The 118,134-nt window shown below is 39.2% G+C and overlaps 5 protein-coding genes and 1 long non-coding RNA gene across 8 annotated transcripts in view; 4 read left to right on the top strand and 2 right to left on the bottom strand.

Annotated features, from left to right (window-relative positions):
* The first annotated feature begins 17,297 nt into the window (after positions 1-17,297).
* kctd7 (potassium channel tetramerization domain containing 7) lies at positions 17,298-30,627 on the top strand. The gene is made up of 4 exons (XM_028596155.1): positions 17,298-17,909; positions 21,158-21,327; positions 27,460-27,638; positions 29,810-30,627. The coding sequence occupies exons 1-4, from the start codon at positions 17,574-17,576 to the stop codon at positions 30,184-30,186; spliced, it is 1,062 nt and encodes a 353-aa protein (XP_028451956.1). The 5' UTR covers positions 17,298-17,573; the 3' UTR covers positions 30,187-30,627.
* Positions 30,628-38,121: 7,494 nt separating this feature from the next.
* On the top strand, positions 38,122-51,797 carry kcnj6 (potassium inwardly rectifying channel subfamily J member 6). Its single transcript, XM_028595234.1, has 3 exons — positions 38,122-38,310; positions 48,096-49,016; positions 51,164-51,797. Exons 2-3 carry the CDS (start codon positions 48,119-48,121, stop codon positions 51,514-51,516), a joined length of 1,251 nt encoding a protein of 416 aa, XP_028451035.1. The 5' UTR covers positions 38,122-38,310; positions 48,096-48,118; the 3' UTR covers positions 51,517-51,797.
* Positions 51,798-52,565: 768 nt separating this feature from the next.
* LOC114567237 (uncharacterized) lies at positions 52,566-56,271 on the top strand. 2 transcript variants are annotated; one of them, XR_003694139.1, is made up of 3 exons: positions 52,566-52,690; positions 55,328-55,463; positions 55,567-56,271. It is a non-coding gene; the product is annotated as an uncharacterized LOC114567237 (long non-coding RNA). The 2 variants fall into 2 exon arrangements; XR_003694138.1 differs by having other exon boundaries at positions 55,328-55,467.
* Positions 56,272-60,950: 4,679 nt separating this feature from the next.
* On the bottom strand, positions 60,951-74,037 carry rabgef1 (RAB guanine nucleotide exchange factor (GEF) 1). 2 transcript variants are annotated; one of them, XM_028595947.1, is made up of 9 exons: positions 73,963-74,037; positions 71,159-71,344; positions 70,548-70,747; positions 70,054-70,220; positions 68,227-68,308; positions 67,923-68,055; positions 66,443-66,534; positions 65,384-65,640; positions 60,951-61,841 (listed from the first exon to the last, which is right to left on the bottom strand). In XM_028595947.1, exons 2-9 carry the CDS (start codon positions 71,338-71,340, stop codon positions 61,428-61,430), a joined length of 1,527 nt encoding a protein of 508 aa, XP_028451748.1. In that variant the 5' UTR covers positions 71,341-71,344; positions 73,963-74,037; the 3' UTR covers positions 60,951-61,427. The 2 variants fall into 2 exon arrangements, with proteins under 2 accessions (XP_028451748.1, XP_028451749.1); XM_028595948.1 differs by having other exon boundaries at positions 71,159-71,352; positions 73,963-74,011.
* A 7,663-nt stretch (positions 74,038-81,700) lies between these two features.
* On the top strand, positions 81,701-114,804 carry ttc3 (tetratricopeptide repeat domain 3). The gene is made up of 46 exons (XM_028595619.1): positions 81,701-81,833; positions 83,856-83,917; positions 84,022-84,067; positions 85,808-85,973; positions 86,079-86,157; positions 86,361-86,414; positions 86,734-86,866; positions 87,128-87,213; positions 88,708-88,802; positions 90,332-90,394; positions 91,664-91,718; positions 93,254-93,416; positions 93,881-93,911; positions 94,000-94,087; positions 96,734-96,764; positions 96,983-97,043; positions 97,670-97,754; positions 98,043-98,180; positions 98,687-98,767; positions 99,224-99,333; positions 99,416-99,542; positions 101,102-101,224; positions 101,310-101,411; positions 103,366-103,458; positions 103,555-103,619; positions 103,970-104,106; positions 104,516-104,836; positions 105,593-105,868; positions 105,957-106,000; positions 106,920-106,970; positions 107,046-107,137; positions 107,236-107,391; positions 107,516-108,107; positions 108,224-108,292; positions 108,475-108,624; positions 109,313-109,452; positions 109,560-109,628; positions 109,720-109,816; positions 110,373-110,476; positions 110,567-110,651; positions 111,043-111,144; positions 112,183-112,379; positions 113,080-113,194; positions 113,360-113,485; positions 113,815-113,907; positions 114,537-114,804. The coding sequence occupies exons 2-46, from the start codon at positions 83,867-83,869 to the stop codon at positions 114,645-114,647; spliced, it is 5,253 nt and encodes a 1,750-aa protein (XP_028451420.1). The 5' UTR covers positions 81,701-81,833; positions 83,856-83,866; the 3' UTR covers positions 114,648-114,804.
* A 1,856-nt stretch (positions 114,805-116,660) lies between these two features.
* The window catches only part of vps26c (VPS26 endosomal protein sorting factor C), an 11,332-nt gene continuing 9,858 nt past the window's right edge, over positions 116,661-118,134 (bottom strand). Inside the window, exon 9 of the mRNA XM_028595377.1 lies at positions 116,661-116,793. The gene's annotated coding sequence lies outside the window, so the exon portion shown is untranslated. The remainder of the gene's footprint in view (positions 116,794-118,134) is intronic.

Genomic DNA, 118,134 nt, shown 5'->3' with positions numbered 1-118,134 from the left:
TCTTTATTCAAAGTATTATGGACATGTTTAAAATCCATATTTTTTTAACCATTGTTTTGTTTATTATGCATTATCATACCTTGTTTTATTTCATGTTTTAATAATTTTAACTTGTGGTATTCCAATTACATCCTTTTGTGTTGTTGATTTTATATTTAATTCTGCCTTTTATATTGGAAAAATTGTAAATTTTCAATTTTGTTAAGTGTTCTGAGACCATGGTCCATGGTGATAATTCACTAGAATTAACAATAAATTGAAAAAATTACTTTAAAACTAAAGTTTTTCAGTTTCTCATAATTAACGCAGTGCTGTTGAATGCACCATTAGTTTACGACCTGTACCTGAAGGCACCATGGACTCCCGTAGGAGCCATATTGTCTATGGTAGGAGCAAGCCTGCTGTTAACCTTCACTGTTTGTTTCCATAACTCACGGGAAAGGCAAAATGTTGGTACACCGGTGACTCCAGGGAAGCAACAGGATTTTCCAGATCTGTTGTTTCTCCGACTCCAGCTGTGGCCGTGGTGTCTGGAAAATTCAAGCTGCATGCTACCGGTAAGCTAACGTTACCCTGTGTCTTTAGCTGCGTGCTACCAGCTGGTAAGCAAACTGTATCTTTTGTTTTTTTCAGTGCGTGCAAGTAGGCGAGGGTGGAGAGAGGAAAAAAATACTGGGGGAATCGCCGATCCTGCTCTTGATTTCGATCATGTCAAAAGGTGAGCGTGGAGAGAAAAGGCCTATATTCACAGCATGGCGGCTCAGTGGTTAGCACTGTTGCCTCACAGCAAGTAGGCCCTGCAGATTCCCGGTCGGGACAGGGCCTTTCTGTGTGCAGTTTAAATGTTCGCAACGCTAGTTAATAGATTAAACTTTTGCCGTATCCGGTCGGCAAAACTCCGAACACATCTTCCTTTTTTAAAGAATGACTTCGGTGCCGTTATTTGGTCTTTTCTCAAAGAAAAGCTGAACTCCAAGTCTTCCAGAGTCGTGGCCAAAGACCTCTGTTCGCCAGCAGCAGCAGCCATAAGCCCCGCCCACCGACTCTATACACAATGTGATTGGCCTGACCAGAGCAAGCCAACAGAGAGTTGCTAGACGACCCTGGCTGCAAATTACATTTGGTGCCGCTAGAGTGCGTCTAGATTTCTAGGCTAGCAAACTGCAGCTTTCTTGGTCAATATAACACGCACTGAGAAATGTTTAAAAGGTCGCAAATTTTCCCTTTTAATAGATTTATCTAAAATCAAAATAGTTGCTGATTCATTTCCTGTCTTGATCCACTTATTGATTATTGGACTAAATGTTGCAGCTCTGTTTGGATTAGTTTGTTGATTAGTCTGTCGGTTCACATATACTAATGTAGGATACAAACAGGCTTCTACTTGACTAGAATATTTTTGGTCGTCCCCGATTATTGATTAAAACCAACCAATATAGAATATGCCTTTTGTTAATACTAATAATTATTATTTATGGCACTCACCATCTTCTTGCTCCTGCACAACTTGGTCCAGAAAGTCAGAGTTCTCGTAGTCGTCGTCCTCTGTTTGGTGAAACAACAGTTTGATATTTTGATATTTTATTTGATTTCGGCTTCAGTGTTTTGATGCAATGATTGAACATACTGTACCATTATTAATTGGCATCGATGGGATGATGTTAGCGTAGACACCTGGAGTCTCATCAGCGTCTATAACATAACCAATGTTTAAACCAAGAACAATTATTCATAAACATATTTTCAATTCTTCCCAAAGTCTTTTAGTTTAAAGGGTAGGTAAAGGACCGATGCTCACCAGTTATTCTTTCTTTAGTCTGTTCATTTTCATACACTGAGATGGCAAGTGGAGCTCTATAAAACAACAGGAAATATGTGTTTTTAACCTTTTTATTATTATATACATCCTAAATCCTTCGAGGCTATGGAGGATATATTTATTCATAATTCAAATTGAAAGTCCAAAGAGAAAATTAAGCAAGATCAAATTTAAAAATATTATTTTACTACGCTACAAGGAAAAATCATGCCATAATTAAATTTAAAAAAGGAAACTGAAAAAGCAAAGTTGAAATGTAAAAATGATCATTTGAAAATGTAAAATGCAATGTAAAAAGTCAAATTTAAAATGCAAAGCTTAAATATGAATGCTTAAACTGAAATCTTTGAAATCTTTTATTGATTGAGAAAAACCTCAAATATGAAACTCAAAATGTGAATTGGAAAAGCTTAAATGGAAATACTTAAAATCTCAAATAGAAAAAAATAAATAATTTTAGTTTTTGCACTTTATAATTTTCAATTTTATCTTTTGAATTTTACCTCCTCATTTACATTGACATCTGTCAAGTCCAAATGAAAAGCCAAATGTTAAATGGAAATGGTGAATCTTAAAATGTCAAAGTGCAATTGCCAAATGTAAAATTCAAAAGATAAAATTGAAAAAAAAAAATTCTATTTGAGATTTTAATTCAAGTATTTCCATTTAAGCTTTTCCATTTGACATTGTGAGTCTCATATTTGATGTTTCTCTCAATCAATAAAAGATTTCAAATATTTTCATTTATATTTAAGCTTTTCATTTTAAATTTGACTTTTTACATTGCACTTTACATTTTCAAATGATCATTTTACATTTCAACTTTGCTTTTTCAGTTTCCTTTTTCTTTTTAAAATTTAATTGTGGCATGATTTTATTTAGTAGTGTAGTAAAATATTATTTTTTAATTTGATCTTGCTTTGTTTTCTCTTTGGACTTTGAATTTGAATTATGAATAAATATATCCTCCATAAAAATCAACATATTCTCTGTTAAGTAAAGTCACTCTACTTCTGAATGCAGAATTGTAACTATTTGCATAAAAAGAACCTAAACCTTTCCAGGAATTGCTTTTCTATATTTTCTGTTTTTAAATGAGATGTTAAATGTAAAAACAGCTTAACTACTTACACATATGTGTGTTCTGGATTTCCTGTTTGAGCTGCAGCAACACAGTAATTATAGAAATGTGTGAAAAATGACTGTGATTGAATGAATGTATTGTGTATTATGTATGCGTGAGCTTACCATCAGATACATTTTCATAGTCTGACTGTTCATTGTCTGCAGCTGTAATACATGAAATATTACCTTAATAAATAGATAGATAGATAGATAGATAGATAGATAGATAGATAGATAGATAACTTTATATATCCCTGCGGGGAAATTAAGGTGTCTTGCATATATATATGTGTATATACATATATGTGTGTGTGTGTATAAATATGTGTGTGTATAAATGTATATATATGTGTGTGTGTATATATATATATATATATATATATATATATATATATATATATATATATATATATATATATATACTCACTTAAAGGATTATTAGGAACACCCTACTAATACTGTGTTTGACCCCCTTTCGCCTTCAGAACTACCTTAATTATTCGTGGCATTGATTCAACAAGGTGCTGGAAGCATTCTTTAGAAATGATGGCCCATATTGAGAGGATAGCATCCCCCCCCCACACCATTACGCCACCACCAGCCTGCCCGGTGGTAACGAGGCATGACGGATCCACGTTCTCATTCTGTTTACGCCAAATTCTGACTCTACCATCTGAATGTCTCAACAGAAATCGAGACTCATCAGACCAGGCAACATTTTTACAGTCTTCAACTGTCCAATTTTGGTGAGCTTGTGCAAATTGTAACCTCATTTCCCTATTTTTAGTGGAGATAGTGTTAGGTTTAAAAAAGTTAAAGCCAGGCTATGTTTGGAAAACAATGTTTAATGGGGCCTGCAGCTAAATTTAATCAAGTAACTACACTAATCAGCATTTGACTGCCTCACCCAAAACCTAGCTTCTAAAGAATTAATCAGGTCATGTCTGACCTTTAGCATATGAAGAAGACTCATTGTCCCCACAGGAAAGGTAACTATTGTTTCTGGTTTTGGGGAGCCACTCCCTGCAGGGCCAGACGTGATTAGAACAAAGGAAATGCAAACTCTGTAAACTTGAACAGAATCGGCACTACCATGTGAAACGACCTTTGTCTGTGACCTGGAGTAAACCTGAAATCAGAGGTGTGTCTTTAACCTGGGACCGTTTCCATTCAGGGAAACACCCACAATTCCAAGGGATATAATTCTGATCCTGAGTAAGATTCGGGGCTACAACTGTGACCCCGCAGGGGGAAGCATGTAGAAGTCCGCTGTTTACAGTGTATTGTTTTGTCATGTCGCATGGCTGCAATCTGTGTCCCCACAAGGCGAGGCATGTCTGCAGTCTGCTATGTTTTATGTTTGATTGTGTTTTGACTGTTGTTTTCATTGTGTTATTCATTAAACCTCTTGCTTGACTTTCAATTCGACCCCAGCCTCTCCTCCTTCCTCCAGAAATCAGATCGACCACGTCATTTAGATAATTCTTAACAGTAGCCGGTGGGGTCTTCTGCTGGTGTAGCTCATCCACCTCAAAGTTGTGCGTGTTGTGGCTTTACAAATGCTTTGCTGCATACCTCGGTTGTAACGAGTGGTTATTTGAGTCAAAGTTGATCTTCTATCAGCTGGAATCAGTCGGCCCATTCTCCTCTGACCTCTAGCATCAACGAGGCATTTTCACCCCCCAGGACTGCAGCATACTGGATGTTTTTCCTTTTTCAGACCATTCTTTGTAAACCCTAGAAATGGTTGTGGGTGAGAATCCCAGGAACTGAGCAGATTGTGAAATACTCAAACCAGCCCGTCTGGCACCAACAACCACGCCACGCTCAAAGTTGCTTAGATCACCTTTCTGTCCCATTCTGACATTCAGTTTGGAGTTCAGGAGATTGTCTAGACCTGGACCACACCCCTGAATGCATTGAAGCAGCTGTGATTGGTTGATTAGATAATTGCATTAACGAGAAATTGAACAGGTGTTCCTAATAATCCTTTAGGTGAGTAGTATATATAGAACAAGAGTTTCTGCTGTTGTTAGTGTTGAAATGACGTTAAAATAGCTTAAAAACACGACAATCTTACCTGTTGAAAAATCCTCAAATTCCTCATGAATTTCACTGAAAAACATATAAATTAGTAATTTATTTTTTGGTAAATATGTGTCATATTTTAAATCTCACAGAGAAGCAGCAGCTCAATAACTGGTTAAGTGCTGGGCGGAGGGGTACACTGTTGTTTGTAAAGAAATAGTTCTCCCCCTCTCTTAAAATCCCACCTTTTAAGCCTTTTTAAATGTTTTTTTGCATTTTTTTCAGTTTATATATGGATAAAACGAATGTTTTGATTAGTGTGATCTTTTAGGATTTGGTGGTAGGTGTACTTTTTTAACTTTGAACAGAGCCACGCTAGCTGTTTCCCCCTGTTCACTGTCTTTATGCTAAGCTAGGCTAACCACGTCTCTCCAGCTCTGTACTGAATGCACAGACGGTAGACTGATATCGATCTTTATCATCGCACGCTTGAAAAGAAAGCAAAAGTGTATTCCCGAAAAAGCCTGAACTTTAATGAATGAGATTAGCTGGTGTGTGTTGGAGTATACATACGTTGCTGTTGAGTCGATCTGATTGGCTCTGGTAACTGAAAAATAGAAACGGTATAAAAGGGTCAACGTTAGTTAAACACAGTAGTGGAAGAAATATTCAGATCCTTTACTGAAGTAAAAGTACTTATATCACACTGTGAAAATACTAGCTAAATGTACTTAAAGTATTTAAAGGTGCCCTGCCACACAAAACCTTGTATAAACTTTTTTTTAAATATGTTAGGTCCATATGTGGTGAATGTGAAAATGAACTGCTGCCTCCTCTGTCAGCTCTAGCCACTGAACAGAAATAAGCGGAGAAATCAGACCAATCACATCAGCTGGTCAGTCTGACATCATATTGCCTGATCTCATTACTATTCATGAGCTCGCCCAGTTGGGCTAGGTAAAGGATGCTGATAGCCAGGCTGATTTAGCCAATCAGAGCCAAGCAGCTTAGCTTGTTGAATATTAATGAGAACTGGCACAAATCGAGCTGAGTCTTCCTGTAGGCTTTCTATGCCACGCTAGAATGGCTTGAAACAAGGTAACCAAGGCATTTTTTCCAACAAAAAATGTTACAGAGTCCATGGTAGAACTTCAGACATTACCACAAAGTAATGAAATACATGTGGCAGGGCACCTTTAAAAGTAAAGTACTCATTGTGCAGTTAAATGTTCCCTGTCAGTGTTTTCTATCTGATGTTTCTGGATTAATATTCCTGCTGCATTAATGTGTATGTTGCATTTTACTGCTGTAGATTTTGAAGACTGTGCTCATTGTAACTCCTTTGTATATTGTTGGCTAGTTTAATCTACAGCAATGCATCATATTCTATAAGATCATCATATGTTTGTAGCGTCGCTGTCCTCTGAGAACCACGTATCTCTAAAAAGTTTAAAAACTTTTCATAGTGTCAGAATAACAGCCCTGTTTTCAGCTTTGTGACAATGCATTTTATCAGCTGATCCGAGAGGCTTTTTAAAGACTTTAATTAACTTAAGCAATAGGAGAATTTTCTTAACACATGAAAGAAGACTTCATCCTTCAGTTTATCACAAACATTCAACATCAACACATCTGGAGATACGTGGTTTTCATTGGACAGGAAGGGGAGGAAAAACTGTCATCTGAGAAGTAACTAAAGCTGTCAGACAAATGTAGCGGAGTAAAGAGTACAATATTCACCTGCATAAAAGAGAAATACTTGAGTAAAGTACAAGTAACTTGAATTTGTACTAGAGTTAATGTACTTAGTTACGTTCCACCAACGGTTAAATGTGCAAACTAAAAGTAAATAAAAATAAATTCTCACTACCTGTTTTTGATCGCGTCACAGCAAACCTACTCCCCCCACGTTGGCTGTCAAGATATACATTATAAACAAATTAAAATACATGAAATATTAATTCAAACAAAAGTTAGAGCAAAGCCGCAGCGATGACTGAGTTTAAGACTTTAGATGAAGGCTAAAAGGGAAATGAAGATGCTTGTTACTCTTTGATTGATGTCACAAAGATTCTTTATGAAGATCTGTATCGATAGATTTCAGACAGTTATGGACGAATGATTGACTTTAAAGAGGTTCTTATACATGTAGCACAGTTGATTTTTGTTATCCAGTTCTCTCAACACCTCCGTGTGAACTGTGATGGATGTTTACAACAGACAGTTTAGGTAATAATTTCCCTTATTTTCTCTTCCAAATACGTTTGATTAATCTGAGGAAACCAATAGAAAAGCTAGAACACGACTTGAGAATGTGGAACAAACACTCACAACGTCTGTGGGTCGTATATTTGATGCTCCTCGTGTATGATCTCTGCAAGAAATACAAAGCAGTGAAGTGGTGGCTCGTCTCACACATACATTGAACTGAGCTGCTCATGAAGACAGACGTGTGTGTAGTTGCTGTCAATAATTTAGTAATTTAAATAAATCTGTGGAGATTTGTTTTCACTTTAACACTTATCTATTAAACTGTGTCATGTAATTACATCATTGGCTTTGATTTCACAAACTTCAGAAAGCCGATCAGAGATATACAGTCCGTCTCCTCCTTCTTTGCCATCTTATAGGACTATTGTGGGTTATTTCGGGTAAATGACACCTCTTAAAAAGCCTGCTAACCAAGCAGCTTGTTGAGAAGAAATGTGGTGGGTGAGGCATTGTTTTTGGGTCAACAGCTGTATCACTTTAGAAACTCAGCGCTTAGGTCCACAGCTTAGGTTTCACAGCTACCTTTAGCCCACACATTATCATTCAACACTAATCAAGACAGACATGCGTGCACTGTAAATAAACCAGCTGTGAAGTCTAAACATCTAAAATGGAAAATATGAGGGGTTGCACACCCTTTATTCTGTACTTTAAATGTAATTTGTATTTTGTATTCTTATTTATTTCTTCATATGTATTGCGCATGTGTGTGTGAAGCACTTTGTAACTGCGTGTTTTTAAAAGTGCTGTATAAATAAAGTGTTATTTACTTACTTACAAACAACTAATCGATTAAACAAGAACATAATCGGCCCATAAATTGACAATAAAAATAATCCTTAGTTGCCCTACATGCGATTGGTAAGAGACTTTGTGCTACTCTGACGTCCCCCTCTGCTTGCTAGCTCCGTTTTCCTGTCTTAGCGTCTGAACCTGAATGCCATGGGCGATTTTAGACCCTTTTTAGGGGGGCTCAAGCCTGAGTCTCTATCTAATCTGGTTATGAAGTTTATCGTTGGTAGTCCCCAGAGAAGAAGTTGGTAATTTCTTGCCGCAGATTAATCCCAAATTGAAACGTAAGCAACTAAAATGTTAGAACCTTGTGTCAAATTGGTGGTTATTACTGTGACTTATAAAATGTCAGGTTTAGTACCATCATAGTGTCAAAAAACCTTAGCTGACGTTGTTCAGTAGCTAGCTCAGAGATTATTGGCTAATGAAATTACTGATTTAGCGGTATGCACTAGCTATATATCATCATTAGGGGCCGAGCCCCCTTAAAGGTCTGATCCCAGAATCGCCCCTGTTGAATGCAAAACATCCCCATACTGCTGATAGTACAGATAAAACTTACTGGAGCCCAGACTGAACAAAAAGCATTAACAAAGAAAGGGTCAGTGTGAAAAGATTTATCTGCAATATGTGCCTGTGGATTGTAGAAACAGCCCACATTTGACTCAGATTTAGCTGTTCTTCCTGAAGCATGCACACAGTGTCACAGTCGCACTGGGAGAGAAATGCACTTACTGGATTTCTTTCTGCATCGCAGGCAGAGAGCACACAGCGCACTCAGCGACACCACTGACACAACTGTCAGCACTGCAGCCAGCAAACTGGAGTTTCCTATCATACCTAAAAAGACAGACAGACAGACAGAAATGAACAGCTATGATGTGACTTCAAAGTGGACCGACTTTATCTGTAGTTTGCAGGTCAACGATCAACAGTTCTTCACTCTGTCGTGGTTAGAATAGCTGCTGTGTTCTGGTTAAAAAGTCAGTGGAGTCCACACAGGATGTGGTTGGCCAAAACAAAACAAAACTGAAACCTGGTTTGCCGTTTGTATCGAAGACTTACATCTTAAAGCTCAGTGCACTGGAACGTAACAGTTTACTCAAGTACTTAAAGTGGCAAAGTGCCAGTCCTGATTGATTTAGAAATTCTCTTTGAGTGAAAACAATTGGATTCTGCTGAGTTTAGTTTATTCACACATTATTAAATAAAGCAACAAGGCTTGATTAAAGGTAAAACATTGTGCAGGGGAGGTTGGAAGCCAAAGAAAGGCTTATATCATCAAGATACCATCCATCCAAGTAACACGCGTTACACTTAGCAGCAGTGAATATTAGAAAAAAGAACATTGATATATTTATATTTGTAGTGGTGACCCTGAATGGGAGCGTGCCTAAATTTCCACATTTCTAAGAAAATTATTTTCACTGAAAATTAGGCCCTACGTTCCCACATTTCTAAGATTTGTTCATAAATTTGTATCAGATTTTATCCCCCCTTCTCCCAATTTGGTAGCCTAACCTTAACCCATAGGGCTGTGGGAACATAGGGCCTAATTTTAAGAAAAATCTTAGAAATGTGGGACCATAGGGCTGTGGGACCATAGGGATGTGGGACCGTTGGGATGTGGGACCATAGGGCTGTGGGACCATAGGGCTGTGGGACCATAGGGCTGTGGGACCATAGGGATGTGGGACCATAGGGCTGTGGGACCATTGGGATGTGGGACCATTGGGATGTGGGACCATTGGGATGTGGGACCATTGGGATGTGGGAACATAGGGCTGTGGGACCATAGGGCTGTGGGACCATAGGGCTGTGGGACCATTGGGCTGTGGGACCATTGGGCTGTGGAACCATAGGGCTGTGGGACCATAGGGCTGTGGGAACATTGGGCTGTGGGACCATAGGGATGTGGGACCATTGGGATGTGGGACCATAGGGCTGTGGGACCATAGGGCTGTGGGATCATAGGGATGTGGGACCATAGGGCTGTGGCATCATTGGGATGTGGGACCATAGGGCTGTGGGACCATAGGGATGTGGGACCATAGGGCTGTGGGATCATAGGGCTGTGGGACCATAGGGCTGTGGGACCATAGGGCTGTGGGATCATAGGGCTGTGGGACCATAGGGCTGTGGGATCATAGGGCTGTAGGACCATAGGGATGTGGGAACATAGGGCTGTGGGACCATAGGGCTGTGGGATCATAGGGCTGTGGGAACATAGGGCTGTGGGACCATAGGGCTGTGGGAACATAGGGCTGTAGGACCATAGGGCTGTCACCCCTGAATAGTCTACGATTCGATCTAAGCAGGCTGAATCGATTGCCAATCTCACGGTCGAATTGTCGCAGTGTCTGAAAGTGTGTGTGGTTATGAAAAAAAATCGAAAATCGTGTGCATCATGATTTTTTTTTTTATGACAACTTTTTGAATTGATTCTTTTCCCCTAGAATCAATATTTATATATATCAATTTTTTTTTACCAATGATTCACCAAAATACATCGTGTTTAAACGGTAGTGCTGACGGTGACTACATCATATCCAGCAAACGTTTCCAGCAAAACGGACTGATAGCAGAAAACACATTTACAGTTAAGTTCTTCTTTACAAATGAAATAAATATCAGACTGACTGACTGACTGACATGGGATGTGCATTCTTTTTAGAAAACAATTAGTTTTTAGAAATGTCTCATGATATATTGTCTCTAGAAGTGTATATCAGCCTATTAATAATACTGTTAATAACAATGAGAAGTAAGGGTACTCATGTGGACAAAAATCACAAGCGCAAGTGTACAGAATGGGACGACTTCCAATAAGATCCTAAAAGTCTTAAACATCGTTGTTGATTAGAGACATTTTCAGATGTGTTTTGAGTGATAATAATGTAGATGTTGATCAGTGATAACAGTAGATTGTTCTACAGAGATGGTCCTCTGTATTTACATGTTTATTGGTTCAGGGACGTCTTGACAAAATGGGAGACGAACGTCCTTCATGAGAGCGTCTTGTATTGTACGAGTTAACTTAAAGTTTAGCAGTCTGGAGCATAAAACTGGAAAGAATATCATTCTACTTATTTCGTCTGGACTCTTGTTGATACACGAGCTTTAGGTTTTCAGATATGTGTGCATAGTTCCATTTTTGTTTGCGTATACAAAACTGTAAAACCGGATTTTTTCTGGGAAATGTCACACCTGACAGAGACCCAGTTTGTAATACTGCAAATATATAAATATTGCAATACTTTTATCAGTGGGCCAAAGGCTCAGTCCCCGTTGTGTTACCGCCTTCGGCGATAGATAAGTCACCTAACAGACATTTATTGAAATGAAAATCTTCGAGATTACAGCTTTACATCTGTGGGCGGATTCAAAGGTCCGGACCCAGGCAAGGTTCAAGTATTATTTACTCGAGTATTTCCCTTTTATGTTACTTTGTTCTTGTACTCTACTACATCTCAGAGGTAGGTATTGTTCTTTTTACTGCGCTACATTTGTCTGACAGCTTCAGTTACTTCTCACTTCTGGAAAATGCATCGTCACAAAGCTGAAAACAGGGCTGTTTTTCTGACACCACGAAAAGAAAATGTTGACCCTTTTTATGCCGTTTTTATTTTTCAGTTACCAGAGCCGATCAGATCGGCTCGACAACAGTGTATGTATACTCCGACACACACCAGCTAATCTCATTTAATCTCTAACATTTCTTTAAAGTTTAAACTTTTTTCAAACTAATTCAACATCCACATTGGAACAGTATTCTCCCATCATGCAACACTGTCTGTGGGACATCCACTAAATGGACGTTTGAACTATTTAATTATTTTTTGGGGCCAAAACTATTTCTGTTAAACTCTACTAAACTATTTTGGTGTCTGAACTATTCTTTTGTGATCTTTGTTTAAATTGTTATTATTGAAGGATAGAAGAACGTTTGAATGGCAGTGTACCACATTATGATCACACTAATTTAATATGGTTGTAATTTATTTGTCTGCGGAGCGGTTGCAGTAATATCTTCTCATGAGTATGGCAGAAACACCTGCTAGAGGAGGTTTCTGTGAGAGAGTAAGAAGTGTGTAAATGGCAACCGAGAGATAGCGGAGGATACAAAACGTTCCCACTCTGCAATCTGAGGTTAAAGGTTAAAGCCGCTGATGGCAGCTCGTTATATTCTGACAGGTATTCATGAGCTTTTCTTTAAAGTTCAAACATTTTGGGAAAACATTGTTTGGCTTTCTTTTCAAGTGTGCGATGAGAAGACCGTGAGATGGTGCATTCAGAACAGAGCTGGAGAGACGTGGTTAGCCTAGCTTAGCATAAAGACAGTGAACAGGGGCAAACAGCTAGCGTGGCTCTGTTCGAAGTTTTAAAAAAACTAATTGGGCGCCCAGATAGCATAGTTGGTAGAGCGGGCGCCCATATATAGAGGTTTACTCCTCAACGCTGAATGTCATTTCCCCTCTGTCTCTCTCTCTCTCTCTCTCTCTCTCTCTCTCTCTCTCTCCCCTTTCATGTCTTCAGCTGTCCTGTCAATTAAAGGTCTAAAATGCCCCGAAAAATAATAATAAAAAAAGAAAATCTCATGTTGTTGTTTTATCCATACACAAACAGAAATGCAAAAACATTTTTAAAAAAAGCTCAAAGTTGTGATTTTAGCGGGGAAACTATTTCTTTACAAACAACAGTGTATATACAGTGTATCCATCCGCCCAGCCCAGACAGTGAGCTCAGTCACAACTTGAATACACTCTTAAAGTCATTTGTATCTGTTTATATCTGCAGGTATGTTCGATGAACTGGTCCAGAGTTAACTAATGACACCTTAAGATAAACCTCCAGACTATTTCGGACCTAAGCGCTGTGTTTCTAAAGTGATATAACTGTTGCCTCACCCCCCAAATTTCTTCTCAACAAGCTGTTTGGTTAGCAAGATAAGATAGCGAAGAAGGAGGAGACGGACTGTATATCTCTGATCGGCTTCCTGAAGTTTGTGAAATCAAAGCCAATGATGTAATTACATGACACAGTTTAATAGATAAGAAGTGTTAAAGTGAAAACAAATCTCCACAGATTTATTTTAATTACTAAATTATTGACAGCAACTACACACATGTCTGTCTTCATGAGCAGCTCAGTTCAAAGTATGTGTGAAACGAGCCACCACTTCACTGCTTTGTATTTCTTGCAGAGATCATACACGAGGAGCATCAAATATACAACAAGTCATGTTCTAGCTTTTCTATTGGTTTCCTCAGATTAATCAAACGTATTTGGAAGAGAAAATAAGGGAAATTATTACCTAAACTGTCTGTTGTAAACATCCATCACAGTTCACACGGAGGTGTTGAGAGAACTGGATAACAAAAATCAACTGTGCTACATGTATAAGAACCTCTTTAAAGTCAATCATTCGTCCATAACTGTCTGAAATCTATCGATACAGATTAACAGAGTAACAAGCATCTTCATTTCACCTTTAGCCTTCATCTAAAGTCTTAAACTCAGTCATTGCTGCGGCTTTGCTCTAACTTTTGTTTAAATGAATATTTCATGTATTTTAATTTGTTTATAATGTATATCTTGACAGCCAACGTGGGGGGAGTAGGTTTGCTGTGACGCGATCAAAAACAGGTGAGTATTTATTTGGAATTTATTTTAACCGTTGGTGGAATGTAACTAAGTACATTAACTCTAGTACAAATTCCAAGGTACTTTACTTGATTATTTCCCTTTTATGCAACTTTCTAATTCTGCTCCACTACATCTCAGAGATAAATAAAATCAGATACGATGAAACTTGCTCTACACCCAGGGGAATGGCTTTGCAGCAGTTGCAATACAAAGTGGGAAGAGCGCAAACCTAAAAATCTGAAAATATCAACAAGTAACTTGTTTATGACCTCTTTTAAAGTAATCACTGTCTTTTTTAATTCACTCTGGTCACATGTAGGCGAAACATTTCCCCACCTCCATACAGAGGTGAGCCGCAGAAAACAAGAACTATGAGTCCTACTTCAGGTCAAACACAGACACAAACTTTTTAAGATCATTTAGACATCAACTGGAGCTAATATGAAGCTTTAATTTACCCAGCAACATTTCTAATCTGATATCTTTGATGCGTTTTACCTTCAGTGGTCCGGCTGCCTTCATTCTTCACACAGCAGCAGCAGCAGCAGTAGCATTAACACAAGCTGTGCTTCCTCTTTCAACACCTCGCCACATCCGTCCCTCTGAAGGCCGAGGAGAGACCTCCCTGGCGCTGCATGTCTTCTCTGTGTGGTGTGTGAAGCGTGGGCACTCTGGTTCAACTGCACGTAGCCTACTGTTTGGGGTTTTCATTTCATTTCATTTAAGCTGATTAGAGATGGTTCAGTACAAAAATACCGATACGGCAATATATATCGATGTGCTTCGTGCGGTACGTGAATCGATACGCTGGCGTTAAATATTGCTATTTTTTATTAATAAAATAAGGCGCTCAATTGATGATAAATAAATGTCTTTTGATGAGCTATTAATTATGTATAACATCCCACAGAAACATTTTTTTTTATTTCTACAAGTCAGAAACTTCATAGGAACAAACTACAATCATTAGATATACCTCCCTATTCAATGTTAGAGGAAATATTCTGAAGGACTGTACAGTAAAGGTATAATACCCTATATCTATGTAATACCTGGATTTTATGAGCTACAGTATCTTACAAAAGTGAGTACACCCCTCACATTTTAGTAAATATTTTATTATATCTTTTAATGGAACACTGAAGAAATTACACTTTGCTACAATGTCAAGTATTAAGTGTACAGCTTGTATAACAGTGTAAATGTGCTTTCCCCTCAAAATAACTCAACACACAGCCATTAATGTCTAAACTGCTGGCAACAAAAGTGAGTACACCCCTATGTTAAATACCATAGAGGCAGGCAGATTTTTATTTTTAAAGGCCAGTTATTTCATGGATCCAGGAAACTATGCATCCTGATAAAGTTCCCTTGGCCTTTGGAATTAAAATAGCCCCCCCACATCATCACATACCCTTCACCACACCTAGAGATTGGCATGGTTTTATTTCAGTTAGCCTAATAGCTGGTTTGATTTGCATTGAGAGATGATTTTATGGAAAGTACCACATGCCAATCTCTAGGAAACATGGATAAAGCAAAAAAGCTGTCGGGGGCTAAAAATAGAAAACGAAAGAGGGAAAAGGAGATAGCATGTCAATGGATGCAAAAGCAGTTAAATAAGTGGATGGTGAAAGGCAACAGGTAGGATTTAAAGTGGGACGTCTGTGCTTGGAGGCTTGCAAATATTCATGTTAACAGACTAGCTAGCGTTTGCTATCACTGGGAATGTAGCAGCCAAATGGGGGTTTACGGCTAGCTTAGAATATACAGAACTGAGGTTGCTGAGCTGAAAACTGGAAAATATAAATTAGCATGTACAATAGATGACAATAATCTGGAAAACATAACTAATGCTATAACTCTGGTTTACCATGGAATCATGCATATATTTTGTTTTACCATTAGCTGTCAGACACATACAGGCTATATGGAAGCTGTAATTACAGGGTCACATCTCTCTCTTTAAAGGTCTGTGCTAAGTGGCTCTCCATATTTGTACTTTTTAATCCAAAATGTGAATGTAATTTCAACAGCAGCACAACCTTACTGCATAATAGTTGTCTTATCAGATGCCATCACTAGGCTGATTTAAGAATTGATTTAATTGTGGATCAGGAAAGACAGGGGAAGGCAACAGGTAGGTCTAACATTAGGTGGAAGTGTAGGGGGAGCCACTTGATACCAACAGATTAATTTCTTCATATTATTAATATGGAAAAACTAATATGGAAAATCAGTTACATAATGTTTGTTTGACAATATGTCTTGGTGGAGAACACAGGCAAGGAGTGAATGAGACAGACATGAGGTCAGTGATGACATCAGGTAGGAGTTCTGTTAGTTAGACCACACAAAACTAAATGTCCAGTATGGTTTGAAGTTCTGTTGATCAACGTATTCACTGTGTCCTTTTTGGGGGAAAAATACTGCAGACAGAGATGGAAAATATAACAATTAGCCTATGTCAGACAGCGGGAACATACTGTAGTAATCAAATCAGACCGCAAATTTAAACATCCACAAGGCATAGGCCTATGCTCGAATGCCATCAATGATGATTTATTTATTGTAATGAAAATACAGTACAAGAAAAAAGTGGTCTACAATAATGTGGTTACCACGGGGGAAACCAGGGGTGATGATTAGGTTGCCACTTGTCACAATTTGGTTGGCAAGGGCAACCATTAATGTTGAGCCTGTATTTATTTATATGTATGTACATATATATAAATACGGTCTCAACATTAATGGTATAAATAACGATATGGTATGTATGTACATATATATATATATATATATATATATATATATATATATATATATATATATATATATATATATATATATATATATATATATATATATATATACATACACTGTAAATACATACCATATCATTATTTGTAATTATGGTAGGCATACAGTGGCAGATATACTTTAAAATAAACCTTTTATTATTTAAAGCCCATACATGATGATGTCCGGGGGCCAAAATTGTTGCTGCATACCCCTCTGACACTGGTAGTTGCGCCCCTGTTTAGGTCCCCTGAGTCCTCTGAAGCTAAACTTCAAGTCTGGAAAGAGCTGGATTTACAGGAAGACATCTCGGTTGAGGAGTGGCATGATGCCTCTAAGAAGGCACAATCACAAACAGCAAATATCCGTAGTTTAATCTAAAATAATATAGATTCAATTATCTAAATCTGCAAAGTAACTAAAGTTTTGAAATGAGTAGCATGAAATTAGTACCTCTTACTATAGTACTTGAGTACGATAATGTAGGCCTGCTCCCCACTGGCAGCAGGAGATTAAGAATTTTAATAAATAGGCTAATTCATTTAGTTTTATAAAGAGCCCTTGTAGCCCTTCAAGGGCTCTGGTTTTATCTAATTGTATATTTTATTTGTTATTACAATATTGTCACGTATTTATGATTTATTACTTTATTTGATGTTTTTATTTAAAGTTTCGTCCGTTTATTTTATCTATTTATTTTACTTTACTTTAGAGTATTTTATTCACTTGGAGCCAAGAGTGCTCCCCTTGACGTGATGACGTCCTGACACGTCACAGCACGTATGCGCGAGGACCGTGGACCGTACGGGGCCCAGTCTGGACTGCTAACCCAAAACACTTTGGATTAAATTGTAGTTTTTAAATCTTTAATTACTGAAGGCGGAATTTCACTACTTCCGCTTTCATTCTGAAGGCGCGGGGTGTGTTCTTGCAGCTGCTCGCGCCCAACCCTCTGTTGTTGTTGTTGTTTTTTTTTATTATTATTATTATTATTACCAACAGTCGCGTGTTGTGTGGCCATAGGTTGTGGCTCGTGCTGCTTTCACCCCCTGCGATTTCGGTGCCGCCGCCCGACAGTTGGCTCACAGCGCGTATGCAGCAGAATGGCTCGAGCGGTTCTTCTAACGGTTCTGGCGACTGCGGCGGCGGCGGCGGCGGCGGCTGCGGGAGGGACCGGCAGGCTCTGTCCTTCAGCCCGCTGCCCGCCGCCACTACACGGGTGAGGCGGTTCATTCAGGAGAGACGGACGCTGCCTCTACCCAGAGTGATGGTGGTATTCTCGGCCGCGGGTGACACCGAGAAACCGGGCGATGCCATGTCCAGCTCGGACTCCGCTGCCGAGGATGAGTTCCGAAAGCCGGCCTCCCCAGCGCCGAGCTTCGCCCTCAGCAAGCCGCTCCGGTCCTCGCTCAACACACCGGAGCTGGAGGTAGGCTAGGCCGCTTTATCTGACCGTTTTAACGGTGGGGAATCACGTTAAACTGCTACACAAACAAGCTTACCACACTCATGATATTTAGCTTAAAACATTACAGGAATTATTACTTAATTACCAGTGGTGGAAGAAGTACTCAGACATTTTACTTACTCTAAGTAACAGTAGTAACGTTAGGCTATTACCAGAAATAAAATAAAAAGTCCTGCATTCAAAATCTTACTTTTAGTAGAATTACAAAGGTATTAGCATCCAATAAAGTACAAAAAGTACACATTATGCAGAATTGCCCATTTCAGAAGAATAGGATAACATGTATTATTGAATTATATGTATTGATGCATTAATATGTACATTGCTTTATGTTGCAGTTTTTTTTTACCACAGCTGGGTAGCATGGGATCAAAAAAGTCTTATCTTAATCTCAAGTAACTAAAGATATCAAATAAATGCAGTATATAATATATAAGTATAGTAGTAGGTAACTATAAAGTAGCTGAAAATGGAAATACTCAAGAAAGGACCTCAAAATTGTACTTAAGTACTTGTGTAAATGTACTTAGTTACTGTCTTTCGTTAACATAAGATTCATTAGTCAATAAATAACAGCTGGTGTCCATAACAACACAAATATTAAAAATAGAGAAAGTAAATTACACTCTGTTTGAGTTTCCATATAACTATAATAATTATGCCCAATACGTAATATCACTATCCAATGGTGGGATGTAACAAAGTACATTTACTTAACACTTTTGTACTTTTACTTAGTTTTGAATGCAGTATTTCTACATTGCATTATTGCTATTTGTACTGAAGTAAAAGATCTGAGTACTTCTTCCACCACCTGTCACTTACAAAATAATGTTACAGAGGTCAGAGGTTTGAGCTGGAAGTGCCCTGCCATGATTGGCTGTGTGTTGTGTCACATGACTTGCGTTATTGAGCGAGCACGTGATGTACACATCATGTCTACAGCAGTAATCCTCTTATTTCTGAGGTCTAACAGTTAAGTCAAAGACTGGTTGTTTACAGCTTTTTAAATAATCCAAAGATGTGTTGAATTAGTCCATTTAACGACAACAAAGAAATGTGTTCTGCTTTTCCATTTTTTTTTTTTTAACAATTACAAATGTACATTCATTACATACATCTAAAGGTCCAATAACGTGGTGCTCTTTGGAGGTGGAGGGGGGGGGGTGTGGCCTTGACCAACTGCCACTTTGCTTGTTTGAAAATCATGATGTCTCTCTCGCTCATGGGTGGGCCAAATTCCCTAGGTGGGCAAAGCAGAGAAAGGGGAGGTAACCTTGCTCCTTATGACCTCATAAGGAGAAGATTCCTGATTGGTCCATCTGAGCTTTCATTTTCTCAAAGGCAGAGCAGGATACCCAGGGCTCAGTTTACACCTATCACCATTTCTAGCCACTGGGGGACCATAGGCAGGCTGGGGGAACTCACATTAATGTTAAAAAAAAAACTCATAAAGTGAAATTTTCATGCCATGGGACCTTTAAATTGTCAATGGACCTTTTTCACAGCAGACATTTTGACTTGTCATAGTAGGAAAAGCATAGCTGAGATTGATAATCTTAACGATGGCTCAGTTCCATCAAGTGTCCCAGTAAGATATTTCAGTGAGTCAGCATGAACAATACCAGGGCCTCTCCTAAGTGGAATGCAGCCATCAGTAATGGTTTTGAATACACCTGTGCTTTTCCTGCAATGACATGTCAACATGTCTGCCGTGAAAAAGGTCTGTATGGGGGCAAATAAACATCAGGATTCGCAGACAAAAGTTAAAAATAAATAAAGTACAGCACATTAGTGCAGTAGGTCAAATTACAAAACCATAAAATATGATAAAATATACACAAATGAGAAATGTTTTTGGAAATCCAACTGAAAATCAGTCCAAAAGTTGTTCTACTTATAACCTAGTGGGTCCACTGTGTGCATGCACTAGGTCATTTAACTCCTATAATGTAATGCAGTACCAGAACCAGTAATAGTTACACAGGTAATCTCCCTTTAAGTCCTATAATTTGAGAAGAGATCATAGAATCCTGCACACTGTCAAACTAACACTTGTACTTACTTTAATTAAGAGTTTCAGTCCTAAAGAATAGATCTAGCGACTAGAGCCCGACCGATATATCGGCAGGCCGATATTAGGCATTTTCAAAACTATCGGTATCGGCATTTATAATGGCCGATAAATGAATGAGTGTTAACATGGTTGTTTATTTTTTTCCCAATTCAAAGTTATATTTATGAAGCTTACCAAGTCTATTAATACTGGTAACTTTGATTTTTGTTGTTATTGTGTTTTTGTTCAAAGGACTTTAAGTTTCATATCTTAAGTTTGTATTTTTATACATTTTATTTATCAGAACTTTAATATATTTGGATGTTCTGTTGTGACAGTAAAACAAATAAGTTTATAACTACATTATCATATTATTTTAGTGAGGACTACAAATAACTAATGTTAGGAAAATCTGTTTATGTTTCGTTATGCGTTTCTGGATTTATTTTTTTTAAATATATATCGGCCGATGCATTGGAATATCGGATTTTGAAATTACCAAATATTTGTATCGATATTGGCCTTAAAAATCTCTTTATTGGTCGGGCTCTACTAACAACCACAGTTCTGCATATTTGAAGCCTCATTTAAGTCCTTAAAGTCAATAAAACATAACCCTGTCTTCTTTAAGGCAATATGAAAGTCTTTATATCCTAAAACAAACAAATGAACAGACATATTAGTAAAAAGACAAAACTGTGCTGCTTGGACTACACAATCTTTAAACTTGGATTGATTGGCTGAGAGACCTGCATTGTCATTCGTCACCTTTACCTCGGTAACAATTAATGAAACAATACTTTATTAAATACACCTATGCACAGGAATCTCTGTCCTCACAGCCGGAACATCTGAGTTATATTTATATAACATATTCAGTATTTAAGAACACTATTGTAGGTATTTGTTTGCAGTAAAATATGCCCCTTTTTGTTTTTACGTCTTTTGACTATCAAAATAAATTATAAATAGATTTCAATGACACTTTTATGCCTTCTTGTTATACTTTCAAGCTGTAAATCTTTGGTGAAATACCCAGCCATAGCCATGTTATAGCTGAAATAGCTCTTCATTTTTTTATCCATTCAACGCATACGTATCTATGGTGTGTAACAAGCATTACAGTCTCGGTTTTATCTCTATATTTTTCTAGTTTCCGGAGGTTATCTCTCTGAACGTTGGGGGCACATACTTCACCACTCGCCTGTCAACGCTGCGACGATACGAGGACACCATGTTGGCCGCCATGTTCAGCGGGCGTCACTACATCCCACGTGATTCTGAGGGGCGCTACTTCATCGACCGGGATGGAACATATTTTGGGTGAGTTGCACTGTGTGTGCGACTTTTTTTTTTTAGACCAGGGAGCTGACACATGTTTGAAAGAACTAAACAATGTACAATGGTTCAACCAGACTGACAACTGAAAGGGCAGAAAGAGACAAAGATCCCTCTGAGCAACAGTTGAATAAGAAGAGAAGAAACCAGCAGTCTTTGTTAAAAGAAACAGGAAGCTTAGCATCAAAATGTGTGCAGATTTATATAGGAACCGCTTCCTGTTTCAGTGTCAAGTGCACAATGGACCTTTTACACAGCAGACATTTTGACTTGTCATAGTAGGAAAAGCACAGCTGAAATTGATAACCTTAACTGAGAGATTGAACTCTCTGGAAATGGATGATGGAGATGTTCACATATGACGACTACGATGATTTCAGATTATAGGCAGCTTTATTCAATATTGAACAAAGCAGATAACCCTGTGTACACACACAAGCTGCATGTACCCAAAGTGTCTCCCGATCTTAGGATTGAACATACATTTTATACTTTCTGGGGCCGCCCATCAGGAAACCCTTATTCATGATCTCATCCTAATACTGACAGGTCCCCCTACTCTAATAGACTCAAACATCCCGTAGCCCCTTCCAAAGGCCATTTGTTACTCAATCAGTTAGTCAATTAGTTACTCTAATTTGTTATTAACTTAAACATCTGAACCAGATGCCACCATCGCACGCACAGGGCCTCTTAGCCTCACTGTGATCTTCTTCCTCGATCATAATAAAACATTAACATATGAAATATGAAAATACATTTGAGTACATGCAGGCTTGATTATTTCACCTATCATTAACGATGGCTCAGTTCCATCAAGTGTCCCAGGCCCAAAGTGAACCCTGAGGACCAAAGACTCACAGACTTAATTGATCTCAGGTGCTAAGTGAGTGAGTGTGTGAGGCCACATGGGCTCAGATAGGTAGAAATGGGATTGGGACAGCACTTCACGAGATCACATGTTACCATGGCGAAGTTTAATAACAAAGATGTTGCTGGGGATTTTCATTTTAAGTTTGTTGCTTTCCACACGGCCAAGGCCCAGGAAACGGCTGCGTGGTTCCACATTATTTCAAGCTCTTGTTTTACAAGCTGGAAAACAGGTTGGTCTGCTCCGTGGCCGTGTGTCGTGCTGATGTTTGCCTTTGTAATTTCCGGATGTCCCCTTAGGTCTCCGCGGTAAACGTCACGTTTTGAAGTGTGCTAATTCCCTTTGGTGAAGTCTGCATCGATGCGGACTCGCAGAAAGGGCTCGGTAAGTGTGTACTCAAACCCTCACGCCCTTTGAAATTCAACATTGGGACAACCCTAAAGCCCTTACGAATTTTGCGAGAACGCGCACCAAAGTCCGTGAGTCTGTGTGTTCGGACTTTGGGATTAGGCCCCAGTAAGCTATTTCAGTGAGTCAGCATGCACAATACCAGGGCCTCTCCTAAGTGGAATGCAGCCATCATAGAGAGCCAAAGTCACGCCCTTCTACTTCCGGTCCATGGGACCTATCTTGTCAATGGAGAGATAATAATTATTTTTTGATCCCGTTTGAATTGAGCCATGGATTACAAATATGATGTTCATCACTTTAAACATTATTTTTCAACCGAAGAAAGTCTCATTTTATTGTTGAAATGTTGAAGTATAAGACTGTGAAAATACGTAATTAGAAAGACTACACACTTCATGGATGACGTCTGGCTGAAGCTACGATGTCTCTGTGTATCGTACCGGGGATGTAACGTTACTCAAATGAGCAGAGGATCTCGCTTGTTCTTTTGCTTATCTGCTGAAAACACTTCACTGGATAAAACCCAGCAGGTAAGATAACGTTACATGTTTTGTGTAACAGAGCTAAGCTAGCTAGCGAGCAAGCAAACCAAGCATCAAGCTAGGTGAGGTAGATTGTGTGAAACGGGAGATGTAGTCCACTGAGCGGTTTCACACAAAACTAAGTGGTACTACGACAAACCTACAGGTAACTGAGACTTTCTTCGGTTGAAAAATTACCTTTTAAATTGACGAACATCATATTTGTAATCCATGGCTCAATTCAAATGGGATCAAAAAATTATTTGCTTCTCGCCATTCACTACCGTTCATATTTTTTCCGAGTTTAGGTCCCATGAGGTCCACCGGAAGGGGCGGGACTTCGGCTCTCTATTAATGGGTTTGAATGCACCTGTGCTTTTCCTACTATGACATGTCAACATGTCTGCTGTGAAAAAGGCCTATAAATGCAGCCTATAACAAGCTGGAGTTAACAGGCAACATGTTGCTTTAGCAAAGCTCTTCTTCAAACGTCACAACAGGAACAGAAGGTTATTCTAGGGTTAGCACTGTGGGAATATCAGCTGAACATACTATAGACTGACCCATCACAGTTTAAACATCTCCAATCTAACCACGGAGTAGACTGCAGAGGGCCCAAAGAAAAACACAACAACTCAATATTTAGAGCCACATTGCCCCGTTGGGCTTCAATAATGATCAATGGTCACTTATGCTTTTCTGGACTGGAAAACTAATTCAACATCAACATTGGAACAGTATTCTCCCATCATGCAACACTGTCTGTGGGACATCCACTAAATGGACGTTTGAACTATTTAATTATTTTTGGGGGCCAAAACTATTTCTGTTAAACTCTACTAAACTATTTTGGTGTCTGAACTATTCTGTTTCGATTCTTTGTTTGAATAGTTATTATTGAAGGAAAGAAGAATATAACAGCTGATTACAAACGTTTGAATGGCCGTGTACCACATTATGATCACACTAATTTAATATGGTTGTAATTTATTTGTCTGCGGAGCGGTTGCAGTAATATCTTCTCATGAGTATGGCAGAAACACCTGCTAGAGGAGGTTTCTGTGAGAGAATAAGAAGTGTGTAAATGGCAACCGAGAGATAGCGGAGGATACAAAAAGTTCACACTCTGCAATCTGAAAAGGTAAAGCCGCTGATGGCAACTCGTTATATTCTGACAGGTATTCATGAGCCTCTCTGGCTTCTCTCAGTGCCGTAAACTGATTTACATTTCTATTTCTGTCCTTGTTCACTGACGTCTGTACCGATAAAAATTGGTGAATGTGAGTCTGTCTGTGGCTTATTAAAAATCTCCATCTCAGCTACTGATATCAACAGAGATTTGTTAAACTTTTGTTCACCACTGAGACTCCAGACAAAAAAAATTATACTCAACGGAGAGGGTGACTTTTTTTTAAATGATGACAATGATGATGTTGTTAAGGTATAATATATACTGTATGTAAATATGTATATGATGTTTAGCAGGTAAAATGTTTACTGTGCAATGTTTGCCATTGTAGTTTAGCGTGTTAGCATGCTAACATTAGCAGTTAGCACAAAGTACAGCTGAGGCTGATGGGGAATAGAGCTCCACAGTCCCGCCCCTCCTCGGAGAGACCTTGGGTTCCGGAGGTAAATTTCCCGTTCATTTCTCCCATTGACGTCTGGAAAAATCCGTACATAAAGAGTTTTAGACCCTGCCTCAGGCTAGCCAGCTACGACGTGACTCATAAGCATACAACGTACCATTTAGAGAGAAAAAACGAAAAAATCCAAAAAAAGTCAAAGGTACAAGACTCTGTACATATTTTCATTATCGAGCGAAGGAACTACTCATCCCATAAACCACCGCGCACCACTGAATAAAGGAAGCTAACGTTAGTTTAGCTAACAGCTAATTCGGCTAACCGCTAGCTGAGACAGCATGAAATAACTTTAAAAGACCCTCAAAATAAAACCTGAAAATAACCGTTAACATATATAACGGCTGTTACATCGGCTGTAGCCTGCTTTACCCAGTGTTCAGTTTGAGTTAACGTTATTTTCGACTGAATTAAGCTTTCAGCTAGCAGTTAGCCAAATTAGCTGTTAGCTAAATTAACGTTAGCTTCCCGGTGGAGGCTAACGGCAGAAGTGTGGAACAGATTGTGATTTGTACAGTGTCGTAAATCCTCGAAAAACAGGATTATCATCTTGCGCGTGTGCATGACGGATCGTGCAGGCAGCTCGAAGCTCACCCTCCTCACCAGCATGAGTTCCACCAATCAGAGGCATCACTGTGGGATTGTTCAGGATTGTGGGTAATGAAGTACTTATCCAAGACATCACGAATAAAAGACTTTTATCTCAAAACATGGTTGGTGCCCCATGAACTTTTGGCGTCTATATGAGCATATACAATCGCTGAGTCATGTCGTAGCTGGTTTTAAGTCTACAATCGACGGTTACGATTTTATGGCTTATACTCCAATTGTCAATGAAAAAATCTTTTTACTTCCTGAACCCGCTGTGGGCGGGACTGTTGAGCTCAATAAGAAAAGCTAACTTTTTTTATTGTCAAACTAGATTTATCCCGAGAGAAAGGAAGAAGGAAGGACTGCAAATATAGAGTACAAAAAAAATCTAAAATATATACATTAAAGGTCGATCAAAAATGTGCAAATAGTAACTTAATTACATTTAAAAAAAAAAAGGTTTTATAGCACCATATTGTACAAAAGCAGTTCAGCTTTACATAAACAAAATAAAACTGCAAATAAACAGACATTCAAGCATACATACATATTAAAATACACATATGTACGCACATACAAACAAGTATAGCGTACAACTACGGTGTGCTCATTTAGGAAAAAGCTTGATAGAAAAGGAAGGTCTTTAATTTGGTTTTAAAGAGAACACAGTGTCGGAGCAAGTCTAAGATTAGCAGGCAGACTGTTCCATTCTTTAGCTGCATCAATAATGAATGCCATCTCGCCAGACTTTAAAAGTGCTCCAGGCACATGCAGGAAATTTCCATCTTGTGACCATAGAAATCTGCAGGGGTTATAAAGTGACAGCATGTCTGAGATGTACTGTGGAGACAGAACAGAAGGTGCTGGTAAGGTGCAAATGTACAAATGCCAAACAGTTAACGGAGAGGATCATAAAAATAAACCGGTTTGTGGTAAGACGCAAATCCAAACAGCACTGAAAGGAATGTCATTTTTAAGGTGTTTTGACAATGAAACTCCAAATCTCCAAAGTTATTTATAATTTAACCTGCCAGGAACATGAATGTCTGAACTAAATTTCATAGCGTTCCATTTACAGGTGTCATTATTCCGATTTTAAATCGAAAATTGATCGAAATGAGCTTTCAAGAACAAAGTCAGAGGAACACCAAAGTCAGTAGGCGTCATGGTCATGAGATATTAACAGTAAGTCTGGAGCAAAGTGGGCCCGTAGCATTGCTAAAAAGCTAAAAATATGAATGTGAACACAGGCTGAGTCAAGATGTAAGACTTATGTAAGAGTGGATTGGGGTAAGGTCAGTTCTGTACGAATGTGTCTGTGTGAGGGCGTGTGTATTACAGATTGAAAAAGAAGGAACTAACAGAATGAGACAAGGAAAGATGTGACTATATAAATTAATAAAAACCCAGACACGCATTTGGGACATTAAAACCGGTGCTTTTAGCCAATTGTGTTTTTGTGGAGCTATTGTCTTTGCTGGAAAATAAATCCTCTTCCAGGTTGCTGTTGTGTTGTACACTGCAGCAACTTTATTTTCCCATAAGGGAGTTCTGCTGCAGAGAAGCAGTAGCAGAAAATCAACTTTATTGGCCAAGTTTGTTGATACATACAAAGATTTTGAGTCCAGCTGTCAGTAGCTCTCAATATACTGAGCAGTTGTGGAAGAAGTAAAAAAATTCAAAAGTATTACCAGCTAAATGTAGAAAATGAAGAAACAGGAAAATATTCACATTTAAGAAACTGGAATCAGAGAGTTTTTACATTGCTTTCATAAACAATGACTCAAATCGATTAATCGATGATCAAAACAGTTGACGATTAATTTAATAGTTGACAACAAATCTAATAATCGAGTACTTGAGTAAATGTACTCAGTTACATTCGACCCCTGGTGCTGAGAACAAATGTACTAGGAATATTTAAATAAACATATACCGCTAAATAAAGATAAGGAGACATAAATATATAGCTAGTGTGTACGGGAAGGTAGGTATGAAAATAGATCTAAAACAACCGGAAATTAGGAATATAGTTGTGTGTGTGTGGATTTGTTCTAGTGATACCTATTTCCATTTAAAGGGACATCCTGAACTTCCTCCGAGAAGGTGAGCTTCCTCACAGGGACCGGGTGCGAGCGGTGCACAGAGAGGCTCAGTACTACGCGCTTGGCCCGCTGCTGGACAGCCTGGAGGACACTCAGCCGCTCACAGGGGAGAAAGTTCGGCAAGCTTTCCTCGATCTGATGCCCTACTACAGAGGTACCTGGACTCTGTCTCCCTCACACGCTGAAGAATGAGCATGGATGTTAATGTTTACTATGGAAAGTAGGGCTGGGCGATATATCGATATTATATCGATATCGTGATATGAGACTAGATATCGTCTTAGATTTTGGATATCGTAATATCGTGATATGACATAAGTGTCTTTTCCTGGTTTTAAAGGCTGCATTACAGTGAAGTGATGTACTTTTCTGAACTTACCAGACTGTTCTAGCTGTTTTATTATTGATTATTTATCTAAAATCTAAGTGTGAAGATATTTTGCGAGAGAACTGTCAACTCTAGAATATATCGCCGCAATATTGATATCGAGGTATTTGGTCAAGAATATTATATCTGATTTTCTCTATATCGCCCAGCCCTATATTAGAAAATATGGGACGTAGAAATAAGTGCTGAAAATGTGTAGAAGAAAAATTTAACAATTTAAAACGTTGGAAAAAACTAAAACAAACCTTATGGCGCTTTGATTTCATAAAAGGTACTCCTGTTGTTATACAGTATTTATGTTCACATTTTATTGTTATTTGAACAGCTGAGCATTGAACCAGGTGAAGAAACATGTTTATTATTTATTCATTTGATTTTGCAACTGTTCACTGAAATAGCCGGTTTCTATGAAACTACATGTGACATGTCATATTTGGCTTTGACTTTGACTGAACATTTGCTCTCACTTTGCGGAAAAAATATCGGGATATATATCGTATATCGATATTCAGCCAAAATATATCGGGATATGACTTTTGGTCCATATCGCCCAGCCCTAATGGAAAGTAATAGTTTTAAATAGGGCCGCCTGAGTATTTAAAAAGAATTCACTAGGGATAAATGTTAGTCACACTGAATCTAAACATATGTGTATCATGTCTGCGTGTTGAGTAGGGCTGTGCTCGATTGAAGAAATTCTTAGTCGACTAACACTCATTCAATTGTATCGACTAATCGATTAGTTGATTTAATCGACAGATCTGTAAATCTGAGTTTCTCCGCAAAGAGTCATGCTAAAGCACCACTTTAATTCTTGTGTTTACCAGAGATGTGCTCGTACGTTTCTTGGAAATAAGTCATTCAGCATGAAAAAAGCATCAAACATGACTAATCGACTAAAGAAATCTAAGTTGACTAAGACCAAAATGACCGATTAGTCGACTAATCGACTAAGAGGGAGCAGCCTTAGTGTTGAGATTTGACTGAGTTATGACTCCCGAGAAGGAGTGTGATTTTGATGCAAATTGCTGCAATCGAGCACCGATTGATTGATTTACGTCCAACAAAAGGCATACTTTGCCGAGCAGCTGATAAACCTGAATAAATCGGGCTCTTCTCATGAACCAAACATGAAATCACAGGGCTTTCAAGTGGGGGAGCGGAGTTTGTGTCCTGGAAGAAGTTAAGGGGAAAATACAAGAGTTTCACCCAGGAAACAGGTGTGTGTGTCCTGGGAGTACTACTTAGGGGGAGCGGTGTTTTAACCCGAAGCACAATCTTTCTTTAAATCTTAACGAGTCGTTTTGGTGTCACCTTTTGTCTCGGCTAAATTTAACGGTAAAGACCGCTAAACATAACTGTCATTTGACCGGCCGGCGAGTGCCGTAATTTTGTAGGATATCATACGAACCTGTTCATGAGAAAGCGTTGAAGATTATTATTATTATTATTATTATTATTATTATTATTATTATTAGAGGTGTGAATCTTCACTCATCTCCCGATTCGATTACGATTATCATGTCAGCGATTCAATTCGATTCGATGCATCACGATGCGTCAAATACATTTTTCTTTTAAAGCCATGTAGGATATTTAATTCATAGCTTTTCAAGCTTCAAAAACTAAACATTCTGCAGTGCTCTAATTCTAAATAAACTGGATACATAAAACTATACGGCACTGAGCACATGGCACTTCCTGAATGTGCAAAACATACCAGAATATGTAAACAGAAATGTTGTTAGTCCGACATTAAATTGTAAACAGAAATAATCGAATATGGCCCGGCCGATTATCGATGCAGCATCGTCCACGTCCACGATTCGATGCATCGATTATTTGATTAATTTCAACACCTCTAATTATTATTATTATCATTATTATTATTATTATTATTATTATTATTATTATTATAACAACTGTTTCTATTTCAGACAATCTGGAGCGTATTGTGGAGATTGCCAAAATGAGGGCGATTCAGAAGAAGGCCCGGTTTGCCAAACTGAAGATCTGCGTCTACAAGGAGGAGATGCCCATCACGCCGTACGAGCGTCCTCTTTTTAACTCTCTGCGTTTTGAGCGCTCGGACAGCGAGGCCAAGCTCTTTGAGCATCACTGCGAGGTGGACGTTTCTTTCGGGCCCTGGGAGGCCGTGGCGGACGTTTACGACCTGCTGCACTGCATCGTCGGCGACCTGGCCGAGCTCGGCATCACCGCCGAGCAGCAGTGCATCGGCGTCTGCGACAAGCACCTTATCAACCACTACTACTGCAAGAGGCCCATCTACGAGTTCAAGATCACGTGGTGGTGAAGCTGGGGGGAGACAGTCAGGGGCCGATGGGACCAAAAAGCAAAAAGGATGGATGTTCCATCTTCACTATGACTCGGCCGATATTGGCTTTTGTATTGAAGGCGCCAATATTTTGTGCTGACATCTTAAAATGTGACCTTTAAATCATGATTCAACATGTAAGTATTCTGTTTCCCCCAAAATATTTTTTTTATTTTCTTTCGTATCAAAAGTCATAACACTCAGTTGCCAGTTTATTAGGTACACCCAGCTAAAACAACAGTCCTGCAATGAATTAGAGCTGCAAATATGATTCGATTAGTTGTCAACTATTCAGCAACGATTTTGATTGAATTGGTTTGAGTCTGTTTTTTTAATTTTTTAACCAGCTTTTTAAATGTGAATTTTTTCAAGTTTCTTCAATCCTCTACGACACTTAACTGAATATGTTTTGAGTTGTGGACAAAACAAGACATTTGAGGACGTCATCTTGGGCTTTGGGAAACACTGATCCACATTTTTCACAATTTTCTGACATTTTAAAGACCAAACAACTAATCGATTAATCGAGAAAACAATCGACAGATTAAACGACTATTAAAATAGTCCTTAGTTGCAGCCCTACAATAAATCTTAAATCTCAAACAGTTTAACTAAAACATTAACATTATAACCTCCATAAAGGAGGATTTATTCCCAGACTGTTGGGTTAGTAACATTAGCTTTAGCTAAGTGAGCCTAATAAACTGGTAAATAGGTGTAAATACCAAAGCACTACTACTACTTTAAAGAGTAAAAATCCATTTTTTTAGCCTGATCCTACCAGACTCTGGTCCATTAGCCTGATCCTACCAGACTCTGGTACACTAGCCTGGTCCTACCAGACTCTGGTCCATTAGCCTGATCCTACCAGACTCTGGTACACTAGCCTGGTCCTACCAGACTCTGGTCCACTAGCCTGGTCCTACCAGACTCTGGTCCATTAGCCTGGTCCTACCAGACTCTGGTACACTAGCATGGTCCTACCAGACTCTGGTCCACTAGCCTGGGCCTACCAGACTCTGGTACACTAGCCTGGTCCTACCAGACTCTGGTCCATTAGCCTGGTCCTACCAGACTCTGGTACACTTGCATGGTCCTACCAGACTCTGGTCCACTAGCCTGGGCCTACCAGACTCTGGTCCATTAGCCTGGTCCTACCAGACTCTGGTACACTAGCCTGGTCCTACCAGACTCTGGTACATTAGCCTGGTCCTACCAGACTCTGGTACACTTGCATGGTCCTACCAGACTCTGGTCCACTAGCCTGGGCCTACCAGACTCTGGTCCATTAGCCTGGTCCTACCAGACTCTGGTACACTAGCCTGGTCCTACCAGACTCTGGTACACTAGCCTGGTCCTACCAGACTCTGGTACATTAGCCTGGTCCTACCAGACTCTGGTACACTTGCATGGTCCTACCAGACTCTGGTCCACTAGCCTGGGCCTACCAGACTCTGGTCCATTAGCCTGGTCCTACCAGACTCTGGTACACTAGCCTGGTCCTACCAGACTCTGGTACATTAGCCTGGTCCTACCAGACTCTGGTACACTAGCCTGGTCCTACCAGACTCTGGTCCATTTCATGTGTCCAGAGAGTCTGGCCACTCTCCATTGACAAGTGTTAACTTCCTTGAAGGCGGGTACTCTGTTGAAGTTTAAAACTATTGGATCTGTCCAGAGCCACCCTGGATCTGCCATAACCAATCGCTAACGTTTGGTCGTGATGTCGGCTTAGCATCGCTAGTGTTAGCCTTAGCCAACTCCTTCACCACTAACGGAGCGAGCTGGTAAATCTAACTTATCCCGAACCCCGTGGGGAGGAGGGCCCCAACATCACGGCCCCCAACACAACTCAGCAGAGATTGTTCTTGCTCGGGCTTTAACTTCTGGATATTCGGCAGCGTTGCCACAACGGACCGAATGGCTTCGCTCGCATCTTTCTCCGCCGCCATTACGGAACTACAACTCAAACTAGCTCACAACCTCAACGTCATCGTTCTCAGTCACTTCCTCTGTTCACTGATCGGACCGGTAAAGATTTGGCCGGAGAAAACCCGCGAATATACCGCAAACTCAGACAACGTACTGAAGGAAAATGAAAATTGAACAGAATCACGTAGGAGGGCAGAGCCAGGCTAGGGAAGCACAGGTGTACTTCAGGACCTCGTGACATCACTGTCGGGTGTGGTTACAAAGCCGACTTGTGACCACACCCGACAGTGATGAAACGGAGGTAAAACAGGCTGAAGACTTTCAACCAGAGAGGAAAAACACTGCTGTTCAGTCTGCCGTTGAGTTACTTAAAAAAGGTCTACCCTTGAAGGAATAGTTCACCCAAAAACAACATGAATTATATATAGCACTCACCTCTCCAGACTCTCTAAGGACCCACAAAAGGTTTTCCATCGGATGTCTTTAAGGAGAGCGAAGCGCCCAAAAACGAAATGTATCAATGCAAACGAAAGACAGCAAACAAGGTTATAAAACGTGTAAAATTCCTGTGCAGCATTATCCAAGTGGCTTGTATCCTCTCTTGGAAATCTAAACAAAACTATTTCTGCTACACTATTGCTAAACAAAGCATTTTGGGATTCTCCTCCTCTGAATGCTTTGGATAATGCTGCAAAGGAGTTCTCAGAACGTTTTTCTGATGTTTTATAACCTTTTTTGGTGTCTTTTGTTCAGACTGATATTTTTTCTCTTTTTTGGGCGCTGCGCTCTCCTTACTGCCATTATATAGAAAACCTTTATTGGGACCATAGGGACCCGAGGGAGGTGAGTTCGATATACAATTTGTATTGCTTCTGGATAGACTAGTCCTTTAAGTTACTAATTAAAGGTCTATTCTTAAATTATGGTATTTAGGGCGTGTTTCAGACAGGTTTTGTTGGAGCTCAGCTTCCAGGGCAGTCACTCTAGTTACATGCAAGTTAACAAAAAACACAAAGCGAAAATTACATGCCTCAAGATGCGGCTATGTGTGCAAAACCGAGTGATAGACCAGCCATTATGGAGCTTCTGTTCATCGCTGTGTTGATGAAAACTGAAGTCTATCTTTTTAGGGCGATTAAATATAACGTGACTGAAACACGTTGGTGTTTGCAGCCTGTTGCATGTCTGACAGAACAAATCTGCTTCAATTTGAATCAATATTTTTGCCAAACAGCAGCCACTGTGGCCATGAATAACAAAAAAAATCGATAATGACAATCTCTGTTATACAGTAGCTATCTAATGGTCATTTCAGACCAAGTGTGGCTTTAGCTGCCAAACTCCTGAGTGTATATTGAACAATGGTGCATTTTCACATTGTGCACACAACTTCAAATTTGTAAGAGAAATGAAGCTTTTTCCTCTTTCCTGCTTTAAGGCGCGTAACCTCGACCCGAAACCGTGGTGTCAAATAGGGCTGGGCAATATATCGATATTATATCGATATATGAGGCTAGATATTGTCTTAAATTTTGGAAATCATGACATAAGTGTTGTCTTTTCCTGGTTTTAAAGGCTGCATTACAGTGAAGTGATGTCATTTTCTGAACTTACCAGACTGTTCTAGCTGTTCCATTATTTGTCTTTACCCTCATAGTTATTATAGCAACATAACTGATGATTAATTATCAAAAATGTCATTGTGTGCATATTTTGTGAGAGCACCAATTGTCAACCCTGCAATATCGCCACAATATCAATATCGAGGTATTTGGTCAAAAATATCAGGATTTTTGATTGTCTCAATATCGCCCAGCTCTAGTGTCAAATCAGTTTTTTCTATTTTCCAACTTACATGTGTAACTACAGAGACTTTAGAGAGTTTGTCGGAGTTTTGTTCTAAATGCATCCAGTGTAGACACACCATAGACTGTAAAAAAAAGATGGACGACATGTCTCCACTTCCTTTCACTGTATAAAAGTGAAGCCAAAATATTGCAGATACAGGCGCTGCCATCTTGTAATGTTGGAGCCACAGTATTATTATCGGGCGGTGGAGCCACGGTATCAAAGTCCCGCCCATACACCTGCCCGACCAATCACCAGTCAATCCCAGCTGTCAATCAGGATGTTTCACCCCGTTTTTAAAGCATCAAGTAACTAATTAAAGCCAAGCTTATCAGAAAAATGAAGACATTAACAAACATCAGCGTGATCACAACTGCCTACAGTGACGGAAACATCTTTGGGGAAAAAATGATTTGAGGTGTAGATGATACAGGAGGTGATGCAGATGTTTTGGCTTCACTTCCACAGTCTATGCATCAACCCCTGAGACACACTGACGAAGGATTAAAGCTGCAAAAATGTGCAAAAGAAATTCCGAGATGACAGTTGCATCAGAAGTGGATGACATGACCGTATATCTCATATAAAAGCTAATTCTGTCCATGTCCTAAATGTATTATTATTTTTTGTAATCATTTACTGCATTAACTTTTCCACGGCTTTGCCCTAACCTGAATTGATTTGGGTTCATAAGTGTCTCACCAGAACAAAGAAATGACCTTGTAGTAAATATTGAATATTGTAAGTAGCTAAAGTCTGAAGTCAAATCTGTATTTTTTAGGACTAAGTTTTGTTTCAGGATGCAGATTAACGGTGAGCCTGTTCCTTTTGGGATAAACAGAGTATATTTTAATTATGCAACCTCCCGAGGAGCGTGTTTTTAAGGATGTGTGGTAGCCATTAATTTTTTTTCTCCAGTTTTCATGTTTTACTTGGTTACTTTTGAAGTAGCACAGGATTGATGGTAGGTTAAGTTGTTGCACACTACTGCAAATTTGCAGATGAAGTACAGTTGTTTACACATTTGTTCATTGTTTCTTAGTTAGAAAATGCATAATATTTATTATAGTCACTGTCACAGAATTAATAATTATTCTTATTGAATGTCAACTTTCATTCCACCTTTTACAACATTACGACATCATGAAATTCACCGAAGCTGCGATCTAGAGAGGTCAAGTTAAATGTTATTTCTTCTGTTCTTGATAATAAAGTCGGAGCACTTTGTAATTGTAACCAATACATTATTATTATTTTTACCTCAAGTGAAAGTATCAGATAAACAACGATAGAAAGCAACAGCGTCGGCATCAGTTCATTTATAACATGCTTATTTTGTTCTTTTATACTTTTAACAGATAATGCAGGAGAGATGCAACACTACTAATCTCTGTTTACACTCTTATGTTCGCAATGTTTTATATTGTTATTTATCTGTTTCTGTTAGCTTCCAGGAAGCTTTAGTTCTATCGTATTATTTGGGTTAAGTTTGTGAAAAAGGAATGTCATTTTTATTATTTATGGTAAAAGTAAAAATAACTGTTACATGCTTTCACAGTGTGTCCCTCTTTTATTTATAAAAGCCTCTTGAACTCCACTGATTGTACATATAAAAGGCTGTTTAATGTGTTGTAGTACTCGAGATCGGGCTTGAAGTTTTTGAAGGTCTTGTCTAGAAATCGAGTGCATTTTTATTTGAAATAACCAGAGCAAAATCAATCAATAACTCGCCTCAAAATGTCGGCGCTGAAGACTACAAGTTTGAAGACGGAATTAGAAAGAAGCCGTGCTGGAAGAAGTACTTTGATCTTCTACTTAAGTTAAAGTACTAATACCACAGTGTAGAAATAGCATGCAAGTCCTGCATTTAAAATTTTACAAAAGTACTCATCAAATACTGAAAGAAGCAGTGTGTGCGATAGTCCTACTCGCTGCTACTAGGGTCTAGAGAAGTCTATTGGTAGAAATGGAATATAATATTCATAATTATGTTTTCATCACCTGAAAAGAAGAATCATCACTAGGGGTAGGACAAAATATCGACACCACAGTATATCGTTGTCTTTCTTTGTGCGATACAAGAATTGATACGCTGACGCCAAATATAGATATTTTAAATAATGAAATGAAGCGCTCTAAATAGATTTGCCTTCTCCCAGCGCCACTACTGCAAGGCTCCTCAAGGTGGCGCTCAACACACGAATGACGGAAACTTGAACACTTATCAACTAGCTGAAGATGAAGAGGTTTTTAACGGGATGGCGGACAGCAGTTTGAGGAAAATAACAGATGCCCCAAACATGTTTAAGTCCAAAGTCTGGTCCCATAGTTGCTCCATAGTGCTGTCATTTTAATTTAAAGACCGAAAAACTTTTGCACATTTGTGCTGTTTTTTAGTTTGGACTGAATAAAGATAAAAAACCTGCACGCAACCTTTTTACGGGCATTTTGTATTCAAAGTTAGACCGATATCGTGATTAGAGGTAAAGGATTTTTAAGGCCGATATCGATACAAATTTTCTGTGATTTAAAAATCCGATATTCCAATATGGTGGTTAATGTTGCTCGGGAAAGGGAAGTTTGGGGTCCCCTGCTGGAGCTGCTCCCCCCGCGACCCGACACCGGATAAGCATACGAAGATGGATGGATGGATATTCCAATATATCGGCCGATATGTATTTAAAAAAAAATAATCCAGAAACGCGTAACAAAACTTAAACAGATTTCCCTAACATTACTTATTTGTAGTTATTTAGTATGTAGTCCTCACTAAAATAATATGATAACGCAGTTTAAAAATAAACTTGATTTATTGTCACAACAGAACAGAGGAACATCAAAATATATTAAAGTTCTGATAAATAAAATGTATAAAAGTACAAACTTAAGATATCAAATCAAATCAAACTTTATTTCTATAACACATTTCATATAAGTTAATACAACACAATGTGCTTCGTACAAAAAAGTACACTTACAAATAAAACACTTTATACATAGTATAGAGAGGTTATTAGGCACACGCACACAAACACACACACTTAAAAAGATCAACATTGAACAGCGACAAACGCTGATAATCATAAACCTTTGTAAAAAGAAAGGTTTTTATCCATTTTTTAAAAATGTTCAGTGTGGAAAGCAAATTCTTCACATTTATCAGTAGACAGCATCTCTGATGGAGTTGTAGATAGTGGGTTAATAATTCGATCAAAGGTGGAAAAAAGCACTTTACTGTTGATATTTTCAGTAATGATTTTAGAGAAGAAAGACTGTCTGGCCTGTTTCATCTCTTTATTATAGTGATTAAGTTTATTCTTATATATGCCATAGTGAACATGGAGTTTGGTTTTTCTCCATTTGCGTTCTGCCTGGCGACACTCCCTCTTACTCTGCCTAACAACCGCTCCATTTCTCCACGGGGCTTTTTTGTATGAAACTTAAAGGGTTAAACACCAGTCTTGCCAGCAGCGAGGTTGTAGAGCGCCCTCTGGTGGACAGACGATACAACGCCAACACTCACAACATGGTTGAAGGATCTTTTGCCCGTTTCTATTTTCATTTTTAAATATTCAGTTATCGGCCATTATAAATGCCGATACCGACAGTTTGGAAAAATGCCAAATATCGTCCGATAATATCGGCCCGCCAATATATCGGTCGCGCTCTAATCGTGATATATCATTATAGGATGGTCTTGCAATATATTGATTATGGCAGAATTGCTGTATCGTGATATTATCGGTATCGTGAGATGTGTGACATATCGTGAGTTACCGTGTGATTCCCAACCAGAGATGTAAATGGGTGTCAGTGGCTTTTTTGACCAATGGAAAAGCCGTGTCAAACGTATTCATTTCCCTCTGTGGACTAGTTCTAAGTAGCCTACTGTACGAAGTAGCAGAAACTGGAAATACTCAAAGTGAGCTACCTCAAAATTGTAGCCTACTTAGTTACTTTCCACTGCTGCCTGCTAGTAGCCTAATAATACATGATCTTTAACATGAAGTAGCCTATAACTAGGCTATACGTTGCATTCAAGCTTATCACCACTCATTTCTCCGCCTCTCTCTCTCTCTCTCTCTCTCTCTCTCTCTCTCTCTCTCTCTCTCTCTCTGTGGGTGGAGGCTGACAGCCGATGCCTTTTCTGTGTTGAGGATGGAGGAAAGAGGGAATTAGTGGCTATTTCTCAGTCGGTTTTCGCAGAGAGAGCGACTTGTTAATCCCAACCTAAAAACCTCAGCGGTGACATTTTTCTTTCTTTTCTTCCATGGGACCAGAACGGCTTTAAGAATGACTCGGGGAGAGAATCTGCTGCACAAGGTATGAATGCACCTTTCCTTCCTTTTCCTGATAGCTTGTTAAATGTAATCATCTATTATATAGGGGGAGGGGGTGGAGTTACATAACAGTGAACGCCGAATCAGAGATTAATTAAGAATGATTAAGAAAACACGCACGTATGAATATTAATTATAGATGGCTGGGGTTGTTTTTTTCTTCTTCTTCTTCTTCCTGTTGACACTGTGGAGGGAACAGCAGCCGGTTAGAGGAAGGGATGGAAGGTGTTGAAGAGAGAAAATGTTCCGGCTGTAGGAGCCTGCAGGCCCGCGGCCTCACATCCCCGCAGGAGCACCCCCACAAACGTGCTTACTGGCATTTAAAAAAAATATAAAAATAAAAATAGATTAAGCTATTGTTATTATTATCTAGATCATCTCCGTCTCCATGACAACGGGAAATCTCTTGCTCTCGCTTTCTGCACCTGATCCCAGCATCCCACATTATTTAGCCGAGCTAAAATAATAATAAAAAAGTTAGTATGCTTATGGTATGCAGGGAAATCCCCCCCCAAAAAAACGCAGGTAGCTTTTCTTTCGACAGGCTAATAAAGCCAGTCACTGTGTTAGCTAGTTATCCTCCAACCAGCTAATTCAGGTTCATATTAAAAAGAAAAGTGGCCTATATATCAGATATAGATTAAAACAGCCATCACCATTTTCGTGTTTGGTTCATTCGCAGCAACGTTTCTGTCTCCATGAATATTTCCTTTGAAAATGTGCCACATAGGCCTATATGTAGCTATAAAAAAGATACATTTATAGAATAAGGTCTTCTTTATCACATAGAATTAAATGCACATAAAAAAAACACTTTGTACTTTTTCTTACTTGCTGGATATTACCATGTTTACCATGTGATATTACCACCCCAATCCACTTCTACAAGAACTATAAGTCATCAAATTATAAAATGCTCAAAGTATTCTTAAATTATTTTACGGGCCATTTTAAACTTTCTACTAAATATGTATTAGGAATAACTATAGTTATGTTTTGCCAACTTTCCTCCCTGATAGTTTGTAGTTTCTCACCTTACCAAACTAAACGGAAAGCTGCAATTCCATTGGGACCATTTTTAGGAAGTGACATTATTTGTTTGGGAGGTTACTCAAAGGAGCAAAGTGGGTGAGCGTAGACTTTCACTTATGTCTTTTGTGTTTAACATGTAAAATCACGTTGCATGATGTTAATCTGTTTGTAATATTATTAACCTTGACGCCTGAATTTATTCACAATTATATAAACAAAATATTATGTGTGTTTCTGGCTCCAAGCTGATGCTAAATTAAGTTGAGATTGTTAATTTGTCTATAGCATATGGAATAGATATAAATTTAGGTATGATGCAAATTAGCAACAACAGGCATTATGGTAAAATTCTTTATAAAATGGTAAAATTAATAAAACACATAGTAGATTTCATTCATGTCACAAAGTTGTTAGAACTTCTAAACTGTAAATGACAAATACATGGATCTTGACAACTGTATGAAAGAAAACACTCTCCTACTCCCTAACATTGACAGTAGTTTCTTTAGGGTTAGGGGTAGGGTTATGTTTAGTTGCAGGGTTAGGGGTAGAGGCAGGGTTAGGGTTAATTTTGCTTCCGTGAACCGGATGTATCTCCCACTCCGACCGGTCCTACGAGAAACCAGTGCATGCAAAACTAGGTATGTATCGCATGTAAACAAACCGGCATTGGGGGGAATACACACGCTATCTCGCCTGCAGTCGGAATGGAAGGGGTTTGATGCAAATTAGCGACAGTCGGCGTTAAGGGGTTAAAGTTACAACCTGTTGGGCTAAATTCGGGAGAAAATTGGTCCGATCAAAACAATTTCAAAACATTATTTGATATAGTTGTAAAAGTGTAAAAATGTGTCAAAGGTTAGCTAGCCAAATCTATATCACTCACAGAACTATGGCTTTTATTAGCTCAAAATGTTCCACCCTGTTATGTCTACGGACCAATATAAACCGGTCCCATCAGGATATGATGAGCAATAGGTATGCAGCTACAGAGTGACATTAGCATTCATTTGAAATCGTGTTTCTTACTACCCAGCAAATGTAAGACCTTCCTCCTCAGCACTGCGGAGGAGGGTCTGGCTAGTCCACACAGCGATTCTGGATTCACCCTGCAGAGATCTGAGGAGCAGTTAACCATAGTCCTCATAAATCCACCGGAGTTAGGAATGCCAAGCACAGAAAGAGGAAGGTGACGGACATCTGGCCGAAAATGAGGGACCTATCTGTCTCTTTAGCTGCTAAATGTTTTTAAAGATGTAAAGATTTACAAAAGAATATTTTTACGGCATTTACTCTGTAAGTGGGACGTTTTGGGACAGATTGGTGGGATTACTGTGGATGAAGTACACACGGTGATACACTGGGAAGAGCGAATGAGGTTTAACCATGTATCAGCTAATTAAATAGCTCACGTTACTGTAGTGTGTGAAAAATTAACTTCACTTAAAGGTGCTGTAGGTAGGATTGTGAAGATCCAGGACTTCGCCAAAAAATGTGAACATCGACAACTTCTCAGTCCCTCCTCCCCTTTACGCTAAAGCCCAAAACGGTCTCCTAAGCCCCTCCCCCCACAAGGGAGAATGAATGCATGTGCATGAGCAGTGATTGACAAGCAGTTAGACACCCCCCGGCCCTGATTGGTGCATCTGAACAGGGAGCTGTGGATTTTTGCAAATCACACTACAGGCTGTAGGTGGAGCCAGAGGAGCCGGATTTATTTATTTAAATGACCTGCTTCATGTAGTTCTACTAGAACATAGGGTCAGTTTCAGCAAATATGACAGAAAGGTAGTTTTATAAGTCTTACCGACTGCACCTTTAATATTGTATGTGGCATTTTCTTTTGCGTGGTGCAAATGTTCCACCAAAACAAGTTCCTTCTCGAGATTATTTTGCAGAGCCACCGTCGCTGCGTCCAGAGTTTAGCACCGCCCAAGACGATTGTGGTTGGTTTAAGAAAATGCAAACACCCCCAGAGCGTTTCTCTCTTATCCAGGAATGTGTGTGTGGTGTAGCCAGACCGTACTCTACAGCGCTGTGGAGATAGGTTTGGCCTGGCGTGACTGCAAAATACTCAATCCGAGAAGAAATGCCCACAGCCTGTCAGGACTTCTGTATAGTTGTCATATCACAACTAAACTATATATAGGTAGAAAGTGCCCTTACAGTCATTCCCTGGCTGCAGTGACGGTGCAGAGACTAGTCTAAATCCAGAAGAGCCTAAAACACTGACCAATCGGAGCAGACTGGACTTTTCAGACAGAGGGTGAATACAGGTATATTCAGACAGACAGTATGAGGAAAATAAAGCCCAAACCAAAATACAAGTATTAATCTGAAAATGAGGTTAATATGGGGCCTTAAAAAAACCATCCTGTGAGAGTTGACTACAGAATTAGTAACAAATAAAACTGCTGTTGATTATATTGGCTTTTATAGTTTCTTTACTGTTAGTACCATCATAACAAACATACTCTAAGCAAACATGTATAATTCTGTCTATTCACAGATCTATTAGAGCTAAAATATATATATTCAAAAAAACAGACAAAAAAAACAGATGTTACATGAATGACACTAAGCAGATACGAATACATTGTTCCTCCTCAGGCCTCTGAAACGAGATGAAACAGACAAATGTTACCCAACGCTGCGTGGCCTCATCCAGTACATTCCTGCTATTTTGTGAGCACTTGGGTAGACTGAGCTGGGCGTTGCCATGGAAACCAATGCTGCTCATGCTCACAATATTCTCCTGTGAATGGAGAGCAGACCAGCTTCAACACATTTGTTCCAGTGGTAAAAATAAAAAATATAAAAACACTGATGGGGGGCTTAGGCAATGTGGATAGTAGCCTAAAGGAGATTTGCAGAGACATCACATAACTATTATACTGTATTTCACATAGTTGTTGGATTTATTTCATTATTTTATTATTTATTTTTCCACTGGCGTGGTCTGACTGGACTGAACATGTTCTGACATGCACATGTATAACAGGTGTGATCTTGCGTTGTGTTATGGAGAGACACCACAGGCCAATATTCCCAGTTGAGTGGTTTTATTTTGGTAATAGACTAACAGTTTGGTCACTGGACAGCACTGGACCCATTCATACATACAGCTATGAAAAGTGAAACACTGTAATTCGTATTTATTCAATGTCTTTATTGCTGTATGGCCCACATCAACTGCTGCTGTATAAGAACGCTGTGAACAGCGAACACAGCGCTTTTAAACTGGGAAGCGGAGCAGAGTTTTCCTTTAGGATTTTTTTTTTAGCAGTGGGGGCAGGTCCGAACACCACCACCCCCCCACCCCTTTTTTCTGCCGAGTGATGCACTCTAATGGTGCGTTCTTTTTGTCTTGTAATCGCGACTAGTAGCTCGAGTGTGACGTCACATCCATGTCGGAAAACGAGTAACCGCGGGGTTGTTGCATTCTTTTTGTCACACGATACTACGAGTCGGAGAAAAGATGGATTTTGTAACATTTTTAGTAACATTTAGGATTCTATTCACCCAGTTATTGACATATTAAGCAAATATATTTCACAGTTTGATACATGAAAATTACGTTTTGATTAACGTTAACGTTAGGCTACTGCTCTGCTTTCTGCTCAAAACTCGGCTTAAAGCCATTGTTGTCATATAGCAACCGAGCATCTAGCCAATTTCAGCTGCACAAGCTACAAAATAACTAATTAGGCGGTATTTAACTCCTAATAAGACGGTATAGACATGTCTATAGGTAGCAGTATACAGCACTATGTTTAACTCCTAATAAGACTGTAGAGACATGCCTATAGGTAGCAGTATACAGCACTATGTTTAACTCCTAATAAGACTGTAGAGACATGTCTATAGGTAGCAGTATACAGCGCTATGTTTAACTCCTAATAAGACTGTAGAGACATGTCTATAGGTAGCAGTATACAGCACTATGTTTAACTCCTAATAAGACTGTAGAGACATGTCTATAGGTAGCAGTATACAGCACTATGTTTAACTCCTAATAAGACTGTAGAGACATGCCTATAGGTAGCAGTATACAGCACTATGTTTAACTCCTAATAAGACTGTAGAGACATGCCTATAGGTAGCAGTATACAGCACTATGTTTAACTCCTAATAAGACTGTAGAGACATGTCTATAGGTAGCAGTATACAGCACTATGTTTAACTCCTAATAAGACTGTAGAGACATGTCTATAGGTAGCAGTATACACCACTATGTTTAACTCCTAATAAGACTGTAGAGAAATGCCTATAGGTAGCAGTATACAGCACTATGTTTAACTCCTAATAAGACTGTAGAGACATGTCTATAGGTAGCAGTATACAGCACTATGTTTAACTCCTAATAAGACTGTAGAGACATGCCTATAGGTAGCAGTATACACCACTATGTTTAACTCCTAATAAGACTGTAGAGACATGCCTATAGGTAGCAGTATACAGCACTATGTTTAACTCCTAATAAGACTGTAGAGACATGTCTATAGGTAGCAGTATACAGCACTATGTTTAACTCCTAATACGACTGTAGAGACATGTCTATAGGTAGCAGTATACAGCACTATGTTTAACTCCTAATAAGACTGTAGAGACATGCCTATAGGTAGCAGTATACAGCACTATGTTTAACTCCTAATAAGACTGTAGAGACATGCCTATAGGTAGCAGTATACAGCACTATGTTTAACTCCTAATAAGACTGTAGACATGTCTATAGGTAGCAGTATACAGCACTATGTTTAACTCCTAATAAGACTGTAGAGACATGCCTATAGGTAGCAGTATACAGCACTATGTTTAACTCCTAATAAGACTGTAGAGACATGCCTATAGGTAGCAGTATACAGCACTATGTTTAACTCCTAATAAGACTGTAGAGACATGCCTATAGGTAGCAGTATACAGTACTATGTTTAACTCCTAATAAGACTGTAGAGACATGTCTATAGGTAGCAGTATACAGTACTATGTTTAACTCCTAATAAGACTGTAGAGACATGTCTATAGGTAGCAGTATACAGCACTATGTTTAACTCCTAATAAGACTGTAGAGACATGTCTATAGGTAGCAGTATACAGTACTATGTTTAACTCCTAATAAGACTGTAGAGACATGTCTATAGGTAGCAGTATACAGTACTATGTTTAACTCCTAATAAGACTGTAGAGACATGTCTATAGGTAGCAGTATACAGTACTATGTTTAACTCCTAATAAGACTGTAGAGACATGTCTATAGGTAGCAGTATACAGTACTATGTTTAACTCCTAATAAGACTGTAGAGACATGTCTATAGGTAGCAGTATACACCACTATGTTTAACTCCTAATAAGACTGTAGAGACATGTCTATAGGTAGCAGTATACAGCACTATGTTTAACTCCTAATAAGACTGCAGAGACATGTCTATAGGTAGCAGTATACAGCACTATGTTTAACTCCTAATAAGACTGTAGAGACATGTCTATAGGTAGCAGTATACAGCACTATGTTTAACTCCTAATAAGACTGTAGAGACATGCCTATAGGTAGCAGTATACACCACTATGTTTAACTCCTAATAAGACTGTAGAGACATGCCTATAGGTAGCAGTATACAGCACTATGTTTAACTCCTAATAAGACTGTAGAGACATGTCTATAGGTAGCAGTATACAGCACTATGTTTAACTCCTAATAAGACTGTAGAGACATGTCTATAGGTAGCAGTATACAGCACTATGTTTAACTCCTAATAAGACTGTAGAGACATGCCTATAGGTAGCAGTATACAGCACTATGTTTAACTCCTAATAAGACTGTAGAGACATGCCTATAGGTAGCAGTATACAGCACTATGTTTAACTCCTAATAAGACTGTAGACATGTCTATAGGTAGCAGTATACAGCACTATGTTTAACTCCTAATAAGACTGTAGAGACATGCCTATAGGTAGCAGTATACAGTACTATGTTTAACTCCTAATAAGACTGTAGAGACATGTCTATAGGTAGCAGTATACAGTACTATGTTTAACTCCTAATAAGACTGTAGAGACATGTCTATAGGTAGCAGTATACAGCACTATGTTTAACTCCTAATAAGACTGTAGAGACATGTCTATAGGTAGCAGTATACAGTACTATGTTTAACTCCTAATAAGACTGTAGAGACATGTCTATAGGTAGCAGTATACAGTACTATGTTTAACTCCTAATAAGACTGTAGAGACATGTCTATAGGTAGCAGTATACAGTACTATGTTTAACTCCTAATAAGACTGTAGAGACATGCCTATAGGTAGCAGTATACAGCACTATGTTTAACTCCTAATAAGACTGTAGAGACATGCCTATAGGTAGCAGTATACAGCACTATGTTTAACTCCTAATAAGACTGTAGACATGTCTATAGGTAGCAGTATACAGCACTATGTTTAACTCCTAATAAGACTGTAGAGACATGCCTATAGGTAGCAGTATACAGTACTATGTTTAACTCCTAATAAGACTGTAGAGACATGTCTATAGGTAGCAGTATACAGTACTATGTTTAACTCCTAATAAGACTGTAGAGACATGTCTATAGGTAGCAGTATACAGCACTATGTTTAACTCCTAATAAGACTGTAGAGACATGTCTATAGGTAGCAGTATACAGTACTATGTTTAACTCCTAATAAGACTGTAGAGACATGTCTATAGGTAGCAGTATACAGTACTATGTTTAACTCCTAATAAGACTGTAGAGACATGTCTATAGGTAGCAGTATACAGTACTATGTTTAACTCCTAATAAGACTGTAGAGACATGTCTATAGGTAGCAGTATACAGTACTATGTTTAACTCCTAATAAGACTGTAGAGACATGTCTATAGGTAGCAGTATACACCACTATGTTTAACTCCTAATAAGACTGTAGAGACATGTCTATAGGTAGCAGTATACAGCACTATGTTTAACTCCTAATAAGACTGCAGAGACATGTCTATAGGTAGCAGTATACAGCACTATGTTTAACTCCTAATAAGACTGTAGAGACATGTCTATAGGTAGCAGTATACAGCACTATGTTTAACTCCTAATAAAACTGTAGAGACATGCCTATAGGTAGCAGTATACAGCACTATGTTTAACTCCTAATAAGACTGTAGAGACATGCCTATAGGTAGCAGTATACAGTACTATGTTTAACTCCTAATAAGACTGTAGAGACATGTCTATAGGTAGCAGTATACAGTACTATGTTTAACTCCTAATAAGACTGTAGAGACATGTCTATAGGTAGCAGTATACAGTACTATGTTTAACTCCTAATAAGACTGTAGAGACATGTCTATAGGTAGCAGTATACAGTACTATGTTTAACTCCTAATAAGACTGTAGAGACATGTCTATAGGTAGCAGTATACAGTACTATGTTTAACTCCTAATAAGACTGTAGAGACATGCCTATAGGTAGCAGTATACAGCACTATGTGTACCACTTCATTTGGTTACAACAAAGACAAAAGTGCTTAAAATTGTAGAAAACCACAATGTTTACTACGTGTGATGCACGACGTAGCCATCTTTGAAAGTGAACTCGGGGTCCTCGGAGTTCAGACGACTTGACGAGTCGTATATATACGACTTCGGGGGCGTTCTTTTTGCAACTTCTGGTTCGTAACTCAGGAAAACGACTCGTAAAGCCCTGTTTCTGATACCGTGGGGGGCAGAAATGTTGCAGTGGGGCTTTCCGAGGAAAACAGAAGACTTTTACCCAGGAAACACATGTTTATTCTCCGTTAGTTTTTTGTAATCCTAACCACGAGTATTTCCTAAACTTGACTCGTCGTTTTGGTGCCTAAACTTAACTGTTGTCGCAGCATGATGCTCACTTTTTGTCGGCTAAACTCAACTAGCAACGGCGTCACTACCCCATGTGAGTCGAGTGCAGATGTGAGTTGCGCATGCTCAGATTTAAACGGTTTACGGCATAACGCCAAGGGATCGTTTTAGCTATCTGTGATTGTTTGATTGCTAACGTTAGCTCAAAACGCCATTCAGGTGACAGCCTTTGTTGTGTTTGATTGCTAACTTGTAGCCAGCAGTGAACGAACTTCGTTATGTAGGTCCATTTCTATTGTATTGACATTACAGAAGTCTCTCGTTAGCAGGTTCTTGTCGGCTACTTCAGCCTCTAATGAAAATGTGATGCCATACGCTAAATATTAAATTACTGCTATGTGATGTACCTATCTCATTCTGTGGCTAACAGCAAAACAGATCCGCGTGAAGTCGCAAAGTGACTCATGCGCAACTCACATCTGCACTCGACTCACGCCAGCCGCCTCTGAAACGACAGCTCACGTAGCTCTGGCGTCAGGTGGCCAGCCAGCAGTCGCCTTATTGGCGTGTATACATTTTCGTACGAACCCGTTCATGAGAAGGCGCTGCAGGCACACACACAGCTCATGGCTAATTTAGCTAACAACATAGGCTACATGCCGCTGTTCTTAGAACAGAAATGAATATGTCATCCATATTTAACCTCCTCTGGGTACATACAATATACGTCAACATAATAAACAATATCTTAAAATATGTGTTATAAACATGATTTACAGCTTACACGAGCAGTTTATACTTGGCCTACGGTGCTTGGGTACAAGTACTCTCTAAATCAAAGCCTGAAACAACAGCACAGCAATTGAACTATTTACTAATTATTACCACCATGTTTCTTCTCTTAAAGGCTTGAATCCACCTAGAAACCACATGGAGCAGGATGTGGAGAGCCCCTCCATCATCAAACCGCCGAAGTTGCCAAAGCAGGCCCGTGAGGACCTGCCTAAACAGCTGGCAGAAAGGGACCGGGCAAAGAAGATCCAGCGGTACGTCCGGAAAGACGGGAAGTGCAACGTCCATCACGGGAATGTTACGGAGAAGTACCGCTATCTGACGGACATTTTCACCACGCTGGTAGATCTCAAATGGGGGCTCAACTTGTTCATATTTGTATTGGTGTACACCGTGACGTGGCTCTTCTTCGGCTTCATGTGGTGGCTTATTGCATACCTTCGGGGGGATCTGGAACATTTAGCAGACAACACATGGACTCCATGTGTCAATAACCTTAATGGGTTTGTAACAGCTTTTCTGTTCTCCATTGAGACAGAGACCACCATCGGTTATGGGTACAGAGTCATCACGGACAAATGTCCAGAGGGGATCCTTCTGCTTTTAATTCAGTCGGTGCTGGGATCTATCGTCAACGCCTTCATGGTGGGTTGCATGTTTGTTAAGATCTCACAGCCCAAGAAGCGAGCCGAGACACTTGTGTTTTCCACCAACGCGGTCATCTCAATGAGAGATGGACGGCTGTGCCTGATGTTCAGAGTCGGAGACCTCCGAAACTCGCACATCGTAGAGGCTTCGATCAGGGCCAAGCTTATCAAGTCGAAGCAGACCAAGGAAGGGGAGTTCATCCCTCTGAACCAGACGGACATAAATGTGGGTTACAACACGGGAGATGACAGGCTCTTCCTGGTGTCACCGCTCATTATCTGCCATGAGATAAACCAGGACAGCCCCTTCTGGGAGATCTCACAAGCCCACCTGGCCAAGGACGAGCTGGAGATTGTTGTAATTCTGGAGGGCATGGTGGAGGCCACAGGTGAGTGGTCAGATGTTGTATTCGTGATGTTATTATGCATTGATTAGAATAATGTGTGCAGCAATTGTTATTCAGTGGATTTTACAGTGTTGAACAGTACATTTCATCCCACATAAATGTCTTTTTTTCAATCCAATTCAGTTTTATTTATAGTGTCGAATTATAACAGACATTGTCTCAGGACACTTTACAGATAGAGTAGGTCTATAATTATAATAATAATGACCACACTGTAATTTACAGAGACCCAACTATTCCCCAAAAGAGCAAGCATTTGGTGCGACAGCAGCGAGGAAGAACTTCTTTTCAACAGACAGAAACCTTGAACAGAACCTGACTCTTGGTGGGCGGCCATCTGCCGAGACAGTTTTTATTTTATTTTATATTTTTAGCAATTCCAGCGGTATGGCTCGAGGAATGGCAGTGTCGATCTGTCAGTGGATCCACCACTTTAAAATCTCAACAACTATTAGATGACTTGCCATGAAACTCTATACAGACTATAGCCGCTTTCCGACCGAGTAGTTGCAGGAACGTAGTTATAGGAACAGTCCACTTCTAAACAGATCTACTAACAACTCTCCCCCAAAACCGGTTTTTCCATTTGCATTCGCACTTGCCAAGTGGCCACAGGGACTATAGGAGGGGTAAGGGAGTGATGCAAGCACGGCAACGGCCTTTTTACAGCGTTAAAATCAGACAACAAATACACCAAAAAAAAGTATGAACTAAATACTAAAAATCTAATGTATCCTGAAGAGAAATGGGTATCTCTCTCTCCCCCACCTCTGCCTGCTGCGCTGGGTGTGTGTGTGTGTGTGTGTGTGTGTGTGTGTGTGTGTGTGTGTGTGTGTGTGTGTGTGTGTGAGACGGCCGAAAAAGTTTAACTCCAAAAAAGGCAGTTAACCACAGGTTCCCGTTGATCTTATGATGGACATGTGTTGTGATGTTTAAACAAACGATCTGGTGAAATAAAAGCCTGCTGGCTGTCGCCTCACTTCATGGAGCTTCTCAACTCTGAAAACTTTGAAGCAAATTGTCAATTCAGCATCAATTTTCGCAAGAATGCCGATATTCAAAATCTAAACAGTTAATTTCTCGCCTAAAACGTTGTCAGAAGTGAATTTAGGGATGAATAAGATGGCGAAAACTGTTAAAATTGTTGGTCTGTCTATGTACCGGAAACTCGACCCTCGTTGATCTAGGTCCCTATGCTGAAAAGGGAACAGTGAAAAGACCCTGCCCTGAAGTAGGAGCTGAAAGAGTTACAGGAACTGCAGCCAGAGGAACTTAAAAATCCCCAAATTGGACCAGTCGGAACACGAGAGAAAAAGGGTTCAAGGAACGTTATGTTCTAGGAACTGCAAAAATCCCTCCGGTCGGAAAGAAGCTATTGATTGTCCACAGAGGATGAATCCTACTGACTTTGGTGACCAGAGGATGAATATGTACTTGTGGTCATCCTAATAGGTCATCTTAATAATAATAATAATAGTATTTCAACAACTATTGGATTGATTGTAGTCGGGATCAATGACAGTTTATTTCCAGGATAATCGCGGCGTTGTGTTCTCTTTGGGAAACGTTATTCATTGTAAAGATTTATAAAGAATATATTTATGGCATTTACTCTCTAACTAATTGTTTTTGGACCAATTGGTGGGATTGCTATAGATGAAGTACACACAGTGATACACTGGTAAGAGCAAATGAGGTTTAACCATGTAGCCAGCTAATTTAAGTAGCTCACATTACTGTATTGTGTGAACAGTTAATTCATTTAATATTGTATGTGGTGTTTTCTTTTGCGGGGTGCAAAATTCCACCAAAACAAGTCTCTTCCCGAGACTATTTCGCAGAGCCACCGTCACTGCGTCTGGAGCTTAGCGCTGCCCAAGAAGATTGTGATTGGTTTAAAGAAATGCAAACAACCCAGAGCGTTTTTTTTTCTCCTATCCCACAATGTATCTGTGGTGTAGCCAGACCTTAGTCCACAGCGCTGTGGAGTAAGGTCTGCTAATGCAAGACTAGATTGATTGCAATTTGCAACCTCACCACTAGATGCCACTTAATCCTACACACTGCTCCTTTCAACCTACAGTACATTCCACAACTTTTGATCCTTAAATGTTGCGTTGTGTCTCCAGGCATGACGTGCCAGGCGAGGAGTTCATACATCGGCAGTGAGATCAAATGGGGCTACCGCTTCACACCAGTCCTGACGCTGGAGGACGGCTTCTACGAGGTGGACTACAACAGCTTCCACGATATCTACGAAACTAACACACCCGCCTGCAGTGCCAAAGAGCTTGCTGATATGGCCAACCGCACCCGCTTGCCCCTCACCTGGTCACTGGCCAGTAAGCTGAGCCAGCAGGGCCTGCCAGAGGCGATGCAGGAGGATCCGGACACCAAGACCAGCCTGGACAACCAGGAGAGGATCCAGCAGACTGAGAGGAATGGGGACATTGCCAACCTAGAGAGCGAGTCCAAAGTGTGATAGAGGAAAGAAAGAGAGCAAGTTTGGGCTCCTTCTGAAAATATTGTGTGCTGTACGTCTGTACGTGTAACACACAAGCTTGCGGAGCACAAGGGAGAGTTTGAGGTACTAAAATGATGACCAATGAGCACAGTAGACCAAGTATCCCTGCAACAAGAACTGTTTTTTTTCTCATAGTTACCCCCCCCAAAAACAACAAAGCATCTAGACATGTGGCCCACCGCTGAACTGAAAGCCCTCTGCGGGAAGTGCATGTTTCAAATATAATGTGATGTCCTCCTGATGAGATTCCTATTATTTTTTCTATAAAAATATCCATAGGAACATTTGCATAAGTATTTTTGTATATACTATAAAATGTTTTGAATTCTTTGTTTTGTTGTGGTGTGAATATTTGACGGATGTTTGATACTTATTCTTTTAGGTTAGTTCTGTATATTCTCTCTTACTGTACGTATAAAGCTTTCATTATTTGGTTTTTCAGAAATATATTAGCATGTATTAACATTATCTGCAGTTCATTTATATTTGTATATATACTGTAGTGTCATAAGGAACACATTTATCTCAATGGATGCAAACACAAGTTTAAACCAATAACAAATACCTTCCCATGATAAATGTTTGTTTAAGGTAGTACTACACGATTTCCTTTAAGAAGCCATGCCTTGCCGTTTACAGCTGGGTGACTTCAGACAATGGCCCTTTAAAAACTGCATCTCTTCACTTTTGCACATTGGAGGCCTCATTTCACCTAACAGTATCAGAAATAAATAAACAATAAATTGCATATTATGCACTTGATGAGACTTTTTCTAAGTGATTGTTGCCTTTGAATGTTTTTCAGTGGTGGAAGAAGCACTGAGATCCTTTGCTTTCAAAATCCAAAGTCCAAAGAATTTTTTTCAAAATAATGTACTTAAATTATCAAAGTAAAAGTACTCGTTCTGCAATGAAATATCTCCTGTGACTGATATTTTACGATATTATATGACAGTATTAGATTAGTGTGGATCAGCGGAAGTACATTTCCAGAATAATTGCCTGACATCGTTGGCGTGGCTCGTGCCTGATGTCCTTCACCTTCCGCTCTCTGTGTGTTGCCGTTCTTAAACTCGCTTCTCTTCAGGAAACAACAAGAAACTTCGAGCTAGCGCGCTATGCGCTGAAAATGGTAAGTTTTTAAGAAAATTTGGATCGTACAACAAGGCCGGCCTGCTTGGCTTTTTCAGGGAATGATTGTTGAGATTTACAAAGAATATGTTAACGGCATTTACTCTCTAAATGGGATGTTTTGGGACAGATTGATAAGAGCAAAACTATATTACCAATATATTCATTTCTACCCGGACCATAAACAGTTACACAGCTTATTTATTTATTTACGTATCTAAACTTGTGTTATTGTATTATATGAACAGTATGTATGAGAAGTTAAATAAAGCAATCTAAATGATTTAACACCCCTCATTTTGCAGGTAAACCATGACTGCCTACTGAGTATTTTAAGTATTTGTGTTCATGCTGGGGATAAAAAGAGGTCCAAAGCTTCCTGCCACCAAAGATCCACACATCACTCTACCATAATAGGACACCTGTTGTGCAGGTTATAGCCCACAGCTTTAACTTGCTCTGCTGATCTTAACAACAACAAAGCCTGTTTACAGCTCTTGGTTAGTGGTGGAGGAAGTATTCAGAGCCTAAGTAAAAGTACTAATAGCGCTCTGTAAAAATACTCATGCATTGAAAATGTTACTTAAGTAAAGGTATTTAATTGTTATCAAGGACAATGTAATTAATGTATTAAAAGCAAAATGCAGAAAAATTAAAAACATGAAACACCAAGACTCAAAATAATTAAAAAGAAATTTAAACCAAATTAAAAGGAAGAGCAGAAAATTGTCACATTGGCTGAAGCTGGAACGTTGAAATGTTGAGATGTAGCGAGTAGAAGTTGAAAGTTGCATGAAAAGAAAATACTCAAGTAAAGTTAAAGTACCTAGTAATTTGTCTACTTAAGTACTTGAGTAATTGTACTTACTTGCATTCCAGCAGTGAGTAGGCTGCTACTGTATATGGGGAGAACATGTGATTAAAGCCTTTTGTGGCTCCAGCTGTGCCAGCTGTGCTACATCTGTAACTGTCATATCATTGTTTTTATTTCACTCAGTCTGCCTCTCGTGTCCGTGTAACGCTTATCAGTTCAATTTTCTAAGCACAAACAGAAAAATGGGTTCAAATATCCAATTTTTCATTTTTTTCCACCTTGACAAATTAAAAAATTGGATCTTTAAACTGTTTTTCCAATTTTCAGTTTTTAGTATCAGTATCAGAAATTGAGAAAATTACAAAATTGCGTCTGAGCTCCAATTATTCAATACTGCCATGGTATTCTCTCCCTCTACTTTGGGGAATATGCAGGTCATTAACTGCATATGGACCAAAATAAAAAACTGATAGACTTTGGGGTCAGAGGTGCAACTGATGGTTTCGAGTGGTGGGGGCATAGCAAGGCGGAACGAGGGAGATAATGCCATGGCAGTATTATGAATAATTGGAGCCCAGACACAATTTTGTAATTTTCTAAATTTCTGATACTCTGAATAAAAACTGAAAATTGGAAAAACTGTTTAAAGATCAAATTTTTTAATTTGTCAAGGCGACTTGAGAAAACTTTTTTGCACACCTCTTTGGTCGGGCAGGTGCGTAGATATGATCAAAGGTAACAGATCAAAAATTGTTGAGAGAAAATCCCGCACACTGACCATTACGGGATTTTCTCTCAACAATTTGTCAAGGCGGAAACATTTTTTAAATTGGATATTGGAACCCATTTTTCTGTTTTTCCAAATGTCCTTTTGTGCTTAGAAAATTTAACTGATAAGCGTTACACTGACCCTCTCGCTCCCTGTTTTTCAGCCACTCCTCACTTCCCCCAGGCCCATGTCATTCTCCTTCCATCCACCTGCTCACCTGTTCCACATTCCCCAAATTACCCCTCACAGTATTTCGGCTACACTAGTCTGGCTTTGTTAGACCTTCCTCCACAGCGCAGCCAAGGAGGGTCTGGCTAGTCCACACAGTGTTCCAGGATGGGAGACAAACGTGCTCTGGTTTATTGACATTTCTTTAAACCAATCACAATCGTCTTGGGCGGGGCTTAACGCCAGACAGAGCCCCGGTGCCTCTGCAAAATAGCCTCGGGAAGGAACTTGTTTTGGTGGAACATGTGTACGTTCAAAAGTTGTTTTAGTCGTGCGAGAGAAAACTCAGATTGGACAGATGGTCTGGCTAGCTGTCTGGATTTACCCTGCAGAGATCTGAGGAGCAGTTAACCATAGTCCTCACAAATCCACCGGAGGTTAGAATTACAACACAAAGAAAGCGTAAGGAAATCGGCGAAAAGACACGCATTCAAAGGAATTTCCTGCGGCACCCGGGGAAGTGCCTCCCGTCCGCGGAGGTGAGAGGAAACGAGCAAATGTGTTTTAGAGGAATGAGACGCGTCACATGATCTGTGGCTGTATGGGTGGAGTCGGCAACTCCTTCATCCCGCCTCGAGGCTCACTCCTTTTTTTTTTATTTCTTTCTTTTTATTGACAAAAAAACAACAAAATACAAAACTCTCGTAAGGGAAAGAGAATATACACGAGTAGATAGAATAGCCTACAAATGTTGTCGATGTACAAGAAAGAATTACCTACTGTCACAAATCCACTCTGTGGAAAGTGACAGGCAGGGGTTTTCTGGAATCTCTCTCTCTTTTCCTCTCCCTCTCCTCTGCTCGCTCTTTTTGTCTCCTCTCTCTTAGTGCAGTGGCGTGGCAGGCCGCTCCCAGGATGACTCGCAGCTGCAGGCAATTCCTAATCAACCACCTGGGGCTCATTAGTGCAGAGACTTAAACTGTGGCTGCTTTCTGTTCTGAGCTGGATTGTTAGTCTTGTTACGTAGGTGAATGTCCTACCAGTACCTGTCTCTGAGTTTTTTTGTGTCCTGTTGTTTTTTGACTGCCGACTTTAATACTTTAATTGTGTTTCTCGTATCCTGAAGGAATACCACTCTGTCTCACCTGCCCTGCCTTTGTTCACCACCTGCTCTGTCACCTGGAGAGGATTCCCCCACCAGTCCATTCTGCTGAGACTCTCAGATTCAGTAATAAACTGTTTAAACATTGAGCTGTGTTTTTGTCTGCTTCTGGGTTCTGGCTACAAATCCTGACACCTAGGCTAAAAAGAGACGGCCTTCACTGAGGAGGGACAGAACCACTCACGGTTCAGCCGAGGACCGAGGAGTCGAGGAGCTATCGAATAAGGGCCGCGAGATGCAGCTATGCGGCTACACCAGCTTGCTTTCCAGCCATCTGAATATGCTAACCCTTCGTGCCTCTCTAGAATGTGTTTGCTTGTTGCTGATCATCACCCTAAAGTAATTAATTCCCCTTCATCCTACCTGCTTGCCTGGTGTGTATTTATCCCCTCTCCCACTCGCCAAAATACCATTAACGTCTGGCTTTTGTCTGCATTTGAGTCCTTCTCCCTCTGTTGCCAGCTTTCACCAGCTGTAACCAGTAACCAGAGGTGTAACGTAAGTACATTTACTCTACAAGTACTGTACTTAAGTCCAATTTTGAAGTACTTGTACTTGAGTGGGACTGCAGATGTAAATTAGCCCAAGGTTAACTCTGGTGCAATGCATCAAATGGTCACATTTCTGTTTTAATTGTACATTGTCCCTTACAAATAAAATTGAAACTGAGTAGCCTATTACCTTTATGTTTAAAGGAGAAATGAAACTTACAGAGATCTGAAACGTGAAGGAGGCTGAACTACACATCGCTTTCTTGTTACAGATCACGAGTCAAAGAGAATGGGAGCCACTGGTTTAATACTTAACAATTAATATAATATAACTATTCCGGTCAGAAAAATATAGTGTCTGAAATGTAGTATACAGTACCTCAAAATGTTCTCAAGTATAGTAGCCTACTTGAGTAGATGAACTTAGTTCTTTTCCACCACTGAGTTTTTTTTGTTGTGGGGGAAAAAAAACTGGAGCAGTCAAAGTGCTTTTGCTCTCAGCCCAGTTTTCATTTCACAAAACATATGAAGAGTTTATAAAAAATGATGTTGTGTTATAACTATCCAACAGTTTATACTATAAACAAGGTTTGAAGGATTGATTGAGTACAACTGAAAAGATTAGTCGATTAATTGATTTCCAGCTTTATAAATGATCAGATTTGCTGCTGGTGCTTTGACTAATGTTAATAATGTTAATTTATTAGTAATAATGTTGAGGTCTGGAGGTCTATTGTGAAGGTGTCACTTTGAACTCTGGGTAATTCTGACGCCATTTCTCACTATTTTCACTCTTCATAGAAACCAAACAATCTATCGATTAATGGAGAAAATAATCAGCAGATGAATCCATAATGAAAATAATCATTAGTTAATAGTTTTATAATGAGCTCCAGCTCAACCAACTCCAACAGTAAAAATCTGCTTTTACATTAATGCTGAGTAATAATAATCAAATGATAGAATATATAATAGTATAACAGTCACAGGGGACATTTTTATACTTTTAATACATTTTCCTGACTATGCTTAATACTGTGCATACTGTACGTGACATGTTTACTGCAGGACCTTTACTTGTAACAGAGTATTTCTACAGTGTGGTATTAGTACTTTTACTGCAGTAAAGGATATGAATACTTCTTCCAACACTGCAACCCCTGAAGAAGACCTCTGTCTCCAGATGAACCCACCACCTCCCAACAGTCAGTAAAAAAAAACATTTGTTTAATTTCTCTGTCTTCTTTATTTCACTCAAATGAAAAAAATAGTTAATATCATTTATATCATTTTCAGTCACTCAATCAACTTTAACTTTTTGTTCACTGTGAAGATTTGCAGTTTAAAGTACAGTTTAGCCCAGTTCTTAACCTGTTTCCAGACCAGATACTAGGCTACCAGGGTACATTCAAACATTCATTAAACTAAGAACAATTTGAATTAGATTTGTCATTAATGGATGAAATGTTATGGTACAAAATGTGTTCACTTGGGTTTAAACAATTAGATTTTTAAGTTAAAGTTAGTTTTTTATAAATCTGTTTTATGGGAGCTTTTGGTAGTTTTTTATATCACATTTCAGAATATGTTTAATATTTTCTTATTGTCAACAAATCCCATAAATACTTCCTGACTTCCCCACCCTGCCTGTGGCACCCTGCCCCCAATTATAACAATATAATTATATTATAATTATACAGTATAAGAGATGATGGGTTTTTGACTCTTTCTACTCATGGTGCACACAAGCTGTAAGAAGTAAGTTACACTGCCCCTCTCAACTGACTTTGTTTCACAGCGTTACCTCACATCCCGTTCACTGTTAAGGTTACTTCAGGGGGGTCAGCCCTATGTTCCCATAGTCTAATAGTCCCACAGCCCTAAGTTCCCACAGCCCAATGGTCCCACAGCCCTATGTTCCCACAGCCCTATGTTCCCACAGTCTAATAGTCCCACAGCCCTATGTTCCCACAGCCCAATGGTCCTACAGCCCTATGTTCCCACAGTCTAATAGTCCCACAGCCCTAAGTTCCCACAGTCCAATGGTCCCACAGCCCTATTTTCCCACAGCCCTATGTTCCCACAGTCTAATAGTCCCACAGCCCTATGTTCCCACAGCCCAATGGTCCTACAGCCCTATGTTCCCACAGCCCAATGGTCCTACAGCTCTATGTTCCCACAGCCCTATGGTCCCACATCCCTATGTTCCCACAGCCCAATGGTCCTACAGCTCTATGTTCCCACAGCCCTATGGTCCCACAGCCCTATGTTCCCACAGCCCAATGGTCCTACAGCCCTATGTTCCCACAGCCCTATGTTCCTACAGCCCTATGTTCCCACAGCCCAATGGTCCTACAGCTCTATGTTCCCACAGCCCTATGGTCCCACAGCCCTATGTTCCCACAGCCCAATGGTCCTACAGCCCTATGTTCCCACAGCCCTATGTTCCCACAGCTTTATGTTCCTACAGCCCTATGTTCCCACAGCCCTATGTTCCCACAGCCCAATGGTCCTACAGCCCTATGTTCCCACAGCCCTATGTTCCCACAGCCCTATGTTCCTACAGCCCTATGGTCCTACAGCCCTATGTTCCCACAGCCCTATGTTCCCACAGCCCTATGGTCCCACAGCCCAATGGTCCTACAGCCCTATGTTCCCACAGCCCTATGTTCCTACAGCCCTATGTTCCCACACCCAATGGTCCTACAGCTCTATGTTCCCACAGCCCTATGTTCCTACAGCCCTATGGTCCTACAGCCCTATGTTCCCACAGCCCTATGTTCCCACAGCCCTATGTTCCCACAGCCCAATGGTCCTACAGCCCTATGTTCCCACAGCCCTATGTTCCTACAGCTCTATGTTCCCACAGCCCTATGGTCCCACAGCCCTATGTTCCCACAGCCCAATGGTCCTACAGCCCTATGTTCCCACAGCCCTATGTTCCCACAGCCCTATGTTCCCACAGCTTTATGTTCCTACAGCCCTATGTTCCCACAGCCCAATGGTCCTACAGCCCTATGTTCCCACAGCCCTATGTTCCCACAGCCCTATGTTCCTACAGCCCTATGTTCCCACAGCCCTATGTTCCTACAGCCCTATGGTCCTACAGCCCTATGTTCCCACAGCCCTATGTTCCCACAGCCCTATGGTCCCACAGCCCTATGTTCCCACAGCCCTATGTTCCTACAGCCCAATGGTCCCACAGCCCTATGTTCCCACAGTCTTATGTTCCCACAGCCCTATGTTCCTACAGCCCTATGTTCCCACAGCCCTATGTTCCCACAGTCTTATGTTCCTACAGCCCTATGTTCCCACAGCCCTATGGTCCCACAGCCCTATGGTCCCACAGACCTATGTTCACACAGCCCTATGTTCCTACAGCCCTATGTTCCCACAGCCCTATGGTCCCACAGCCCTATGGTCCCACAGACCTATGTTCCCACAGTCTTATGTTCCCACAGCCCAATGGTCCCACAGCCCCAAGTTCCCACAGCCTAGGACATTTTCAAAATTAGGTCTTGTGTTCCTACATTTTTAGGGTTAGGGGGATAAAACCTGAAACAAATTTATGAAAAAGGAAATGTGGGAACACAGGACCTAATTTTGGAAAATAAATCTTATATCTTATATCTTAAATAGTCTGCGGCCGACAGTATCGTTAGCTAGCTACACATCGCGTATGAAACTGTTCGTAAAAGTCATTATATTGTTTTGGGGACAACGACATGGTTGGATAGCTAGCTTGTCTTGTTGTTAAACACACTGTCAAATAATTTTTTACTGATTGCCAACTGTACACAATGTTATTGACAATGGATCTTGCTAGCGTAGCGTTAGCTTTCTGGCTCGTACCGTCAGCTGACCTGAAGGGCTCTACGAGCAATGTCTCCGGTTGCTAAGGGTGGCGGTGGCAAGTCGTATCTAAGGTCCGTTCTATTCCCTGGAGCAGTGACCAACGTTTGCATTGCATAAGAACCTTATGGGATGGGAATGGTTGGTCCAGGTATAAGTCAAACCCTCAGGCGTAACCAGGGAAACGGAGCCTTAACCCAAGTTAGCTTTAAGAATTAAGAGGTTAGCTAGCTGACATCGTTAGTCGGAATTAGTTAAACGACACATGGCAAACGGGGACCTGGTGAGTAAATATTACAGTAATACATCCTTTTACAGGCTTTTATGTGCTTTTAATTCAATGCTAGTCACTGAATAAAAATACTAAAAAGATTTTCAAGTCAATGAATCAACAGAAAAACAAAAGCAGCCGCTTGGCAGGAGTGTTTCAACAGGCAATCAGACACCACCAGCATGTTTTTACACCCGATATTATACAGTAGTACATCGCACAATGACAAAATAAATCTTAAATACTTAAAATACATTATTAATAGTTTCATTCATTATATAAGGGAAAATGCAAAAGCCTGCCAAAATACAGTGAATTCTAAAAAACACAGTTCAACGTTAAAACAGTGTGTTTATGAAAATAGAAACTGAGAGGCCTCTCGACGATGATGAGAAATATGTTCCAGTGTGGTTCTGTGTGTTTCTCCTGAATGTGTTACAGCAGAAAAATATTATAACATAACATATTACACACAGCAAGAAATCGGACAGTGTTGCGATAAAAGTCAGACACATTTGTATTGGAGTAAAAAAGGAAAAAAAGAAAATGAAAAAAAAAGAGGGGGAAAAAGCTTCAATAGAAAAAAAGGGAAAAATTATTAAAAAAGGAAAATAAATGAAAATAGAAACTATTAAAAAAGGGGGAAAATACTTAAATAAAAAGGACAATAAAAAAAATGGAAAAGAAAAAGGGAAAAAAAATTAAGGAAAACAAAAAGGGGTTAATATAAAAATGATTAAAAAGTAAAAAAAAAAAGTCCAACTGGCCCTAAACAGACACACCAACATGCAGCAGATTATACTTGCTATTTTTTTTTCAGACAAACCAGAAACTGGTCAATAAGCGACTGGGATGAAAGAGCAGCAGTGGCAGCGGAGAGCTTTACAGACGATCCGATCACCATGAAGACTCGGTCACCCCAGAAAGTGGCAAAGTGTATGTGTAGCTTTGTAGCTGCTAACGTGCTAGCAAGCTGCCGTGCTCCCAGGCCTGTGCATTGCTTCGTTTAATAAAGAGTTACTGAAGACAGGAAAAATAAGCTCTCCAAGCTAACTAGCTAACTGACAATAAGTTCACACAGTTTAAAGTGCAGAAGAAGCTCCAAACTATTCAGCAGATTAGTGCGTATGGGATGTTACCGTCAAACTCAAAAAGCTGCCTTTTCAAAGCAGGAGTACCGTGAGATGTCTTCCCTCCCTTTGTAGACTCCACTACCCAGCAAACACCTGGGGCGTGAGGGGCGGTGGCAGGTTGTCATTGTCCACGTTGTTGGCATCGATGGCGGAAACGGTGCGAGACGGAACCTCTAGCGGGTATTTTTCCAGGATGCCGTTGACCTCCCGCTGCACGCTCTGGGGCCAGGAGAGGAGGTCGGCCTGCAGGCTGTGAGCGGCCTCCATCAGCGACTCCTGCCGGCTGCTGAGGCCCGACAGCACCTCCAGGTTGTGATTGAGCTGAGCCAGAAACGGGTTGGTGGCGGCTGGTGCCTGGTCGGCCCGGGCCCAGTCGCCCTCCGAGCTGCTGCATCGCGGTGAGGCTTGGCCTGACATGTAGCGCTCAAATTCCTCCGGGGAAAGGTTGAGAGACTGGGCGTCCAACTTCTCGATAAAGGCCACTGCACAGCACTAAAACAACAAAAACACGGGAGAAACACCAACATTAAATGATGGCTGGGACTCAAACAGCAAGTTTACATCAACCGGAGTAATGTGGAGCCAGATGGTCTCAATATTAAGACTTTGTACTACGGATGTCCCGATCAGCCGATGTTGAATATCTGCTGATACCGAGTCCCGATCCGATACTTGTATTTGCCTAGATAACAGAGCTTACCGTTTTTTTTATTTATAAAAATAAGTAACTAACTAAACAAAATAACTAAAAGATGTCTTCAGCCTAATGTATTTTACTATGTGTAGCTAGCATTTTTGTAAAACTCACATATAAAATCAACTTCCACTTAGAATGGTGTAGATTTTACTGATGTAAATGATCGGTGTAAGGTGATCGGGGTGACTGCCGATCCCCAATCTGCCCCAACTCCTAAAAATAATCCTAGAGGAAACACTGGACTTTCCGATCAGGACATCCCTGGTTTGTACAGTATTTGATTTCTGGTGGAGAGTTACACAAGAAGATTTCATAGCATATCTATATCTATTCATATCTATTCGTTAAAATTAGGCTTCAGCGAGTGGCGGTTAGCATAACTGAAATTCTCCTACTTCTTAAGCTAAATAAAGTTTTAAAAAAGCCTCTCGGATCAGCTGGAAAATGCATCGTGTTTATGTTTTTCTGATACCACGAAAAGTTTAAAACTTTCTAGAGAGTGGTTCCCATAGGACAGCGACGCTACAAACATATGATGATCTTATAGAATATGATGCATTGCTGTAGATTAAACTATCCTACAGTCTACAAAGGAGTTTAAATAAACCTTCAACATCTACAGCAGTAAAATGCAACATACACATGAATGCAGCAGGAATATTAATCCAGAAACATCAGATAGAAGAGGAAAACTTTTACTTGTAGCGGTAGTACTTTTACAGTGTTTTGTTGGTAATTTTACTTAAAGGAGAAATCTGGTGCAAAATGAACCTAGGGGTTAATAACACACGTTTACTGAGTCGACCGTTCTCTGGGATCTGTTTTCATGCTAATCGAATGTGACCAGTTTGAACTTAAAACCGCTAATTAGCTTATAACGCTAGTCGTCTGGGCAGAGGGTGAAGTAAAAATAAATCTCTATTTCTACACCACTAACAAGGCTCAAAATAGCACCACACTTCCACGGTAGCATAATGAGGGTCCCTACATGTAAACCCGAGCATTGAGAACTTTGTAAGTGTACAGACAGTTTATTAAAAGGATAGATTATAAAGACAGTACCGTTCACATATACAGGCGGGCGCCGTCTTGGGAAAACAGTCATCACCAGTCGAATCAGTAATCAGTAACATAGCTCAAGCACGGGGTTCGTCGTTCGGCTGATCGTGATTGTTTTCCCAAGATGGATGACTATTTGCGCTAAAACTGGTCACATTCGATTAGCATGAAAACATATCCCAGAGAACGGTCAACTCGGTATTAGGGCTGGGCGATATATCGATATTAAAAATATATCGATATATTTTTAAATGAGATATGGAATTAGACCATATCGCATATATCGATATAGTTCAAATGTGATCCTTGCTCCCATAGATATATACACAGATGTCGCCTTGAGGTTCTAAACATACGTCAAAACCGCCGCCATCTTGGAACAGGGGTGCGAAGCATTCAGATCAACGCTAAAGATGCCGGACTTTTGTACTGCTTAATTATGTTCGATAGAGGAAATGAAAAGAACAAACAGCAATGAATAACATTTAACAGGTGACAATGTGTTTTATGATTATGTATGCCGCCTTCGACCAGCAATCTGAGCTCCGGCGGCAGCGGGAGGCGGAGAGCTCCGTGGCGGCCGCAGCGTCTCTTCCCCGGAAAAACACAGCTTTGCCCGCTGCTGCGCGGGTCCCCGCTGATCCAAATCGGACCAGCCAAAGACAGAGTGGTGATCGGTAGGATCTTACACGTAGTCCAGGACGACCTGTATGTCGATATCGGGGAAAGTTCCACTAAGTTTGCGGCGGCAGGCGGACGGAGAGAAGCTACAGCGGGGCAGCAGAGAGCGTCTGCGGCTGCAGGATCTGGAGCTCAGTGCCCGTTAAAATGACATGCAACGATAAATACATACAGAAATAAATAGTGGAGGAATGAGCCTGGACATTTCAGTCTGTTTTAAACTTCACCTTGAAGCAGAAACTCTTAGTTCAGAAGGGTGAAGTTTCCGTTTGACTCAGATCTGTGAACCGATCATAATAAATATTCTTTGTATTAACACATTAATTAGTTTCTTTGTTTTGTAGTCGATAGTTCATCTTTTAGTTTACTTAAGTGGAAGCAGTATCAAGTGGAAGAATGGGACTATAAACCTAGGCTTACAGGCATGAGGCATTACATTTTGAACAAAGTAGATTATATTAATATCAAAAGCTTAATTGACCTTTGGAACGAATCACAAATATGGAGCTTTGATTTCAAAAAAGGTACTCCTGTTATACAGTATTTAGGTTTACATTTTATTGTTATTTGAACAGCTGAGCATTTAATCATGAACCAGGTGAAGAAACCGGTTTATTATTTATTTGATTTTGCAACTGTCTCTATGAAACTACTTGTGACATGTCATATTTGATTTTGGCTTTGACTGAACATTTGCTCTCACTTTGCGGAAAAAAATATCGGGATATATATCGTATATCGATATTCAGCCAAAATATATCGGGATATGACTTTTGGTCCATATCGCCCAGCCCTACTCGGTATACATGTGTTATTAACCCCTAGGTTCATTTTGTGCCGGAACTGTCCTTTAAAGGAACACGCTGACTTATTGGGAATTTAGCTTATTCACTGTAACCCCCAGAGTGTTGTAACGCTGTCTGACGGCTCCAGCATTAGCTTAGCCCAGCACAGATCCTACAGGTAACTGGTTCCAACTAGCCTACTGCTCCGAATTGTGACAAAAGTGACAAAATAACACCAACATGTTCCTATTTACATGTTGTGATTTGTAGAGTCACAGCGTGTACAAAAAACAACGTAACATGAGACACAGCCGTCTTCTAACTGTAAACAAACCGGGAACTATATTCTCAGACAGGCTTGCTGCGGGCATATCACTCCGCCCAAGTACTATATTCTTCCGCCTGAGAATATAGTTCCCGGTTTGTTTACGGTTAGAAGACGGCTGTGTCTCATGTTACGTTGTTTTTTGTACACCCTGTGACTCTACAAATCACAACATGGAAATAGGAACATGTTGGCGTTATTTTGTCACTTATTCGGAGCAGTAGGATTGCTGGAACCATTCACCTGCAGGATCTGTGCTGGCCTGATGCCGCTGGAGCCGTCAGACAACATTACAGCACACACGGAGATGAGAAGGGTATGTATGGACTTGTCTAACTCTGGGGGTTACGGTGAATAAGCTAAATCCCCAATAAGTCGGCGTGTTCCTTTAAGAGAGGAAATACTTCTTTTACCAGTGGTGAAACCAGAGGCCTACAGCTCAAAGGCCCTGACAAGAATTAAAGAAGGTAGAAGATAGAAGACGGACCAGGTTGGTGAAGTAGTATCCATCCTCTCCGCTCATCAGCCTGCTGGGGTTACAGAAGCGTGTGATGTACTGGATGTTGGACTGAAGTCGAGGAGGGTTAGCTTTGAGCACGATGTAAATGAGCGCTGGGAGAAAGTCGTCAGCTGAGGCCGGCTCGTTCTTGGTGGTCCTGATGGCACTGAAGATCTGTTTACTGCAGTGCGTGATGCACCTAAGTTTGTCCCGAGGAACCCTCTTCGAGTCCATCTCAATGATATCTGGAAAAGACAAAGGTACAAAGTCAGGGGGTGGACGGACTCACGTGTCATCTGTCACTTCTAAACAAAAAGCTTTTAGTATTAGTTTAAGCAGAAGTGCCCAAAAAAATCACTGGTTGCTGCTGCTCAAGTGTAAATATTAATTGGTTTTCTTCATCCTCTAGGATAGTAAATGTAATACATTTGTGTTTTGGACTGTTGGTCAGACAAAACAAGGAATTTGAAGAACTTAAGCTCTATTAAAAACTGACATTTTACAGATTAAAAGGATGATTTGATGATTCAAGAAAATGATTATGAGCATAAAAACCTTTTTTAGTGTTTTAGGGTTTAGTCATTCTTTTTTTGCAGGCAAAAATAATATGAATGTTTTTTTTTTTATTATAAAAATGCACTATCAGTTTTTTTTTATATTAAATTATAATTAAACATATGAAATAAAATTTCAGTTGGACTTATAAGATGCTGCCACACTGGACGTTCAATAGGGCTGCTTGATTATGGAAAAAATATAATCATAATTATTTTGGTCATTATTGAAATCACGATAAATTAACACGACTTGTTACTGACTTCTGGAAAGATGTTGCAATTATTGAACTTAAAAAACAGTGGGAAAAGTTAAATAAATCCACAGTAAAAAAAAAAAACACAACTGTGAAATTTGCCTTAATACTTTTCCTATTTAAACTTTAATTTTTTCTTGATTATTCTTTTTCTGTGATCATTGGGGGCCGAAATCATAATCACGATTAAATTTCGATTAATTGCATAGGCCTAACGTTCAGGCACAAACTCTAACCTGTTATTGCTTTGACCACATTCTCAGAGACTTCAGGGATTTCTTCATCCATAGACACGCACAGCATCTGGATGGTCACCCAGTGTAACGCCCTGCAAGACAGAAAAAGAAGCAATGCGATAAGCCTTTTTCTGTGTGTGCACATGATACACATTTTCTTTCTCAGTAACTTCCCCCCTGGATGACAAACAGATGCAGTCAGCAGCTGCCACTATGGAAAACATGGAGAACAGTGCTAAAAGTGGCTGTTGTGTAATCTGACAGACCCAGACAGACGTTTTTTTCACAGACTGCAAGCATTGTGCAGTGATGCTTAGAAACCCACGCTTCCACTTAACGTAACACTAAAAGGCTCCTTGAAAAACACAAAAGCAATTGAATCTGAATATGTGTATTGTTCCACTTCTAGTTATAACTCCCAATTTACATTTCAGTTAGATTTATAAATCAGCTGTTTATAAATGTATGTTTTTCTTCTTTCCTTCAATAATGGCTCATTTTTATCGGTACAGGCATATATGTAAGCAAACATGCACAGAAATAGAAATGTAAATCAGTTTACAGCACTGAGAGAAGCCAGAGAGGCTCATGAATACCTGTCAGAATATAACGAGCTGCCATCAGCCGCTTTAAAACACCTTTCAGATTGCAGAGTGGCAACTTTTTGTATCCTCCGCTATCTCTCGGTTGCCCCCACACACACACACACACACACACACACACACTCCATTTAGTGGATGTCCAACAGACAGTGTTGCATGATGGGAGAATACTGTTCCAATGTGGATGTTGAATTAGTTTTCCAGTCCAGAAAAGCATAAGTTACCATTGATCATTATTGAAGCCCAACGGTGCAATGTGGCTCTAAATATTGAGTTGTTGTGTTTTTCTTTGGGCCCTCTGCAGTCTACTCCGTGGTTAGATTGGAGATGTTTAAACTGTGATGGGTCAGTCTATAGTATGTTCAGCTGATATATTCCCACAGTGCTAACCCTAGACCAACCTTCTGTTCCTGTTGTGAAGTTTGAAGAAGAGCTTTGCTAAAGCAACATGTTGCCTGTTAACTCCAGCTTGTTATAGGCTGCAGTATTGTGTACTTGACACTGAAACAGGAAGCGGTTCCTACATAGATCTGCAATCATTTTGATGCTAAGCTTCCAGTTTCTTTTACCAATAACTGCAGATTTCTTCTCTTCTTATTCAACTGTTGCTCAGAGGGATCTTGGTCTCTTTCTGCCCTTTCGGTTGTCAGTCTGGTTGAACCATTGTACAGTTTTATGTTCTCCATGTACAAAACCAAATTACATCTATTTACAAAGAGGACTTTTTACAACCTGAAAGCATCAAAGACCATTCAAACATATAGAGTAGTCCTCTCAGACATCTGACTGGACCCAATCAAGCTTTTGGGGCAGAAGATTACACACATTTGAACGTTTCTGTATATTATTGTGATTATAATGAAAACACCACTGCCCACCTTATCCTGCTCTGTGTGGCCAAGTCCTTCTTCTCATCGTCAGTGGTTTCCGGACAGAATACGCTCTTATACAGACGAGTCATTATGTACTTTTCCACCTGGTCCATCACCTGCTCCACAGACTCTGACGAGCCTGGTGAACAAAGAGTTATCAGACCACATTAGTCTAGAGCTAATGGGCTGGAGCTAGGGGGGGGAAACATGCTTGTGCTGCCATCAAGTGGTGGCTACATACTCCGATATATTGAAAACGTATCAGTGGAAATAATGAAATGTTACGCGTGAGAAAGTTCTCTAAACCAACCTTTAAAGTGACCCATCAAGCGGTCGGCCAAGTTTTGGTAGAAATCCTGAACGCACTCCGACAGCTCGTCAGCACCCAGATCCTGACAACACAAGTTGGAAGGTCACGAACGTAACACTAAACCCTATTATTATAAAGAGTATTATTATGACACTAGATGTCCAATCAGAAATAAATTGTATTATGTAAGATACTTGGTAAGTAAAATTATATATTTGTAAGTTTAAAAAAATATATGCATGAGGAAGCTTGTCAACTAACTAACAAGGATTAAATAAGTGTGTACTTCTTACTACATTCTTATGTGGGCATTGTGACACACTGTGTTAGTCATATATGTATTAGGGCTGCACAATATATTGTTTTTTTATCGTCATCGCGTTAACAACTTGCGCAATATACACATCGCAAAAGGCTACAACATATCGCAATAGACACTCAGAGATTTTTTGTGTGAGTTGAAAGAAAATATCAGCCGAAAAACGGCACATTGTCTTACTCTTAACGTAAGCAAAACAGTGGGCATGTATTTCTCTCTCAAGAGGAATGTTACACAACATCAGCCCGATATCTGTATTATGGGAGAGGTGATACATATTGTTAATCATTTCAAGTATCCGGGCATAATTATTGATTCGAACTTAAGTTTTTAAAAAACACATAAAAGAGATCTCCAATTGTGTCAGAGCTAGTTTAGCTAATTTTAGACACACCAGTTACCAGTAGCCGCAGCTAAACTGTTTTTGCATTCAATGATCTTCTCACATTTATCTTACTGTTCTACAAGCTGGTCCCAGGCGGGTGGGACTATGCTAAAACCTTTATGTACCTTTTACAAACAAGCTGTGAAAGTTCTTGACAAAAAACCAAGAAACTACCACCACTGCACCATCATAAAAAATACAACTTATTAACCTTTGACAGTTTTCTCTGTTTTGCAGACATGTGCCTGATGTATAAATTATGATCTTGCACCACCCTCACTCAAGCAATGTGTGTCATTTTGCAGAAATAATGTAAGGGTCAACAGGGCTTCTGTAAGAGGTGACTGTTACACCCAATTTAGAAAGACCAAATTTGGTCAATCAGCTTTTTTCATTTACTGTAATAGAAAAGTGGAACTTAATTCCACTTCACATTAGAGATTGTGCAAGTCTCAGCAGTTTTAAAATGTCCTTAAAGACTTGGCTGAAGGCGAATCAACTATGTGATCAATGATCTTTTTATAACATGGAATGTATATTTGTATTTTGGTTTATATGTGAGTAATGCTTGTCACATGTTGTTAAGTTTTTATCTGTTTTGATAGTATTGTCTGTACGGTCTATATTGTTCTTTTATCTCCCTTGCCCAGGGACCACAGATGTAAATTAGCTGTATAGCTAACTCTGGTACAGGGCCTGAACTGTGCATGGTCCCTGACAAATAAACTAATAAAATACAAATACAAAAAAACTGTCATTGTGTTTTTAAGTGGTGCCTTTTATGTATTGCCTCTATTCAATGTTCAATTTGTTCAATGAAAAAACTTTGGAAATGATTTCCTTTATTTGTTTTAAATTCGACAAGCGATTTTTTGTAATTAGCAGAATACTAAGAGCATCAGAAATGGAGAATTGAGCACACTTTAAGATCTGTTTATTTATCGCAAGTAATATCGTTATCGCCATATTCAACAACGTCATAGCATATCGCATATTTTCCTCGTATCGTGCAGCCCTAACATGTATCTCGATATGCTTTCTATTTTTGTGTAATATTATTTTCTTTATGAACCTTTCTGTTTCTTTAACATGTTCAAAATAGATTTCAAGCAATCAATCAGACCTTCTTGTTTGACATGTTGACAATGAAGGCTCGGCACTGCTTATGGATGTCCCGGCCAGGCTTCTGGAGGTTTTTCAAGAAGTCCACAAAGTCCTTGGACACTTGGTCTGTCTCGAAGCTGGCATGGCGGCTAATTGACGGACTGGGTGTCTTGCTCTCTTGGTTTTCTGATGAGGAAGAACCAAATTTAGAAAAACGTAATGTATGTGACAACAAGACTGCCGTCATTTACAGGAGATAGTTTCAGTACGAAACTCCACCGAAACCACATTTTTGTGAATGTTTGCGTACAGATTAAACCAACGATTAGATGTAACATGTTAATAAGTGAGCTTTAGAGGTGCTGGCAGGGGTATTCTTTCATTTGGAGCACCTAATCTTAATATTTCAGGTTAGCCTAAACAAGCAAAGCGTGAAGCTGTGAGTTCGTCATCAAACCAGTCAGAAAGTAAAAACAGACCGGTAGGTGTATCCAGTTGCTCCTAACGTCGTACCTTTCTTGTTAGCAGTGCGTGACGAAGGGCTGAAGAACTTCTTAACTGTGGTCACTTTCCGTGTCTTCTCGTTGGTCTTCTTCTCCTCAAACTTGGAGAAGGGTCCCAGAGAGGCGCGCCCCGGCTGTGGTTGTGCTGCTGTGGACTGTGTCTGTGATCCCTGACTACTGGCATATGCGGCCTCTTCCTCCCGCTGCAACCTGGCGCACAGGACATTTTAACAGAGCAAATACCAGCAATCAGCAGGAGAATATGGAGAAAAACTCACTGTACTTTATACAGGAAGCAAATTTGCATTTCCTACGATGGCGAAAAGGAGGTGCCGCCTTACTCTGCCTCTGATTGGCTCACCCTGGTATTCTTATCTTAACCCTAACTAATCCCACTCCTCATGCCTTAACCCAATCAATCTAACCAGCGAAGACAACGAGTACTAATAATTTCCCCCTGGGATTATTAAAGTATTTCTGATTCTGATTCTGATCAGAGGCAGAGTAGTGCAAGATATTCCTTTGCCATCATAGGAAACGCAAATTTGGATACAGGAAGGGCAAATGCAAATGTTTTAACCCAGTAGGTGAAGTTGGAAATGAAGCAGCAGAAGGTCTTACTTTTCTGCCAAGGCCCAGTCGTCCTGGATCTGTTTCTGTCGTACCCGCTGGTACTCCTCCCTCCAGCACTTTGAGCACAGGCCCTGCCATGCCGCGTTGCCATAATAACCGCATCCCTTATTGCACAGCAGGTCCGACTGGTCCACGTGTATCCCCCCCCGGCGCTCCGTCCGCTGACTCATGATGCTAGACGACTGGAATGGAATAAATCATAATCTCATTTATTAGTGTATTTTGCATGCGCTGCTGTAGCCTAATCGTTAGGGCTGCTCGATTATGGAAAAAAATATAATCACGATTATTTCGGTCAATATTGAAATCAAGATAATTTAACACAACTGCTCGTTGACTTCTGGAAAGATGTTGCAATTATTAAAAAACAGTGGAAAAAGTTAAATAAACCAACGATAAAAACTAAACACATACAACTGTGAAATTTGCCTTAAAAATACTTTTCCCATTTAAACTTTCTTTTTTCATTCAGAACACAAGAGAAAATAAGAGTTTACTTGCAAAACGTAATGAGCTAAATAATAGGTTTTCTCGATTATTCTGTTTTTGTGATCATTAGGAGTTCACTGATGTTGAGCTCTTTTTCCGGGGTCTTTGTACTATTGATGCTTGGGTTGGCATCCAGGACCTGGTTTCTGGAGGTGTCATTATGGGTCTCCCTCAAGAACGCCTCCACCTCTTCTCTGGGGCTAGTCAGGCTAGTCAGATTTTGCTTCACCCAGCAGTGTTCTGGTGAATCGGAAGGGGTCTTTGGTGAACTGGGATCTTTTGTTCTCCCTATCCTTCCTCTTCTTCCGAGTGCTTTCTGCTCTTCGGAGTCTACAGAGGCGCTCCCGGAGTTGACTCGTCACAGCCTTGATGCCTTGCCTTTCATCAGCAGGTGCTCTTTTGAACTGCTTGGTGAGAGTCTTGATTTCTCCCCTCAGGTGATGAATTTCCCTTTCTCTTCTGCTTGGCTGGTGTGCAGTCTTGATGTTGACTTTCTTCTCCTCAATTCCAAAACGCTCCCTTGCCATGTTGTAGCTTATTGTTTTGAGAGTATTGACTTTCTGCTCAACCGTCCCTGCTAGCGTGGCTTCTAGCACTTTGTCGAGATCTTGGTCTAGTTGGTACCACTCTTTGTTGTCACTCATCTTGGGCCATTTGATTCGTTCTCTCGCAGGATAGGGTAGGCTCCCTGGGGTGGCATCAGGTGGGTACCTCCTGAGGTCTTGAGGTGACACAGGTGCTGAGAGATCCCCAGTGCTGTGGGGTGCTTCCTGCCTGGAGCTCTCCTGCGTCTCACCAGGTGCTACCGTTCTTGCAGATCTTTCCGCAATGACACTTTACTTCCAATGCCTCCCCTGTTAAGGTTGTTTGGGTGAGCCGTCTCTTTGTCCGTAATTCATTCCTGGCCGTTACCGTTGTGTCTGTCCTGTCAAGTCTCTCATCCTCCCCCCCTCTCGGGAGACTCTGGGGGTATTGCTCTGTATTACTTTCTGTAGCTTGAGTTGGTGCCCTCTTGCGAGTGCTGTGGATGAGGTTGCTAACCTCATACACCCACGCCAGTCTTTCCTGGAAGTCATCTGTCTTTCCAGCGTCACCGAACTTCCTCGGTTGCCACCCAGACTTTCCTGGAAGTCACTGGTTGCCCAGAGTTTCTAGATTACAAATACATCCGAAAATGCTTCTCACCTTCATTCACTTTAAGTGAATGTAGCCTTGGCCAGGAGGGGTTGATGTCGTCAGGCGGTACCCATCGTTCATTGGGTGTTTCAACCCAATGAAATCAGTTAATCGACTAATTGTTTCAGCTGTGCTTTTATTAACTGTTGGTAATTCATATAACTATGTTTTTTATGCTACATTAGTAAGTAACTAAAGATGTTAAATAAATGTAATGTAGTAACAAGTTAAATATTTCCCTCTGAGATGTTGTGGAGTAGAAGTATGGAGTAGCATGAAATGGAAATACTCAAGTAAAGTACAAGTACCTCAAAATGTACTTAGTTACTTTCCACCACTGTCCATTTCTGTCTATTTCTGTGTACATTAAGAGTCAAAGGTAAAATATCTGAGTAGGCTACTTCTTCCACCACTGAAAGTAACTAACCTACATTTTCTCAAGTACTGTACATAAGTACAATTTGACATAACATAACAAAACATAGGCTACTTGATATCAAGTCAGGTCAACTCTGCTTTATTTGTCAATTTCTTCAAATATACTAGGCAAGGCAGCTTTATTTATATAGCACATTTCAGCAACAGGGCAATTCAAAGTGCTTTTACTAGACATGAAGAGGAATCGAAAGTTCGTCAAGATGCACTATTATCTACCCAGTAGTATACAATTAGCTCCATATTGATAAACTACAACAATAAAAAGCTCTAACATGTATTTGTTAGTGATAAAAACAAAATAATATAGGCTTGTTTTCTATAATAATAGCCTATAAGTTGTAAAAGGAGCCCAATTTGCATGAGTTGTTCTATACTTTATTGTATTTCTACCTTTACTTAAGTAAAGTATCTGAGTACCTCTTTCACCACTGCCTTGTAATAACAAAAATAAATGTCACACAGACACAGGCTGGTATTTTTATGTTTACTGTTTATTATATAACGTTAAATGTCGCCAGCCTGTAGGGTCAGTTAACGTAGCTACACATGCTGCGGTATTTTACGTAGCTATAACAGAGGAGTAACGTTAACGTTAGCTAACGTTAACGTTAGCTAAGACAAATTTTAGTATAACTTATCATTAATGTTGGATTCAACATGTCATGTACCTGCAGTGCTGCTTTACTCACCTATAATATGTGTTGACCGATCAGGAGTAGGCTACTAACAGCTTCAGTCCTCTTCGCTTCTGTAATGAGATGACGGAACCATGAGGGTGAGGCCAATGACGTGTTGACTCTGGCCATTGGCCAAAATCCCGCTGCTGTTCAACCGGGCGATACGTCGACGCGGCTGCCATATTGGGACGGAGTAGCCGCGCATCCTAATGCATATAAGTATGGAGGCAAGATGTCTCTCTACAATTAAAATCATACTTTCTCGCTGGATTTTAAACCTATTTTAAGTAAGTTTGCTTTGTTACAAAGTGTTGCGGGTTTTTTTAAATTTGAGAAAGGAGAGGCTTTGTCCAATGAAGATTAACAAAAAAGATTTAATAATAAAAATGACATGACAGCGGACTGCAAGATGTATTCCCCTCGTTTTTCTACATTTTACAGTCCCAAACATTTCTCAGGTTCACCGATATATTCCCTTGAAGTTGTGGGCGGTTCCTTGGATGAACATTTTTTCCATTGGTCCGTCATCCCCCAAAAGTAGCAGTAGCATAGTTACATCATTTTCAATATCTTCATGTATTTCTTATTACTTGGATTAGATTAAAAAAAAAATACTTTACCTGATATAAACTAGCATTAGCTTCATTTAGTATCAGGACCAGATTAGGACAGTCACTTAACTTTATGTTATCTTAAAAGAAGGATTAATCCTACCTATTGTAATATTAAATTCAACACTTTTATAACAGTAAAATAATGTAAAACAACTTTTTGTGTACTTTTGGCATTTATTTTGCATGAACATCCCAAAGCAGCACAACAGTCCGTCTTTTTCTACAGTCTTCATGGTCAGAACTGGTCACACGCCCGTCCCAAGATGGCGGCGGCAGAGACGAATGTCACAAGCCGGATGCGGTATATATATCCATGGACTATAATTAGCATGAGTAGCCTACCTCAAAATCTTACTTAAAGTACAATACTTGCAATACAATAATACTAGGTATTTATTTACACTCCACAGCTGAAGCTTAGTATTAACATGTTATCTAATTAGTTAATTTGTAGGCTATAAAAATCATAGAGTATGTGTAACTATTTCTTACTTTCCAGAGTTTCTTCACAGTTAAAGTTCCACATTTTCACAACAGTTTCAATCGGTGTACAGGCGTCTGGAGAAGTTATTTCTGGACATCACTGAACAAACTCAATATCTCTTTGACTTTTGTCCGAGCTGGGGGGCTCAGCACAGTAAAACTATCCCTCACTGTGAGTTAACTGCTTGCTTATTGACATTAAGGTTAATGTTCAGTGGTTGTGTCTGAGTCTAAATGCCAATCAGATTACAAAAAGTGTAGTGGTATCAGTTTTATTTATCTGAATCTGAAACAACTAGTTATTACCGTGATATTTGTTTCAATAGTTTCAGTTGTTTGCTCTTTTTACAAAGCTGAACACTGTTGCACTTCTGACATAGGTGATACTTTTTTTTTCATGAGTCAATGTTTAATGCGGCTGAGCCACACCTTTGATAAATTCTACTTTTTCAACCTTTGGCAGGAGAGATAGAAAATTGACCATGAGAGATGTGTGAGATTGACAAAGAAAACGTGACAGAGAGGCAGTGGTGGAGGAAGTGTTCAAGTACCGTAGGACAAATGTGAGGTACTTATACATTTTATGCTACTTTATACTTCTACATCTCAGAGGTCAATATTTTACTTTTTCCACTACTTTTGTCTGACAGCTTTAGTTACTTGTCAAATGACAGTTTTTCAGCCCCTTCCTGTCCTCCTTGTCCATGTCCTCCTTAAGCTAAATAAAGTCTTTAAAAAGCCTCTCGGATCAGCTGATAAAATGCATCGTCACAAAGCTGAAAACAGGGCTGTTTTTATGACACCATGAAAAGTTGACTTTTTAGAGATACTGGGATCTCACAAGACAGCAACGCTGCAAATGATGATCTTATAGAATATGATGCATTGCTGTAGATTATAGCCAACAGTATAAAAAAGGAGTAAAAAAATGAGCTCAATCTTCAACATCTACAGCAGTAAAATGCAACATTAATGCAGCAGGAATATTAATCCAGAAACATCAGATAGAAAACACTGACAGGAAACACTTTGAACATTTACTCTTCATACATTTAGCTGATAATACTTTTACTTAAGTAAGGTTTTGGATGAAAGACTTTCAGTGGAGTATTTTCACAGTGTAGTGACCGTGTTAGTACTTTTACTTCAGAAAAGGATCTGAATTTCTTCCAGTACTGTGTGTTTGTATAAACCTTGTTTCATTTGAGAGCAGATGGGTTAGTATGCATTTGTGTCTATATTCATGAGAGCTTTGTTGGACTGTTCATGCTGATAAGGTCTTTCTGACAGGGGCAAATAAACACAGAACACAGATAACAAGCAGATGCTGGTTAGACACACAGACACACACACACACACACACACACACACACACACAGCCATGATCCTGATGGGTCGCACTTTGTGTCTTCCTTCTCCAGCCACCGTCCAGGAGCTGTTTTCTGTGGCTCGAGACGCCAGCGTCATCCCTGATATTTCCTTGGATCCCGTCCTCACCACCTTCCTCTCGCTTGACTCTCCAGCCGCTCTGCAGCACCAATATGCCTTCTTACAGCGGAGCATGAGTGGGGAGCAGCGGGCTGCATTCGGCCTCAACTTGACTGGAGAGCTGGGAGGCAGCAGCAGGGTCACCTGTGGAGGAGTCGGGGTTGTTGCTCTGGCTCTGTCTGTACTTTTTGAGCAGGTTGCGCATCAAGTAGGTTTGTTCTGTCTATTGTTTGTATGGCATTAGATTTTGAATGCAGGACCTTTACTTGTAAGATTATTTTTTACACTGTAGTATTGGTACTTTTCTAGGATCATCTGAATACTTCTTCCACCACTAAGCATGACTGTCATATGATGTCATATGACAAAATCATATTTCCCTCTAGTTCCGTTGCATTATCCATGCTACAGAACTATGCTAGCTATGCAAAAGCGATTTTTAAGATAGATAATGGTAGGTGATTTGACACCAATAAGGCTACTATTAAAATATATTTTTGTATTGTAGGAGGAGATGAGGCTTGCTTAATCAGTTACTTCTAGTGAATCGCTTAAAACACATTTTTATAGACTTGCTTTATGTGATGTCTTTTTATCGTCTTTTTACCCTTTTTACCCTATCATGTGTACAAATTCATTTAATTTATTCATTTGTCGTTTTTACTGTCCTTAAAAGGTTTCCATCTTCTATTTTGGCTATTAATGATGTGACATACTGTATATATGACACATATATATGTGTGTCTTTTGATTTGTAGTGCTTTTTACTTCTTCTGTCAAAGCACTTTGTATTGTTTTTATACATATAAAGATGATTATTATTGTATCCCTGAGCACGATGCAAAAACCACTGAAACTGAAATGACTAATTCTAGATGTTCTGTTACCCCACCAGGTCCGAGCACAGAGATCCACAGAGGGGGACCCATCAGCTCAGAGATCCCGGGCTAAGAGGATTTTTGGTATCAGCAGTTCTTCACGAATCGGTTGGATCATCCACAGCTACCTCCGCCAGGTCCCCGGTGTTGCCAACAACGAGGAGAAGATGGCCGAGACCACGGAGCTCCACGACAACTGGCTGAAGCTTGAGCTGATTGACCATTATGAGAGGATGACCATGAAGAAGAGGATGAGTTCAGAGTCCATGCAGCAGTGGTTGGCAGGAGCTGCGTTCCATCTGCACATGAGGCTTCACCAGGTAAGGACAGACACAAAACAGTTAAAATGTATGTTTTTATTTCTGCTACAGCATCAATAACAATAACTGAAACATAACCTACATGTCCCCTGGAAAGATCAGCACCTAAAACAGAAACATTTCTATTTCTAGTCATTGTGTAATAGTTAATCAATATTGATGCAACAGAAGCAGAGATGTTGTACTTTTTTTTTACCACACCTTCTTCTTCCTGGTCATAACCTGACGCCTACATTTCCCATAATGCTACTTGAATAATTGTACAGTTCCCCTTTAAAAAAATAAGGGAAGGATTGAAAAAAATAGGATTTTCCTGCAGCTAATGCCACGTTCCTGTCATATCGGGGTGATCGTAACTATGAGTTTTCGACTTGTGAATATAATTTACGTCAATATCCAAGTTATAATTATAATTGGGAAACTCAGATATTTCCAACTTAATAACACTTAATAAAACAGAGGTGTCACAAAACCAGACAAATATGGAGGCTTCACATCAGCCAGCGACCGCCGTTCAATGCAATTAAACCTACTTTTAGTGAATATGGTGTTGTATTGCCAACACACACATTGTATTTTAACCCTGGCAAAACCAACTCTGTAATCATACAACTGTCTTGATAAGGTGAACAAAGTCATAAACATGGGAATTATTCCCATCTCTGACTACCATCCATCCCATCTGAAGTGACAAAAACAATTCAGGGAGTTTTCAGAGTTTGTGGTTATGGCAAATTGTTATGGTAAGGCAATTTAAATTTTGATTTAAACGCTTGGTTAAAGCAGCTATAATCAATATTTTTTTCATCACGGCAATGTGAAAACAATGTGACGATGTGAAAGGGGTCGCTCGTATTGATGAACCTACAGAGAATTAATCAGCTGAATCTGCAGCTGCTCTCGGCTTTACAGAGCTTCGTAGTGAGTTCCAGCTCATTGTTTATCTTTCCAGCTGCAACTTTACTGTTCTGGTTCACTCTCAGTGCTCTTGTAGCGTTGTCTCAGAGAAAAAGCTGTACAAAATTCACTGTACACTTCCACACAGTCAGAGAGTAGCTGCTGCACATAGCATTTAGCAGCTAAAGAGACAGATGTTTCCCTCAGGAGTTGGTGGAGACCAAAAACAGATAAACTAGAGAGAATATTGGACTGACTTTCATCAGGTAGACACCAACAAAAGGACTGAATGATCATGTTGCTCTGTAACTGCTGGATGTGGAAATAAGAATCTGTTAAAGGCAAATATGAATTGCATGCCTATAATGGAAGCAATGGAAGGTCTCCTGCATAAAGTCAGACATGCTAATACACGCCCAACCTCCACACCTTTACTTTTCAACCTCTTTCAATTGGCGCGGGATGATATAAATTGTGAGGTGATGTGATCTGAAAATCCTTTTTTTAATCTTATTCTAACAGGTTCGTCTGCATTCTGTACCTCTTGGATCAGCCGAGTCGCTGCGTCTGTCTTATAAGACGGCATTCGGTCGCCTGATTCAGGGCTACACAGCCTATCTGCACAGAAACATCCAGGAGACTCCAGGATCCAGAAACAGGACAACCGGTGGACTGGGACAAACAAACACATTTAGCAGAACCAATATGACCTGTTTAACTAATCACATTTTGAATAATAGCTTGGCTAATATCTCTACTGAGACTGCCACACCCAATTCAACGGCTGACATCAACAGAAGTTGTGAAACAGACACATCCAGTGAAGACTTTGGACGCAATGTGTCAAACAGAAGTGATGTGGTGAACAGAAAGACACTCAACAATATGTCTGCATATAGCAGCGATGATGGCGTTCAGGGTCTGTTGGTGATTGAGCCGTGCAGGAATGTGAGTCACAAAGTGCAGCATCACCCCTGTGAGTCTCCGGCCATACAACAAGCTTTGGTGACGCGTATAATGAACGCTCAGGACCTGGAGCGGAACAGAAACTTTTTCCAGTTCTCTGAGAAAGTTCTCCACAGCCTGCTTAGGCAGAGGGACGACTTTGAGCTGAAGACAAATTAGACAGAAATGAACCGTGGCTGTAACTAAAGTGCATTTAATCCTGTACTTTACTTAAAGGTGCAGTAGATAGGATTGTGAAGATCCAGGAAATGGTGCCAGAGGAGCTGGATTTGTTTTTAAATGACCTCCTTCATGTAGTTCTACTCGAACATAGGGTCAGATTGAGCGAATATGACAGAAAATTAGTTTTATAAGTCTTTCCTACTGCACCTTTAAGTTCAAATTTGAAATACTTGTACTTGAGTCTTTTCCTCTCGTGCTACTTTCTACTTCTACTCCGCTACATCTCAGAGTGAAAATACTTTTTACTCGCCCACATTTTATTGCAAAAAACATATGAAGTTTTTTTTTATTTTTATAAATTAAACAGTTTATACAAGTACAGCTAAAACCATTTTCTGAAAATGTATTGCCAACTACTAATCATTGTTTGTCTTTTTCAATGCAGAGAGGCCAAACATTTCATGGTTCCAGATGAAGATTTACTGATTTGTGTTTTAAAATTAATATTGTTAATGTATTAGTAATAATGTTGAGGTTTGGAGTGTTAGGTGTCACTTTGAACTCTGGGTAATTGTGATGCCATTTCTCACTATTTTCACAAACCATATTTTTACAAACCAAACAATCAATCAATTAATTCATCAGCAGATAGATACATACTGAAACTGTTCATTAGTTAATAGTTCAAAATGAGCTCCAGCTCAACCATCTCCAACAGTAAAATCCTGCTTATACATTAATGCTGACTGAGCAATAATAATCATCTAATGATATATATAAAACAGTCACAGGGGACTTTCTTTTACTACATTTTACTTACAGACTTTCATTGAAAGAACATTTTTAATGCAGAACTTTTACTGTAAAATATTTGTAACAATGTGGTATTAATACTTTTACTGCAGTAAAGCATCTGAATACTTCATCCACTGGAAAATGAATGGTGTGGGATTAAATATTTTATTGATCGTGTACAGCCACATGCTTTAATTCACTGTATTTCTGTTGCATAAACTGTAAACTAAACTATTTCTATCTAAAATCATGTCTAATGACAGTTAACTGAAGTAGTCCTCTTGTAATGCAAAACGCAGTGGTGTAGTAGAAAGAAATCATGCAGGTTTGTACAGAATAACATATCTCTTAGAAAAATATAATATATAAAATATAAGTTTACCATTTGATTTTGTTTACCATGTGAACACCTAAATAAAATAGTTTGAAGGCTCTGGTTTAATTAAACACTACATATTGATAAGGGAGTTCCCTGTTCTCATGGCAAACATCACACTATAGTGGTAGAAAGCCAATAGAAAGTCATATGTAAACGCATCTAGTGTCGCATTGCCAGACCTTACTGTTTGTGAACATAAATATGGTAGGCCTATATAAAATAATTAAATTACACAGATATTCAGAGCGCCCATAAATTGAATTCTTCAATATTCTTTGCTGACCCTTGGCATATTTTATGTTACTTTGTTTTTCCTTTGTTTATTCTCTTTCGCTTTTATGTATTTTCTCTCATGTATCTGGTTAAACACATAAGGAAAGTAGTCTTGTTTATATAGTCTCGCACTGCCTAGTCTGCCAGACCTTATGCTTATCCCTTGTGTTGACTTTGGGTCACATTGACCCGTTTTAAATTTGTGTTTTATATCAGAAAATATGGGACGTAGAAATAAGAGCTGAAAGTGTGTAGAATTTTTTTTTTACAATTTAAAAAGTTGGAAAAGGCAAAAACAAACTGTGAAAAAAATGCGTCAAAAGGTTTTTTCAAGGTTGACGGGAAGACAACACAAGGGTTAAATAACTGTAATGCTTACAGATAAAAATATATCAATAAAAAAAAGATTGGAAATGGCCGTGGGGGGCGGCATTCACGCATCGTTGCGTGACGCATCCCAAAACCCCATTTGAAGAAAGAAGAAGAAGAAGAGTTTTGAACCTCCCTCCCCTTTTTCATCTATGATGATGACACGCGGCGCAGCGTGAACAGTTTTAACTTCCGCACACTAATATGAACAGGACAAGCACAGACTACTGCTCGGCGTTCACGCAATAGTTATAACAAGGTACGTGTTGTCTAATTAAAATACTTAACTTGCACCATATATGTTTCTAACCTGGCTAACTAGCTAACTTATTAACCGGGTAAAGTTAACATTAGCAGCTGGTTGCGGCGCGGTAAAAACAAAGTGTCGTAGCGTTAATTAATTGCCATTTAACTAAAGCCACGTCATGAGAACATGATATAAAGTTAATATATTTCCAACACGGCGGTTTAATGAAACTAGCGCCCAACTTCGCACTGTACGAGAACTACTGAGGGGTTTAACAAAACTACGTAGGTTAGCTAATAGGCTAAAAAATGCTAACATCATAATAACCAATCAAGGAGCAGCGTTAGCTAAACGACGTCATTCCCGAGAGAAGAACTACATAACGTAACTTAAAATAATATAATCTTGCACCATTTTGTTGTAAGTCTACGCCTAATAATGTAGCATTGCTAATGTATAACGTTACACTATTTGCTGGTATGGTCCCTTTTATACATTGACTGCTGAAGCGCTCATTTTACACGACATTAAAGGTGAAAATATAACATAAATACAACTGTGACTCAGGTAAACGTTAGCCTGTCCCTTTCCGTCCATTGTTCAAACACACAAAAGCATGAGTAATGTAACCGTAATTAAGTCAAACTAGACAAAATTGAGCAATAAAGCTCAACAGACCGCCCACTCTAGTTCCGGAAGTGATTTTCCACATTCAATTGCTCCATTGAAGTTTCAGAAAATACTCGTATAACGAGTTTTAGGCTAAGCCTGGGACCAATCCAACCAGTGACCAGATCTGGCATGACCGTAAAACATTTCATTCCACACAAAAGAACATTTTGAAAATGAACGGCAAGAAAATGCAAGGGTACAAGACTGTGTACAAAACCATCGTAGTAATTAGTAATTTTCCTACATCTGTGTCAAGTGGGTTTCACCGCTGCCACACCCATAGAAATGCAAAGAAAGGCCATTCCCATTCAAATCAACATAGACTGGTCAGAGCAGTCAAGGAACGAGCAGTAACGTCACAAGGCATAGAGAGCCAGCCACTAAATGACTCAAATGTTAACAATTTAGTGATTTATCCGCACAAAGCGAATAACTATCGCCAGATGAGTGACAACTTGGTGCCGCTTGTTTTCTGTGACCGGTGTGGGATCATGGCAGAGCTAGCTACCTAATTGTCCGCTGGCTCGTTGGTTCCACTATATTTCCATGTTGCATTGGTTTAAAAAAAGGGCAAAACAGACACTCTGGAAAACGACTCATAAGCTGCATCGGCCTGCTCTCCTCCCAGCGAGCTGCGACACACTTTACGACCCCAGTGACCAAAAAATCACCATTTTTGTTTTGCAATTCTCAACAAAGTAAACGGAAGTACATAACCCTTGTGTTGTCCTTCGGGTCACTGGGACCCAAAGGACAACACAAGGGTTAACCAAATAACCACGTCCAACCTCAGTGTCCTTTCCTATCCATTTTATTTCTATGGCCACGCCTCGTTAGAAGATTAGCGGCAAGTGTGTCCTGTGAGAATCCCTTATCTCAACGCTTTTATAACTTTTCATGGTATCAGAATAACAGCCCTGTTTTCAGCTTTGTGACGATGCATTTTATCAGCTGATCCGAGAGGCTTTTTAAAGACTTTATTTATCTTAAGAAGTATCATCCTCAACACATGAAGGAACACTTCATCCTTCAGTTTATCACAAACATTCAACATCAACACATCTGGAGATACGTGGTTTTTACTGGATAGGAAGGGGATGTGAGAAGTAACTAAAGCAGACAAATGTAGTGGAGTTAAAAGTACACTTTACCTCTGAGATGTAGTGGAATAGAAATAAAGTAGCATAAAATTAAAATACTCAACTAGAAGTACATCTTCCACCTCTGGGGCTGTACTCAACATTCAGAACATTAATATAGTGGCAAACAAATATTTGCTATGTAATGATAAAGTAAAGTAATGGTTCAAATCAGCATGTTTCGCAGAACGGATTTCAGTAATTTATGCAAATGTTCTTACAGATTTGGACAAAATGTCAGACTCTAATTCTGACTGTGGTGACCGGGAAGACCGGATGAATTCTGTGAGTTATTAAACCAATAATCAAAATAAGAGCATTTAGCAAAGTATTGTTTTCTGTATAGTCTTAATGTCTCTAATTGTTTTTTTTTGTTTTTTTCCCCTCAGCAAATATTTTCCAAAAATGCTACAATTGTCGCCCTCCGTCCATCAGGTAAGATATTTAAAGGCACCCTATTATGCTTTTCTGTACTTTCTTAAACGTAAAATACAAATAATGAGGTAAACGTATTTAAGAGAAATCACCGTGAGCTAAAACGTTCAGATTTCCAACTGTTCTGAACGCTCCGGTTTCAACCGTTTTCCGGCCTTTTATGATTGTTCATCTGGAAGGAATTACTGGAATTTTATTAAGCTACTGCAGTGTTAACATTTTTGCATGTAGCTACATGCTAACAGCAGTAAAAGATGTAATCTTGGCGACTTGATGAATTAATAGATTAAAATGTACTCCGTTCTGCCTTTCTGCTGCTTATTATTCTGCTAAAATACAACAGATTACTCTTTGAATTTAAAACAAAGCAAAAGCAAGTGTAGCCATGATGTGCTTTGTCAATTAAATCTGTTTTTATTTGCCAAATGTTAACCGTTCAGCAGATAAAATACCTGATTACCTGGAGCCAAAATGTTAGCAGCTTAACCCTAACAATCCAGTTAGCTCCAGTTATCTCCGTTATAAAGATATGGAGCGGAGGAGACTGCCGCGGACAAGGACAACCAGACTGATAAATTACTTTCGGGGAGCTTTCACAGCGGTGTGGCCTCGGTGTTTACTGCAGTTTTATTAGTACAGTTAATCCCACGGCAGAACCCCCAGCAGCATGCTACTACCAACGATGGACTCTGGGTCATGCACGCGGCGCAAGACTTCACGAGGGGCAGGGGCTGGAGGCCGCTGGTCTGTATGCGCTGTAAAAAATAGAGGTTGACCGATAGTGGATTTTACCGATAGCTAGGTTGGGCCGTATTTGCAGATAACCGATTAATTGACCGATAGTATTTAGAATTGATACTGGATAAAAACAAACCTGACACTCAAAGTAAAACAGTGCTGAACTTTATTATAAAAAATAAAAAAACTGTATTGAACCATGAAGACATGCTAAATGAAATAAATATTGAAGTCAATAAAAGACATTCATTCAAACTGAAACAAAACGTAATAAATAACAAATAAAAACAGTTAAACTGTCGGTTTAGAGCGGTAACAGACGATCTCTGACCTGGAGGGATCTATCTTTCCCACTATACTCGTTATCGCTTGGATGTCCATATAAGGCGTAATGTGTGACGGACCTTCCTTTCCCATTGGTTGAAAACATAAACAAAGGCATCATGGGAGATTACCTTGTCGGTAGCACCTACTATCTATGGGTAGCACGGAGTTAGCGGCAGAAATGACCGAAAACGTGATGAATTATGGACATCAGGTGGATAAATCTTGGATGTAACAGTTTTGGATTTAATGCTCAACAACCCTGAAAAAAGGCACAAGTTCCAGGCTGGATAGAAGATCACCTGTAAAGGCTAGAAAGACCCTCTAGAGGCCAGCAGACCCTTCTCAGCTCTCGTGTACCGTGTAATGAATGACAGCGCACGCTTTTCAGCCGCTCCGGCAACGGGACGCAACCAGGAAAAACTATCGGTGTGGATTTTTGCCGATAACGATAGTTCCACCAATCAACTATCGGTGCCGAATAATCGGTCTACCTCTAGTAAAAAATAGACTGTTTGGAGAAAAAAATGTATTCAGATTTTATCTACCTGGGCGATGCGCCCACGTAGAACCTGTGTATGGGAAACACTGCTGAATATTTGGCGGTGGAGATAGGGAGTTCTCTATGCAGCTCTCAAGCAAAACTAAGTGTATTTTCTGCGTGTTTGTGTTTTTTAGATGAGGTGTTTGACCGATGGAGTCGTATTGCTGTTGAAACCAGAAGAGATGCTGGGGAGCGAATGAGAGTTTGTGCCTTCTGGCTTCCCATCCTGTTGCAATGGGAAGAGTCCAGCATTACTGCCTGCTGGGCTTCAGAAATAGGCCTGATAAACTCAAACTCAAAGTAAGTAAAGTTATGATTGGAATTTGAATTTATTTTTTTAACCCCCAGTTATTACAACTTTCAGTCTTCAATGTTTAACCCTTCTGTTGTTCTGTCTCCTTCTAGGGACGGTGATCTAACGCTGAAGCAGCTGTCGAGGATCGAAACGTTGGAAGCAATCCTCAGTGCCTTGGAGAGAGGAACTGTAAGTTTACTTTTTTGGTATGTCAGCCTAATCCAGGAACTAAGGAACCAGATGAATTTAAACAAATAACTAAGATTGTTTTTTTGGGAGATAAGCTACTCTATTTAGCCCTGTAGAGAATGACACAAGATTTGGTTTGACTAAATCTAGCAGACTGCCGTTGATATTTTGACACTAAACTGCTTGTTTGTTCTCTGTCCCAGGTGAAAAAGAACCAAACAAAGCAGGTTATCTCCATAAGTAACAAGTTTAACTTGGTAAGTCTGCAAAATAGTAATTATGTGTGGTGAATATGCAAAAGGTTTACAACAAATGGAGTAAAAGCAAATGTATTTAAAACAATGGCAAAGGGCCTTTCTAGCTTTTGGTTAGTAATAATTATCTCCATTTGTTTATTTATACATCATAAAACCAATTCTAAAAGACAGGAAGCATATTTAAAGATGCTAAAACTTAGTGTCAAAAATACAGTTGAATAAATGCCTACAGGTACTATCATTGCCTACGTTAACGGTCAATAGAGATGTAGTTAAATGGTTCTCTATTTGACGCATTTACCTGACTTTGTACCATCAGCGTTCACAAGAGGTTTTGGATGATGCGCTACATTGGTTGGAGCGTACAGGAGAACCTGGTATTCGCCATTGCGTCATGGATCTCGGCCATACACACACCTGCTTCCAAGCCCTGCACCTTATCTTTACAGAGTGTAAGACACAAAACCATTCAACAATGCATCTCTGGTATTTTGCTCGGTTTTATCGACAATTCTGGTAATTCATATAAAGAGGAAAAACAAATTTTTGGGGGGCATTTAGTGGATTTCGGGGTCAGTTTTGTATTCTAAACTCAAATAAATCTCATTGTACAGCACATAAATATGAAGTGTTTGATCATGTGTGCGAACCCTGAAGCTGGTTAGTGCTTGTATGTTGATAGTAAACACACACTCCTTTTTATTTTCAATCAGTTGCAAAGTATATTCATGAAATGGGTACCAACTTGGAGAAGACGATGAAGTCACTAATGGCTCGACCGCAGGAGTATCAGCTAGAGGTAAGACACTTGACAACGTGATGTGATATAAGTAGTGGGGGGGGGGGGGGGGGAATCGATACAGCATAGTATCGCAATATTTTCTGTGGCAATACTGTATCGATTCACAGACGCCAAGTATCGATCTTGTATTATACATGTTTGTCTGCTTGACTATCTGATTTTGCAGCAACACAATTGAAGTGAGATGAACAGAGAAATGTATCTTTTTAGATAAAGCAGATGTTTACAAAGTTTCCTTTTGGGGACATAATTTGAAGTTGGAAAAAAGTTAATGAATTGCATTATATATCGCAGAATATTGCAATATATCGCAGAATATTGCAATATGTTTAAAATCGCAATAATATCGTGACATAGGTATCGTGATGATATCGTATCGTAAGGTCTCTGGTGATTCCCACCCCTAATAACTAGACGTTTTTTTTTACTGGGAAATCATTTACAAATATCTGATAGTAACTGCACATGGTTTGAACATTAAGACATGGAGTAACTATGTGAAACATTTTTCACTGTACACCTAAGTATTTGCAATATTTTAAAGTGATAAATGCACACAACGTCTAGCATCTGTAATCACAATAAAACCTAAAGTCACAGTCAAACAGCTGTTTTAACGTCTTTCACGTTCAGTAATGTGACATAAATCCACAATACGGAGCTGTAGCTGTTGGCCTCCACCCATACCTCCCTCGTATTCATTGTTGGATCAGGAGGAAGAGGAAGAGGGAAAAGTCAACAAAGTTTTTGCCAAGAGCAATAGTTTTTTGGCATCCAGACATGCAGTTCCTGCAATGATATCGCTGTATGCGGCACCAAATTCAAGAGGAGTTGTCAAAAGTACTTAAAAATATTCAAATGATTATTTATTTTTTGACATATGGATGTTTCTTCTGGACCACCCGAGGAGGACAGGCTTTGATCCAGTCTGTTTATCTTACTTGTTAGCTATTATTGAGTTGAAATGTGTACCATGTACCTCATATGTCCATGCACCACACTGCCAGTTGATCTAGAGCATTTGCTGTTATTTCTTAGATGGTCTCGCTTTGCCAGACCTTCCTTTGCAGCACTGTGGAGGAAGGTCCACACAGCATTCCAGGATGGGAGACAAACGTGCTCTGAGGGGTGTTGCACAAAACCAGGATAAGGGATTAAGCCTGGATATTCCAGTTATCCTGGATGGATTTAACCTAGATTTGGTTGCACAAAAGCAGAGTTACCATGGAGATTTATTCTGGGCTGTTAGCCTGCTCCTGACCAGGCTAACAGCCAATGTTTGGTAAACCGTTATGATGCGGTTTGCAAGGCTCCATTTTTCATATAACAACAACAACAACAATACCCTAGTACATAGAGCAAGAGGGATTCAGTGAAGCTGTATGAATTTGGACACAACCTACAGATCAAATGTTTGATTTTATTTTTTTCTCCCATGTTTGTCCTTAAATGTGGGAATAAAACATTTGGTGTGTTGTATTCCTTATCCAGAAAAGTGAAGAAATGAAGAAGAAAGGAAATGAGTTCTTTCAGAAAAAGCAGTATGAAGATGCTGTGAAGTTTTACTCCAAAGCCATCAAATATTAGTGAGTAATATTTTAATATTATCTTTAAAAGATTTTATCAGATATGATTAATCTGTGTTCTATCAGTACACGTAATACATTTAAAGGTCCAGTGTGTGTAATGTGTTTAGTTGTTCATTATCAAAATCTGTGTTGCCTGTTCACAAACGTTTTCATGAATATTTACCTCCCACCATCAATTCCAAGTATTCCTTTTGGCTTGAAATTTTACATTTGCATGAACTCATGGATGTATTAAGAGAAACGGGGTAGACGCTCCATATTCATGTGCCATCTTGAAATGCGTTAGCCGGTAAGGGACATACAGGACATACTGCTCCGCCTTTCGTTGTTTCTCTGTCACATGAAAAACTCACAGGTGCTGCTAATGCTGCTTACGGGTATCGTAGCTTCCCGGCCCCGGCTAGTTTGAAGAAAGAAATTTGGAGGATCACACTTATTCAAAATCCAAATTTCAGGAACAGAAGTCTTCTTCTTCTGCACAGCTTCAGCAGCATCCTCAGACAGACACATGGACAGAAATGTGTGCAGGCGTCCCGAGTTACACTCTAGACAGCATAACCCAAACTTGGAGCTTCAGTTTACATTGACGGCTGGCTCAGGTCGGGTTGGCACATAATAAACAGAGTGCCCGTCGTGTTTTGTTTGGGCTTAGTTACTACACTCTAATTCAGACAGAAATATGCGGCCCAAGCTGTTTACTCTCACTGTCACCACTCTCATGCGCTGGTTCACACTGTTCTGCCGTAGAACGTCAGCCATGCTGCCAGGTAGCTTATATGACGCCCCTGGTGCTGTTAATGTATATTTACGTTTAAAAGTCTAGAACTCAAATATAGATGCCCCATCTATTTAGAGGCATTTCCAGAAATGTCTTATATTCAGGCCTATACAGTATTATGGCCCTGTCTTTGTGAAGCTTAAGTAATTCTGTTATTCTGTCTTATTAATTAAAGGTCCCATGACATGGTGCTCTTTGGATGCTTTTATATACGCCTTAGTGGTCCCCTAATACTGTATCTGAAGTCTCTTTTATATAGACCTTAGTGGTCCCCTAATACTGTATGTATAATATCTGAAGTCTCTTTTATATAGACCTTAGTGGTCCCCTAATACTGTATCTGAAGTCTCTTTCCCGAAAGTCAGCCTTGGTGCAGAATTACAGCCACTAGAGCCAGTCCCACAATGAGCTTTCCTTTTGTAGTGTAGACACATATAGCCGACGGCCGACCGTTGACCGAAAACCCCGTCGATATGATCAGTTGCGTCCCCGAGGTCCAAAAAACTGCCACAGAACAGACCAAAAAGACGAGACGTAATACGCCTCCATAACAGCAGGCGGCACTCATTTCTTACTGAGATGTTTTTTAAAAATGCCTGATTTAATGAAAACATTTTCTAGTATTTTAACATAAGTTTCACAAAGACAGGATTCATTGCAGGGCAGTTGTGTTAGTTATATAAGTGTAACTAATTGGCAGATCTGTGTGCTTTTTTTTAAAACTATAATTTATTTCTTCTCCCTCCAGCCCTGACAACCACATAATTTATGGAAACCGAGCCCTATGCTATATCCGGTCTAAGAAATATCTGTAAGTACCATTTGTTCCTTTTTATTTAATACTTTATCCACACTATAGTATACTTTATTATATACTATTCTGGTGTACAGTGTTTGAGTTATAGTTGGTGGTATCATATTACTCGGTACTGAACTTTGCTGCTGCTTACCTCACACTGTCTGTTTGCACTAATATTTCAAGTAGATCTCTATTTGTGGTTACTGTTTGCATTAGGGGTGGGACAAAAACCAATACCGCAATTCATCGTTGTCCATCATGCAATATGAGAATCAATACGCTGGTGCCAAAAATCTATATTTTAATTAATAAAACTAGTACAGTGATCGGTTTATTAGATAGTTATAGTACTCTAAATAGATTTCCCTGCTCCCCGCGTCACTACTTCAAGGCTTCTCGAGGTAGCGCTCAACACATGAATGAGGGAAACTTAAACATAAGTTAACTGGCCAGTCAGTCAAAAAATGCGTCATGAAGAGGTAAAAAACATAAAAGTCACACTGGACTATAAGTCGCATTTATTTAGAAATTTATTTCACAAAATCCAAGGCCAAGAAGAGACATTTAATCTGGAAAGGCAAGTTATTCAACTAGACAACAGAACATAGAACAACAGGCTGAATAGGTGTCCGGTATGTTAACGTAACACATTAACAGTTCTTCAACTATACAATAGCACACAGAACTACCAGGGCGTGGAGACGTAACTGCACCGTTGACGAGCCCCTCCCGGCAGCACGTTGTTCAAGCACCCATCTGTGGACTCGTTCCTCCACCTCTGGCCATCTTGCTTTCTTTGTTTTCTTCATTGCAGTAAGAGTCAGCTTTTCGCCAGTCCCTCACAAGTTTCTCTCTCATTCCAAACTTTCTTTCTGCTGCTCGATTACCGTTTTCGGCTGCATATTTTACTACCTGCAGTTTGAAATCTGCAGAATAGGATTTTCTTTTCTTTCTCAGTTGTCTTTAGGAGCAGCATATAGTTGTCACAAGCCTAGAGTGCCATCTCGCGGCTATAGACGGTAATGTTTTCAGTATGAATTAACATTTAAAAACATGTTAAATTATATATATTTTGATATATAAGTCTCACCTGACCAAGTCGCAGGACCAGCCAAACTATGAATAAAAGTGCGACTTATAGTCCGGAAAATGCGGTAATCGGTATCATGATGTACCCTGTGGTTCCCACCCCTAGTTTGTATACTGCTTGCATTGCAATTGTGAGTCTAATTGCTCTTTTATTGGTTCTATTTTTATTCTATTAACTTTTGGTTTTTACAGAAAAGCGGTTAATGATGGAAAACGTGCTACGCTGATAAAACCACGCTGGACAAAGGTACTAATCGCTTTTATGATCCGGTTACATTAATGTAGGCCATGTAACGCGGAGAAATTTGTGCAACGTGTATTACACAGACGTTAAGGATGTCCTGAGTCAAACGGCAGTGTCCGTACTAATGCGGAGAGGAGGTAACTTCAGTATGGTTAAGTTCAGATTCAGTACGTTTCACACCCCAATAGGCTGTTCATCAGCTACAGAGGTATCAAACAGACACAGGTGTCATGTCACTGAATTGAGTTTTTTTTTTGCATTGGATTGTTTCCTTTATGACAGCTTTTCGTTTCTGTAATTTGTATATTTTGCCGTAAGTTAACATTGTTGATATCGGGTGATGACTCAGAAATGATGTTGGGAGACCTCAAAGATGACGACCAGTCCGATGGATACAAATCAAATGCAGCTTTATTTACACAGTGAACAAACACTCATGACAATGAGACAACCGTGAGCATACAAACGTGTCTGCTCAAGTGTGACCAACCTGTACATCAAAATGGATCCCTTTTTTTAAACTCTTTTTGTGCTCACACAGCTTAAGATATCTATTTCAGTTGGAACAGTTTAGTCTTAAACTGAACCTTTTATGGCAGATGCTTCTAATAGATTCTCACATTCTTGGCTCCAATTCCTCTGTGTGAAAGTTGTACCCAAAATCATAATAGATTTACACATTCTAATCTATTCCTGTGGGTGAAGGTTGTCCCCAGACTAACCTTCTTGTGTAGTACCCTACATACAAGATATAAAATACATTTGAAACCTGTAGGCTGAAATATCCAACCTATCAATTGTGAATGCTAATTAGGTCTTCCTGGCGACTGATATATACACTACTGTTCAAAAGTGTTGAATTAGCTGATGTTTTTCTTCTTTTCTTCAATATTACCCCCCTCAAAAATAGGTAATTGAGCACTGTAGTGGTTATGATCATATCAGTGATTATGTAACTACATGCCTCTTTATCTTATGTGCTAGCACCGATTCGGCTCGTTTGTTTTGCTATCTGCGGTACTCATATACATATAGCAATCAAGGTTAACGTAAAACTTGCCCGGAGTTCTCTTTTTAAAGGCAGAAAAGTTCAACAAAAAATCTTTCAAAAACAAAATTCACCTTTTTAATAAAAGGAAAAAAAAAAAAAAAAGTTGTGTCCCCAAAAGAAGAATTAAATGATTCAAACTTCCCCACAGTTAAGAATATTGTCTAAATCTTGCCTCCACTCATCCATACAAAACATAAGAAACAAATATTATGATGAATAATTGCTGTGTTTTTCATGTAGGCCTACATTAGTGTGCATTATAAATATCAGAGCAGACTATGTTGGCAAATAACATTAAAGGAATTGGACTGGACATCACTAACAGAATAAGGACATGTTTTATTTATGTAGCGGATTCATATTGAGCAGTATGTCTGAAGTCACAACAGGAACTGTACTGCCTGCTGCTGCTGTTGACACCAACTGAACTTCATGCCAATCAAACAATTATTTTGAGTTAGAAGTTAATGAATGTTTCTGTTTGCAGGGTCACTACCGCTACTGTGAGGCTTTGTTCTCCTTGGGAGAGTTCGGAAAGGCAATTGAAGCCAATATTTCAGCCCAGAGTCTTTGTAGAGACAACCACGAGGGGATCAAAGACCTGGAACAGCAACAGCAGAAATTCTTCAATGAAATGCCCGAACCCAAAGGTATTTTCACTGCACTCATGTTATGCTAACAGCAGCACCCTAAATCCCATTATTATCTGAAACAACTAGTGCAGGGAAGAGCTAGAGTTTCCTGTAGATTTAAAACCCATTTGTAACTGGTTCACACATAAAACATAAATTACACGGTTTACTAGGCAGATTTACACTGTCAGTAAGCAGCCTCTATACTGAAGGAAGTCCACATCTTCTCATTTTGATACAGTTCAAAAATCAAAGGTGGACAAAAAGTAAAGAAAAGCAGGAATATTAATAAACAACTATACATCTTGCAGTGTTGTAGGTATTTTTTCCATTTGAAGTTGGAGTGTGTCTTTTAGAACTGTATTTTTTGCTTGTCGTGGAGGACAAAAATAACTAGTTGATATTTAATCTGGGTGAAATCATCCCTTCAACTTTTGCTGTTGCTCATAAACGAAAGCTGTGTTTCTGTGCTTTGATTTCAGTTGTATACCCTAAGAAAAACCACATTAAAAGGTATGTGTGCTACCTTATACATGTTATAAAAACTTGATTAATAAATGCTGTTAAACGTCTCGATGATTTAGCTTTTGTTTTTTTACAGATCGGAGAGCATTAACAGAGCACGGGTAGTGGAGCCACAACATTTTGTGAAAACTTCTAAAAAGATTGATCCTCTTCCACAGAATAAAGTTAGTAAACTTTTTTTCTTGTTTAATTAACAGATGGTGTCACTATTGCATCAGTTTATTTTTTTTAAGAGTTTAGTCTAGATCGGAAATGTCTAATCGTTAAATTGATCAAAATAATTAACTAATTATTTTGAGAATCGGTTAAGCCATTTCTTAAGGCTTATTTTTTTCTTATTTCCAGCCCCTCAATTTTGAGGATTTGCTGTTTTTCTTTCTTGTGTGATAGTAAAAACAAATAAGGAAATCGGAAGATAAAAAATTGAATTTTAAAATGACAAATTGATATTGTAAAATGGCAATTTCAAAATAAAAAGTGAAGTTTAAAATCCAGCTTAAATCTTAAATACAGTGGGGGAAATAAGTATTTGACCCCTTGCTGATTTTGCAGGTTTGCCCACTTGCAAAGAATGCAAAAATCTACAATTTTAATCATATGTACATTCTAACAGTGAAAGACAGAATCCCAAAGAAAATTCGAGAAAATCACATCATATGAATTTATTAAAATTGATAACCATCTGATGAGGAAAAACAAGTATTTGACCCCCTGGACAAACAGCATGTTAATATTTTGTAGAAAAGCCATTATTGGCCAGCACAGATGTCAAACGGTTTTTATAGTTGGTGACAAGGTTTGTGCACATTTCGGCAGGGATGTTGGCCCACTCCTCCCTGCAGACAGCCTCCAAATCATTCAGGTTCCGAGGGTGTCGCCTGGCAACTCGAATTTTAAGCTCCCTCCAAAGATTTTCAATCGGATTCAGGTCTGGAGACTGGCTAGGCCACTCCAGAACCTTGATGTGCTTCTTCTTCAGCCACTCTTTTGTTGCTTTGGCGGTGTGCTTAGGGTCGTTGTCGTGCTGAAACACCCATCCTCGACCCATCTTCAGCTCTCTCACTGAGGGAAGGAGATGTCGGTCCAGAATTCCACGATACATGGCCCCGCCCATCCTCCCCTCAATACGATGGAGTTGTCCCGTCCCTTGGCTGAAAAGCACCCCCAAAGCATGATGTTGCCACCACCATGCTTGACGGTGGGGATGGTGTTCTTTGGGTTGTACTCGGTGTTCTTTGCCCTCCAAACACGACGAGTTGAGTTGAGGCCAAAAAGTTCTATTTTGGTCTCATCTGACCACATCACCTTCTTCCAGGCCTCTTCTGAGTCGTCCAGGTGGTGAATGGCGAACTTCATGCGGGCCTGTACATGTTTCTTCTTGAGCAGGGGGACCTTGCGTGCGCTGCAGGATTTCAATCCATGACGGCGTAGTGTGTTACCAACCGTTTCTTTTGTAACTGTGGTCCCAGCTGCCTTCAGTTGATTCATCAGTTCCCCCTTGTAGTTTTGGGATGATTCCTCACTGTTCGCATGATCAGGGACACCCCACGAGGCAAGATCTTGTGTGGAGGCCCAGACCGAGGGAGGTTGGCGGTGGTGTGGTGCTTCTTCCATTTCCTGATAACTGCACCGACAGTTGATCTTTTCTCTCCAAGTTGCTTTCCGATTCTCTTGTAGCCCATCCCAGCCTTGTGCAGATCAACAATCTTGTCCCTGATGTCCGTAGAAAGCTCTTTGGTCTTGCCCATGGTGGTGATGTTGGATGCTGGTTGTTTGGGTGTTGACAGGTGTCTTTTATATAGGTAACGAGGTGAGGCAGGTGTATTTAATGTAGATAATTGGTTCGGATTGGGGCTGTGTCTTAAAGAAAGACTAACTGGCTTGTAGGAGCCAGAATACTTGCTGTTTGTCCAGGGGGTCAAATACTTGTTTTTCCTCATCAGATGGTTATCAATTTTAATAAATTCATATGATGTGATTTTCTTTGGGATTCTGTCTTTCACTGTTAGAATGTACATATGATTAAAATTGTAGATTTTTGCATTCTTTGTAAGTGGGCAAACCTGCAAAATCAGCAAGGGGTCAAATACTTATTTCCCCCACTGTATAACGGCTCAAGTTGTCATTCATAGGAAAAGCGATCGTCTGTGTGCGTGAGAAGTTAATTACTAAGAGATAAAGTTTTTTTTTTTTTTTTTTTCATTCAAGCATTTACATTTAAGTTTTTCTATTTCAGGATTTTAGATTTCACTTATCAATTTGTCATTTCCACATAAAATTTTGTTTTAAACATTTATACTGTAGTACTAAAATATATAGATGTATTTTGTTTGCCCTTTTTTTTTTTTTTTTTTTTTTTTTTTTGTCTCTTTTTTAAAATTTTAATTCTGGGTAAATGATCCTGCATACCAAACCAAATAAATCGAGAACATGATCTTGAATAAACAGATCATGAAAACAATCATTAGTTTCACCCATCAGATTTGTCAGTGTGAAACACTAGCTTTAGAATATAATTCACATGTAAAAGACACATCAGTGCATTCAATGAGTTTTATGCACTGTGTTTGTTTACCCGAAGTATTTTTCTCGCAAGCCAATCAGAGCAGACTAGGCTTTTCAGGAGGGGGGCTGAAAGAGACAGGCGCTAAAATGAAGCGTTTCAGACAGAGTGAATACAGGTATATTCAGACAGACAGACAGTATTTTTTTTTTTTTTTTTTTTGGGAGATTAAAGCATATAAACATGTTGTAGTAGAAACCCCAAATACAAGTGTGAACCTGTAAATGAGCATAATATGTCTTGACAGGTCTACGACGTTAAATTGGAAAAGCAACAAGGTGAGTTTGTTTCAACGCCTTCTGACACACCTGACACAAGCTGAATATAACTTGTATTAGGGTGTACACAGTATGTTGCCCATATCCTAAACTACACATTGATTGATTTTGAAGGTGCTCTGTGGAGTTTTGTTGACTTCAATTTTTTTATACCCCCCAAAAATGGACTCATGTTCATGACAGTTAATGATTTCATGGCTAATAATTTCTCTCTCCAGTGAAAAATGAAAGGACTGTACAGTCAGATGACAGTACTAAAAACTCAAAACCATCAAAAAGGTTAGTGGACTATTAATGCTTTTAGAAAAGATGCCACTTCTTAAAACATCTTCTTATATAAGGAATAGAACAACCTATAACCCTGCTTTCATGACAAACGCACATTTCTTTGAATAACGGTGAATAATGGCTATTCACCGCTTACTTAAAGTGTCATTCCCCCTGTTGCCTCCGCACGCTAGTTATAAGCGCATTATAACAGTTGCTGATAAAAAGCGCAATAGTGTTATTAGATTATATGTAATAATACAAAGGGTAAAGCCTTTTGAGTTGGATAGGCAAGGAAACTCCTAAATTAGTTTTCTCCCCAGCCAGCTAAGAGTCTGGTTTTGTTGAACTTGCTTCGTAGTACCCTTTGGTATCACTAACATGTTTTTCACTTAGAACAAAGACACTCTTGTAGCCTTATTACTTGTATATTCCATAAATCTAACTATAATAGATGTGTCTGCATTAATTCGGTGCAGTTTTTGTTTCTGCTGTGGGTCCGACCAACACGCGTGTTGAAATAAATCCGCTTTTAATAAGGATCAACATTGTGGTCTGTTCTATAGATTTCATCTCATCCAAAATCAAAGAATCTCCCTTTCAGACTATATAGCTGATTAACAATTCTGTGCTTCCAGTGAGCTTTCTTCAAAGAATGGGAAAGGAGAGTGCAGCACTCCAACAAAGAAGAAATCTAAGAACAGAAATCAGCCTGAAGATGAGGTAAGACTCTGCATCTAATTTTAGGTTGGGAGCTCGGCTTCATGCAACATGTTGAATCTGTCTTTAGTCATGGGTGTGGTGTTTAATATTGTAAAGCTTTTCCAGCACACTGTGTATCAAAGAACCCTCTGTAGAGATGATCATATCAGTCTCTCTCACACTTGCTGGATGGTGATGTACTGTGTTAAAAGATTGTATTAAATAGTATCTTACAACTTTTGTTAAAAAGTTAACAGTATCATTAAATGAAATGACTGACTGGCTCTGTGCTTTGTTTCATCTGTTCAGAACCAGAAACTGGATGTGTGTGAAGAGTTGAGATCGTTGGTGCAGGACGGACACACTGCTCTGGCCGACCTCCGCAGCCACAATGCAGAGCAGGCCTTCAGGAAGGCATTGGCTATACTGGGAAACAGCTCACCCAAGGTAATCCTTTCACTGATGTACAAACCAATGCTAAAGTTCTAGCACTTAACACTGTCAACATTGTGTGAGTAGATTAAGAGAATTGTCATGTTTTTGATTGTTGTAGTAGTTATGTAGATATGTATTGTAAAATTAAAAATTATGCAGTATGGGTGTAACTGTACACAGGAGTCACGGTTCTGTGCATACCTCAGTTTAGGAGTCACGGTTCAGTTCAAGTTTGGCACAGTGGGGAAAAAACAAGCATGGGTGGCTTTGTAATTAATGAAACACTAAATAACAGCATTCACTACAAATAAAAAAAACTCGCAGCTGAGAAAACGCTTTCATAAATGTCCTCAATTAACTGCTTTATTTCTAGCTGGCGACCTTTTTTTTGCAATTCATCCCCTCATTCTACACTTTCAACTATCAAATACAAAAAGAATGCCTCACATTTAGTAAAAGGCCTGTGAATTTATTCTACTGTTGCAAAGACATAATTAATTTTCCTTTTGCTTTCTCAGGAACTTGGACTTTCTACGCTGGATGTACTTTTGTTGCCGTATGGCCGCGCTACAGCCCTAACAGAAATCGGCCAGCCTGAGGTAACTCATAGATTAATGTAGATTTGTTAGCCCTGAATGGCAACGGCTATCGAGTTAGACCACTTCATGATGTCCATGTCTTAGCCTCTACCTAGATAGAAGAGGAGATAAACCTTATTGAGTCCCACCCGGGGGAGATTCGTTTGTTGCAGCAGCACAAAGACAGAATAAATACAGATAAATAGGGAAGTAAAAGAGAAATAATAAGGGGTACATAAAACTAAAATAAGAATTGAATAAAAAAATAGAAACTATACAAGAACATATGGAAAAAAAATAACCAGGTAGGGGGACAATAGTGTGATTAATAGCAGCAGAGTCTCCAAACTAATATATGACCACTTTTTCTCCAGTATTTTCTTTCTTCTTGATGTGGCGGCATTTTGCTTTGATTAAAAACTGAGGCGAACATTAAGAATAGTAAGTTAATTTCCCATGATGCTTTGTTAAACACAGGAACTTAGAGAAGCACAAACCCTTCTGGAGAAGATTAAATCATTTGAGGAGAGGACGTTTCAGTGTCTGGTTTACTACGCCATCGGGAGGGTGCATCTCAAAGAGAACAGGTACGATGGCTTTTACCAATTTTTGTGTCATTGAGTCACACCTTTTGCTGTTTCAAACGTACTGCTCTTCTGCTTCGGACAGGTTTGCAGTTGCTCTGCGGCAGTTTTCAGATTCACTGCAAATGGTCAAGAATCAAATAATCCCGGGTAAACTCACCTGGCCTTTAACGAAAGAGATTGTCAAAGAAACACAGCCGGACTATTTCAAGGTATGTTGTCATTTTGGTTTGTGTTTATATCCGTTTTAAAGATTATTTAGTTGCATGTTAGTGTTTGAAAATATAAATATTTACATCCCCTCCGCTAAGCAACTGAATGAATCATTTTTCTTTCTTCTTTTTACACTGTTTAACAGAAAAGACTTAAATGTAAAAACCAAATTTAGCTAAATAGCAAATATAGTATTCACCCAATTTACTCTTCAAGGTTCAGCTTTATTGTCTTCTAACAATACAGGATTGCAGTTGTAGCCCCCTTCATTTTAACCATCATATATTCAAATATTTAAATAGGATAAATTTGATAATAAAATTAAAACATTAAAATACAACACAGTATATAAAAGTAGGGATGCACCGAATCCAAATGTTTGGGGTTCGGCCGAATACCGAATCCTTAACTCCCATCCTCAGTCCGTTAACACAGTAAACTCATTAACAGAGGTGTCAAAAGTATTCACATTCATTACTCAAGTAGAAGTGTATAGATGCTAGGGTTTCAACTCAACTAAAAGTACTGGTTTCAAAACTACTTAAAGTATCAAAGTAAAAGTAATGTAAAGGGGAAAAAATGCCATTGAGGACAAAAACTTAGCCCGCCCCACAGGGGCCTAATAGTGCACTACCCCACCTCGACGAAAAAAAGGAAGCACCTTGTTCAATTGTATTTGTCTGTTCTGTATGTTCAAAAATATAAAACAATAAAGTTCATCTAAAAAACAAAAAGTAACAAGGCTATTTTAAAAATGTAAGGAGAGAAAGTACAGATAATTGCGTGAAAATGTAAGGAGTAGAAGTAAAAAGTCTGCTGTAAAATAATTACTCCAGTAAGTATAGATACCCAAAATTTCTACTTAAGTAAGGTAACAAAGTATTTGTACTTCGTTACTTGACACCTCTGCACATTAATAAAGTAATGAAGCTAGTAATGGTCGTCTGGTTAACAAGTTTTTAGCTGTGACTGTCCTTCCTTTGCCGTACTTGACGTTGCTACATTCTGGCTGCTGTCTGGAGATTCCTTCATGCACAACTCGTATTCTTTCGGATGTTTCAATGTTGTAACAGCGGCCATGTTGTGTATAGTTTAGGGTGCTCGCCACCACGTGACAAATCAGCATTGCAAATTGAACATGTAGCTTGTCTTGAACGGCCTTCTTTTGACTGAAAGTACTGCCAAACAACAACTTTTTCTGCTCCTGAGTTCTATTTTTACTTTATCACAGCCTACTGCCTTGAACGCTCCACCTACGTAAACACCTTCCCGTAACCAACGGCGCCGTCATTACGTTGACCAGCGTAGTACAAGCGTAGGGTTCGGTGGAAATAACTTCTACGGTTCGGCAGAAACCAGAACCTCGTCAAAAAGTCCAATATTCAGCCAAACCCGAATCCTGGATTTGGTGCATCCCTGTATAAAAGTAGCACTAAATTGAGAAATAAAAAGAAAATTTAAATCGCAGACAAACATGAAATACTGTATGTATTTTTGTGTAAAATACACTAATTCTGAATGCTTACTGAGCTTATCTTACTTTTATTTTCTCTTTTAGGACATTTTGGAGCAGGCTATAGAGTTTTGCAGATTTCCTCCTAATCCTGACGCCATTTGTCGACTTGAGAAATGCCTCGGCCATTTAAAAGCTGAAATCTACTTTACTGACCCAGATTTTAAGGTAATTGGCAGCCGTGAAACGCAGCTAGGTTAGTTAGTTTTACTATTAACGTATCGTGATAACGAATGTGCCTCTTTTTATATAGGGTTTTATTCAAATATGCTGCTGTCGGAGCTGCATTGTTGAATACCACATCGCCTGTTGGAAGGCCCTCAAGACATCATCTTTCTGTGACAGGAATGAAAAGGTACATTTTCCATATAGTTCTGTATTTTCAGTCATGATCATCAATTGAAATTGTCCAGAGTAAGTACTTTTTTCACTTTACAGAGCTATAGCTGTTTCCTACGATGGCATATAATGGCTTTTTGTAGGTAAAAGAAGTTTCACAGAACTGGAAAAAGTTGGGTAATATTCCTAGAAAAAATACTCCCAGGTTAAATTTGTAAATTTCCCAGATCCAGGTTTAGAAAAAGAAAAAATCTAAACTTTTTGAGAAAAACAACTAAAATTCTCAGATTTTAAAGTCACAAATCTGTGAGAAAGAACTGAACTTTTCTAAGATTTAAGGGGAGACACTGTGATGCAGTCCAGTTGGTCAATTAGGACCGAAGACAACAACTTCTCTCATTTAAGGTGGTTTATTAGACTTGTATACAAGGATCATTCCGCTTTGAGAATCCAGTCAGTGGATTTGCTGTTTCTGTCTCTTCTCGCCCCAAAACGAATGTGGTTTCACCTGTCACAGTTCAATATATGAACAATTTGCAGTAGGCCTGCATAATATTGGAAAAAAACTTACATTGAGAAATTTTTGAGAGAGAGAACATAAATAGCCATATTTAGAAATACTAAATCATTCTCAACTACTGGGCTGATTTTTGTAGGGGAGTGCATCTACAAAGAAAATGGAAATTTTCTTATGTGAACTAGTGTTTGTTGAACTTTAATGCTTTACAAAAACCAAAGCAAGTAAGCGCTGTGACTGCTCTTCTGAAGTGATTTTTGGAGAGGGAAAGTAGGAAGAAATACACTTGTTGACTGACATGACACCATTGTATTCATAGAATATCAATCCAGGCTAAAGTGAATGATATTAATGATGCATGCATGTTTCTTACTCTAAATTTCAGGTTGTGGTCGACTAGCGGACCTACTTGGGTTGTTTGATAAATTGATTAAAATTGATCATGATTGTTGGTTTGCTGTGCATGCAGAGCCTGAATGTCACACTCTTGCAACAAACTGTGTATTCAAGAGCAATTAAATCAGTGTAAATTGCGTTATATCAGAAACAGACTGCTGTTGTAGATTAGTTTTACGTTTCCAGCGTCGCAGCTCCGAACCATAACGTTAGTTGGGACCATATGGGACAGACGCCTTGTTTCTTTAACGCTAACTATATTAGCTTTAGCCTGGCTGGTAGCAGCTTTCTGCAGTGAAAAATGGCCGGGAAATGTTGGGATTATGTTGCATTAATCAGGTGATTAGTTTGTCTTTGCAGCGTACATAAAACACTGACTCCCCATGGAAAAGTATTAGCATCACTCTGTCAGTGGCAGCTGCCACTTACGGTACTTTTCTACACACGGGAGAGCCTCACTTCCCATAACAACCCCCGTCGGACTAACGTTACATCACATGACCTCCCGTCTTAAAGGGGAAGGGTCGGCCGGTAATAATCATGTAAAAGGAGAACAGTTAAAGTTTACTTTTCTATCAAGCAACAAAAAAGTGTTAGCGTCAACATCGCAACGTCTTGCAATGTGACTATCTCATCGCGATGTAGACGACGAAACAAAATATCATGCAGCCCTAATTTGCAGGCTATTGTGATTGGTTAATACTAAGATGGGAGGCAGCTGTAGATTTAGACTTTGGCGCCTCCTCGTTGGTGCACAGGCTGGTTCCAGCCTCTTGGCACTCGATCCATCCAATGGTAGAGGAAAATTGTTTTATTTTTTGTCAAGGACCCATATTGTTTAGGGGAGGTTGCATCAACCTCATTACAGAGAATTTGAGTTTTTTTTTTCTAGCAGATGTATGACTTTATGATCTCAGAATTTATGTTTTGTGAACCGGAATATGAACCCTCTCCCCCGGCTCCGTAAATCTTTTTTTCTTAACCTACAACTGCCCTAATACGTCGCCGTAGTTACCCCCTGCTGCTTCCAGTCTAATTTATTGTTATTGTGTTGCAGGATTTCCTGCAAGAGCCGTGTTTGACTCCAGACTGTGTCGGCCAAATCTGTTGTATCAAGATCTTTGGTCCAACGGGGCTGGTGAAGTGTAAGGTAAGATGATTCACTGTAGGTGAAGTGAAGCTTTCTAAGAGTCACTGCTGGTGAATCACAGGATCAGTGGTTAAGCCAAGTCCTTTCTCTCCTCAGTTTGAAGCTGCCATTCCAAAACCACATAATCCAAAGAAGCCCAAAGTGAATCAGAAATGTACAAGGTGAGTTAGGTACAGTTCATGCTGGTGACTCAGTGTAGCTGCAGGGGTTAGTGGGCCATCGCAGCAAGTCATCCTGATTGGTACTGTTACAAATAACACTGAAAGAAAAACAGGTTTCTTATTGGCAAGAAATGTATTGATTCTGAATTATGTATTATTGTTATCAGTGTTACAATTCTGTAAAAAACTGGTTAGACATTCAAATGAGGTGCTGCTAGAATTTAATTTTACAGACAGTGATGTATACATTTGGTTCAATTATTGGAGACTAACTTTAAAGGGTAATATACTAATAGACAAGTACTTGGTTTCAAGATAAGTACCTTTTGTCTATCATGATTTATTTTCAGTCTGAAGAAGTTAAAATCAAAGGAAGAGCACAGACTCAAGAGAAAGCAGCATAAGCAGTCATTTCAAGAAAAGCGGGCGATCAACGATGAGATTCTGCAGCAGAAAGAAGACTCCGCAACTGAGAGTCAACAGAAAGGTACTGCTTCAAATATCTTCATGTCTGAAATGTTTCTCTGACTGCATTTCTTCTAATTGTGGACTCCATTCTTATTTTTCATCAGGGAATTTGATTTAATATATGTTTATATTCACACTAGATCGTGATGATATTTCCTATTACTCCATATTGCACTATCCAGAGATTTGGTGGCTAGCAGTTCTTAACTTTGATTGTTGGAAGAGTGGAAAAATGTAACTGATAACAACACAACTTGGTCCTTACTACTAGTTTTTCTGATGAAAAAGAGCCTGACCACTACATCTTAACTTACTAACCAGATTTGGACACTGTCAGGCCACGGTTAGCTTATTAGAGCCGCTTGTTTACTTTGTTTTAGCAAAACAAATGTTGATCAGTCACCTTTTTGTTTTCACTGTCTTGTCAGCCTGGTTGCTGTACAGGGATAGAGTTCTTCTGCAGATCAGCCAGAACATGGAGCTGCTCAGAGAGGAGAATGGCCTCCACGTGTCAGCCCTGACCTGCAGTCTGAAGCCTTGGCTGGAGCTGGACTCGTCGAGGGGGAACCAAGTAGCTGTCAGGATGTTGAACTGGCAGCTGGAGCCGCTGGAGAATCTAGGTCAGGCCGTTGAGCTGCTACTGGAGAGGAAGAACCGGGTTTGGGCTCGTGTACTTATTCAACTACTCAGTGCCTGTCAGGATATAAATCCTAAACTCAACCACTGGGCGTGCCAGCTCAACAATGCAGGTAAGCATTTATCAGTACTCATAAATATGCAATTCCTCTAGAGTTCAATGTAAAATTTGTACAACTTGAACGATGTGTGACACGAAACATGGAAGGAACGTGGAAGTTAAATGGATGAAGAGTTATTTTACCGAAAGTACACTTGAACATTTACCTGGGAGAAGTGACGTACACATTGAAAAGTTTGGAACCAGCTGTTAATGTTTTTTTTTTTTCTTTCCTTCAAGAACTACTTTAACGAAGATTTCTATTGTGAAGTTTGAAGAAGAGCTTTGCTAAAGCAACACGTTGCCTGTTAACTCCAGCTTGTTAAAGGCTGCAGTATTGTGTACTTGACACTGAAACAGGAAGATGTTGCTATTTAAATCTGCACACAATATGATGCTAAGTTTCCCTTTTCTTTTACCTATGACTGGTTTCTTCTCTTCTTATTTAACTGTTGCTCAGAGGGATCTTTGTCTCTTTCTGCCCTTTTGAGTTGTCGGTCTGGTTGAACCATTGTACATTGTTTAGTTCTGTACAAAACAAAAGAGCATATATTTGTAAAAAGGACTTTCTACAACCTGAAAGCATCAAAGACCATTCAAACATATAGAGTAGTTCTTTCAGGCTGGACCCAATCAATATGTTGTGGCAGGAGATTCCAAACTTTTCAATGGTAGTGTATATTTGCGCACAGAAGTTGTGTAAAAATTGTGGACTTCAACATCAGTGCCATGTTGTAAAGTGTGACCAACTACTTTCTGCTCTCTTCAGGTCTGAATGCGGCTAAATCCTTCATTGAGCGCTACGCAGAACACTTGGAGCAGCTGGATCTGGCTTTTGTGCTCAACTTTGGCCCATTGCAGGACGTGATTATAGATAAGCTCGGTACTAGGCCAGAGCTTTTTTCAAGCATTGGCTTGACTGTGACTGAATACCTAAAACAGGCCCCCCCACATGACATGAGACTCTTTATCTGGACTCTGGAGGAGCATAGGGACGGGTATCTCTCTTGCCACCCTATACTGGATGAGTATTTTGATATGATGGGTATGTATATTTAACTTGACTTAATATTTGATTTGAAGGCTTCTTTATTTGTTGCTCATTATTTTACGTCTAATTCTTTTATTTTCAGATGGACATTGTTCGGTCTTAAAAAAGTCTGATGAAAATCAAAATGTAAGTCTTTAGAAACTTAATAACATTTTGTTCTTTAACTCTGGAATTAAGTTAGTTTCCTCATAAACTAAACCTTAAAGGAGTAGGTCTACATTTTTGTGAAATGCTCTTTGTTTTTCCTTCTTGCCGAGAATTAGATGGGACGATCGATGCCAGTATCAAGTCTGTACGGATACCGCCAGTTAGCGTAGCTTAGCATAAAGACTGGTAACAAGCAAACGTCTATGTTGCATTGTTGCCACCTTTTGGAACTAGTTACTGTGTCATCAAGAAGTCAAACTGAACAAGACAAAGTGTTAACAGCAACCACAGTGCATATGAAGGGAGAAAACAAAGCTGAATTAACCTGCAATTCTATTTCATTTTGATTTATATGTTGTTCATTGTAGTTTTATATTTAGTATTTGTGTTTTTGAAATGCGTCACTTTCATTTAAATTAAAGAAATTGTTTTCACTGCTAGTTTTAGATTTAGTCTTGGTCTTATTTTTCGTTAACTACAATAACCCTGATCTACAACAACAAAATGTAAAAAATGGCATTATTATATTGTTGAAGTTGTTAAATTACAGCAGTGTATGTGTGTGTATATGTATGTATGTATAGATAGATGGATGGATGGATAGATAGATAGATAGATAGATAGATAGATAGATAGATAGATAGATAGATAGATAGATAACTCAAACCTAGTTTAACCATGTCATGTGACATGCTAATTCAGTACACTTTATTAATAAATATTACTGGGACCACCACAACAAAATGTAACCTTTTAATATCCAGGAATTTAAATTATATTATATCCCATTATTCCTTTTTAAGTGATTTATTGTAAATGTGCCTGATTCCTCATGGTAATACAACATAATACTGAATGAAACTTGAGTAAGTTGTGAATGCATTTGTTTTAATTTCAGAATTCTCCTATCAAGAGTCGAGGTCGGAAAAAGAAACAGAAAGAGCCACGGGTGAGAAGAAATGTGATATGTCTAGTCGTTGCTTGTAAAGAGAATATGTCTTATGTCTTATTTATGTCTTTGTAGCGTCCCTCTGAAGTGTGTCCTCTCAAATTCCTGATGAAAAGAGTAACTCAGAGAGATGAATGGGACCAAGACTTTTTTGAAGATGACTCTTTGTAAGTTCTCATCCTCCTGATTGGGCAAAATGATTGTTATTGTATACATATTACAATAACTGTTTTTATATAATAACGTTGAGATTTGCTGTCAACAGATCATTCCTTCACCCTGGTGATCCGTTCAGCGTACCTAGTCATCTTCGAGAGCAAGTGGCCGAATTTGAGAACCAGTACAACGGCACCAGACACAGAAGTCCCTATAAAAACATTTTGGACAACAACCCCGACCCAACAAAAGAGAGTTTGTATGAGTAAGTGCAAGCTGCGATTCAGAGTAAATCTACTTGGTTAAACTCCACCACTGTGTGTGTATATAGTAGTCTTCATGCATATTCTCCTTTTTTTTGTTTTGAATATTTGGATGTCTCTCTGCAGCTACTTTGCTCAGATCTTGGAGGAGCACGGCCCGCTAGTTGCTGAGGACCCTCTGCTGGTTGGTGAACTAGGGAATTTCCCTTCAGTGGCTCAGCTGAAGATAAAGGAAGCGGGCGGCTTTGAGCCCTTCCTTCTGGAGTCCCTTCGCTTTATAAAGATGGGGAGGTGTATCGGCCTGGCGAAGCATGCCGTTACGCTGCAGCAGGCTGGACACGGAGCCAGCCTGGATGACCTGGATGAAATCCACTCAGACTCTCCCTCTTCTGATTTTGAAGCGGGTCAAGAATCTGCTTTCATGGGCTATCTGGACACTTGTTCTGCACAGACTGCTGTCTATCCCATCCTCCCAAGTCCTTATGTATTTGGCTCCCAGTCTCCTCTGCTTGGTCAGTCAGCCAGTGGAGTGACTCTGACTAGAAATGATCCATTTCACCATTGGTCTAATGGTGACAGTCAACAGCAAGTCTCTTTCTTTTTACCTAATGGTTACGAGGAACTAGATCTACCTACCAGTGAATTGGATGATGGATTTTTGGAAACGTCTTCAGTGACAACTGAAGAAAGCTTTTTAAAGAAACATGCAGCAGTACAGGTTAATGCCAAACATTTCACCGCCTTTTTAAATAAACTAGATGGAATATGTAAATACATGAATGTGTACTGAATTGGGTTTTAAGTTTGAAATGCTTTTTTGTATTGTTCTCTCAGACGTGTCAGGAGACCATGAGGAATGTAGCGGTGAATACAGAGATTCATGAGCGTTTCGAGAGCTGCCAGGTGAGTGGCTATAGCTTCATGGATTACCTGTAACTGTTTTAAGTAGAGCCAGACCGATAGTGGATGTTTTGAGGCTAATATTTATTTAGATATTGGCTGATTGTATCGGCTCTGTGTTGAAGTTGTTTTAACTTTCTTTGAGTTTTGCTGTTGACCCATTTTGGCCTGGTTTGTTATTCCAGGGTGACCTCAACAAAAAGCAAAAGGGCAACACAAAGTTGGAGCAGCAGATCAAGAATATGGTGAAAGGCTGTGACAAAGTCAATCTGAGTCATGAAGAAGACATCGCTCTCCTCGAGGCAGAAGTTCAGAATATCACTGCCAATATACAAGTAGGTCCATAAGCAGTTACAATTAGAGTATGTAGTCTTCATAAGATAAGCCTTTATTGACCCTCAGAGGGGGTGCAGCAGCACAAAGACAGACACACAGACTGGAAGGAGTAGACAGAAGTACAAATGTATATTTTTAAGCTTTTGGCTCAAAACTCCACTTAAAAACCAAAACGTAGCTATATAAATGTAGCCCAAGGCAAGGCAGCTTTATTTATATAGCACATTTCAGCAACAGGGCAATTCAAAGTGCTTTACATAAAACATTAAAGAGCAGTTAGAAAACAATTAAAAAACAATAATAAACAAATTAAAAACATTAAAAGACAAGAATAAAATTGATAGTGCAGTATAAGAATAAAAGTTACAGTGCAGTATAAGAAATTAAAGTTAATAAAATAGATTATTTAAAGAAAAGCAACATCAAAAAGATAGGTCTTTAGCTTAGATTTAAAAGAACAGAGTTTAGCAGCGGACCTACAGGTCCGCTGCTAAACTAAATGGAAGTTTGAATCATTTAATTCTTATTCTTTTGGAGCCAAAACTACTTAAAATGTAAATAATACATTTATTAGTTATTATTGAAGAAAAGAAGAAAAACTGCTTATTCTACACTTTTTGAAAAGTGTTTTGAAAAAAGTGATAAGCTGAATCTGAAAGTGTTTATTGGTTGTTTGCGGTTGTCCAGGTGACCAATAAGGAGCTGACACTGTTCCAGCAGAAGTTGGAAGAGGAGGTGAAGAAGGACCAGAAGGAGAAGAAAGCCAACCAGGAAGGACTGAAGTCCCTGAAGTTGGAGATAGAAGAGCTTGTGGAGCAACACGGCAGGTGAGACTGAGGCCGATGAGGGTGAAAAGTAACTAAGTACGTTTACTCCTGATCGTTTATAGTCTCATTAAACAAATTATTCTGTTTTTGTCTTTTTACACACACAGCCTCTCTCGAAGCATCAGAGAGAAGAAAACCAGCTTTGACGCAAAGTTGAGTGATTTCCTTGAGCTGGGGTAAGTGATGAACAAAGAGTTGATAATGAAGCGTACGTTGAAAGCCTCCCAGACTTTGTTGTTCACTTCTTTTCTAATTGTTTCCTTTCAGCAATCAGTCAGCAGCTGAGAAGATGAGTCTGGAGGATGAGATCAAGCGCTGCAAGGTCTTGTTTACCTCAGCAACCAGGAGATCTCACACAGCTCAGGTAGGGCTTTAATTCTTAACACCAATCGGAGACATTTCATTTAGAGTTAGTTCTTCTTCTTCTTGTGTAAAGCCCTGATAAACGCATGACTAAAGCAAGTACAAATATGGGACTTTAATTTACTAAATTGCTTGATTTTGAGTCTGTCGTCAGAGGTGTCCTTAATTAAAATGTATCAGTGTTTTATACTTTATACTGTGAATATAATCCAATTCATCTTATTTCAGGTCATGTATTTTGTATCTACTCATTAACACCTTATTTTGAAAAGCGGACGTAGTCACACCTGTCCTGGGCCATTTCAATGCATTTACCATAAAGGTCAGAATACGTGTGCACTCAAACTTTAGCAGCAGCTAGTTTGGCCACAGAGATGCCAGAGACCGGGTTTCAGTACCCAACCCTAGCCCTAACTGCCACTACTATAGAAGTGCACACAGCATGTCAAGTTTCCAGTCAGAGTGAATCACAGCTTATTCTTCACAGGTTGTTGAAACCATTACTGCCTTGGCCAAGTTCAGTAAATGTCTTAACCCTCATTGTTTTGCTCCTCCAGGTGTCTGTAGCGGAGAGCGTTCGGGATCAGGGTTTGTACGGCCTCTACAGAGAGCTGGCCAATGGCAAAGCTCTGCAGACCAAACTGGACGAAGCAGCACACAGGTTAAAAAGAGTGAAATCCCAGCTTTCAATCAGAATAGACCAGTTTGTGTTCGATTTATTTATTGTGTGATGTACTTTGGACTTTTCCAGATACCCATCTCCAGAGCTGGAAATAATTAGAAACAGCTGGAGAGTTACTGTCCAAGAAGTTGAAAAGAAAATCGGCGCTGCTGAGGTACATGAATCCATGTCATACAGCAACATAAGTAGATCATCACACACTGAGACTTCTGATATCATATTGTACTTGAGTATAATTTTGACCTACTTGAGCATTTTCCCTTTCTGTGACTTTATACTTCTGCTCCACTACATCTTAGTTAAAAATCACAAATGCAGCAACAACAGGCTTCATCAGCATCACTTTACAACCTACATCATGATGTGGATGTCATAACACTCAGTTTTGAATTATGTATTTGAGCTAAAATGATAATTTGATCTACTGTTGTTAATTGGAAACTACTTCTGTAATGGGTTATTTTAAATCTGCCCAGATGCCTGATGATTTATTGTGGGTGGGTGTGGTAATCCAGATGTTTAATAAGTCTTGATATGTTCCACAGGCACAGTACAAGGAGCAGCTGGATCAAGTGAAGAATGGTAGAAGAGTCAGCGAGTTGTCTCCAGTCAACGTCCACAACCAGTCGGAGCCTCCAGCCGCACCAGTAAGACATTTGAAGACATTATTTTGGACTTTTTGTACAATTGATCTCTTCAGTGGATAAAAAGAAAATATAAAATAATAAATTCCCATCTACTGCCACAACTGCTACTGTTACTTAAGTTACTACTCCCGCCATGGTATTTACTTTGAAAAATGTGTCATTTATTCAACTGAAATACAAGTTTCACAAATTAATCATTTCTTAACACTTTGGGTCATATTCATGTATATTAAACAACACAAAACCAGGTTTATTTATAAAATCCGATAATAAGCATTAATAGAGGAACTGTTGCATTTTACAGAAAGTCCTTGTGTTTTTGGGAGGAAATAAACACCTTAAGGAAAAAGTAAATATAAGTCACGTCAAGAAAGTCAGTCATAGTATAGTGTGTTGAAAAATTCATAGTATATACTAAGTTTAAAAAATAACAAAATATAAGTAATAACCATTTCCTTCTTTTCACATCCAATATCCAACTAAAAACGTATGATTTTGGTGTCGTCCCTCCACGCCCTACTTTTTCCTTGCAGGTGTTGCATATTGCAAACTTGTTATCTTCTGCACACACGCTGAAGAATGTCCAAACAGCTGACATGTTGCAGGTTAATTCCCGAGGTTCCCGACATGTGCGAGAATAGCGCGGACACGCGCTTCACACCGCGAGCGGGTACGCGCCAGACACGGTGGAAAAGTTGAGAGAAAGGAAAAAGAGAGCGTGCTGTGCGTGTGCGTGCGTCCTTGAGAACTGTAACTCGTATAACTTCTGTTGTCAGTTAATTGTAGCGTCGACCGGCATGAAATCGGCATATGTCAGACTGACCTGCCGGTCATGGCCGAGCACGTGAAAACCTGCCAGTTCACCGGCCGGTCTATCGGTGCACCTCTACTGCTAGAACTACCAAACGGGCATATAATTACTTTGTTTATCTCCAATAGTAGAATATGTCTATCAGAAACTACAGTTGCAAAATCAATGATCATTTCTAATAGAAAGGACTAATTAAATGTGATCTCTGTCCTGTCTTGATGTTGCAGCCGTCTGTGGCAGCCAAAGAGTTTGCTCCTCCACCTTCAGCCTCCCACAGAGCTTCACCCATCATCCACCCATCAGCAGCTGAAGCTCCGCCCTCTCTGCCTCAGCACAAACCTCCGACCAGAGCGCTGGAGGCTCCACACACTGTGTTCGACAAAGCCATAGAGCGCCTGACCACCATTTTTCCTGAGAAAACGAGGTAACGCAGGACCACTGATTACACACCAAGTTATACACACTTCAGACTGGCTATAGAATATTAGAGATGTTCCGATACCAGTATCGGTATCGGCTCCAATACTGCCTAAAACGCTGGTATCGGGAAGTACTGGAGTTTATGCACCGATCCGATACCACGTAATAAAGCCTTAAAGAAAATCTACGTTAAAGTAGTTTATTTATGTTCTTTTTCCGTTATATCTGACTGTCAAACTGGAGAATAAAAGAAAGTTCTGGGGCATTCATTGTTTGTGTTTGTTCATGTTTCACAAAGAGTTTAACCTGAGCCAGACCGACAACAAAGATAGAAATCATATCACATCCATACAGGGATAGTAGTTTACAGCTGTTAAAACATAATAAAATATATGACACACTGGTATCTGATTGGTACTCTGTATCGGCCGATACGCAAGTTCAGGTTTTGGTATCGGGAAGCAAAAAAGTTGTATTGGGCCATCTCTATAGAATATAAAAGAAACTGCTTTTTTGTTCATTTTATTTACACATGATGCTTTTTTTTTTTTTTTATTATTATTACATAATTTTGATGTCCCATTATAAAATATTGAAACTGAGGTGATTTTGGAAACCTTTATCACAAGCAAAAGGTGGAAACACAACAGTGATAATTTAGACTAAAACTTGTAAAATGAATGTATTGTGTGTTGTGTGTTCAGGTCCGACTTGATGAGGTATGTTCAGGAGTTGCGTTCATCCAGCGGGGGCAGCCTGAACAGCATGGCATTGCAGGATATGGTGGGCGGAGTGACCCAGCTGATCCTGGACCATCAGGTAGGTTTTTAAAGGTCCCAACGTTTGGACCTGGTCGGGGTCAGAGGCTCTCCCCCATTCAGGTCTCTGTTACGGCGACCTGAGAAGACCTCTAGTATTGATTGGCCCAGTCAGTCACACACTCACATCACTTCACATGGGTTGTTTCTCTTTTTTTCCTCTCAGGAGAAGCTTAATGCTGCCAAATCGAACATGAGACGCGAGAGTTCAGCCAAGTTTGTCACCCCGCCTTATGTGGCGCAGGTCTGGCAGCCACTTGGACCCCCCCAGAGAGCCACAAACTCCAACGCAGTAAGCCCAAAAATCTATTCGTATGAACTGCACTGACTTTAGCACAAACATGTTATGTAGAAGAAAGGAAAAATGTTAACTTTGCTATCCGTGTTTCTTATCCTGGCGTTTGGTCTTCTGTAGGCTGTTTACTGCGTCACAGAGCCCAGAGCAAGATACAGGCATGACCTCGGATTAGGGCTGGAACTGTTTTCTCACTCAGTTGACAAATCATTTCATCTATAAGACATCAGAAATAGAAAAACCGCACTCTCCGCCACAAAACCGTAGTAACACATCTCCAGTCTGGACCTGACTGTCTGTGTGTGTGTCTGTGTCTTTGATTGCAGCTGAATGTCGAGGATCCTTGCATCATTTGTCACGAGGACATGAGTCCAGATGACATCTGTGTGCTCGTGTGCAGACACAGCTTCCATGACTGGGTGAGCCAAGATACTCTCTTGGTGCTGCTTAATGTAAATTAAGCTGTGAGGCGTAAAATGTGTTTTATAAGTTTAAAATTAAATTCCACAACAAAAGGGTATTATGGTAAGCTGTGAGATAAATCTCACACACAAGCCCTGCTTGGTGAATTTTTCTTGACTTGAGTCCAGGGATTTAAAAACAGATCTTGTTTTTCTCGGCACAGAATCAAAGGTCATTCAAAAGGTTTTATATGTTAAAGAAATCTTTAAAAAGCATTGGTATTAATTGGTTAATTTATCATTTAACCGACGCAGAGTAAAATGTAAGCATTTTTGAATTTCCCTCAAAAATAAGTATTAAAATGTTAACCCCTGCTGCCATAGACAGTCATCTTATAATGTAAATTATAGCAAAAACTAAATGTATGGTTCCAGGGTCAAATTAATTGTTGGGTTTATATTACAAAGATGTCAAAAAATGTGAGACAAATGTCAATAAATGACAGCTATGACCCTGAAAAAGTACTAAATTGAACTCTGTGGTCTTAAGTGTACTTCTGTTTATCCTTGAGGTTAAATCTTTAGCCAGTGGCTGCTGTTGTCAGTGTGTGCTGCTGGTGTTGATGTGCGGCTGTGTTTGTGTTCAGTGTATACGGTCGTGGCTGAAGGAGCAGAGCACCTGTCCCACCTGCAGAGACCACGCATTGCTGCATGATGATTTCCCCGCGCTGTCCGCCAGAAGACGCCAAGCTCCATGATGTCTTAACCCTTTTCCTTCAAGTATGCTTTTATCTCCTTTTTTTTTTTAATCACTTATTTCATTATACTCTAAAAACACTTTTCGATTTTTGTATCGTTAAAATGTTAAGACATTCAATTTCTATCCTTTGAATAAACAAAACGTCTTGTTTTGAACTCGTCTCTGCCTGATGTTTGTCACGTTTGGAAATTATAAGAATTTCTGCTCCTTATTTCTGTATAATTTCTAACACAATTGAAATGATTTACCTTATACTTGGGAGGATTCAATCGTGCGCATGTCCTTCTTCCTGTAGTGACCTTAACTTAGAAATGTACTTAACCACGGGCCCCCAAACGGAATCAGATTTCCCCGCAGATCCCTTTTTAAGCTGAATTTAATTTTCTCCAGGGACAAGAACATCATGAAGTCTTTAAGCCATAAAGAAGCTTTGGGGGCAAATGTTGACTTCCTTTCCAACAAAATTCTTCTACGTGCTAATAAAGATGCAAAGGCAATAGCATCCCTTATTTTCCTCCCAAGCAATCTATGGTCTAAACTCACAAAATTATTTAAGTAAAATAAAGTCATAGTTGGTCGAAAAAAGTAAAGTCATAGTATAGTATGTCGAAAGTTTAAAAAAAAATGTCATACTATGTTGAAAAAAGTACAAAAAGTCATAGTATAGTATTTTGAAAGTCATAGTATAGTATGTCGAAAAAAGTACAAAAAAGTCATAGTATAGTATTTTGAAAGTCATAGTATAGTATGTCGAAAAAAGTACAAAAAAGTCATAGTATAGTATGTCGAAAAAAGTACAAAAGTCATAGTATAGTATGTCGAAAAAAGTACAAAAGTCATAGTATAGTATGTCGAAAAAAGTACAAAAGTCATAGTATAGTATGTCGAAAAAAGTACAAAAGTCATAGTATAGTATGTCGAAAAAAGTACAAAAAAGTCATAGTATGTCGAAAGTCATAGTATAGTATGTCAAAAAAAGTATAAAAGTCATAGTATAGTATGTTGAAAAAAGTACAAAAAGGTTATAGTATAGTATGTTGAAAAAAGTCATAGTATAGTATGTCGAAAAAAGTACAAAAAGGTTATAGTATAGTATGTCGAAAAAAGTCATAGTATAGTATGTCGAAAAAAGTACAAAAAAGTCATAGTATGTCGAAAGTCATAGTATAGTATGTCAAAAAAAGTATAAAAGTCATAGTATAGTATGTTGAAAAAAGTACAAAAAGGTTATAGTATAGTATGTTGAAAAAAGTCATAGTATAGTATGTCGAAAAAAGTATAAAAGTCATAGTATAGTATGTCGAAAAAAGTACAAAAAGGTTATAGTATAGTATGTCGAAAAAAGTCATAGTATAGTATGTCGAAAAAAGTACAAAAAAGTCATAGTATGTCGAAAGTCATAGTATAGTATGTCAAAAAAAGTATAAAAGTCATAGTATAGTATGTTGAAAAAAGTACAAAAAGGTTATAGTATAGTATGTTGAAAAAAGTCATAGTATAGTATGTCGAAAAAAGTATAAAAGTCATAGTATAGTATGTCGAAAAAAGTACAAAAAGGTTATAGTATAGTATGTCGAAAAAAGTCATAGTATAGTATGTCGAAAAAAGTACAAAAAAGTCATAGTATAGTATGTCGAAAAAAGTTCACGTCATAGTATAGTATGTCGAAAAAAGTACAAAAGTCATAGTATAGTATGTCGAAAAAAGTACAAAGTCATAGTATAGCATGTTGAAAAAAGTCATAGTATGTCAAAAATAAACTTGCCTGAAAATTAATAGTATTTCTGCTCTTTAGTCGTGACTGTTTTCTTAAACTGTGTGAATAGGAGCACTTTTAGACACAACTAGTATATTAAAGTTTAATATGTAGATTGGTTTTAAATAACTTACATAACACTGATTATCAGGGTCTGCAAATATAAATATTTCCAACAATTTACTTGAATGAATTTGTCGTTTATTGAACTGAAATTACAACTTTCACAAAGGCATCATTTCAAACACTTTTGGTCATATTCACGTATATTATTGACAGAGAATCCGGTTTCTTTCTGAAGTCCGATAACGAGCGATATTAGAGGAACTGTTGCGTTCTACAGGAAGGCCTTGTGTTGTTGGCAGCATCCATCCAGGGCTGATGGGACTTCAGGGTTTCAGATTCTGCACAGCTTCAGAGGGAAGTTCTCCGTGATGAGGTGGTCATCATACAAAAAAGTTATAGTATAGTATGTCGAAAAAAGTACAAAAGTTATAGTATAGTATGTCGAAAAAAAAGTACAAAAATGTTATAGTATGTCAAAAAAAGTACAAAAGTCATAGTATAGTATGTCGAAAAAAGTACAAAAAGGTCATAGTATGTCGAAAAAAGTCATAGTATAGTATGTCAAAAGTCATAGTATAGTATGTCGAAAAAAGTATAAAAGTCATAGTATAGTATGTCGAAAAAAGTACAAAAAGGTTATAGTATAGTATGTCGAAAAAACTCATAGTATAGTATGTCGAAAAAAGTATAAAAGTCATAGTATAGTATGTCGAAAAAAGTACAAAAAGGTTATAGTATAGTATGTCGAAAAAAGTACAAAAAAATCATAGTATAGTATTTTGAAAGTCATAGTATAGTATGTCGAAAAAAGTACAAGTCATAGTATAGTATGTCGAAAAACGTTCACAAGTCATAGTATAGTATGTCGAAAAAAGTACAAAAGTCATAGTATAGTATGTCGAAAAAATAGTATGTCGAAAAAAGTACAAAAGTCATAGTATAGTATGTCGAAAAAAGTACAAAAAAGTCATAGTATGTCGAAAAAAGTCATAGTATAGTATGTCAAAAGTCATAGTATAGTATGTCGAAAAAAGTATAAAAGTCATAGTATAGTATGTCGAAAAAAGTACAAAAAGGTTATAGTATGTCGAAAAAAGTCATAGTATAGTATGTCGAAAAAAGTATAAAAGTCATAGTATAGTATGTCGAAAAAAGTACAAAAAGGTTATAGTATAGTATGTCGAAAAAAGTCATAGTATAGTGTGTCGAAAAAAGTACAAAAAAGTCATAGTATAGCATGTCAAAAAAAGTCATAGTATAGTATGTCGAAAAAAGTTCACAAGTCATAGTATAGTATGTCAAAAAAAGTACAAAAGTCATAGTATAGTATGTCGAAAAAAGTACAAAAGTCATAGTATAGTATGTCGAAATAAGTACAAAAAAGTCATAGTATAGCATGTCAAAAAAAGTACAAAAAAGTCATAGTATAGTATGTCGAAAAAAGTACAAAAAAGTCATAGTATACGATGTCGAAAAAAGTACAAACAAAGTCATAGTATAGCATGTTGAAAAAAGTCATAGTATGTCAAAAATAAACTTGCCTGAAAATTAATAGTATTTCTGCTCTTTAGTCGTGACTGTTTTCTTAAACTGTGTGAATAGGAGCACTTTTAGACACAACTAGTATATTAAAGTTTAATATGTAGATTGGTTTTAAATACTT

Source organism: Perca flavescens, chromosome 13 (assembly GCF_004354835.1).
Source record: "Perca flavescens isolate YP-PL-M2 chromosome 13, PFLA_1.0, whole genome shotgun sequence".
NCBI lineage: Eukaryota > Metazoa > Chordata > Actinopteri > Perciformes > Percidae > Perca > Perca flavescens.
This window is presented reverse-complemented; position numbering and strand designations above follow the sequence as displayed.

Coding starts and splice junctions, on each gene's coding strand:
- kcnj6 (XM_028595234.1), top strand. CDS start 48,119: ATGGAGCAGGATGTGGAGAGCCCCTCCATCATCAAACCGCCGAAGTTG. Junction 49,017..51,163: donor GGGCATGGTGGAGGCCACAG/GTGAGTGGTCAG, acceptor TTGTGTCTCCAG/GCATGACGTGCCAGGCGAGG.
- rabgef1 (XM_028595947.1), bottom strand. CDS start 71,340: ATGAGTCAGCGGACGGAGCGCCGGGGGGGGATACACGTGGACCAGTCG. Junction 70,748..71,158: donor GACTGGGCCTTGGCAGAAAA/GTAAGACCTTCT, acceptor CCTGTGCGCCAG/GTTGCAGCGGGAGGAAGAGG. Junction 66,535..67,922: donor GCCACACAGAGCAGGATAAG/GTGGGCAGTGGT, acceptor TCTGTCTTGCAG/GGCGTTACACTGGGTGACCA.
- kctd7 (XM_028596155.1), top strand. CDS start 17,574: ATGCAGCAGAATGGCTCGAGCGGTTCTTCTAACGGTTCTGGCGACTGC. Junction 17,910..21,157: donor TCAACACACCGGAGCTGGAG/GTAGGCTAGGCC, acceptor ATATTTTTCTAG/TTTCCGGAGGTTATCTCTCT. Junction 27,639..29,809: donor TCTGATGCCCTACTACAGAG/GTACCTGGACTC, acceptor TTTCTATTTCAG/ACAATCTGGAGCGTATTGTG.
- ttc3 (XM_028595619.1), top strand. CDS start 83,867: ATGTCAGACTCTAATTCTGACTGTGGTGACCGGGAAGACCGGATGAAT. Junction 86,415..86,733: donor TAAGTAACAAGTTTAACTTG/GTAAGTCTGCAA, acceptor TTGTACCATCAG/CGTTCACAAGAGGTTTTGGA. Junction 110,652..111,042: donor AGAAAATCGGCGCTGCTGAG/GTACATGAATCC, acceptor TATGTTCCACAG/GCACAGTACAAGGAGCAGCT.